Source organism: Heterocephalus glaber, unplaced genomic scaffold (assembly GCF_053883595.1).
Source record: "Heterocephalus glaber isolate CG9 unplaced genomic scaffold, H.glaber_assembly_v1.0 deba00001479, whole genome shotgun sequence".
Lineage (NCBI taxonomy): Eukaryota > Metazoa > Chordata > Mammalia > Rodentia > Bathyergidae > Heterocephalus > Heterocephalus glaber.
The window spans coordinates 19,765,477-19,909,655 of record NW_028258316.1 but is presented as its reverse complement, the minus strand read 5'-3'; the positions used below and the strand labels follow the sequence as shown (position 1 = coordinate 19,909,655).

General features: G+C 41.7%; 1 protein-coding gene across 17 annotated transcripts; it reads right to left on the bottom strand.

The window, feature by feature from the left end:
* Window positions 1-25,861: 25,861 nt before the first annotated feature.
* On the bottom strand, window positions 25,862-118,514 carry Tnc (tenascin C). 17 transcript variants are annotated; one of them, XM_087183307.1, is made up of 30 exons: window positions 118,213-118,514; window positions 92,157-92,741; window positions 88,245-89,654; window positions 86,817-87,080; window positions 85,957-86,072; window positions 85,032-85,188; window positions 81,173-81,442; window positions 79,976-80,161; window positions 79,635-79,724; window positions 76,848-77,111; window positions 68,015-68,287; window positions 66,752-67,024; window positions 65,888-66,160; window positions 63,279-63,551; window positions 60,679-60,951; window positions 59,084-59,356; window positions 56,508-56,783; window positions 52,550-52,822; window positions 50,749-51,021; window positions 45,173-45,295; window positions 43,898-44,041; window positions 41,664-41,783; window positions 39,449-39,592; window positions 38,583-38,713; window positions 35,551-35,683; window positions 33,790-33,941; window positions 32,910-33,006; window positions 31,852-32,013; window positions 29,302-29,465; window positions 25,862-26,589 (listed from the first exon to the last, which is right to left on the bottom strand). In XM_087183307.1, exons 2-30 carry the CDS (start codon window positions 92,611-92,613, stop codon window positions 26,479-26,481), a joined length of 7,155 nt encoding a protein of 2,384 aa, XP_087039433.1. In that variant the 5' UTR covers window positions 92,614-92,741; window positions 118,213-118,514; the 3' UTR covers window positions 25,862-26,478. The 17 variants fall into 17 exon arrangements, with proteins under 17 accessions (XP_087039433.1, XP_021117835.2, XP_004849542.2 ...); XM_021262176.2 differs by lacking the exon at window positions 65,888-66,160 and adding an exon at window positions 94,671-94,727 and having other exon boundaries at window positions 118,213-118,508; XM_004849485.4 differs by lacking the exon at window positions 65,888-66,160 and having other exon boundaries at window positions 118,213-118,508.
* Between the last annotated feature and the right edge of the window lie 25,665 nt (window positions 118,515-144,179).

Sequence of the window (144,179 nt, the reverse complement as noted above, 5' to 3'; positions counted from 1 at the left end):
CAACAGTGGAGAAGTATTCCTTTTTCCCCGTAGCCCTGCCAGGATTCGTTATTGGTTGATTTCTTGATGATAGCCATTCTTTCTGGAGTGAGATGGAATCTGAGTGTTGTTTTAATTTGCATCTCTCAAATAACCAGTGATGTGGAACATTTTTTCATATATTTATTTGCAATTTGTACTTCTTCATCTGAGAAGTGTGTATTCACTTAAGATCCCCAGTTTGAATTAGATCTTTAAATTTTGGGGGTATGATTTTTTTGAGTTCTTCATATATTCTAGATATTAGCCCTTTGTCTGAGGAACAGCTGGAAAAACTTTTTCTCACTTTGTGGGTTTTTTCTTCACTCTTTTTCTTCACTCTGTTGGTGATTTCTTGTGCAAAAGCCTTTTTAAATAAGATAAAATCTCAATTGTTGATTCTTTGTAATGTTTCTCATGCAATTGGGGTTTTGTTCATAAAGTCTTTGCTTATACCAATATCTTCAAGAGTTCTGCCTATTCTCTCTTCCAGCAGATTTAGTGTTTCCATTTTAATATTTAGATCTTTGATCTGTTTTCACTTTAGTTTAACGCATGGTGAGAGACATGAGTCTATGTCTATCTAATAAGATACTGACAGAGTGCAGCATATCATGAAAAAGATTATACAACATGACCAAGTAGATTTCATTCCAGAGATGCAGGAATGGCTCAACATACACAAATCAATAAATGTAATACACCCCATAGACAGAGGCAAGGATAAAAATCATATGATAATTTCAATAGACACAGGAGAAACATTTGACAAAATCCGAGAGCCATTCATGATAAAAATCCTACAGAAAACTGGAATAGAAAGACTTTATCTCAATCTGATAAAAGCCATTTATGACAAACAAACAGCCAACATCATACTAAATGATCAAAACCAAAAGCTTTCACTTTAAAATCAGGAACAAGACAAGAATGTCCATTATCACCATTCCTATTTGGTATAGTTCTGAAAATATTAGCCAGAACAATTAGACAAGAGAAAGAAATAATAGGAATAAAGGTAGAAAGGGAAGAAGTTTAACTATCATTATGTGAAGATGACATGATACTCTATATAGAAGACCCCAAAAACTCCACCAAAAGACTTCTAGATACAATAACCAAATTCAATTGCATAGTGGGATACAAAATCAACACTCAAAAATCAATAGCATTCCTGTACACAAATAACAGACTCAGTGAGAGACAAATTAAGGAAACCACACCTTTCACAATGGCATTTAAGAAAATGAAATATTAGTAATCAATCTAATAAAGGAAGTAAAAGACCTCTACACTGAAAACTACAGTATTCTGAAAAAGGAGATCAAAGAGGATATCAGAAAATGGAAAGCTCTCCTTAGCTTTTGGGTAGGAATTCCAAGGATTCTTTTGGTAGGGAGCCCTTGCTGCTGCGGTGACAGCTCATTCATTTATAGGTGGCTTTGGTCATTTGGCCAAAGGTTCTTTTGTGTGTGTGTGTGTGTGTGTGTGTGTGTGTCTGCAGTTTGTTTCCCTGTAGATTTCACCACCAGATCCTAGTTCTTCCCTCTTTCACTCAATAATAAGTCTGCTCTCTCCTTTGCATGACAGGCCTCTGTGAGACAGACTTCATGCCCTTGCTCTCTTTTCCATTTTTCTTTTTCTAAAGAGGTAATTTTTATTCTTTACACCATCCCAGTGGCCTAAATATGCTTCATTCTAAGGATGATTACTGTATTTATAAGCCATCTATTAACATCTTTTCTTACTCGGCCTGGTTGTAAACTCTGAATTAATCTCAATCACTTACAGGCAGTTATTATAAATTGACTTCTTAACAAAGACATCTCAATCGTGTGACTACCATGTCAGACGGTATGTGCTGGGATAAACGATTGTGGATGCAGCACTGTGGATGTAGCGGTGGGCGTACAGTGCTGAGCAAAGCAGAGAATCCACATCCTCGTGAATTTGTACCCTGCTCTGGAGATTCCTGATAGGGGCACTGAATTGAAGCCTCCTTCTACCTTAGCAGTGGGCTTTGGCTCCAGACAACTTTCCAAGCTGACTCTGATGCCCACATGAGAGGTGTCGCCTGAGGGAGTGCTCAGTTTCATGAACTGGCTCCACTGTGTGTGTCTCTCTCTTTCAGCCTCCTTTCACACATCTGGGGCCTGAACATCTTTGAAGCTGCTTTGAGAGCCTTCATTGCAGAGAAATATTTCAATTTTTTAAATTAGTACACATTTGCAGTACATAATGGTTACACTGATCGTGGGGAACTTATACATGTACACAACGCACCTCAGCACTTGTTTTTTGTCCCCTTCCCCTCCCATACCTACCTGCTCCTTCCAACTCTTCTCCTTCCCATTGGCAAAAACTCTATTTTTCTTCAACTCTCTCTTTCTTTAAAGTTAATTTTATTGGTACGTTTTAGGTATATAATATACTGACATTCATTATTGGAAATTTGCACCTTTAAATAATCTCTCTTGGTGCTTATTTTTTCCCCATTCCCCTGCCCTCCCTTCAACCCCTCCATCCCTCCCTATTTACAAAGACTTTGTTTCCATTTTTTCTCATATTAATTCCATTCCCTTCTTTCCTTTCTGCTACCCCTTCCACTTCCCCTTCCCCTTTGCCCCTTTTCTTCCTATTTCACATGATCTATTATACCTTGTAGTCCTTATTTACACTTTCAGTTTCTCACACTAGAGAAACTACTTGGTATTTACACATGTGTGTCCTATTTATTTCACTTAAGGGTATTGCCCTGGCCAGGGATTTAGCTCAGTGGCTCCGGCACCTGCCTCACAAGTGCAAGGACACAAGTTCGATCCCTGGTACCAAAAAAAAAAAGTATCTCCTCAATGTGCATCCATTAAGCTATAATTATTTCTAATTTCTCATTCTTTATGGCTGAGTAGTACTCCATTATGTAAAAAATCCACAGTTTCTTTATCCAGTCTCCAGTTGATGGGCATTTGGGCTGCTTCCAAGTTTTGGCTATTACAAACTGTGCTGCTATGAACATGGGTAAACATATATCACTGTGATATGATTCTTTTACTTCTTTGGGGAAGATACCCAGCCGGGGAATAGCTGGGTCAAATGGGACTTCCAGTCCTAGTTCTTTGAGGTATCTCCATACTGATTTCCACAGTGGGTGCACCAGTCTACACTCCCACCAGCAGTGGAGCAGGGTTCCTCTTTCCCCACAGCCCTGCCAGCATTTGTTATTGGTTGATTTCTTGACAGCAGCCATTCTTTCTGGTGTGAGGTGGAATCTCAGCATTGTTTTCATTTGAATCTCTCAAATGACCAGTGATGTGGAACATTTTTTTTCATATGTTTATTTGCTATTTCTACTTCTTTGTGTGAGAAATGTCTGTTCATTTCAGATGCCCATTTTTGGATTGGGTCTTTAAATTTGGGAGGTCTGATTTTTTTAAAGTTCTTTATAAATTCTAGAAACTATCTCTCTTTTTAAAATCCTTTCCGCCTTCTTTCCCTTCTCCCTTCATTTCTTATTCCCCTTCCCATTTGAAAAAGATCGCTCTATTTCCTATTTTTTATCTTTTGTTTTGCTATTTATTTACACCTTAGGTTTCAGATATAAGAAATGTGTGGACTTCCAGCACACAGGAGGAGGCTTCTGGGCCGCTGTACCACAGCTCCCAGTGCAGAAGAGGTGAGCTGCACAGGCACCAGCAGCACCCCCACCCTGTTGAAATGAGAACACATATAAACAAGTCTCAAAACCAGACTTCTAGATCACCTAAAGCAACCCCAAAGGGAAAGAAGATGGAGCAATCTGTTACTCAACCACCTGGACTCCCTGAACTGGCAACAAAAGAGGATCTGGAAAAAAGTGAAATCAGAAATAATTTCTCAGGTAACAGCAGAGATTGTGCCCATAGCGCAAGGCATGATTAATAATCTAGGGAGGACACAGATAAAAAATAGAGGAGCTCATCTGGCACTCTTCCAGCCATGACCAGCCAGCATAAGTGGGGTGAGACAAGCAGCGTGAAGCTCCCTGGCCGGCCCGAGCCCCGCCCATGCCACAGTGAGGTCCCAGGCATGGCTTGGAGCCCTGCCCCCATCTGGCACTCTGCTTGGTGTGCCTGCAAGGCCCAGTCCCCAACACCCCCCGCAGGCCCCCCCCCCCCCGCCTCTGACCTTCCGGCTCTTCTGCTACCTGGTCCCACACTAAAGAGGTACAGGGGATTATAAAGGCCCTCGTCCTGACCATCACAAGTTAGAGCAGAAGTTAACAACAGAAAGAGGGCTTCTCAGACTCCTGGATGAAAACTGAAGCTCAGCAGTAAAGTAAAGAGAATCTCCATAATAAAGGCACACCAGACCATTGTTCTTGGTGAGTTGGAGGGATCATCACCTGGGACCATTACCTCCCATCGAAACCTGCACTATCTTCAGGGGAAGGGCAACTGGAACTTGCAGTAGAACTTTGCAGAGTTCAACCCTGCAGGAGGACAAGGAGCCCAACTTGGGACTAGCAGCCAGAAATCTGCCTGAATCTCACAGGTCTGCTACTGGCTTGCTGAGACTCATTGACTCGAATATGCATACGGATTCCTACATTCCCTACTGTGACAGCAGAGACATTCCCTGAAGGAGGCCCATAATTTTTTTTTTTTGCTATTTGCAAAAAAGAAAAAAAATGTTTTTCTCTTATTTTTAAATTCTTAATTTTTACTTTTTTCTACTCTTCAAATTTTTACTTTTTCTTTTCTTTCATCTTCTCTCTCTCTCTCTCTCTCTCTCTCTCTCTCTCTCTCTCTCTCTCTCACTCATTATCTCACTGTTCCACATTGCTCTTCATCTCCCCATTGTTCCTTTCTGCACTGAATTCGGATTTCTCCTTTATTTTTCTTTTCTTCTCTTTTTCCTTTTCTTGATTATCATTAGGTTTAAAGGAAAATAAATGCAGTATCTAGCCTCTCTGTTTCTGTTAGGTGATTCTATTCACATTTTGTTCTTTCATTCTGCATTTTCCTCTTGCCTTTAACAATTTCTTAGAGTTTGTGTGATCTTCCTGTGTCTTCTGGCCTCACCACTAATCTTTCCTGATCTTTCTACCTGTCCCTCTCTCCCCAACTCCTTCTAACTCCCCACCCTGAAGGGGAAAGATGCTATATTGAAGAGTTTCTTCACTATAAACTTATGTTGGGTTGGCCCTCTGTTTTAATTTAACTCACATAGTTAAATGTGATAGATTAATAACTACCATAAATTGTCATTTTTTAAACTGCGCTTGATGCTGTGGTATTGCTGATTGTGACATTTGGGGTAACATGTTGTGCTTGATTCAATCAGTTTTCCTTCTTGGTATAAGGAAAATAAAATAGCCTCAGAGTCATTAGAGTCTCAAAACCCAAACACAAGCTATATCTGGAAGACACCTCTGAAAAGTGACCATTCCATAAGGGTTTTAAACAGAAGCAACAAAGATACCTACATTAAGCAAATTTGAAATATCAACCCAGGAATTAAACCAAGGACAGTACCTAAAACAAAAATGACAAGACATTTAAGCAAGGCACAAATGCAGGCTACCATGCCCCAAAAGGGAAATTCCAGGGGAAATGAGGTGGAAAAGTCTGATAAGCAACCACCTGGACACCCTGAACTAATAGCACAGGAAGTAACAAAGCAGATGCATGAGGCTCTAGAAAAATTCAAAGCAAAAATAATCTCCCAGATAAATACAGAGATGGTGAGCAGAGTGAAAGACATGATTAGGGGCTATAGAGCAGAAATAGATAAGAAAATAGATGAGATCAGAAACATGCTGGAAGCCATGAATGCCCAACATAAGAAAGAAATGGAATCCATGAAACAGATTCATCAGATATTCAGGAGAATAAAAACTCCATTGAAAGCATGCAGAGCAGACTAAAAGAATCTGAAGACAGAATATCAGATATAGAAGACAGGATTGTGGTTAAGGACCATGAAAACAGAGATTTCTTAAAGGTAGTAAGGGATCATGAGAAATCAATCCAACAGCTGCTAGGTGATGCAAAGAAGAATAGCATAAGATTGACAGTAGTCCACGGAAAAACAGGAGAAAGTACAATTGACATAAAAAAATTTTCACAGAAGTAATAGTAGAAAACTTCCTAGACAGAGGTAGAGAATTGGACATACAGATAAGTGAGGCATATAGAACTCCAACTAGCCATGATAAAAAAAAATCTACACCTAGATGTATAATAGTCAAGATCCCAGAAACCCAACAGAAGAACAAAATTCTACACGCAGTTAGAGCAAAGAAACAAATCACCTACAAAGGAAAGCCCATCAAAATCACAGCAGACTTCTCAACACAAATCCTCAAATCAAGGAGAGCCAGGAGTGAAGTATTTCAAGCCCTAAAAGAAAATAACTTCCAACCTAGACTGTTGTATCTGGCAAAATTATCTTTCAAAATCAATGGGGAAATTAGATACTTTCACGACAAAGAAAACCTGAGAAATTTCATGAACCCCAAACCAGCACTCCAAACAATTTTAAGCAATATCCTAGAAAAAGACAATGAAGGTCACAACTCCATGAGGCCCAAGAGAGAGAAGGCACCATGCAATGTAAGACACTAAAGGGAAAGGGGGGAAACAAAGAAATAAAAGAGCCAACAACAGTAAAACATCATGACAAGGATGAGTCAATATCTCTCAATTATAACTATCAATGTTAATGGCCTCAATTCACCAATCAAAAGAAATAGACTGACAGAATAGATTAAGAAGCAAAACCCAGCAATATGCTGTATACAAGAAACACACCTAACTCAAAAGGAAATTCATAGACTGAAAGTGAAAGGATGGAAAACAGTTCTCCACATGACAGGAAACCAGAAAAAAGCAGGGGTAGAAAACTTATTTGCAGACAAAGTAGATTTCAAACCAAAACTAATTAAGAGAGACAAAGATGGTCACTACATCCTTGTGAAGGGAACAATCCAAGAGGAAGAGATGACAATCCTAAATATATATGCACCAAATATGAATGCCCCCAACTATACAAAACAAATATTCATGGACATGAAAAACCAAATAAGCATGAATACAATTGTAGTGGGCAACCTCAACACCCCTCTATCACAAATAGAGAGATCAACCAGAAAAAAATTAACAATGAAATTCTACAACTGAGCCAAACTATTGAACAAATGGACTTAATAGATGTTTACAGACTGTTCCACACTACAAAATCAGAATACACATTCTTTTCAGCTGCACACGGGTCATTCTCCAAAATAGATCACATGCTAGCTCATAGGACATATCTAAGTGAATGTAAAAGAATTGAAGTTACCCCCTGTATATTATCAGACCATAGTGCAATAAAATTGGAGATCAATAACATAAGAAACTGCAAAACTCCCATAAACACATGGAAATTGAATAACACCCTCCTGAACAACCAATAGGTGACAGAGGAAATTAAAGAAGAAATTAGACAGTTTCTACAAGTAAATGATAATGCCAGTACAACATACAGAAATCTGTGGGACACAATGAAAGCAGCTCTATATGGGAAATTCATAGCAGTGAATACCCATATTAGGACAACAGAGAGAACTCAGTTAAATAACCTAATGCAGAACCTCAAGCTCCTGGAAAAAAAAGAGCATAACAAACCCAAAGCTCATACAAGAAAGGAAATTATAAAGATCCGAGCAGAAATCAATGCAATGGAGACTAGGAGAACAATACAAAAAAATTAATGAATTGAAAAGCTGGTTTTTTGAAAGAATAAATAAAATCGATAAACCTTTAGCCAACCTTGTTAAAAAAAGGAAGGAAAAGGCTCAAATCCATGCAGTTAATAATCAAAAAGGTGAAGCCACAACAGATCCAGCAGAAATTCAGAGGATCATCAATACCTACTTTGAGAACCTGTACTCTAATAAAATGGAAAACACAGAAGAAATGGACAGATTCCTAGGTACACACGAATTGCCAAAGTTAAATGAAGAAGATATAGAAATTCTAAACGCCCCAATAACAATGAGTGAAATTGAAAATGTAATAAAAAATTCGTGAACAAAGAAAAGCCCAGGTCCTGATGGCTTCACTGTGGAATTCTACAAGTCATTTAAAGAACTATCACCATTACTCTTTAAGCTAATCAAGGAAATTGAAAGGGAAGCAAGGCTTCCAAATTCATTCCTGGAAGCAAGTGTTACTTTGATCCCAAAATGAGGGAAAGACCCAACCCAAAAAGAGAACTACAGACCAGTCTCCCTAATGAACATAGATGCAAAAATCCTCAACAAGATACTGGCAAACAGAATACAGAGTGTCATCAAGAAGATCATACACCCTGAGCAAGTCAGATTTATCCCAGGAATGCAAGGATGGTTCAACATCCATAAATCAATAAATGTAATACACTATATTAACAGAGTCAAGGACAAAACCATATGATCATCTCAATAGATGCTGAAAAAGCATTTGACAAAATCCAACACCCATTCATGATAAAAACGCTACAGAAAATTGGAATAGAAAGTCTTTATCTCAACCTGATTAAGGCTAGCTATGAAAAACCAACAGCCAACATCATACTAAATGGTCAAAAACTGAAAACTTGCATGCTAAAATCAGGAATAAGACAAGGATGCCCACAATCACCACTCCTATTCAATATTGTTCTGGAAACATTAGCCACAGCAATTACAAAGAGAAAGAAATAAAAGGAATAAAGATAGGAAAGGAAGAAGTGAAACTGTCATTATTTGCTGACGATATGATACTTTACATAGAAGACCCCAAAAACTCCTCCAGAAGACTTCTAGACTTAATTGACAGATTCAGAGAGTAGCTGGATACAAGGCCAACACTCAAAAAACAACAGCCTTCTTGTACACAAATAACAGACCCACTGAGAGAGAAATTAAGGAAACAATTCCTTTTACAATAGTATCTAAAAATATGAAATATCTAGGAATCAACCTAACAAAGGAAGCAAAAGACCTCCACACTGAAAACTACAGCACTCTGAAGAAGGAGATTGAAGAGGATACAAGAAAATGGAACGATATCCCTTGTTCCTGGGTAGGAAGAACCAATATGGTGAAAATGGCCATACTTCCAAAACTGCTATATAGATTTAATGCAATGCCGATTGAAATTCCAACAAAATACTTCACAGAACTAAAGAAAACAATCCAAAAATTCATTTGAACCAGAAGAAACCTAGAATAGCAAAAGCAATTCTCGGCAACAGAGACATGTCTGGGGTATCACAATCCCCAACTTGAAACTATACCACAAAGCTACTGTGATAAAACAGCATGGTACTGGCAAAGAAACAGATCCAAAGATTAGTGGCATATATTAGAAGATGCAGAAACAACTCCAGACATACTCAGCCACCTCATTTTTGACAAAGGAGCCAACCACCCTCATTGGAGGAAAGATAGCCTATTTAATAAATGGTGTTGGAAAAACTGGATTTCAACCTGCCAAAGATTAAAACTAGACCCATACCTATCACCATGCACTAAATTAAGATCAAAGTGGATTAAAGATCAAAATATTAAGTCAGAAACAGTAAACTTGCTGGAAGATAAGTTAGGTAGAACTCTTCATGACATTGGCATAGGAGAAGACTTTATGAACAAATCTTCAGTAGCACGGGAGGTAGCACAAAAAATCAACAACTGGGATGTCATAGTATTAAAAACCTTCTGCACTGCAAGAGAAACTACCAACAGAGCTAAGAGACAATCTACAATGTGGGAAGAAAGTTTTAGCAGCTGTACCTCAGACAAAGGTCTACTATCAAGAATATACAAACAATTGAAAAAAATCAATCCCCCCAAATTCAAAGACCCAATTCAAAAATGGGGATCTGAAATGAACAGACATTTCTCAGACAAAGAAGTAAAAGCAGCAAATAAATATATGAAAAAATGTTCAACATCACTGGTCATTTGAGAGATGCAGATGAAAACAACACTGAGATTCCACCTCACCCCAGAAAGAATGGCTGCTATCAAGAAATCAACCAATAACAAGTGCTGGTGGGGGTGTGGAGAGAAAGGAACCCTTCTCCATTGTTGATGGGAGTGCAGACTGGTGCAACCACTGTGGAAATCAATATGCAGATACCTCAAAGAACTAGGACTACAGGTCCCATTTGACCCAGCTATTCCCCTACTGAGTATCTTCCCTAAAGAATTAAAAGAATCATACCACAGTGATATATGTGCACCTATGTTTATAGCGGCACAGTTTGTAATAGCTAATGCTTGGAAACAGCCCAAGTGCCCATCAACTGGAAAATGAATAAAGAAAACGTGTGTTTTTTTTTTTATAAAATGGAGTACTACTCAGCCATAAAGAACAAGAAACTAGAGATATGTATAGCTAAATGGATGCATACTGAGGCCATACTCTTAAGTGAAATAAATAAGACACACATGTGTAAATACCAAATAGTTTCTCTAGTGTGAGAAACTGAAAGTGTAAATAAGGATGAAAATGATTAAAATGAATAATGTACAATTTGAAATAGGAAAAGGCCCAAAGGTGTAGGGGTGGCAAGAGGGGAAGGAGAAGGGGAAGAAGGGAAAGGAAAAATTATGAGAAAGAAAAAAAAAGTCTACATAAATAGAGAAGGGTGGAGGGGGTGAAGGGTGCACAGGTAATGGGGGAAAAATAAGAACTAAGATACATCATGTTCAGGTACAAACACCCAATGATAAATATAAATGTATTGTACACCTAAAATGTACTATTAAATATATAAATATATAAAAATTAAAAAATTAAAAAAAGAGAGATAAAGAAAGACACTACATCCTTGTAAAGGGAAGAATCCAAGAGGAAGAGATGACAATCATAAACATATATGCACCAAACACTAGTGAGACCAACTATATAAAACAAATATTAAGAGACATGAAAAGTCATATAAGCACTAATACAATAACAGTAGGGGACCGCAATACCCCACTGTCATAAATAGATAGATTAACTAGACCAAAAATAAGCAATTAAATACTAGAACTCCATCAAACTCTTGAACAAATGAACTTAACAGGTGTTTACAGTGTCTTCCACCCCACAAAATCAGAAGACACATTCTTTTTAGCTGTACATGAGTTGTTTGCCAAAATAGACCACATACTCACTCATAGAACATGTTTAAGTTAGTGCAAAGGGATTGAAGCTATAGTGCAATGAAATTGGAGATCTACAGTAAAAGAATCTGCAAGAATTTCATAAACACATGGAAACTGAACAACACACTTCTGAATAACCAATCGGTCGGAGAGGAAATTGAAGAAGAAATCAGACAGTTCCTTCAATTAAATGACAATGACAATAAAATATATCTGAATCTATGGGACACAATGAAAGCAGTCTTATGAGGGAAATTCATAGCAGTGAATATACATATTAGGAAAACAGAGTGAGCCCAATTAAACAACCTATGATGCTGAACCTCAAGCTTTTAGAAAAAGAAGAGCAGGACAAACCCAAACCTCATACAAGGGAGGAAATTATAAAGATCAGAGCAGAAATCAATGCAATGGAGGCTAAGAGAAAGAAAAAAAATCAGTGAAGACAAGAGTGGTTCTTTAAAAGAATAAACAAAACTGACAAACCCTTAGCCAACCTTATCAGGAAAAAGAAAGAAAGGCCCAAATCCATGCATTTAGGATTGAAAAGGATGAAATTACAATGAACCCAGCAGAAATCCAGAGGATTATCAATACCTACTTCAAGAACCTATAAGTCAATAAGATGGAAAACTGAAGAAATGAACAGATTCCTATATACATATGAACTATCAAGTTGAACGAAGAACCCCTAAAAATTTTACACCCTAAGAATTCTGAACAACCCAATATCAATCAATGAATTGAAAACAGAATTAAAAAGTTACCAACTAAGAAAAATCTGGGTAATGATGGCTTCACTGGTGAATTCTATAAACATTTAGAGATGAACTACTGCCCCTACTGTTTAAACTCTTCAATAGAATTGAAAGGAAAGCAATACTCTCAAATTCATTCCTGAAAGCAACACCTTGATCCCCAAAGCAGAGAACGTCCCAACCAAAAAGAGTACTATAGGCCAATCTCACTAATGAATACAGATGCAAAAATCCTTAATAAGATACTAGCAAATAGAATGCAGAAGATCATCAAGAAAATCATACACCCTGATCAAGTGGGATTCATTCCAGGGATGCAGGGATGGTTCAACATATGCAAATCAATCAATGTAATATACCATATCAATAGAGCCAAGGACAAAAAACATATGGTCATCTCAATAGATCCAGAAAAAGAGTTCAACAAAATCCAACATGCATTCCTGATAAAAAACCCTACAAAAAATTGGAATAGACAGTCTCTACCTCAATCTGATAAAAGCCAACTATGAAAAAACAATAGCCAATATCATAGTAAATGGGCAAAAGTTGAAATCCTTCATACTGAAATCAGGACCAAGAAAAGAATGTCCACTATCACCACTCCTGTTCAATATAGTTTTGGAAACATTAGCCATGGCAATTAGAGAAGAGAAAGAAATAAAAGGAATAAAGATAGGAAAAGAAGAAGTCAAATTGTCATTATTTGCAGATGATGTGATATTCTATATAGAAGACCCCAAGAACTCCACCAAAAGTCTCCTAGACTTAATAACTAAATTCAGTAAAGTAGCTGGATACAAAACCAACACACAAAAACCAATAGCTTTCCTCTCCATGAACAACAGATTCACTAGAGGGAAATGGGGCAAACAATTCCTTTCACAATAGCATCCAAAAAATTGAAATACCTAGGAATCAACCTAATGAAAGAAATCGAAGAACTCCACTGTGAATACTACAGCACTCTGAAAAAAGAGATCAAAGATGATATCAGAAAACGGAAAGACATCCCTTGTTCCTGGGTAGGAAAATCAACATAGTGAAAATGGCCTTACTTCCAAAACTGCTATATAGATTCAATGCAATCCCAATGGAAATTCCAACAGCATACTTCACAGACCTTGAGAAAACAATCCAAAAATTCATTTGGAACAAGAAGAGACCCAGAATAGCAAAAGCATTTTAGGCAATAAACACAAGGTAGAAGGTATCGCAATTCCCAACTTGAAACTCTACTACAAAGCTAAAGATAAAAGCAGCATGGTACTGGCAAAGAAACAGACCTGAGCACCAGTGGAACATATTAGAAGGTGCAGAAACAACACCAGACACACTCAGCGACCTCATCTTTGACAAAGGTGTCAAACACCCTCACTGGAGGAAAGATAACCTCTTTAATAAATGGTGCTGGAAAATTGGGTTTCAACTTGCCAAAGATTAAAACTAGACCTATATCTCTCACTATGCACTAAACTAAAATTGAAATGGATTAAACATCTAAATATTAAAACAGAAATGCTGAACTGGCTGGATCAGAGGTTATGTAGAACACTTGAAGACATTGGTGTAGGAAAAGATTTTATGAACAAAGCCTCATTTTGGCCATGAACTAGCACAATCAGCAAGTGGGATCTCTTCTTACTAAAAAGCTTCTGCACAGCAAGAGAAACCCCCAACAGAGTGAAGAGACAACCCACAATGTGGGAAGAAATTTTCACCAGCAGTCCCTCAGACAAAGGTTTACTATTTAGAATCTATAAAGAACTTAAAAAAATGAGACCTCCCAAATTTAAAGATCCAATCCAAAAATGGGCCTCTGAAATGAACAGACATTTCTCAGACAAAGAAGCAGAAATAGTAAATAAACATATGAAAAAATGTTCCACATCACTGGTCATTCGGGAGATGCAAATGAAAAAACAATACTGAGAATCCACCTCACCCCAAAAAGAATTGCTGCTATCATGAAATCAACCAATAACAAATGCTGCCGGGGCTGTGGGGAAAGAGGAACACTGCATCACTGCTTGTGGGAGTGTAGACTGGTGCAACCACTGTGGAAATCAGTATGGAGATACCTCCAAGAACTAGGACTGGAAGTCCCATTTGACCCAGCTATTCCTCTGCTGTGTATCTTCCCCAAAGAATTAAAAGAATCATACCACAGTGATATATGTGCACCATATTCATAGCAGCACAGTTTGTAATAGCTAAAGCTTGGAAGCAGCCCAAATGCCCATCAACTGGAGAATAGATAAAGAAAATTTTTTTTTATAAAATGGTGTAGTAGTCAGCCATAAAAAATGAATAATTAGAGCTATTTATAGCTAAATGGATGCACATGGAGGGGATACTCTTAAGTGAAATAAATAGGACACACATGTGTAAATACCAAGTAGTTTCTCTAGTGTAAGAAACTGAAAATGTAAATAAGGGCTAAAAGGTGTAATAGATAATGTGAAATAGGAAGAAAAGGGGTAAAGGGGAGGGGGAAGTGGGAGGGGTAGGGGAAAGGAAAGAAGGGAATGGAATTAATATGTGAAAATGAAAAAATGTAAACAAAGTCTTTGTAAATAGGGAGGGGTGGAGGGATTGAAGGGAGGGCAGGGGAAGGGGGAAAAATAAGAACCAAGAGAGATTATATAAAGGTACATATTTCCAACAATGAATGTCATTATACTGTACACTTAAAATGTACCAATAATGAAAAGAAATGTGTATATCTGATGGATTTTGCTTCACATATGGTCTCAAGGTGTATCCATTTACCTACCAACGCCTCAAGTTTATCTGTCTTTATTGCAGAATAGTACTCTATTGTATATAAACACCACATTTTCTTCATTCATTCATCTGTTGATGGTCATACAGTCTGTTTCCCAGATTTAGCTATTATAAATTGTTCTGCTATAAACATAAGCATGCATCTATCACTGTAATATGCTGAAAGATGCCTAGAAATGAAACCACTGGACCAAATGGAATTTCTTGTTCTGTTTTTTTTTTTTTGAGGAACCTCCATACTGATTTCCACAGAGCTGTACCAGCTTACACTGTCACAGCAATGAAGAAGTTTTCCTTTTCCCCCATTGCCTCCCCAGGATTTGGTTGTTTTAATTTGCATTTCTCCAATGACCAGAAATGTTGAATACTTTTTTGTGTGTATTTTCTGATCATTTGTACTTCTTTATCTGAGACATGTCTATTCATTTCAGATGTCCATTTCTTGATTGGATCTTTAAATTTGAAAGGTCTAAATTTTTTGAGTTCTTTATATATTCTAGATACTTGTCCCTTTGTCTGAAGAGTAGGTGGCAAAAATTCTTTCCTTTTCTGTAGGTTGTCTCTTCACTCTGTTGGTATCTTTCCTTTGTTGCACAGAAGTTTTAAAATTTGATGTGATTTCTTGATTCTTGGTATTATTTCTTGTGCAACTGGGGTTCTTTGCCTACACCTACATCTTCAAGAACTTTACTTATTTTATCTTCTGTTTTAATATTTAGATCTTTGGTCCATTTTGATTTTAGTTTAGTGTGTGGTGAGAGATATGGATCTACATTCAATCTTTGGCATGTGCATAGGCAGTTTTCCCAGCACCATTTGTTAAAGAGGCTATCTTTACTCCAGTGAAATTATTTGACTCTTTTATCAAAGATAAGGTAGTGGAGTTTGCCTGGAGCTTTTTTTGCATCCTCTACTCGCCTATCCACATATCTTTTTTTTGGCAATACCATGCTGTTTTTATCATGGTAGCTTTGTAGTATAACCTAAAGTCCAGGATTGTGGTACCTTCTGCCTTGACCCTCATTGCCCAGAACTGCTTTTGCAAGGAGTCTTCTGGTTCCATATAAATTTTCAGATTGCTTTTCCTAGTTTTGTGAGGAATGCTATTGCTACTTTCTTTGTGATTGCATTAAATAACAGTTTTGGAAGTATGGCCATTTTGACTGCATTGGTTCTGCCTAGCCAGGAACAGGGGATATCTTTCTATTTTCTGATATCCCCTTTGATCTCCTTTTTCATAGTTCTATAGTTTTCATTGTACTGTCTTTCAATTCTTTGGTTAGGTTAATTCCTGATTATTTAATTTTTCTTGATGCTATTATGAAAAATACTGTTTCTCTAATTTCTCAGTGAGTTTGTTATTGGGGTATAGGAACACTATTTTTTAAAAAATTCTGACTATATTATGCTATGCTACTGAACTTGGTTATTAATTTTATAGATCTTTTGATGAAGTTTTTGGGGTCTTCCTTTCTTATTTATATCTCTTTTATTTCATTCTGTTTTTGAATTGCTCTGACTAATGTTTCCAGAACTATATTGAATAGGAGTGATTACAATGGACATCCTTGTCTTGTTCCTGATTTTAGAGGGGGAGCTTTTTGCTTTCCTCCATTTAGTATAATGTTAGTCATTGATTTGTTATAGATAGCTTTCATCAGATTGAAATAAAGACACATTCTGATTGACTTCAGGGTTTTTATCATGAATGGATGTTAGATTTTGTCAAATGTTTTTTTCTGCGTCTATTGAGATGATCATGTGATTTTTATCCTTGCCTCTGTTTATGTGGAGTATGACATTTATTGATTTGTGTATGTTGAGCCATCCCGGCATCTCTGGAATGAAACCTACTTGGTCATGTTGTGTAATCTTTTTGATGATCTACTGCATTTTGTTTGCCAGTATCTTATTGAGGATTTTTGTATCTATGTTCATTAAAGAGATTGGTTGGTAGGTCTTTTTTTCTTTGGTCCTTTTCTGGTTTTGGAATCAGGGTAATGCTTGCTTCCAGGATAACTTTGGAAGTACTGCTTCCCTTTCAATTTCTTAACATAGAGTTTAAGGAGTATTAGCATTAGACCTTTAAAGTTCTTATACAATTCAGCAGTGAATCCTTCAGAACCTTGGCTTTTCTTAGTTGGAAGTTTTTAGAAAATTATTTCTTCTATTTCATTGACTGATATTGGATTATTCAGGATGTTTATATCTTCTTGGTTCAGCTTTGGTAGTTTATATGTGCTTAGAAATTTATACATTTCTTATGAGTTTTCCATTTTATTAGAGACAGCTTCTCAAAATAGCTACCAATGGTTTTCTGATTTCAGCAGAATTTGTTGTGAGTTTGACTCATTTTTAATTGCTTGTCTTTGGGTCTTTTCTTATTTTGGTAAGATTGACTAAGTGTCTCTTTTGTTTAATCTTTCATATAGCCAACTACTTTGATTCATTGAGTCTTTTAATTTTTTTAGTCTCAATTTCATTAATTTCTGCTCTGATCTTTATAGTTTCCTTCCTCATACTAGCTTTAAGTTTGGATTGTTCTTGTTTTTCTAGGACCTTGAAGAATATCATTAGGTTATTTACTTGCACTTGCTCTGTTTTTCTGATGTGGGAGTTCACCGCTATGAACTTCCCGCTTGGAACTGTTTACATTGTGTCCCATAGGTTCAGGTATGTCCTTCTGACATGGTCATTTGATTGTGGGAAAAGTTTAATTTCTTCTTTAATTTAAGCTGCGGGCCATTGATTATTCAAGGGGGTTTTATTTAATTGACATGTTTGCATAGTTTTTGTGATGTCTTTTGCCATTTATTTCTAGTTTCATTGCACTATAATATGCACAGGATAATTTCAATTCTTTTGCATTTACTCAAGAATGCTTTATGGGCACATACATGGTCTGTTTTGGTGAAAGTCCCATGTTGCAGGGAAATATGCACAAAGAAAGCCGAATGCCTCTGTGGATAATCGTGACCTCATTAACACTGGGAAACAGATGTTTACTGAGAAGCTTTTGAACACATGACAAAGTGAAACTAGTTAGGGCTGTTCTACTGTACCTGGGAAACTCCCTCTCTCTCTCCTCTCATCTTCTTAGTAAACTCTTTAAGTTAAAGGGGGCAAATAAAAGGCTTAAGAGGCCAGTTAATTTCATCTGATGGCCCATGGATCCTTGATAAATGATGGTGCTTAGTGTGGCAAGTTGATAGAGGCCTTATGGAAAACTGAGAGGATGCTGTCCAAGAGATCACATGAAGGAAAGCCCTTGGAAAAGTTACTCTGGTTGGACTCTTTGAAATGCCTGATGTTTATGTATTTTTCTCTAAATATCCTGTTAGATCTCTCCACTGGAATCTGATCTATTTTTCAGTAGGGAAGACTGTCCCTAGGAGTTCTTGATAGAGAATTTTCTTTGTAGTGACTTCAAATCACTCTTCTAGGTTCCTTCCTGTTGAGGTAATGATGTGGGTGAACAGGAACTGAATTTGAATCCACGTTGACTACATCGTGGCTTTGGGAAAATCACTTTCTCTCTGTTTCAGCTGTAAAATGATGATCTGGGAATAATGAATACAGTCAGCAGCACGTAATAAATTGAACAGATGATAAGTGAGGCTAATAGGCCAGCTTGGCTCTCCTCTTGGGTGTGATCATATACTCAGTCAACAGGCAATGATTGGGAAATGACAAAATAGGCTTTGTTCTGGGTGCTGGGAAGAGAGTAGGGGAAGACAAGGAAAAAGTTCCTATTTGATTTCCAGAAATCAAGCACACAAATAAGTAGGCCAGGTGAAGAATAGGGCTGGGACGAGAGGCCGTGTTTGCACACGTGTGTGCATACACTATGTAGGACAATGAGGGAAGGTCTCACCTGAGGAGACCGCATTAGAAGATGCCTGAAAGAGGTGCGAGTGTGAGCCATGCGTGTGTCAAGGGGAGAGCACTACCTGCCAAGGTTGCAGATTGTACTTGTGGGGCTTGAAGGACCACGGGAAGGCCAGTGTGCGCAGAGCATCATGAGATAGGTTAAGGTCAGGGTACTATGGGCCTCAAAGTCACCAGGATGTCATGGGCTTTACTCTGAGGCAGGTGATAACCTCTGAGGATTCGGGCAGCAGAGCTCTGTGCCACAATGACTCTGAGTTTCGAGAGGATAATCCACAGCACCAGGGGTGTAGACAGGCTGTAGGAGGCAGGTGCTGAGGGCCCATAGCCCTTGACTTCATTTCCACTGCTACTCCTGATGCTCAAAACTGAGCTTTTTGGATGAAGAGAAAATATATGTGATAGAGGCAGTGACTCAAGTGGGGCAAGTCCACTTTGTCCACTGTGCTCTGCTGTGCTTGGGGTTAGGGGTAGGGAAGGGGAGGAGAAACCTCACAGGTGAGGGGTCAGAGAGAGGTGGAAGGAAGAAGGAAGGAGCACAGGACCATGGGAAGTGTGTGAGCTTGGCTTTCACAACCAGAAGAATTGGTTAGTGAATAACAATAAGTTAGCGATGGGGCACGGTAAATGGAGCCATGGAACACCTTAGAGAAAGGTAGTGATTCTTGCAGAATCTGAATGGCGACTGGGGCCAAAACACTTCCTTCCTGGCTCTAATGTTCCTGTCCCCCACCTCAGAATATATTTGCAAGAGGTGACAGGTAGGGAGGTTTTGGGTTTTCTGTAGCAGGTGTGGATCTGCCGTGTTCCTTAATTTCTGGGCAAGGTCCCCACGAGAGGATCTGTGACAAAGTAGAGTTGTTTACCTGAAGGTGTCTGTGAGCCTGGGAGCCCAGCTGACTGGAGCTCCTTCCACACCTACAGTGTTCAAGGAGTGGCCGGCCTTTGCTCCCCAAAGCTGGGAGGAGGCTGCCATCTGCTGGTTGAATTAAGTAGTTCATCCCAATGCTCAGTTTATTTCTGAATTTTAGGGACAGAGCTTGGGTAGACAGCTTACTCTTCAGGCAAAGCACTGTCCATTTTCATATATATATATATATACACATATATATATACATTTTTTGGTACTGGGGATCGAACTCGGGACCTTGCGCTTTTGAGGCAGGCGCCGCCGGAACCACTGAGCTAAATCCCCGGCCCCCATTTTCTTATATTACAAAAAATTCTTATCAGGGAAGGTGTTCTTCATTCTTATTTTAACTCAGAAAACTGAAATGACTAATCTAAGATGACTCGAGAAAACTTGGGATGTGGGCTTGGTTCTTTCTACTGGCTTTGCAAACAGTGCCATGAGGGACTGTTTAAATAGAACATGTTCGAATGTCTTGAATGGAAGAATGGATAAACCACATTCTTCAAGGAGCTGAAGCCTAAACGGACAGAGGACCCAGGTTTTGAGTCCCAGCTGCAGCATCTAGAGGAGGGAAAACTTGGGGAAAGTCATTTAGTAATTTTGAGACACAGTTTCTCAATCTGTAGTTCTACTTGTGCTGGGAAAATGTGGGAGATATGTATTTTTGACTGTGTGTGTTTTGTGTATTGAACTCATTTCTCTTAGAACCATATGCTCCATCTGCATGATGCACTTAGCCACATTCCACCTCCTTCCCCTGCACTCTCTGGACACTTTGAGCAGCCTCTCCATGGGTGTCTCTCCGTCTTGCAGCGCCCCAGCCAAGATCCAGCAAAAAAGATGCCTGTTAACAAACAGGACCATAATACTCTCCTGCTTCAAACCCCTTTATAGTCTTCCACTGTGTATAGGCAGACAGATCAGAATCTCATCCTGAACCAGACAGATCTACAGGATGAATTCCTACTGCCTGTGGCAGCCTCATCTTCCCAAGGTTCTCCTGAGTTTGCTGCTGGCCTTCTCCCTGCACAGCCTGGCAGCTGGGCCTATTGGGATTCTCTGCCCTCTGCTCTCTGCCCTCTGCCTCCCCTGTTCCTTCACCTGGCCCACTCCTGCTCATTTGGATCTGTGTTCAAATGCCCCATCCCCCTCTACCTCCTTTTTGCATGTGCTTCCTAAGCACTTCCCTCAGTTTGCAGTGATTCATTTACTAGTCTGATCCAATGGCTGTTGCCAGCCTTTCACACATGGAGGCTGCACAAAGAGAGACAGTGGTTATTTTGCCCACTTAGTGTGGGGATTATGAGGGAAGTTGTTGCACAATAGTGAATTTTAAATTAAAAGAGACATGAGAGTCTTGGGAGAAGAAGGTCCATCAGCACAGCCCGTAAGGAGCTCCTGACTTCAATGGAGTAGGTGTGTTGGGAAGGGGAAACGTGTAGGTGGGTGTCATAGTTACTTTTCTCACTGTTGAGACAAAAATATTCAACACCCAAAGTTAAAGGAGGAAAGGTTTATTTTGGTTCACAGTTCGTACAGTTTGTAGTGGCTTCATTTCATAATTGGCTGGCTCCAAGGCAGGGTGGCATTCAGACAGGGCATCCCAGAGGAGAAATAGTGAATGGTAGGTCAGGCAGGAGGCAGCAGCAGCAGCAAGCAGCAAGGCTCCATTTCTCTCTTTTTCCCAGCTAGGCTACACCCTTAAACTCAATATCACACACCCTAGATCCAGCCAGTTTGGAAAAGCCCAACCCACGAGTGCACGAGGTTTTAAGGGGACATCTAGATATAAGCCATAACAGTGGGGCAGGCTGAGAAGTGAGGAGGTGGAATGGCTGTCCCAAAGAACTGGCTGTGCAGGGAGATGTTTGAGAGCATTCATCCAGGGAGGCTCAGTGAGGAGAGTCCTGTGACTGCCATGCTGCAATGCAGGATTACCATCAGAATCCAGTGCCAACTTGCCATGGGCAATCCCTAGCTTTCTCTGAATGGTGCTTTACTGGCTTTAAAAGGAGGAAGATGATCACTGACTCAGTGTGACAGATAGTCATTGAATGCATCATATGTTCCTCTCTTGATTCTCAACAAAACCTGTCCCGACTACCCCACTTTAACACTGCAATGTCCCCTGTTCTGGGGCCCCTACCTCTTATCCTAGTCCTGTTCTGTTTTCCCATGGCACTTGTTACTTTTTAATATGCTATTTAATTTGGTCATATATTAAAGTTTCTTGTTGGGAAGCAAGTTGCATGGATCTTTTCTCTTTTTTTCACTCAGGTGTCTTTTCCATATGCAGCGTACTCAATAAACATTTGTGCAATGAATAAAATATTGTTCTCAGTTTAGTATGATTTATTGAAATGAGTAAGATAGCTTCCCTACAAAGACCTTGGATTTTTCGATCAGGCATCCTACCTTTAAATTGTAGTCTGATACCTGCCTTTACATCTTGGAGTATTTGCACAAGTCACCTGACTTCTGTGAGGGTTAGTTTCCTAGAGAAAATAGAATAGTCTTGACTGTCTACAGGTCACTGTTATTATCAAATAACTTCAAGTATTTCAAGTGTGGAGCACAGTACTGGGCCCACAAGAGAGACAATTAAAAAAAGGGTTCAAAGGCTAGGGAGATGCATATCAGTCAAAGCATTTGGCTACAAGCATCAGAAATAATCTTGGGACTACTTAAGCAGAAAAGGAACTATCTAGAACGATCTCAGGAAACTCATAAAATTAATGGGAAGTTTGGAGAAGTATGCTCTGAAAACCACCAGTAACCAAAGGATGCCAGCTATCAGGAACCATCAGCCAGTATGTCTTTGTCACTATGAGGAATGGCCCATGCCCATCACCATTAGAGGAAGACACTGTTGCACCTGATGCTGGTCTCAGATCTCACTGAGAAGAAGTCCTATTGCTAGACTCTGTAGGGAAGCTAGTCTCAGAGGCTTTTTGCCTGTATTCCTTACTCAAATTTAATTCCTTCTCTGGATAGCCAATTTTCAAGACCCATGTTTTACTCTCATGTTCTAGCTAACAGGATAGGAGTACAGTGTATTTCTCTTGTGGCCTCCATGGTAGAAGGCAGGGTTCCCACCCACTGGGAAATTCTCTAAAACTAGAAAGAAATTTGGATGCTAGGAAGCTATTAAATGACCAGTGACCACTGTGGAAGAGAACTGTGAGAAGGAAAAAATAATGGATAAGATAAGCAGTTTCTTCTAACAGTGGTACCAAGTGCCCAGGTATTCCTGAGAGTAAGTGAGCCTGTCAGGATCCCCAAGGAGAGCTTGAGTGGAGGGACTATTTCCAAAGTAGTAGACAGAGCAGAGAAGAACCAAAGGTCCAGCACAGTTTCCCAGCTCTGGCAAAAGCAAGGCACTGTGACCATCCCTAGGCCTGAAGGGGCAAGTCAGGGGAACAGGATCTGAAACAGAGAGAGAGAGAGAGAGAGAGAGAGAGAGAGAGAGAGAGAGAGAGAGAGAGAGAGAGAGAGAGAGAGAGAGAGTTTGTGAGGACAGTTAATTGACCATGATTGTGAGATTCATGAGGGAAGCTGTCAGTTCACAGTAGTGCTATAGAGAGAGCTGAAAAATAAGTACCCTGACTCACTCTCATCCTGACACCTTTCTTCAGTATTCTGCTAGTACATCCCTTTCTGTGCCCATCTGGAAGCTAGAGGACATTGACAGAGTTCACATGGGTGCCTTGAAGGGCATAAGGCAGAGGAAAGGAGGAGAGCAGATGAGGGGAAGAGCAAAGGGTAAACTGAACATCCTGGGAATGGATTTGCAGACAACAAATTTCAACTGCTTCATGGGGGTGGAGTGGAGGCTGGACCATGAGGGTAGAGTACAATTTTAAGAGATTTTTCAAGTTGAAGGTATGTTATGGCTTAGATCTAAAATGTCTATCAAAAGTCAAATGTTCAAAGGTAGGACTTTTGGAAAATTACTGGATCATGGAGATGCTGTACTTGTTAGTGGTTTAATCCATTGATGAGTTCATAGCTGAATGTGGTGATGGGCGGTGGGGCCTTGCTGAAGGAGGTGGGTCACTGGGTGTGACCTGGAAGGGTGTGCTTTTGTTTCTGGTTCCTCCCTTTTTTCTCTCTGTTTCCTGGCTACCAAAGGGTGAACAGCCATCCTGTGCCATGTCCTTCCACCATGATGTTTCTACTTTGGAGCCAATCAACCATTGACTGAAGCCTCTGAAACCACAAAGTGAAAGAAATCTCTCCTCAAGTTGTGGGTATCAGGTATTTTGTCCCAGTGAAAGGAAACTGACTAATTCAAGGCATTTGTCTGAAAAAGCTACAAAGTCAAAGACTTTGTATTGAGAAATGGTGGGTTTTGAATGTTGTGGCCTCAGATGCTTCTGGTCCCCTGGTCCTTATTTGGGGGCATCCATAACTTCCCAAGGCTGTGATTAAGGGTGCCTGTTTGATATGACTTCGTCACCAATCAGGATTTGATTCTTGTGGGGCTTTGGGTAAATGCCTTAGCAGCTTAGTTACAGCTACAGTGCTGAAGATGGGGTTGGATGTTGACACTCCCAAGTCAGCAGCCAGTGGAGAGTCAAGCCTCCTACTTAAGGTCTGGTTGTTGAGGACCCTGTTTGTTTGGGTTTGTGCAGCCAGCAGAGTGTTGCTATGGCTGAATTACAGGCAACAGGTCTTATGATCTGGAGAAGCAAATTGTGTATATAACGTGACAGCATTTATTAAAGCAAGATAAACTCAACAGCAAAGGATCTGGCTGGGGCCATAAATTCCTCTGATCCCGGCATGGCATCTGAGCCATCACATTCCATTTGAATGAGGCCTATCAGCCCAAGTGTTTTTGTTAACTAAGTCAATTTGCTGAAGATCTCTGAGAGAATGAACTGGGACTTAGCCCCCTCCCTTGTTTAAGAGAGATGTGTCCTGCATTGTGTGGTTCTTACTCACTGCACTGCTCAGTGTGAACAGATCTGCTGGGCTGGGCAGTGAGTGCCCATCAGTACAAGTGTTTGGACTAAGGCTGGGGACTCTGGGCTCTCTTCCTTTCTGGGGATTTGGAGAAGGGGAGAAAAAGATATTCCAAACAGACATGTTTTCTAGTTCTAAAAATTCGAGACTGAAGGAACTTGATGTAGGATCTAATTGAAATTCCCTCATGTCTCCAATTGCAACCTGCTCTGTCTCTCATCATAAAATTCCATGGCCTAGTGATGGAGAGATTTTTATCAGGAGCCAAGGAGAGAGCAGACAAACACTGGAGCCACAGGGCCTGGGTTTAAATATCAGTTCTATTATTAATTGAATATGTCACAACAGCTAAGTCTATGGACCCTAGTTGTTATGGCTTGTGTGTAAATATCCCCCCAAAGCCTCATGTGAGGAGCTTTTCAGAGGTAGCTGCATCTGGAGTGTGTAATGCTGGGATTAAGTGTGTGATGTTGGGATTAAGGATGTGTGATTATTAAATCAGTCCATTAACTGGTTTGGCATAGTTTTGGGTGTGGATAATAGTAAGGCTCTTCTTGGGTGTGACTGCTACCCACCCTAAGGGATGGTGGCCTGGATAAAATGAATGTAAGGGACAGAAAGAGGATTGCTGCTGACTGCTTGCTACTTCACTTCTTTGCTGCCTTCTGCCTGCCATGAACTGTTTCTCCTCTGCCATGCCCCTCTGCCATGCCACTCTTGGAGCCAGCTGACTATGGACTGAAACCTCTGGAAACTGTGAACTAAAATAAACCTTTCTTCCTCTACTTTGGATGTTGGATATTTTGTCTCAGCAACAAGAAAAAGTAACTAAGACACCAGTATACCCCTTATAAAAAGTGATAGTACAGAGAGCTAACACTTATTAGCATTTCATATATGTCGTGCGTATGCTAAGGATTTGTAAGGATGACATAATTTACTCCTCACAGAAATCCTGTGAAATAAGAGGTATGAGTGTTCTCACTTTACAGAAAAGGAAACTGAGGCAGGGAGAGTTTAGGGATCTTGGAAATGGTAGAACTCAGGGACTCTGCCTCTGAAGATTTTAAATTTGCATAATAATGATCCTCACCTCATCTACATTACAGAATTTATAGCTTAGACTAGAAAGCTTTTACATCATAAATGATTAGTTGTGGAAAGTAGAAAGGTGGAGCAAGAAGCTGAATCTTAAGTTGCTAGTTTTCCCATTTTTGTTCATTTTTGTTCAAAAAAGCATATTTTTCCCTCTCATCCCTTGTCTCTCTTTTCTTCCTCCCTCCCCATCTCTCCTTACCTTTCCTTTCTAAATCCCTCCCTTTGTCCAAATACATTGGCTTTAATGGAATTCAGACTAGATAAGGAAATGCAAAATAACAATCAAACTCAAAAGTACTTGTGCTTTTATTAAAAAAAATACAGTCAGATACTGTCCAGATGTGTTTGGGAAAGAAAGAACTCTAGAAAGTCCTTAGTTTTCATCATCATCATCATCATCATTATCACCACCATTATCATTATTATATTAATAATATTAATCATCTCCTTTAAAGGGAAACAGTATTGCTCTTCTGATTTCAGCTGTAGGAAATGTAAAAAAAAAGGGGGGGTCGAATTCCAATGACACACACTTTGCCATTGTTAACCAAAATTATGACAATTAATTAGATAGCTTTGTTTAAAATACAGCTGGCTCTAAAACTACCACTGTACAGTCCTCCCTTCTCCCATTCCCAGAGCCACCCAAAAGAAGTAAAAACTATCATGTTGTTGTCACTGGAAAGATTTTGCTGAGTCAAAGAACAAAACAGAAGCCTGCTGTCTTTGGCGTGAAGGAAGTGGCCACAGAGTTTGTGATGCAGATCCCACGGCCCGGGGTCAGTCTTGACTCTTGCCCAATGTCCAAGTGAGACCAGGTGGCTGGACTGGGTAGACTGATGCTTTGGTAAAATCCTTTCCTTTCTCTGGGGCCTTCTGCTCTCTCACCCAGTTGTCCCTGGAGTTTATGCCCGTTTGCGTCTGCTTTCTAGATTTCTGAAGTTGCTGGGTCTTAGCTTCATCTCTGCAAACTGGATCGAGTATTCGTGGCCCTTCCAGTGGAACCAGTTAACTCCCTGTAAGAAAGAAAAGACCCTAGAGTTAGTTTCCATTAAGCAAGGTGCTCATTGATCCTCTCTGTTTCGCTGTTTCGTTGTTCAAACAAAAAGAGCTTTGTTTCAACTTGCCCGTGTCATATACCACAGCAGCTCCCTCTTGCCTCTCTGTCAGTTGGTCTGTGGTGTGAAACTTTCGAAGGGGCTGGGTGACTCTGACTCAATATCTTACCACTGGTCAGAAGTAACTGGAGTTTGCATTGAGCTTTGGGCTGCCATCTTGAAACAAAATGGTGGCAGATGAGCTTGGCTTTCTTAGGACTAGTTTCTACAGAAGCTCTGGTCATGACCAGAAGGCACAGAAGTGAGTAGCTAAGTGCAAGGTATGGATGTGCATGTGCATGCATTTGTGGGTGTGTATGTGTGTATCTATAATGTATAGGATTCCTAGGAAGCATTCTAAAAAAGTGTTGGTATGGAATAGCAGAAAAACCAGAGGTGAAACACAAGCTTAGCAAAGTGACAGACAGGGGTGAATATCAGTGCTTTTATTTGAGAGATAAATGATCTCGAACAAGTTATCAAATTGTTTTGGGCCTCAGTTTCACTATCGTTTTCTCCCTTCTTTTTAAATGTGTAATAATGTCAACCTTGAAAGATGCTATGAAGATTGACAAAGTAGAGATGTTATCACAGTGTTGGGCACTTTGTAGGGGGCTCAGTAAATACTACTCTGTAATCTCAAAGAGGGAGAGAGATCCTTGAAATTTTGGCCAAGAAAAAGAAAAGATTATGGGCTTCTTGGTTCCATGAGTCGCTCTTGAATGGGGTCTACAGATGGCACAGTCTGCCCAGCTAGGGTATGTGATCCTCACCCAGGGTAGGGGAGGATGAGGGTGGGTAACTGCAGCTTGCAGCACTGCTCCTGGCCCACTCCCCAGCAGTGACTCCTCTGCTTTGAAGGGATGTGGGACACATGTGCACAGACAAGTTTATGGTAGTGAAATGAGGGAAAAATAGACATGATTTGGCTCTTTTGCCATTCACTGGTCTGTGAGTCTGCCAGGGAGGTGAGATTTAGGAAGAGCTGGTTCATTTCATGGGCAAATGTGCTTGTAATCACTCAGCTACAGTGAAGCAGTGCAGCCCACCTGCTTGGTCCATATGCTTTCTTCCCCTCCCCTCCCTCTTTCCTTTCATAATCATTCAGGTTTGGAAGCCAAGCCTCCTTGTACTTTGGTGAAGACTAAAGCCAGAGTGGGAAGAGACATTATAGAGCTCACACAGCAGCCTGGGCAGAACCAGAGCTGGATCTGAGATCTTTGTGCCCTCCTACATTATTTCTTTCTTCTTTTAAAATTGGATGCAAAAAGAGGTTTCATTTTTGACATGTAGCCTTTTGTTTTGCTTGATTTGTTTTCAGGAAAATCTTTGCTTTACACTGGTGTTAGGGGACAGGACAATCAAGGGGATAGAACAATGCTCAGGGTGGAAATGCTACTGAGGCAGTGAAATAAGATGGAAAGAACCCTGGAGGTGGGTTCTTAGGTCTCCTTCAAAGGCTTTCTTGGTAACACAGCATGAAAAGTCAGGTCCTGATTCCCTCACAGGGCAAAGCTGATATGCACATGAGATTGAGAAAGGGAAAGTCCTTTGAAAAGCTTTGTCAAGGTGAGATGTATATTTAAGGTCGCAAGTATCATTTGCCAGTAGTTAACGTAGTATACTCACAGGTATCAGAATTGCTGACAGCGGAGTACAACAATTCCCAACCCCACTGCCCACCAAGAAAAACCATCTCCCCAAGTCGACAACAACAGAAGCACAATAAGCAAAAAGCTGACATGCTGTACTGCTCCTGGGTCATCAGATTCAAATTCCCAGAGTTGGGATGTGTGACTGGGGCCACTTCTATTTTACAAAGACCCTGGGATTCCACTGAGCAGATCTGGCAAGAATCTTCAAGGTCCAGGGAGCAGGGTGGGGTGGCTCTGTGAGAACACCTGTCTCTCCATCCTGGCACAAGGCTGAGCCTCTAAGCAGGGCCAGGGAAGGAGCTGGTTAGGACTAACGTGCTGCCCCTCCCAATACTCACTTCCCAGGCACACACTGGTGCAGGCAGGCCTCAGGGTAAGGGAGACTCTTGTGTTTGTTTTGCTCACCTGTTTCTAAAAGGGATCTCACAAACCTGCTCCTGTGATTGCAAAGGTGGTGCTAGAGTTGCAGATGGTGCAGAAGAAACACTGGGGCCTCGAAGTGGGGAAGTTTGTGACTGACTCCAACTTAATTCCATGACCTCAGAAAAGCCACCTTTCTCTGGCCTTTGGTCCCATCATAAAGTGAAGGGATTAAAGGTGTGTGACCTCATTCCAAGGTGTTACTAAGGCTTTGGGGCTTTCAACTCTGCTTCCTCTAAATGGTCTCCATTTTATCTGCTTTACATTTGAGGTGCACACAGAGATTGTGTCTGAGGAAAGCTTTCTAAGCCTGGAATCCACATGGCCAATGGTTCTCCTCAGGATCTTCAAAGGTTAACACATGCCCTTTCGATTTTATCTGATTTGTGCTGGTACTGAGATTTCCTTGCTGTGCTGGAGAAAAAACATATCATCCCATCCCATCTCTGCTGTTGCTGCTCCTAGTGTCCCCTAGCATGAGAGCCGCGATGTCTTTCTCTCACACCTACCCAGGGCCCCAAGCCCTGCCTGGCCCCGGTCATCACAGTCTGCTCACCTGACTGTGGTTGTTGTCCCCATATCTCCCCATCAAGTTGACACGGTGACAGTTCTTATACCAGAAAGCTCCTTTGTAGGACAGGGCACAGTTGGTGATGGCTGAGTCTGTGTCCTTGTCATAGGTGGAGAAAGATCTGCCATTGTGGTAGGCCATGGAGTCACCTAAGAGAAAAATAAGGACCTGAAATCTCAGCTGGCATTTCTTTCTGAGCTGTGAAGGGCAGAAGCAGAGGTAACAGCTGTATGGTCCTGGGGTGAGCTGGCCTTGAACTTCAGACCCAGAGTCAGGACTGAAAGTGGGACTGAGGGGACACAAGTGCACATGGCTCATTTCTCACAGCAGTGGCATGACAGGTAGGACAAATGCTGTAGGTGACTGTGGAGGGTTCAGCTTCAAGTTCCACCTCCCTCTCTAGCTGTGAATCAAGCCTCTTGCTGACCCTCTGTGTTTCATCTGGAAAGTGGAGCCACCCCACTGATTCCCTCTACCTCACATTGTTGTGTGACAACGGATAAGAAGGTGTGCTCTGAACAGGTAGAAAGGTATGCAGACAGGTATATATGATTATTTTGTTTATGATTTTTAATATAATTTTATTGGGGAGTGTAGTTTGTAATTTAATATATTGAACTTTGGAAGCATTTTGATGGCATTTCTTTTTGCGGTGTACAAAAATTTCAAGATGCCTGAAGGTTGTGCACTGATATTTGGAGCTTCAAGTTATCAGAGAGGTTCGTGTGGTTTGCTAACTGATGATGTTACCCAGCGTATGAAGATGGAAGGTAGATACGAATATAATGGTATGCTCTCGTGTAGGGGTCTGACTGCTACCAAAGTATGGGAAAATACAACCTTACCAAGGTTATCATACTAAAGAGAAATACGGTGCATTTTCTCATTGCAAATGCAAAGAGAAATACAGAGGCTGCATTCTTGTTGCTTGGTGGATTTTTTTTTTTTTTTTTTTTTTTTTTTTGCCATGTAACAATATCCTTCTTGCCTGAAGCCATCACAACCAAAGAGCTATTCATTGTCAGGCAATAAGATGTCAGAATTATTTAAGGCATGCAAGAACTAAAACAAGTTTCTCTCCTGGCTGTCCTTCTTCATTACCACCAAACCTCCATCTTGAAAGAGCTTTGTGCCTCCTTAGACTGAAGCCAGACTTTTGGCATCCCTTTGTCTGCAGACTTTCTCCTGTCTGGATGTTTTCTTTCAGAGCTCAGAGGGACTGGAAGTGTGCTGTAGCATCTGTCTCTTCTGTTTTCATAAGCATAAAAGGAAGCATCCGAAGTGGGCATGGCTTGTGTGGGGTGGTCTGCTTTCTCAGCCTGATCCTCCTCGATACCAAGAAAACCACTGGCCACATTTCTCTGCAGCCACTTGCCTCTTCTTCTAACTGCTGTTTCACCCTGGGTAAATCCCTCAGCTCTTTTGAGCCCGTTTCCTCATGTTTATAACCACATTTTCCTGAAAGGGTTTTGTGAGGACTAAGTGGGGATAACACAAGTAATATGTTTACAAAAGACAGTGCTACCCAGCAGACCTTAATATATATTGTTTCCTTATTTATTTTTTCTCTAATGTACAGCCAGAAAACTGTACAAAGGCCATGTCAAGTCAAAGGAGTTTTCAAAACTAGAACCAGGATCATGGTCCACACCAGGAATGAAAGTGCCACTTGAGGGGTAGCACAGCAAGTGTCTAGTCATGTGGGCATGCAGGGTGAGGCTCAGGCTGGACGACCAGGTGGCAGGGCTATCTCACAAGACATGTTAACAGCTGGTCAGATGGAGTACATTGTTACTCAAACTGAAGTCTATAGGCCAGCAACACCAGTCACCAGGGAGCTTGTAAGAAAGGCATTCTCAGTCCTACCCAGACTTCCTGTGTCAGCATCTACACATTAGCAGGATCCCCAGAGGGTCTTATAACCATAGTAACAAAGTACTGGGTTAGATGAGGACTAAGAGCTTTGGGCAACCATTTTTTTCTGTCAGTGTACAGCTGATAGCCAAAAATGGATGAGAAAGACATACGTGGGATAATCAAAACTATAATGCATGTTTCAATTAAAAAGTTATTACAATGAAAGACACATTGCTACTAATCCCCTAAAATACTACGTACTCCCTCTCCTTTGAACATACTTATCCCGTCCTTCTTGGCAATGTGTCTTTTATTGTAATAAGTTTAAAATCTTTTTCAAAATTCACTATATTTTGGATCACCCCTTCTATCTTCTGAATGAGGAGTTATAAATCAATACTGATTGTCTGATTCTCAACCTACTCCATGGTTCAGGGACCAAAATATTTACTCAACCCATTCAATTGTAGCTCTTCTGGATTAGTACCTTGCCTAGTATTCAAGTATTGATTGATTCAGTAAATAGAGGAAGGAAGGAAGGAGGGAAGGAAGGAAGGAAGGAGGGAAGGAAGGAGGGAGGGAAGGAAGGAAGGAAGGAAGGAGGGAAGGAAGGAAGGGGGAAATTAGCTGAGAACAACAAGGAAGGTCCTGTAGGCTCCCAGTGTGGCTGTCCCATACCTGCGGTCCCACTGTATCCTTCCACCTTCAGCCTGTATCTAGTCTTGGCGTCTCCCACACTGAACTTGTCGTAAACAGCGTAGGCTGTCTCCCCATGGTCTTGCAGATCCACACGGAGCTCATATTGTCCTTGGGCTGTGATTTTGCTTAGGTTATCCAGCCCTGCAGAGGATAGGCAAAGGTTGCAGAGGAAGCGCAAGTGACCGAGGCTATCATTTTCTATTTTACCCAGTAAAAGCATCAACTGCGTACACTCGAAAGAGTGCATGTCACCGAGACACGCTGGAAACTTGTTCTGCTGATACAACACCAGGCAAAATATATGATGTTTCTGAGCCTCAGGTAAAATCAGGTTGCCATCACTGCCTCTCTAATCCCCTAGCATATTGTTAATATCAAAGACAGTAAGGGGGCAGGCACCCTTTAAATTCTGAAAATCCTTACACATGTAAGGCAACCGGCAGCATTGGGATGGATATTGCCAGGTTCAGGCAATGGTGCAGAACAATGCTCTGTGCAAGTAGGTTAGAAAGTGTGAGGGGCGTGGATAGATGGATGGATGAGTGGATGAAGGCAAGGTAGTATAGACTTGGGAGATTTTAAATTGTAGTTCAATAGCTCACTGGGTAGATCACCATGGGCAAGCCACAGCCAGCCTGTCCGAGGATCTGCTTCCTCACATGTATGAAGGGCAGTTTGCATTTTACAGGGGTGCTCAGAGGATCAGAGGTTATGGTAATGAGGGACAGATCTCAGTAACTAGGGCACAGGAGGACTCTGTCAGTATTACCAGGGAGTACAATTCTGTGAATGTTTTAGTGACTGACTTAAGGCTACATTAATTCATAAGGCTGGCTGTTGGCCCTCAAGTTTTTATTTTTAGTGACCCAAAGCTTTAAAAAGTCTTTTGCATTGGGATTTAGCTAGTCAGTGCCTATCACCAGAGCTCCGAGCAGCAGTGCTTATTTCTGAATCCTTTCCTCTCCCTTTGGATCACTGTAGTTAGAACAAATGCCAAGGCAGACAGAAGTAGGCATTTTGGACACAAACATTATTACCAAGCCAGAATTCTTCTCTGTGGTCCCCAAATCCGGCAGCATAGGCTCTCCAGTTTCGATAGAAGTCCTCACGCCCATTTTTGCGTCTCAGGAACACCTATAAACATAATAAATGCATCTGGGTGCACTTGAATTTGGAGGACAGAAAGAACTTCTTTCTGAGAGGAAGAAACTGCAGACTAGGGAAAGAGTACCCATCCTTGCTCTGTCCATCAATCATGTTCCATGTGATCTTGGGCAGGTCAGCTCCCCTCTCTGGCCCTGAACCATGCATGGTATTTTCACCTGAGAAGTAGGGACCAAAAACATTATCCAGCTTGGTGTGATAATGGTGTGTCAGTGTGGGTTCATCAGTTTTAACAAATACATCACACTGGAATAGGATATTGATGATAACAAGGTGGTGGTAGACATTGTGAAGATGGTGTAGATATATGGGAACTCTACTTTCCTATTAATTTTTCCATGAACCTAAAATTTCCCTAAAAATAAAGTTTATTACTAAGCAGCATACTTGGTAGTAAGGTTAAATAATTCCTGTTAAACTCTTAGAACAGTGCCTGGTAGACAGCAAGGGCTTAGCCACTGCTAATAACTAATGGGTTTGATGATCACTGTCATTTATGCAGAGTTGTTTGGGAAGGATCAGATGAGATTCATTAGGAGATAATTATTTCTCATCTTATTTTTTCGTCCACATCTTCTTTCCATTTCTTTGTTTAAGGAGGTCATTCCTATGTTCCTCTGTGTGATAGGCACTCCTTGCAAAGCCGCATGTATATCAGTGTCAGAGTGCACAGGGAGGGGAATATTCCCGCTCCCTCCCCCGGAGTGCCTACTCTCCATTTCTGAGAACTCTGGGATCCACCATGGTACTCACAATCCAGCCACCCCCATCAGCGGTCATGTCACAGAAGACTTCCAGAGCCTGGGCCTTATCATTGTTCAGGTAAATGGTGTAGAGGCCAGAGGTCGTGTCTCCATTCAGCATTGCTTGGGAGCAATCCTTGGGGAATGGGTACAGGAGCCCAACTGCAGGAAAAAGAGAAGTAGTGAATCTTGGAGCTGGAGGACCAGGCTAGGAGCTTCCAGACTGCAGTTCAACTGTTTATTGGCTTGATTCCTATGGGGCAAGCAGAGTGACCTCTCTGAGTCTCTATTGCCTCTCAGACAAGATGGGGATGAAACCCACTTCACAGGGAGGCTCTGTGGCCTAAAAGTCTTGACATGAAGGACCCCAGTCCCTCATACTGATAGACACTGTGAGTGATAGCAGTGGGAGGCTGTTAGAGCTGCTGTGAAGATAACGTGTCAGGGACATGCAGGTGCCAGCTGTGGTGGTTGCATTTCTAGCACCCAGTGGGTGGCTCACTGTGGAGCAAGCATTGTATTGAGGTACAGGCTGCTCTGAGATGGTGATAAAAGTTTGGAGCTCTGAGCTCTCTGGATAAATACATTTCAAACCACAGTCTCCATGTATCTCAGGCTCTTCAGAGAACTCTGAGACAAGGGCCCAAGTTCTGAGCCTACCACTTGCTTACTGTATGGCATTGAAGGAGCCATTTGACTGCTGTGAGTCTAGAAATCTTGGCTAAATCAAGAATGCCTGGGGAATGTTCAAGTGTAATTAAATGACACAAAAATTAAAAACTTCATAAAAATGGACAATTTGGGCCTACACTTAATAGGTGTCCAGAGAACTGACAGTCATAGCAATTCTTTTTTTCTCATCTGACAACACCTTCTCACTATACTTTACCTACATTAGCTGTTTTCCTGTTTATTTCACAGCCCTAGTCTGAAAGCATCTTTGGGGTACACTCGTAGTTCATGTTCCCTAAGATCTGGAGAAAAGGAAGCACACTCCTTGGCAGATACGTGCAGAATGAGTGTTGAGGAAATCATGAAGGGCAGGAGGCAGCTCTGAGGGCCACGCTTCCCCTCCTTATGGATGGATACAGCTTCTAACTCACCCATGGAACCACCTGCCTATCGACCACCCACAGAAGATGCCTGGTGGTGGGAGGAGGGGGGACTCCAGGGCCCTGAGCCCAACTCTGACTCGAAGTGGCCTTGAACAGGTCATTTAGTCTCTGGAAGCCTCATTTCCCCACTAGGAAATTAGGCATAATAATTACTGTTCACTGTTCCAGTTTGGTAGGAGGGACATTTGTTATTTTGAACATGGATAGGCTTTGTAAACACTGATGTGCTGAAGGAGATGGGAAGAGATATGGAGTACATATTGAGCCTGACTATAGAAGGGTCACTCCCTTATAACTCCCCTAAGAGTTCAAATACAATATCTCATTAGCCCTCACTAGGTTCTTGTGAAGAGAAGATGTTTTCAATCCCTTTGTGTAGTTGAAGAAACTGAGGAGGCTTATAGAACTCTTCTAGCAAGTTGCAGAGATGAACACTGAATCCAGGTGGGCTCCCCATCTGTCTTCCTTTCTTTTCTCCAGGATACCCATCTCCTCCTACATCCACTGTCCTCAGGCTTCCAAGGAGTAGCAGAGAACTGATACTTTTCAGAGACTTGTTTAGAAAATATAAAATAGAAGTCAAAGAGAAAGTAGAAGGCTGATTCCATTTCACAAAGTTAGACCTCAGGTCCCTAATGCTTCCTGGACCTCCTTACTTGTGGTGAAGACGGTTTGGATCAGCTTGCTCCTCAGGGCTCCACTCAGTGCCTGGATCCTGGCTGTGTAGTGGGTGGATGGACTCAGGTCTGCCAGGCTGTAGGAGGTGGTGTCTGGGCCCAGGATGACTTCCTAGGAACAAGAAAAAGTATAGGAGTTTGACCACAGCTATTCTCAGGGTGTGTGTAGGTGATGCATTCATTTATTCATCCAGCAAGATGCCACAGAACACCCATTCTGATCCAGGCTCTGTGTGCGTGACTGGAACATCAGAGATAGAGAGAATGCATCATAAACAAAGGCCCTGGGACCAGAAGGGGAAGAATAAGTTAAAACAATGTGAAGAAGCAATACTCTAAGTGTACTTGGTTTCAGGTGGAGGAGCAATGAAGAAGGTAGAAAAAGACTAGAGTGTGAAGGACCTTAAATATCAAGCTATAAAATTGGAAGCTTATCATTATAAGGAATGAAAGGTCTGAAAGGTCTGAAAGGTTGTTGAACAGCTCTGCTTTAAAAAATTTAAGTTGGTGGCAAGATGAATGGTACAAGGGTCAAAGGACTTTGTGTCCAGTCAAGTCAGTGGTCCCTAAATATGGCTCCTTATCACAGCCCTCTTGGGAAGCTATAAAACACCATGATGCCTGGGCCCCGTCCCAGACTAACTGAGCCATCATGGAGAGAAGTGGGACCTGGCCGGGTGTGTATTTAAGAAGCTCTCCAGAGGATTCTGATGCAAAGTCAGGTTGGGAACATCTTGAGTCAGGAGGTGATTACAGTTGCTCAATTGGTGGGGCAGGATGAAGGTTTGAGCTGATCCAGCGTGACTTTTCCAGAAAGGATCTATCCAGCAGAGACAGACATAGGACCCACTCTAACTATGTGGATGGCCCCTGGGCTGCTGTCTGGAAGGAAGGGATCAGATTCCATTTTCAGGACATTTTCTTTGTTTTCCAGTCTTCTCCCTTGTTTCCAGTTCTTTTTAGCAGATGACCTAGGTATCTGGGATTGGAATTCAACCTATGTCCTGGTAAACCCGACAATACAACACGGCTCTCTATAACCTGCTCTTCCTTACTAGGTTGATTTTCTTGAGAGAGAAATCTAAAGCTGGGGATGGGACATGCAAGAAAAGTAAACCAGGATGAGTTTCCATTTAATACCAGTGACCTTTTTGTGCCTTTCAGATCTGGTCCCTGGGGAAAGATCAATTGTTAGGTAAAGCGGGGCTCACTGCAGTACTTGAGGATACAATTACTTATCAGCTTTCTAGGCTGCAGTGCAAAGGTGTCTTCTAGGCAATCAGGGTAGCTTGGAAGAGACTTACAATTGAGGTAGACACAGTCCTAGATGCCTGAGAGGGGACCATGGCATCTGTGAGCAGAATGTCTGAACACCACTGACACTGAGAAGACAAGGGACCTGCTTCAGGTTACTGAGTTAGTTCATTGCCAAGCAACTCCAGGAATGGCCATGACAGTAACTAGAAACAAGTGTCCACTTCTGCTTAAACATGATATACTGAATGGGCCTCTTTACTTCTTCTTGCTTCTGATGTCTACTAAAGCAAGAGTAATGACACGTAGGGTATAAATACACAAGGAAGAGGGGACTGAGACAGCAACAGGTGTGTCATGCCAAGAGAACCTTGGTAGATGCAAAGTGGGTGGTGGAGCAAACCCTGAGGGGTCAGATAACAAGAGCTGAGGCCTATCACAGGCAGAACTAGCACAAGCTGGCTGATGTCTAGCAAGTTCATACTGGGTGTGTACAAAATCAAAGAGGCCTTTCAAGGCAGTGTAGCATGTGGCTGAACTAAGGTTTGGTATATTTAAAAGCTTTGTGTAAGAAACAGATTCCCCAATCTTCCCCACCCCTTCTTGTTCAGATGGAAGGCTCAGGTTCATTCTTTGGAGGGGCTGGGATAGAGAGGAGGCTCAGAATTCAAATTCACCAGGTTCAACTGCCAGGGAGGCTGGGTGTTACACTGGAATCGTAAGATGAAGTGACACTCTGCATACAGTGAGAGCCCAGGCTTTGTGATACTGATATTTGGCATGCCCAGCAAAATTGCTAGGTACTTGCCTGGTCTCTCTAGAGTGAGTCCTTCAGTTGGCGAGCCCTGCTGGACAATTGGAGCACCCAATCAATTCTTTCATTCTTGGATCAAATGCAAAAGGATAAACTAGGACTAATGGATAATGGTTGGAGACTCCAACTTGAAAAAGGGAGACAAAATTAAAAAAAGAAAAGCCAAACCAAAACAATAAAACAGAGAAGAGAAACTGAAAAAATGCCATTCTAGAGTGAAATGCCAATAATATATTTTAGAGATAAAGAGCAGGTGATACATGGAATGCAAATAAGATGCTAGAAAAAGAAGTATGTACAGAGAATAAGTAAAAGACCTTGGAAATACAAGGTAAGATAACCAAAATGAAAAATCCAATAATGCATTTGGAAGGTAAGCTTTCAAATGTCTTTTTCAATTGTTCGAAGGTCTAAAGTTATTGCAAATTAGAGGAGATAAGGCGCAATTAGGGTGGTATGGCTGTAGACTGTTATTGCAGATTAAAAAGTAAAAGAAAAGAAAGTTCACAGGGGGAGAGAATATAAGTAATATTAACATGGATATAAACAGTATTAACAGTCACTTGGTGAAATATGTTATAGTAAGTAATGTAATGATGCCAACTGTGAGATAATACATATGCCAAATGTGCAGCAAGCTCTTGGTCTTTGCTCAATTTAACATTAAAGAATAAGGAATCTAGCTCATAAAACATCCTCAAAGTCTTTTACGTAGTGGTTCTTGAAATTGGCTGGCTATAGAACTGGGAGCTGGTTAAAATGAGAGAGACTGGAGGGTATGACTCAAAATGTTGGGCATCGCATCCAGTTCCTACTAATTTTTTTGTTTCAGCTCTCTGTGGCACCAGACTGGAGAAATGGCATCAGGTAATTCTTCCTTACTTTGAGAGTCACACATATATTTCAACCAGCAGTGGGGAGTTGTTTGTGTACTTTAAGATACCTTGACTGTACCATCCAGGGATTCATAAACCAGGAGGTAGCCAGTGACTGATGCCCGGGGAGGTCGCCAGGTGAGGAGGGCAGTTTCTGATTGAACCTCAGCAGCAGTCAAATCTCTTGGAGAATCCAGGTCTGGAGAAGACAACATCAAATAAGTCAACTGGTGCAGGACAGAGAGAATCAACAGGACTGGGCTCAAGTTCCTTCTCTTCCACCATCTGGTGTAATCTTGGACAAGAACTTTCCCTGTCTATAGATGAAGAGGTTGAACACTGGATCTTTAAAGACAGATTCTCCGTGGTTCACCTCTTCCTAAGGGCTGTATTTCAATGTGCCCAACACAACCCTGGTTGGCTTTGGGTAGACTTTGGGGAGAAAGATACAGCTGTGATGATCATTACCAACCACCTTGTTTATAAATAAGAGGACAGATGAGTGCTAATATCAGTGCTCACCCCCACAGAGAAGATGTTCCCTGTATTTCTCTGATTGCTGAAATTTGTAAAAAAGATCTCAATGCATAAAAGCCCACTGGACATCTAGGAAAAGTTGCCTGAAAAATCTTTCTTTTCAAATATAGTTCCGTCCCTGGAACATGGATCATTACATTTTGAGTTTAGGGCCAATGGGGACTGGTTTTCCACTTAAAAATCTCTTCTCTTAAAATCCTTTCCTCATCTGTGGGGAGGACAAGGTCATTTCAGTTGAAAAGGAAATGGTGTGTTTCTTCAGGTCCTGACTGAGTGGGCACTGCTGTCATCACATTGCAAGGGGCTGACTTAAGAAGGGGAGCTGGACTGCCTTTTCAGATGCAGGCTGTGGGTGGGCATCTCAGTGGGGAGAGCTTTCAACTCTCTGTCTTTGTACCTGTAGTGAACCTGGTAGTGATGGTGGAGCTCTTCAGGGGTCCTTTCTCTGCAAAGATTCTCAGGGTGTATTCCGTAGCAGGCTCAAGGTCAGTCAAAGCATACTCCACTGTGTTCCCGGACACTGTGCGTGTAATTTCTGGCACTAAACATGAAGCACACATACCAGGGCCATTACCTATTGCTGTCCAAGTCATCAAAAGACTTGGCAGTGTACACACTTCCTTCTCACACAGAAACTTTCAGTGACTCTGCAGAGAAGCAGGTTTGATTTCTGAAATGACTCAGATCCTTTTCTCTCTCTTGAGCACTCACTTTATATACAAAAGATTGATCCTACAGGACTGGATTTTCCAGGCACCACATCAGAAGGAAGAGGAGCTGGAGGTCAGGAGATGTTTTTCCACATAGTGTCCTGGCTGGAACAGCTTTGTGGTTCAGATACAGTACTGAGTTAGAGGAGGGTTGCAGGTAACACCCCCAAGCCTCAGGATACCTGAATTTAATTTGTCTTACTATTTTCCCCCTTCTTTTCACATATGCATTTTTTAATAAATTACCATATGTTGTCAAATCAAGGATCACAAAATCCTTAAGGCTGAGGAGGGGTCACAATAATGATAGCTACCCTGGAGTCTGGTACAGCCTCTTGGGCCCACTGGGGTCAGGCATTCGTGTCCAGTGGTAGAAACCAAACCACCATGCCTTGGTGAATGTATTTATTTTCTAATCATAGGAGACAAACCGTCCTGGTTCGTCAAGGACAGAAGGGCTTCCCAGGTGTAGAACTTATAGTGCTGTAACTGAGGAAGTCCCTGGCAAACTGGGACAAGTTGGTGTTATGGTTTGGATCTTAAATGTTCCCCCAAAGCTCATGTATAAAAGGCTTGGTACTCAGCTAATGGAACTATTGGAAAGTGGTGGAAACTTTAGGAGGTGGGGCCCAGTTGGAGGGAGTAGTCGTGGTAGTAGCTGGAGGTATGTCCTTGGAGTGTATATTAGGGTGCTGGCCCCAACCTCTCTCTCTCTCTCTCTCTCTCTCTCTGCTTCCTGGTCACCATATGATGAGCAGCTCTACTTTATCATGTGCTTCCCACCATGCTGTTCTTCCTTGCCAAAGGCCTAAAGCAATGGGACCAGGTGACCACAGATTGAAAACTTTGAGCCAAAATAGGCCTTTCCTCCTTTTAATTTGAGTTTTCAGGTATTTTGTCATAGCAGTGGAAAGCTGACTAAAGCAATTGGTTACCTTACCTCATCATCTACAAGCGCCTTTCCTCCTTTCTGGCCCAGGCCTTTCCTTAGTTCTGAGTCCACAATTTCTCTGATTCTCATGAACCATACCCTGATTTACTTTAGGCAACAGTATCTTTCTGTCTCTGAAGAGTTTGTCCATAGAGATGAGAATTAAAAAGTAAAAAGAATAAATCCAAATTTCCCTGCCCTGACCCCATCTCGACCCTATCCTCACAAGGAACTCTCTCAGACCCATGCTAGTACTCAGTTAAAATTTTCAGAGGCCCTGGGCAAAAACTATGATGTCATTTCATATTGTCACTGAAAGGAAAACAAGATGGAGCCATAAAACACAAGACCTACATATTCTTGGAAATTGAAACAACAAAATTCTTTACATTGTAGCTTATTACTAAATTCTGGATAGGTTCATTGAAGAGGACTCTTTTTCTCCTCTTCTTTGTATTAGGTTTTACCTGCCTGTGCCCATGTCTGGCAGGTGCCATTAGCAAGTATTTAATCTGCCACCTGGGTAAATGAGCACAGGTGGTTGCAAAAACAAAGAAAAATAAATTCAGATTTTTCAATGAAATTTGCTTCCACTGGTCTCTCTGGCTTCTGAGGAGCCAGCACCCCCAGTACCACCAGATGTCATTTAAGATTTTAGATTCTGGACTCCTGTATAAGAGCTGCTTCCTAGTGAGGGAATTTCATACTGATGGTAAAAAAGACTAACAGGACAGGAGGAAAGGGCCAGGAAAACACATGGGGGTAAGAGATATGCCTCTTGTTTTTTGCATTGCCTACCATTCTCTGTTAAAATTGCAAGTGAGGACCACAGGGACATTGCTGGCCTTTCCACCTACCCATGCATTTTTGTCATCCTGCACCCAAATGCGGCATGGAGAAGGGAGAATGGAAAAAGTTAGCAGTGAGAACCACACCCCTTGGAGTGAGAAGAGTCTTGGGTCAAACCTTACCTCTCTCCCCTGTGTAGGAGATGATGTAACTATCCACAGTGGCTATGGCTGGCTGCCACATGGCCAAGGCTTCAGTGTCCGTGATGTTAGCTGTCACCAGGCTGGAAGGGCCATCCAGAGCTGCAAAGAAAGATGGTGGGGGAAGGGCTGGTCAGGGTGGGGGAGAGCATCAGACCAGAGCTGCTCTGCTGTCTGTACTCCTGATACTACTTCACACTGTCAAGTGTGTGGAAGGGTTCCGAGTCCTGAGCCTAGCTTTGAGGTACGATTCCATCCCTTGTTGACTGGGTTCCTGTTGGGTCTCTAGTCCCTCACCTCTAAAATGGAGATGATGAATCTGGCTGGTTTTTCCTGTGTTGTTTTGATTTTCACATATTTTGGATGGAAAAGTGCTGTGTAAAGTCAAAAGTGCTGAACATGTGAGAAAGATTATCATCAGGGTTCATACTCCCTTTCCCATAGAAGAAACTTACACAAATAGAGGATACTTGCAGAGTTGAGACTGCCCCAGGCTGTTTGGGGCTTTAGTGAGCTCTCTGGTTAGGTGTTTTACAGGTAATAGGGAGCCAGCCTCCAGAGGCTAAAGGTCATGGGTTCTACTGTGGCTTTCTTGCCTAGTGCTTCTGGGGCCTCAGGAAGGTCATTTCCCTTCTTTTGACTTCAGTTTCTTCAGTTGTCAAAGGGAGGCTGCAATAAGGATTAACTGGGTAGTGTGTGTAAAATATGCTAGGGAAGCTCTCAGGAACAACAATCATCATTAACATGTCTCTTAAAGTTATTTGGAGTCTTAAGTGGGATTTTCAAATGATGCGTACTGAGAAAGGATATCAAAGCGGGTATTCATCCCTGACTTCTTCCAAGTGGCCCCTTTCCATACCCAGTATCCCTTTCTTGGAATCCAACCAGGATATGGCTACTTCTCTCCTGCCTTTGCTCTTACTATTCAATTACCCTATGGCAGCCTTGGAAGTTGAGAGCAGCCGTCATCAGCTCATATCACAGGTGAGGGACCTGAGCCTCATGAGAAGAAATAAGTGGCTTGGGAGTCAGGGTGGGATAGAACATTTTGGTAGCTCCCATTGTCTGCTGTGTGTTCCTTCCTGTTTGATCACACATGTACAGAATCCACTTTAATTGAGGACAGCAATGGACAATGTGGACTTGGGAGGAAACACACCCGGCTTTTGGGATCTGTTACTGTGGGAGAATTCATGAATAAAAGACTTCTTTAGAAGAATAAAGGCCTGTGTGGCAGGGTGGACAGGACTCTGGGTTCAGATGGGACATTTTAATTGTGTATTATCAACTCTTTCAGGCAATTAGGATATTTTTAACATTTCCTATGAGACCCATTCTTTGGATCCTTTAATGGATTGGACTGGATAATTGCTCATATTTCAAAGGATAAATTGTTTAGAGACATAGCTGTCTGAAGAGACATTTTCCACTTTATTCTCCTTCAATGAGATTCATTATTTCCCCCCTCAACAGTCTACTGAACAATTCAGATCTCAATAGGGAAATGATGCTTCATTTTGGAAGAACACAGCAGTTGTAGGCAGAATGACCTGTGTTCAGATTTGGTTCTAACATTACGTAAATACCAATTATGTAGCTTAGTAATTTCCCCAAATCTCAGTTGTTTCCTCTGTAAAATGAGAATCATAGTAACTATAGGGATTAGAGAGTGTAGCAGCAGTGCTCAGAATGCAGGAGCTGCCAAATAGAGAGTAGCTATTCTATACCTGCCCCTGTCATAGGTCTGTGTGAAGCACCCGCTTGGAGGCTCCTCACAGTGCTTCCAGGCACTGGAGGAAGGAAGGAGGTGGCAGGTGAACTTGCACTACCACTCACATTTACAGATTCTTAGAACTCTACGAGGGAAGGAGAATTGTACCCATTTTACAGAGAATGAAACTGGATGCAAAGGAATTATCAGATGCCTTATAAAGCTAGCAGACTGCATAGATGGGATTTCAAACCAGGTCAGGATTAGCATCATTTGATTCCCACAACAGTGGAAGAAGTAGAGGCCCTAGGAGGTTAAGGTGGTTAAGGTTCCTCAGCTCATCTGAGACCAGGGATGGGTCAGAATGAGAACTTTTGGCACTTGAAATCCAATTCTCCTTCCACTAAGATTTCAGAAATAAACTTTCCTCCCTGCTGCTGAAAATGAGAAATAAAATAGCCAAAGGAAGAGAATCTCTGAAAAACCAGGCCCCAACTCAACACACCTGTGGTGAGAGACCCTGACACAGGTTCGCTCTCCTCAAAGCCCTTCATGGCAATGGCACTGACGAGGTACTCCATCCCGGGGATGAGCTGCCCCAGCCTGGCCTCCGTTGTGGTTCCATCTACTGTCACCATGGAGGGCGTCCCTGGAACACAGAGAAAGCACAGTTGGCGACAGCAAACCTCATGGATGCTCATTTTCAGGGCTCCAAGGACGTGTGTGCTCCACTTATAAATGAAATGATATCATTCCCCAATACCATTTCCTTGACTTTCTCTCATTTTACCCCACCTTCTGACACGAGGGAAGAGGCCTTACTGTTTGTATAATGCTTTTTCCATTGGTGTGGATGCCAAAAACCAAGCCAGGAGAGGAAAAAAAATGAAGTCACAACATACTAAAAATGGCAAGTTTCCGTCCAGTAGAGAGTTGGCATGTTGTGCAAATTTTATTTTCTTTATCATTTTTCCCCCACAGAGTATATGGAAAGCTCACTATGTGTAATGTACATCTGAACCTCTTACCCATTATCTCGGTTTAGGATTATACAGACTTTCTTACTAGCAGAAATTCTATTTATAATAAAAAGATGATTATAGTCAAGTTTGTTGCCTTTATATTTTTCAGCAAGTCCAGAATTTATATACTTTAGAATTTCAGGGGTGGCAAAAGGCTGGTGCATCAGCTAGCCAAACTCTCCACGGAGATGCATCAGCATTTCTGTCACCAACTAGCCTCTGTTTACACACTTCAAGTGACAGAGAGCTTACCTCCTGCTAGAATATCGCTGGACAGATTTCACTGTGCCTTTTCCCTGAGATCTCTACCACAGCCCTGCATTCTGAACTAGAATTCACAACTCTGTTAAGGTACCAATTTCCCGTTCTATAATGAGACAGATAGATTTTGGTATCTAAGAGCAAAATCTCATACATAGTCAAGACTAGCTTTTAAGATCGGTGTACTCAGGGAGAAAAGGACACTGTATATAGACTCTTTTGTAAATGTGTTAAAAAAACCCCACTGTGGATGAACTCCTCATAGAACTTTAGAATTTCAAGGCTGGGAAGGATCCTCATAAAATGATCCCTCCTGAGGACGGTTCTTTCAAGGATCTTATAGAACTTTACACATGGGATCACTTCAGATGGTCTCCAAAATAAGGAAGTGGTTTTTTTTTAGCCATGATGTTTGGGTATAATCGTGATCTCTTTCACTCCATGGTCAAACCTTCCAGGATCCCTGCCCACACTCCACAACTATCTGAGTCCCCTACCTCCACTCATGGGCACATAGGTAATCCGGAAGCTCTCCACCTGCGAAGTGGGTGCCTTCCAGCTGACAGTGGCTGCATTCTCAGTGATGTCTGAGAAAATGAGTTCCTTTGGAGAGCCCATGGCTGTCAGGGAGAAAACACAAGAGAAACCCAGATATGGTTAATTGTCTTTTCCATCAATGGTTTTTCCTGGATCCTTCATCCAAGAAAATTTAGTGCCTAGAGTTGATGACTGAGCCAAGCCTTTAGGATGGAGAAGGAAGGTGTGACCTGTGGCCAAGGTGTGGCTCGACAGAGACACCCACCATTTCATTCCAGGTACAGGGCTCAGTGCTGTGCAGTCATTTGGTCCGGCCAAGTGGAGTGTTAACACCTCAGTTGGCTTCCAAGGAGGTAAGAGAGAGTGGTTTCACAGATCCAAATGTGTCGCTTTTTAATTTTTATTTTGTGCACTTTTTCAAATCCTTGAGTTCTATTTCCTTTTACTAAATAATGCAAAGACTTGCCACATGTATAGCTAATACGCAATATAGAAAGCAGAATCCTCATATGGAAACCCCTTAGAAGAAAGTGTGATTGTGGCCTTGGAATAGAGGACCAAGGTGAGGCTCTGTTCTTCAAGCAACATTCTTGTGATGTGAGCTTTCTAGGTCCCAGGACAGGACAGCTGAGTATATCCCAGGCTCATGGACATAATGGGCACACAGACAAGGACCTTGACAACCTACTGCTGGGACTGAAAGGAGGTCCAAAGCCAGGGAGCAACCCCAAGCCATCACCAAAGTCAACACCCACTGGACAGTGGGTCTACGTGTGAGGAAACTCATGCCCAAAGGGAATTTCCTGCTCCTGATGGTCCCCACCCCAAGCCAGTTTTCTCTGGGGTGAGTATGTGTGTGTGTGTGTGTGTGTGTGCGTGTGTGTGTACTTTTTGGCTTAGGTTTTTGCCCACTTCAGCCAATCATGCTTAGACAGGGAATTCAGGAAACAATTTTCAGGCTCTAGAGAGCTAATTTCCTCATCTTTTCCTTTCTTCAACCCACGTTGGTCATTAAGTTAGGAAACCCACAGAAATTTGGGGACAGTGGTTATTTTTCCCTACCCATTTCTATCTTTTTCTCTCATTCAAGACATTTATTTCCTCCCACAGCTTTCTTCTGTGACCTGCGAACCACCCCCAGACTCTGTGGCTGCCTGTTTTTTTTCCCTTCTGTCCATGGAAAGCTCTGGAAACCACAAGGTCCCAGGAGCCTACAAGATCTTGATGGTCCGAATACCACTGGGAGGCTGGGCAGCCTGGGGCAAGTCTCTTCACTTCTGTGAACTTCAGTTGCTCCATCTGTCCAGTGGGGAAAGCAGTATGCACCCACAGGAATGTTTTGAGATTAGCAGAGATAATGGAAGTAAAACCCTTAGCATGACATCTGACACACAGTAAGAATTCAGTTAATATGAATGCGCTCCTTCTCTGTTTTCTTTCCTATGTGACTCTTTCTTCTGTTAAGGTATACTTCAGAAAGATCTAGATGAGTCCAGCTGAGTGAAGAACCCATGAGGTCAATAAACTCAGGCCCAGAGGATCACCTCTGCCAGCCTGGCTCACTCTGACTGAAAACCTTGCTGGTGTAGGACTTAGCACATTTTAGATATTGTGTCTTATAGCCAATGCTTTCTTTATCAAGACCCCAATTTTCTTACTTATAAGATGGCAATAATAACTGTCCTGTCTTCCACATCATAAGAACTAATGGCCCCATCCATTACCCACTCCAGGGATTTGCATGGTAAAAGCGGAAGTAGGAAGATGGCTGTGTAGAACTTAGACAAACAGCATAGTTGTGGTAGAAGTCCAGCAACAATGGGCTTGCTGTTTTGGGGGGTGCAGAGCTTTCTAGGTGATTCTAGCCTGCTTCTTTTTGCCACAAATGGGGTCCAAAAGTCTCCATCCCTATAGCATATGGCAGTGCAAAGAACAACTAAATCACATGTATTGAAAAAAAACTGGGGGGACCAAGGCAATGCTTCTTGTCTCTCTTTCCAAAAGACTGTTTTTTTAAACCTTCTCTTAGGGAAATATCTGGAATTCCTAAAAACTTTCAAGGAGGTTGCAAAGGGCTTCTATCTTCTCTCTGCATAAATTTGCCACCTCAAATATACTGCAAATGTTTTTCACTATTTAGCAATTGACAATTTTTAAAATTTCTCCTTTCAATATAGTTTTATTGAACATTTAATATGCATTAGTTCCTGTGCTGAATTAAGGGGATGGCTGCTATATGCAGTATGGTTTAAAGCAAGAATTTTGGAGTTGAACCAACTTGGGTGTGGCTTCCACTCAGACATTACTATCTAAAAGTGCCTCAGCCTCCTGGGTCTGAGTTTTCACATCTGTTAGGTGAGCTTAATGTGGTACTTCCTTTGTCTGCCTGTGTCTTGGAGATTCAAGGAGGTCCCCGGCTGCATGTGGCACAAAGTATATGCTCTGTAGTTGGTGGCATCATCTTTATGGTACCCGGGGGAAAGTATGAGTCTGAGTCAGCTGTATTGAGCACCAAGAGCCTGCCGTATGGAAGGGAGGGTTGCCAAGCAGCTGTTTCTTCAGACTCACTGACCAGGGCCCCAAGACAATGTACGTGCAACTCTGGTGCATGGCTTCAAGTTCCTCTGAACTGGACTGGAACAGAGAGTTGAAAGGGTGGGGCAAGGTGGGAGTACAGGCGTGTTCCGGGAACAAGGAGAGGAGGTTCTGCCTTCCCTATTGGCCTTAGGGATGGAAGAGAGTTCCAGGGGTGCGTGTGTGAGATGGGCATGAGGACAGGATAGGGGAACGTTTCTGGGTCCCACTCACAGCACCCTCTGTGAGCTATAGAAACCTCCAGAAGAGAATGGCAAAGTCATCTTACCCAGTTGCTGGGATTTCTTTCCTATTTTCTGCAGACTCTGGGGACCCTCAAGATGGTACCAAGAGATAGGATGGCATTTAACTTCCTGTAGGAGAAAAGAGCTTCTCTCCAAGGGAGACCAAGACTATTGCAAGGAAGTGGGTACAACCACTGAGGGGAAAGAAATCATTGCAAGCACAGGAACTGGAGATAGAAGCAATAACAAAAGTAAAAGTAATAGCCTAGGTGCCAATCAGTAGGGAGATGGCCAAACAAGTAATAAGCTCTGTTAATACGTAGAACACACACACACACACACACACACACAAGCTTGAAAGAATGAAAATACATTAAACACTGTGCTCTTCAAAAGAGTTAAAAAAGAATTATCTTACTTTTATCTACTTCTGGAGAGACGTGAAGTGCCAACATTAGCCACCCCTACTCAAAGCCACTGGGTACAGCAACACAGCTGAACAGAGACTCCAGTGTGAATGCTTTTTAACTTCTGAGTACCGTCCCATAAAACCTATCGAACATAAAATTTACACCAACTCCACACACATGATAACAGCTAACATTGGTACTGTGGACAGGGAAATTCTGTTGGATGCTTGACATTCACTACCTTATTTCAACCTTGTGGCTGATCTTCAGTTAAATTCTGTTTTCCAAATGAGGGAACTGAGGTTCAGAGAGGAAGAGAACTGCTTAAGAGTGGGAGGGATAGTAACATATTCACTGCCAACAATTCACCCAGAGACCGCTGGTTAACTAACCACTGGGATACACTCTTCTCTCTGCTACTCTGGGCACTCAGAGTGGGCAGCTTGTGCTTGGGAGAAATGTCCTTTAAGGAGGAGTTTCAGCAGGTCTTTATCAGAAGGAAGAGGGACGGAGGATCACAGAGGAAGGTGAACAATGGTGTGGGAGAGGACGGGTGAAAGGATGAACAAATACAAAGGAAACCACTGAGCTGATGAGGTGAGGCTGGATGCTAGATGTCTGTTGTGCTTGGAGCATTTCTCCTGGCCTCTCCCAGTCCTGGAGCATAGGAATGCAGGTGCACATGGACACGCATGTGCATGCACATACATACACACACACACACACACAGCAACGCACTTGTCCATGTGCACATTGACATACGCACACTTTCTCTTTTCTTTGGCTGTGAACCCAAAGGCCCCAGAGAGGGTAGATCTCAGAGAGGGCCTTGCCAAAGAGCAGACTGTGCCTTTTCTTTTGTTCTTAAAAACAAAACAAAGCGAGCAGCTCATGATTATTCATTCTCTTTTTTTGCTGTAGAACTAGAGGGTTTGTAGGAAAAATATCAGCAAAACAAAATTAAGGATCAGAAGTAAACTTTAAAGAGCAGTGTTTATAAACTGAGCTCAAAATTGGCCTCTGTCTCTTCTGATCTGGAGTTGTTTTATGGGCAACCATGGGAGGTGGAGACTCAAACTTGCAGCCTGGAATGGGTAACCGTGTGCATAAGGAGCGGATTTTTTTCTTCTCACTAAGTTGCTGCCTGGTTTCTGAATTTTCTCTACATCTACAAATAGTGATTACAATTTCTGTGGGTCACTTCTTGGAACTTATTAGGTTCTGAAACTTAACATAACAAAAATGCATCTTCACACAAAGATTAGGGAGTTTCGGCTAATGTTGGGCTTTATGTCTGCCCGAGACGGCACATATATACAAACACTGGTCATCCATCTTCTTTGTTTATATTTAGTAGGGATAAAATTTGCACTCATTTGGATTCTACCTGAAATCTATCTGTGTGATTTTGAGCAAGTTATATCACCTTTCTGGGCATCAGATTCTGCACACACAAACAGAAAAGGTTGAGCGACAGCCTTTTCAGGTCTCTAGTTCCTCTGTGATTTTGTGATTTTTTTTTCCCCCTCTCTGGTTTCTCTTTGAAGCAGCTGTTCCTGAGGGTGCTGTTTCTGGATCTCTCTTTTTCCTGAAAGTAATGACCCATCTGTTTGGGCCTTCACTTTTTCTCTCTAAAGAGTCGCTTAAATACTAAGTTTAGTATTACAAGTCATGTTTTTAACCATCTTCTTTCCCTTTCTGACTCAGCTCATATGGAAAAGGTTTTATTTCCTACTCTAGATGCTCTTTAGGGTGCCCAGAAGTCTCTAAGAGAGTTAATAAGTGTCTCGTCAGCCTGGCCAGCTTGCTTTTCCTTCCTTACTGATCACCGTACTGTTTATTCATATGAGCATTTATAAATATTAATCCTTATAGGTACAGGTGAAACTTTTCCATTTAATGTAGGGTGACCTAAAGTGTTGGCCAAAGAACCAGACACTGTATCACTAGGCAAAATACCATCAGGTAACAGGTAAGAAGGAGTCTTTGGAATTGAAAACAAAAATAGGACACTTGCAATGAGAATGATGCAGTAGAGACCACCATGTGACCAGCTCTCACTTGCAGAAGCCTTGTATGTGCCAGACCCTCTGCTATGGGCTTTACAGGAGTTATCCCAGTGAACCTCAGCAGCCTTATCAGGTGATAAGCATCATGCTCTTTTATGTAAAGACTTAGCACATTGTCCAAGGTAGGCCAGGATCTGCTGGAAGCCTGTATGTGTCTAAAACTCCTGTGATTACCCAGTGTGTGAGAATTGCCTAAGTGCAGGACTTTTCTCTGTACTCTCCTGTTTGTTTACAGTACCTGTTGTTGCTATGGCACTGACTGGCTGGGATCGCCTTCCATTGCGTATTCCGTAGAGTTCAATTTTGTATTCAGTGGCCTCTCTGAGATTTGTTATGTCCTTGGTACGTTCTGGGGAATGGAGGATTATTTCCTGTGGTTCAGACTGCTTTTTGGTATCTCTGATTTTGAGAACAAAACTGTCGAACATCCCTTCATCAGCTGTCCAGGACAGACGGAAGCTGTCTGGGGTGGCATCTGAAACCAGAAGGTTGTCAACTTCCGGTTCAGCTTCTAGAGGGAGAGAAAGTGGTAGAAGAAGGAGGAATGAGAAAATCACTTAGCAGCCTGTGCAATCTTGTCTCCAGCGGGGGTATCAATATGCAGTGATGCCCCAGACTTCACAGACAGAAGTGTCCTGAGATACAGAAATAAAATCATTCAGTGTTAACAAGTCTAGTAGGGCTAGGAGAGGGGAAAGGTGGAGTTGATACATTCAATAGAAGCCAAGCACTATGCTTCCATCTGTGAGTTTTGTCTAAAAGCAATTCTATAAATCCACATCTGGAATTAACATTGGCCCCTCCCATGTATTATTAAATAAGTTCAAAGCCAGTAACTTGTTTACATTAGCTCTTCCAGTGGCTGAGTGCCCATCTGCTGCGAGACCTTTTAATTTTTTTTTGTAAAGATAAATAAACCAGTATTAATTATCTGTAGAACTGCCCATGATGATTCTGCTGATTATACTTCCCTGGAGCCCCAGAAAAAGGGCTTTTAAAATGTTATGGTCTTTTTGCTTTGTTCTTGGAGCTGACTTACTAAAGAAGGCTCCTACTCTTGACTTTCTCTTTTGACTTTCTTTTCATGCTATTTTAACTATTAGGTAAGGGTTCAGATGATGGAACTGAGGCTTGGAACCTCTTGAGGTATATACTTAGGATCCAGGGGTTCATCTTGGACTGTCTTAACTAGACAAAACTCAACGTGAAGGTAAATCTGGAGCTGAGTTTCCCAAAGTGTGGTCAAAGCATAGGAAGATCTTTCTTCAAAGCTATTCATTGTCAAAGAAATTTGGGAAATAATTCCCTGTTGGAAATACCCAATGCACAATAAGATGTTCCAAAAAGCCTTGTGGTTAAGGATCCTGTTTAACACAAGACTTCTAAATTTATTTGAATGTGGAACTTCTTCATCAAGTGGGATCTTCGATAGAGCTGGTACTCTCTAGAAAGACTTTGGGAAACACAGATTTTTTTACTATTAAAGTTGTTAATGTTGTATTTCTCTAGGAATTATTAGTCTTGAGAAAATAATGGATTTAGTTTCTGTTTCAGGATCTCTCAGATATTAGTGTTTACCAATTTAAAAAGTACCAATAACAAGCCCATGGGGTAAGTTTGTTAAGATCATGGATGAGACTTTGAGATGGTAAAAGTTTTAAATCCCATTTTTCCAAATATACTCATTGGTATATTTCTTCTGAGAAGGCTGAAATGTAGCTGGGATCAGCTAGGATGAAGACAAGGGAAGGCAATATGGAAAAAGCACATGGGAACTATGGACAAGACATGAACTAAAGAATTTGGGGCACCAAGTGGAAACATTTCGACCTTCTCATTTCTGGGGTGGGAGTGGGGAGTGCTCATTAGATAACATAAGACAAAAGGATTGTGGGGATAACATGAAAGAGCAGGTCACATCTATGGAGAAAGCAGGGAAGATTCTTGGACAAAGATGTTAAAATCATGGTGATCCTGGACACAGACCACATGGAAGGGGACCAGCAAGAGGGGAGAATGGCTCACTTGAATTGAAATACCTGTAATAATCTCAGCCCTCAAGGGCTTGGTTTGGTGCCCTTGGGTGAAGCCAGAGACCATAACCTCATAGCCAATGCCAGTTATGAGCCCTCTAAGCTCCAGCTTCCTCTGGGTTCCTGAAAGTGTGAATTCCTGGGGGTCCAGCAGCTTCCCAGAATCCACCACCGCTACTAGAAAGCTGTCAAAGGCATTCTCCGATGCCATCCAGGAAACTGTGAACCCGTAGGGATTAATGTTGAAAATGGTTAAATTTTCCAGAAGGGGCAAGGCCTCTGAAAGAAGGGAAGGTAAAAATAACTCAGGTTAGCCGAGCTGACTTTGCTAGGATACCACGAGTTTCCAAGAACACTGATGGATTCCCAATAAATTGCCCAATGTGTTATATATTTAGAGAATGAGTTTTGATTCAGAGCTTATTAGATGCCAGATACTGTCCTTAGTATATTTCTCTTAGCACACCGAAGGGATAGGTGCTATTCCCATTTTATAGGTGAGAAAATTGAGTTTCAAAAAGTTGATTGACTTGGCAAAAGTCCCAAACTAGTGTGTGATGGATCAAAGTTTTTAGCTGAGTCTGACTGTGGAACCCACCTATTTCTCCCCATACAGAAAGGATGTCTTGTGTTGGGTTTGGACACCTCTATCTACTTTGGTTTTTGAAGCACATTGCTTTTTTTTTTTCACGCACACTTTCCTTTAGCATACTTCATATCTCACTTCTAGTTCATATTGTGAATCAAGTCCATCAAGCCAATCAGTAACACATCCTCATTAGCAAAAATAAGAGGAGGCAGTAAGATTTTTTATAACTTATCAAGATTAACAATTTATGTTTGTGGCCCAGTGAAGAGTTTTAAGGTTTGCTCATTTTTTGCAGTTTATTTTCCTAGATAAAGTTAGAAAGCAAGGACATCTCCCATCATCCTTTATCCATTCATTCATCAAACATCTATGTTCTAGGCATGCTTACTTCCCAGATGCTCAGGAGTCTTTGCACAGACTGGGAGTCCCAAAGGAATAAGCTTATGTCAGCTCAGATTCCATCAATACTTCTCAGTTGAGGAGGCCTCACATTCTTTTCCTATGTATGAGTCACAACGATATTGTAAGGTAGGTATTGCTACCTGCCTGGTCCCTGACTTCTACAACATTTAAGTAAACAGAGAGGCTATAACTTATCAAAAATCACACATCTACCAGGTGGCTAAACTAGGATCCAACTGGGTGTTTTGACTCTAAGTTGTACATTCTTTCCATATCCTGAGCCAATGTCTAATTAGTAAACTCCATCCATTGGTACTGGCAAGTCCTGAGACATAGGCAGGATTAGTGGGGAGGGTCCAGCACCTCCTCCATAGTAAAACAACTCTCAAAGATGCTCACTGTATTTATGTTTTATCAAAGGGGCAAGGGGATGGGAGTTCCATGGCCAAGGCCATTTCAGTGGCATCTAGTTTAGAGCTTTCTTTTCTATTGTAGCTAAATGGAAACTTTCAAAGAGTAAATGACCTTGCACTAATGCTCACAGCCTACTCCATGGGATGCAAAGAAAAATGTTTAAAAAGAAGTGTTTGGTGATTGAATGAATAAATGAACAAATGCCCTCATTCCCTAAGCAGACACTTAAGTTTTGCTGTGGCTTGGACTTCCTGTAGTTATTTTGAAGCACTTGACGTTTATTTGCAGGTACTTTTTCCATGTAAAGAATTTCCAAGAATCATAACTCTATCAAAGACAAAGATGAAATCACATATACTGCATAAAAGGTCTTCTTGGTGTGCCAGACCAGGGTCTCAAATTCTGTTGCTTGGTTTTGTTTAGCTAAGCAGTGCCTCTCTTTGATAACTGGCCTCTTTGCACCTCCACGCCATCGAAGCAGCTAATTCCCACAAAAATGAGGTCTTTCAGGCTAATTAGTCAATCAAGGGCTTGTTTTTTCAAGATCCTCCTGTTCATTTTTTTTTCTTTTTCAATATGCTTCTTTTAAAACACAGTCTTTTCACATTGCGGATTAGTAGAGACAATACCGTAACTGGATCTAGGATTCCTGAGACCAGCTCTCTCAGCCTCCCTTTCTTCTGTCTATTCTGTGGGAGGTCCTGCAGGAGGCTACCAGCAAGGGCCTGATGGAATCTGTGGCCATGCTTCTCCTTGGAGGCAATCAAGTACTCATCTCATGGCTACTCCTCCCAGCCTCCTTAAGAAATTAGGAGGAAGGCTGATCTAAATGATTTCATTCACATTAGATAACTGGGCAGAAAAAATAAGCACTTTAAAATCTTAAGTTAAAATACATCCCATGCAGCCTTACAAATAATAGGGAAGTCGTGATTGCGTAGCTCTGTTTTAGTATCTAGGCTGGTTATTTATTTATTTGCAGAACTGGGGATAGAACTCAAGGCCTTGTGCACGCTAGGCAAACGTTCCACCACCGAACAACACTGCTAGCCTTGTTGATTACTTTTACCAGCACCGCTTTCATCATATTGTTGGCAGATAGCAGAAATGCTTGAGCATCAGTAAAATACTCACTGGATGGATGCCAGGCAAGTACATTTCATCAGATTGGCTTAATCTCTGAAATGGCATCCCAGAGACACTGTGAGTATCTATGATCCATGCAGAAGGGAAGCGGTGATCTAGAAAAGGGAGGAACTTGCCAAGCTTACTTGGCTAAGAAGATGTGGAGAGGCTCAGTCTCAATATCCTCACTTTTCTAGAACACCATACTGCTTCCACACAAATATGTAATTGTACTTCTTGAAATATCTCATGGATAGCAATTTAGACAGTGGCAGAGACTTATTCAATGTGAAAGTCAGATGACAAGATCTGTCTTCTGAAAGTTACCATTAGTGGAAGATAGGAGACTTCTAAATATTTTTGTTTTTTCAACCTGAAAGTTTTGGTAAATTGACATTACTTGCATCCTTCATGATTGTCTTAGGATAGGCTGTCATTTCATTATGTAATTCAAGGAGAAGTTATAAGTCAAGTTGAATAAATAGGTGAGATTTGGGCCAGGGATTTAGCTCAGTGGTTTTGCCACCTGCCTTGAAACCACAAGGTCCCGAATTCGATCTCTGGTACCAAAAAATAAATAAATGAATAAATAAATAAATAAACAAATAAATAAATAAATAAATGAGATTTAATTAATCTTAGAACTTATCTGCCATCCTAGGTTGAACCTTTACCAATCTCTTGTACTTTGAAATTGAGGAATACAATTTTTTAAGAAAAAGGATTATTATATTTCTGGGGTAGGTTGCTAATGAACTGCCTTTACTTAGCATGACTTATGGACAAAATTCCTGGCCTGTACATTTACTAAATTAAAATTCACTCTTTAGCCCGATTCTCCACTTTGTGGATAAAGCAGCTTATAAAACTGGGCAAAAAAATCTCTGAAAGTTTTATGCACTGTTGGAAACATTGTCTCTACTTTCAAAATTGGCTGCCAGGGACTTCTCTTTTCTAGGAGTAGCCACTCTTTCCCTCTGAAGTTCACATGTGATATCATGGATATTGTGAAAAGTGCTGCATTGCAACATAAATGTCCATCAGTGCATGAATGGATGAAGAAAGGACAGTAAATACGCACAATGGGATACCAGCCAGCCTTAGAAGAGAGAGAAATCTGTCATCTGTGACTATCCAAGTGAAACTGGAGAACATTATTCTAAGTGAAATAAATCAGGCACCAAAAGAAAAATACTGCACGATCTCACTTATATGGGGAATCTAAGAAGTTGAACTCATGTAAATAGAGTATACATATATTAAAACGTCACTTTGTACCTCTTAAATGTATACAATTGTATTTTCCAGTTAAAAATAAAAGCAGAGAAGTTTACATTTGGAGAGAAGACTATATTTTGCTTTGAATTTTCCTCTACAGTGCCTATCTTTCCTTGGGTCAGGCTTTGGAACAGACAAGTGAGAAGCCCTGAATACCTGTAACGACAAAGGCAGTGAGGGGCCTGGAGGGCTCACCGGCCCAGGTGGTCCCTGCCACACTAACGTTATAGCCGGTATCATCCACCAAGCCTGTGACGTGAGCTTGCTGTGCATCCCCTGGGACCGTGAGTTGCTGGGACTCATGCAGTGAGTGAACATCGCTCACATTGATAACAATCTTTGCAAAAAGCCCAGCTTGAGTGGTCCATGACACGTTGAAGCTGTCAGGAGTAACACTGCTAAGGATTAGCGTGCCCAGCTGTGGCTCTGAGTCTGAGGTGGGAGGAACATGAACAGAAAGAGAGAGAGAGACATTATTAGAGGAAGCAGATTTCCCCAGAATATGGCACAGAACATGAATACATCAATATTTCCAAATGTTCGCAGAAAAGATAGTATCTTAGGCTGTGTCAACACCAGCATTGATTATAACAGAATATATTGCTATTTACCCCAGTATGGATTTGTATGCTTTTAAGGGATAGGCATGACCACATGCTAATCATCTATGAAGAAAAATGAATACATCATTAGAGTGATAGGTAGGATTACATTTTCCAAAGTTAGTAACTGGGAACTAGCCCTATAAGATGTTCCAAGAAAAGATAGTTTCCTCACTTTAGAGATTCTCAGAGCATGCTTGCATTAAAAAGCTCTGATGAGCTGCTTCTGTGGATAAATCTGTTTAATTTTGTTTAGCCCAACATTTCATGAACTTACAGATCAATGACACCCTGTCTCAGGCTATTCTTTGAACATCTCAAGGGGCTAGTATTTCACTGGGCATGTTTTAGAAAATACCCTTTGGAGTTTTCTTTGATCTATTTGGATTGTACAAATTAAAGACTGCATTTATATATGAGAAATTCTTCAATGGTATTTAGAAATACAATTACGAATTATAGAAAAATTTATATATCACCCTAAATACTATAAAGATGAAGATGACTTCTATTAAAAAAAAAATCCTGGTGGATGCAGAAGCCAGAGGAAACTTGAATTTAAACAATGTGTTTTTTCAATTAGGAAATTTACTTATTAATTAATTTGGATAGATGGAGGAAAATTTTTTCTTGCTCCTTAAAGTCTAGACAACTCATTTAATGTAAGGGGCATTATGCCTTTTTTAACTGGAGTGTGTATGAGTCTGGTCTTTCTAAATGCTCATTTATCATTTAGTACTAATATTAAAAAAAGTTCAGGCCAGACTATATTTTAGACAGAAGCAAGAGTTTGGAGAATTGAGATATTTGGAGCAGGATTTGGGGTGGGCAAGAGGCAGACTATTTTTTCCTACAAGTTGGGAGTTGCTTTACTTCAGCTACAGATTTGGAGGAAAGAAAAGGCTCATTTGGATAAACTTTAGCTGCACATCTGCACAGGATAACTTGACGTTCTAAACTCTCTGAGGTCAAATGTCTGGCTCAGAAATAGAATATAGCCATATACAATGACATGGAATTTTATATGAATTAATTAGTTTGCAAAGCTAATGATGCTGTAGTTTTTTTTCTTCAAAAACATAAAGGATAAAATCTTCCCAGTGGAATTCTGTTCTTTATATTTTGTTAAAGAAGCAACCTCCCACATAAAGGATGTATGCTGAGATTCTTTTTATGCTACTAGAAAAAGACTGGCATTGTGAACACATTCACCATGCAGAATAAGACCTAGGAACTAGAGGTCAGTTTTACCTTCCTCTGACTCCCAAAGGATACAACTAAGCTGAAATGTGAGATAAAAGGAAAAAACTCAGAACGAGAATGCTAGTTAGTGTGTGTTCAATTTTTCATGCAAGAAGGGATATTTTTCTCCCATCACTTCTAACCCTCCTAAGCCAAAGAAACAATTCTTTGAGATGCTGTCTGCTTCCAGGAGAGATAGACATGTTCAAAATACTAATGCTCTGAATATTTACACATGCATCAAGATTTGCAGAAGATGATGAATGGAAAGAAGATTCTGACATTTTGGAGCAGATATTAGTGGATGGCAACACATGCTTGACACAGTAACTGTCAAAAGAGACCAGTCTGTTTGTAGGGAATCCAGACAAATGAAAACCTCAAGAACAAGGTGACAATCTGAGTCCTCTCATGCAGTTCTTAGATTGGGATCTACCGTCTCTTTTAAGCATGCTGGGAGAATCATTATTTAAAATCCTAGTACACAGAAAGACACTGTAGATTGTTTTCACCAAGGAATCGAAAACAGCATGCACTTATTTCTATGAATATGACACAGGCGAACTTTGATTAGAAAGACACAGGCAGAAGATCATGGGAAGTATAGGAAAAGATTATTCAAGACCAGAAGAAAGGATGGTTTAAAATTCAAACAAAGCAAGTCACATTAATTATATACAAACAAACAGAGCAGCTCCAGATGGGAGTTGATATTTAGGAAAAAGAGGTTGGCTACTGAAGCTCCTTAATTTGGGGTGAAGGTTATTTTACAGTTTTCCAACTTTGACTTAGTTGGCTCCATCAAACTTGAGGAGGATCTGGTGAGACAAGGGAGGAAAAGTTGGTAGCTGAAGTTTGTGGAGAGAGAAGAACCATAATGGGAAATACCTGTGGTTGCCTGGACCATCAGGGTCTGAGAAGGCTGCTCTCCAATTAGTCCATGGAGATGGACAGTGTAATGAGAAGAAGCTTGGAGGTTGGTGATGACAAAGCTGCGGGACACCCCAGGCAGGAAGTGTGACACTGTCTCCTGGGGGTGGTCAGAATCACTAACTTCTACAAGAAAGCTATCAAAGGCAGCCTCCCAAGCTTGCCAGGAGATGGCCACACTTCCCCAGGTCACATTTGAGACAGTGAGGTGGCTAAGGAGAGGTTCGGCTACTAGAGCGAGAAGAAAAAATATTAAAGTATGTCAATTTCAACCATGTTAATTAAAAAAACCCCACAAGACTAAATCCATAACATTTTCAATTTTAACTTCTAGTAAAAGGAAACTGTCTTTTCTTGAAAACTAATCTGAACTAAATAAATACGATCAACTATTTTTCTCCCTTAGATTTTGTTATACTTTAGTCAGGTGAGCTGAGAACTAAATAATGCTAGCACTGTGCCTTTTGTGAGGACCCCCCTGGTAACACTTTGCAGTCTCAGACAGAATAAAGACAGACTCCCTCAACCATGGGCAACCTAAGTGACAGATGATTTTGGTGCTACGATCTCAACTCTTTTCTTGGATTCTGCAGCAAACAGGCCCCGCTTTGTGAACTGTAAGGAAAAATTGTCCTGTGTTTGTTCCACAGATATCGTTTCTCCTATTATGTAATATTTTAGTTTACCTGTTAAGAGAAGGCATTGTCTAAAATGAGCTAAGAATGTTATTTTGAATGGACAGAGGTCTCCTTTTTTACATTCACATAGGATTCTCTTTTACTACACGACAGAATCCTTAGAATGAACATGTTTATGTGTGTGTGTTGTGTATGTGTGCTGTATCACACACAGACACTCCCCCACAGGCATCACAAATTCAAAATGAGAACCTTTTCTAAATAAGCTCCTTGTTGAAACATGACCATTTCTATTTTTATTTTTGTCAGGAACCATTCAGTGTTCTGGGGATAAAGTAGCAGAGTTCGGTGTTTTCTCTTAGAAGTAGTATTGAACTTGGGGCAATCTGGATAGTGTAGCTACTTTCTGCATTCATCTGTTCTTTCTCTTCATTTTCCCAGTTTGCAACAAAACAACACTACAAGTGATTTTCCTAAATCATTGGGATATTCAAGTATGAGGAGATTCAAGACTCTAGGAAGACAAAGATACTAAAAAAAAAAAAAAAATCACAAAAATATAATTGTAAAACTACTTTGACTGAGGTAGACATCTTCCCAATGAGGACAGCTCTCATTATGGCTTTGAAGTTACCAAAGGGGAGAATTCTTTTCTCCAGATTCCACACGGCAATGCAAAATTACATTTTACACCACAAATGTTCTGCTCAGTGATAAATCAGGCATATGGCTGTATGAAAATCCACCACTGGGACTGCTGTTGGGAGAGAGTTGGGTTAAATAGTGCTCCAGTGCAGTATCACAGAAGAGTTGGTGTACTGTAGTTTGTACTCCAGGGGACTAAGCGGAGGATGGCTTCACCCTGCAGGCAGAACTGTGGAGAGAGGTATTGGATATGGGAAGATGCACATGTACCTGTGGTGGCTGTGGCACTGATGGTTTTGGTCCGGATGCTGGGAGCAAGTCCAGAGAGGTAGATAATGAAATCAGTACTAGGGGGGAGCCCTGAGATGTGGGCAGTTCGTTCAGCACCAGATATGTTATATTCCACCATCTGCAGCAACCTATTGGAATCAATAATTTCAATGGTAAAGGTCTCGAAGATCCCATCAGCAGCTGTCCAGGAGAGATTGAAGCTCTTGGGAGTTATGTCAGAAACATTTAAGTTTCCAATTTCAGGTTCTTTGGCTGCAAAATAAGGGGGAGGGTAGGAGAGAAGAAACAAATATATTTGAGTTTTTCACTTGGCCATGTTTTAAGACTGAAGTTAAGAGAACCATTGCTGGGAAGAAAGATCTGATAGGTCAGAGTTATTGGGAAATGAAGCAATGTTATTGATCAGTGCTCCTGAGAGAAGAAAAAGGGGTTTTGTTAGGAGATACATTTAAAAGACAAACTATTGCAATTAGATTTCCCTGCTCTATACTCGCCACTCATGCTCATGTCCTGGAGAGGTCCTTTGAGAGAGAAGACAGATGGATGATGTCAGGGGAGCTGCTTTATCTTAGCCACACCTGTCTCCAAGAGCCCTAAAGCAGGGTTTCTGGCCATTGGTCAAAGATTTGAGGGCTGGAAGTTTCCAGTCTCTTGAGCTGCACCCAGGAGCCCGAGATTACTTGAACAGCTCCCTCAGACATCTTTTGCTCTGAGAGTGCGCCCATCTGTTCCAGTGATGGCTAAGTAATTCTGACACGATTGCCCTCCCAAGGTGCTACTTTGAGGCTTCTGATTATTTGACTTGTGGGGCTTCATAAATTTTCTTAGTGTAATTCTTGTGTTTTTTCATACTTCAGATAAGGACCGGCCAGCTGTTCTTTTACTCTTAAAAAAGCCTGTCCCCTTGTAATTATATGTACGTGGGCCAAGAAGGCTAGTACTGGATTGCCAACCAAGAGAGTTAAGCCAACAAGGCAGTTTAAGCAATCTTTTAGCCAAGAAATACTATTTTGTGTTGGAGATGGTCCTGCTCGTGCTTCTCTGAGCAACAGGAATAAAAGATGCAGAAGGCAGGCAGAGGCAGGGCCTGAAAAACTTGTGCTATGTTGTTAGCAAAGCAGACAACTCCTGCTCTCTGAGACCATCTTAACTTATTTGTTGAGACACAGATCAGATGGGACTATGCCTCTTCCTCTTCCTAGGCCAACTCATCAGAGGCAAGAATGTTGCTACCACTGAAAAGAAAAACATACATACACATAAAAATACTAACAGTGTCCAAACCACAAGATCTGCAAGAAAGATCAGAAGTGGTAGGTGATTTCTCTGCCTTCTGGGAAGAAATGGTTTGTGCATGTCAGATAAAAGAGCCCAGGGCACATTCAGGGCAGCTTCAGCTGCAAATTCTGGGCATTTTAGGGTCACTGTCTACATAGTGCTTGTCTGGGTTTTATGTTTGTCTCAGTGAGGGCCACTGAAATGACTGTGGCTGAATTGCAGAGCTATGCTTTTAAATCAAGGATGGATGCAGGTTTGACATAGAAGTTTAGTTGCAATAATTATATAAAAAAGGAGGCAGCCAGATGCAATGGGAAGCAGCACAGCTTCTACTGAGCTTCAAACCAACTGGGGCAGTCTGTAAAGAGGGGTAGAGGGAAACAGTGCTGGAGGGAGGGAGGCTGCTCACTTTAGCAGGCTCCTGGGGAAAACTCTCAAGCCTAGGAGCTGGGGAAACAGTGATGAATAAACTGTAATGCACCCCCACTGGGTGTGAGGTTGGGAGTTTGCCACCTAAAGGACAATATTCCAGGGAGAAAATCCTAATTCAAAGAGCAAAAAGGCCATCGGTTCTTTTCTCATTCATAGCCTGGGACATTCCTTGTTTCAGATGCTGCTGAGTGTATCTCTGCTAATGAATAGCTTTCTCTTTGGTACAGTTTCCACTCATAATTGTGGGGTTTTTTTTTTCTTTTTAGTCTAGCAATTTGCTAATTTGATGTTCTAACAAAGACTCAGTATCTGAGAGAATGGCTTGGAGGAGGGTAATTCAATTCTCTTGTTCTGTTCAATGCATTTTAAAGAAACATTTCTTAAATGCAAGAACCACAGGCCCCATGCCCTTGAGGGATCTGGAAATAGTAAAGCACCATTTGTAAGTGGCAAAAGACTTTCTAAAGTAAATAAACTGTGATCCTTCAGAACTTACACATGGGGAGGGTGGGCTTTTTGTTAGATGGCAGCACTTGGAGAAAAGAATTAAAACCATCAGGCTGATTCCTGAAACACAAAGCCCTTATGAGGAGGAGATATCCTTAGAGGATTAGCAAGGTAAAGTATGGTAGATAGAGGCTGGGGGACTGGAGAGCAGAAGGGCAATATCTGCACTGATCGTCATTGCCATGTGAAAGCCTTTGGACCAGGGGACAGCATACAAGGAAGCTTCTGAGCATGCATGGCCAGCAGTTGAAGGGAACATGGAAAGGATTCAGTTGTGGAGAGAAGCTGGCTGCCCATTTCATTTCTTGAAGCAGAAGCAGGGAACCTTGGGAAGAAAGCGTGGAAAGCGGAGAAGAAGGTACCTGTGGAGGCCTCAGCAGAGAGCACCGGCGTTCTATAGCCCCGGATCACCCCATAGATGGAGACTGTATACGGGGTGCCGGCCTTGAGACCTGGAAGGTCCACAGCCCGGAGGCTGCCAGGCACCGTGAGGTTGTGAGTGGCCTCCACCTTGTTGGCCTCCTGCACCTGAATGACAAAGTGCTCATATGGCTGGTCAGCAGCGGTCCAGTTGAGTTTGAGGCCATCCCAGCCAACCTCAGTCATAGCTAAGTGTTCCAGCTGGGGGAATTCCTCTGAAGAAGGACAGAGAGATATTTGTCAGTACTACAAATCAAGCATGAAGAAATCAAGTCCCAGAGCCCATATCCAGGAAAGAGAGGAAGGGGAAAGAGAGAGAGAGAGAGAGAGAGAGAGAGAGAGAGAGAGAGAGAGGTTATTTTTTGGTAATTCTTAGTCATTGGGTATATGTAGGTTGAACTTGGTGTTCTACAGCTTTCATCAGAAACTGAAAATGGTGAAAAAAAGAAAACAGCTGTATTGTTCATCCTTGAGATGGTAAAGAACAGTGTACAACTCACCCAGAAGTTCCTGAGCATGCAAGGCCAACAGCTAAAGGGCACAGAGAAAGAGGAGTTTGGGAGTCAAGGTCAGAGAAGTGGGCATGGTGAGAAGTACAAAATTCAAAAGTAGCCAGACCTTGGTTAAAATTGCAATAGTGGCATTCACTGGCTGGCTGTGTCATCTTGGATATATCACCTGCTTCTCTGAGCCTCATTCTCTTTACATTTAAATAGAGCTGCCAGAACCCTTTGATTGGATTGTGTGGTGATTAAATGATAACATTCATCACCTCTTCATGTCTTACTTGATGACCCAGTAAATATCATCGCTAGGTGTCTCGTGTCTCCCCTTGGAGTTTCTTTGGTCATGTGAGAAAGTCTTGCCTGCTTTATTTCACTGCTTGATCATTTCACTGCTGGCCACATGCTGTCTGGGTTCATAAAGCATATGCTGCCTCACGTTCGGACAAGCATGATGTTTTATCTCTAGACTTTTCTTGGCTTTCAGGGATCAGAGGTCATGCCGTAGATTCTTGGTTTGGTTCTCCCCTCCCACTTGCTTCTGCTAGCACTTGCTTCATGAGCAAGGCTGTTTATGTGAAATGAGTGTGCTTGCTTTTAATTAAAAGTGGTTATGTTTTTCTCAGTAAATGGTGCAGAGCAGGGTCCACCATTAATTGTTTTTTTACAATATAGGAAGGAAATTTAATGTAGTTATTATTGCTTATTAAAAAGCTTGTAATGGGAGCATGGAAAACTCCATTGCTTTGTGAGATGCTGCTAAAGGTTACACACAGTCTCTCAACCTATCTTCTTAAGGCAAAAGTGGCCACATATTTAAAGTTAGAGAGAAAATTATTCACAGGGATCTAATCAAAAGAAGAAGAAAAAGAGGGAGGAGGAGGAGAAGGTGGAGGAGGAGGAGGAAGAGGAGGAGGAGGAGGAAAGACAGAGGATTCATGTTCTCAGGTTTCCCAGGATCCAGCACACTGTGAGAATCTGAGCAAGTTCTTCCTTTTAGGGGGCTGTTTTCAAACTATGTTCTACACACACCTGGAACCTTCTGGAAGGATTGCTCTAGGGACAGATGCAGTCTTGCCCTCTCTTCTTTCCTAGCTTATCAAGAACAGCTGTTTATCTGTCACATAAAGGAGTTCCTAAGGAGATTTTATTTGCTAAAGAAGTTTGCTGCTTAAAAACAAAATTTTGGAGTCTACAAATGTAGATCACTAGTATCCTGTACCAAGATTGTACATGTCTCAAAGGTCCATTTTGGTCTTGTTTGGTTTGAAGCTAGTCCAAGAAACACAGGGCAATGGTAACCTGGCCGACTTAGGTATATCCTTATGTACACTGCCCTATTTAAAGCTATTTCTAGAAGCCTCACAAAGACCATACAGTTTTCCATGATAGATGAAGCAGCGTATTTTCAGCCAACAAATTGAGATGAATTGCTTTTTATTCTCCCCAAATTGAATGAAAAACACTGAACTCAAATGTGCTGCCCTTTCTTGGAAATATCCTTGCCTTGGGAAACTTAAGGAGATAGACTTGAAAATTTCAGCAAAAGATGACTACATCATTTCCAAAGTCTGTAGAGACCAGACTAGGAGTTGGGTGTGAGGGTGTGAGTTTGTGACTCTGAGGTCAGGAATGATAAGATTCCTCCAGAAAGTTCTGATCTATATATATGGTTGTTCCACAGCCCTAGTGCATGTGCTATATTCCATTATGACTGTTGTTATTGATATATTTAACTATTATTCAATACTAATCATGTGTAGGGTACTCTGTTAAGTACTTTTGTTCATGAATTTGTTTATTGCTTATGACAGTATTCTGAAGTGAGGATATTATCTCTGATTTGAATATGAGAAAAGAAGGCCCAGAGATGTAAAGTGATATACTCAAGAATATTCAGATAGTAAAATGGATTCTAGCCAAGGCTTTCCTTAGTTGGAGATTCATCTCCCTGTTAACTGTATTGAGGTTGGACGCTCTGCCACAACTCTAGTGCAGTCACAGCCTGGCTCCTATCACATCCCTGGTCTGGAAGGAGTACTGTATGCCTGTGATGACCTCCACAGCGAGGGGTTGAGTGCTGCGGCCCCTGACCTCGCCATGCAGGGTGATCCTGTAAGCAGTGCCAGCCCTGAGGCCTGGGATTTCCATGGAACATAGGCTGCCAGGAATGGTGAGATTGTGAGCCCCTTCCACCTGGTCAGCCTCTTGGACCTCAATGACAAACTGGTCATAGGTCCCATCTGGTGCAGTCCAGTCCAATTTGAAGGCATCCGAGCTAACTTCGGTCACTGTGAGGTTTCCCAGACTTGGAACCTCCTCTGCATAAGGACACAGAGTTTCTGAGTTACTAAAAAAGGCAATTGCATTATGGGATTCAGGTGAGATGACATTTTGGCTAAGGTTGGGATGAATTGTCTGGTTAGTGTTGATCCCAGATGCATGATTTAAAGCTCTGCACACTCTCATTGTTGGCACTGAGGCCAGAGCTTCTCTATTCAGCCTTTGGGAATGAAAGGTGGTTTTAGTAATTGTTCACAACTTCCATTCTTGCTATACAACTAGGACTTCAGAGAGTCCTTTAGTGTTCTTAAAATGAACTCAGCACTATTTTGTTTTGTTTTTTTTAGTAACAAGTTGTGCTTTCCAACTTCTTAGATATTATGACCGGAACTTTGCAAGAGCAGTCACCTCTTCCTTGTAAAGGAAGAGAAGGTGGAATTTTCCATGGAACTAGCTACCAGGCCATGACTAGAACTTGGCCAAATAAGGGATGTGACATTTGGGGAGAAGCAAGAATGAATCACTGGTATTTCCACAACATGGAAGGAGCTAACCCCAATTTGGAGCTTTGATTCCTCCTGAACAGAAACAAAAGAGACAGAATAGATAAGTGAATTAATATAGAATACCTGTCCAGACTTCAGCAGAGAGAGGGGTTGTACTGAAGTCCCGAGAGACCCCACAGATGGTGACTCTATAGTGAGTGGCTGCTTTGAGCCCTGGCAGGTCCACGGACCTCAGGTTTCCTGGGACTGTGAGGTTCTGGACTGCTGTTACTGTGTCAGCCTCCTGCACCTGAATGAGAAAGTGCTCAAAGGCCCCTTCAGGAGCAGTCCAGTTGAGCTTGAGGGCATCCCAGCCCACCTCGGCCACCGTGATCTCTCCCAAGTTGGGAGTTTCCCCTGGAGAAGGACAAAAAACTAGTTTATATCATAAACCAAGATCCAGGAAATCTTGAACACAAGGCTTGATACCACTTGATACCAAATGTGACTCTCTTTAGATAAATGTATATCATGCAACTTTCTAAATTTTAGAAATGGAGCAGAGGGAGAGGTATGGGAAAACCCTTGTTCTCTTACCTAATGAAAGAATTCCCTTAAATATCAGTGGATGATGAGGAGATGGATTTTGTGACACGTTTTCCTTTTTTAATATAGTGTTTAAACATCTTTTAACAGGAGGGAGTCTATTTCTGGGAGTAATGTCCTCTCTCCAGGCTGGGTAGATTGTCCCACAGAATGGCCTCTGTACAGCTCCAGAGAGGGTTACCAGGGAGTGAAATGTTATGGTGGCTGTGGAGCTGTGTAACCCAATAGCCGGGCTGTCCATTATCAGAGTCCGTGGTGCTATTACTTGTGGCAGAACAAATCCCTCTGTTATGGTTTGAATTGAAGTCTCCTAAAAGAGTCATGAGTTCAGAGGTGGAGCTTTTGGAAGGTGATTGGATCAGGGGGGCGCTGTACTCATCAGTGGATTCATCCATCAATGAGTTCACATTTGAATGTGCTGTTAGGAGTTGGGGCCTGATTGGAGGAAGAAAGTTACTGGGAGTGTGACCCAGAAGTGTACATCCTGTCCCCAACCCCTTCTGCTTTCTTTGGCTCTTCTTTGTTCTCTGTTTCTTGCTCACCATGAGGTATGCAATTTTCCTCCACCACACCTTTCTGGTATGATGTTTCTGCCTTGGATGAAGCTGATCTTATACTGAAACCTCTGAAACTGGGAACCAAAATAAACTTCTCCTCTTTTATGGTGTTTGTGTCAGGTATTTTGTCCCACTAATGAAAAATCTGACTAATAAACCCTTCCAACAGTAGTTGTGTCTGATTGTCCTTGGGCAGTTTCCTGTTGGAAAAAATAGAAATTTTAAACATAAAAGTAGGAGGTACCTGTGGAGGCCTCAGCAGAGAGCACCGGCGTTCTATAGCCCCCGATCACCCCATAGATGGAGACTGTATACGGGGTGCCGGCCTTGAGACCTGGAAGGTCCACAGCCCGGAGGCTGCCAGGCACCGTGAGGTTGTGAGTGGCCTCCACCTTGTTGGCCTCCTGCACCTGAATGACAAAGTGCTCATATGGCTGGTCAGCAGCGGTCCAGTTGAGTCTGAGGCCATTCCAGCCAACCTTAGTCACGATGAGATTTTCCAGTTCGGGGACATGTTCTGAATAATGACAAAATTGGGGTCAATAGAACTATTCCTCATAGTGCTTTCTTTCTGAGAACCCATGGATGGCAAACCTCCTGCCAACACTGAAAGGCTCTCGAGATCTGAGTGTAATATTTTGTCCACTGTCTCCCCTAAAGGTGCTGACCCCTTTTAAAACATCAACAGAAAAAATCCATATAATAACTTATTTTGCCTTCTTATTTGAGTTTGTCTTTTGAAAGTTTGTTTTCCTATTGATCAGTGTCCTGAAGGTTTAGAAAATTTCTGTGTTGGTGATACTCTGGTGGATCTACTTTCTAACTTTGGAAAAAGCATCTCTCATCCTAGGGAGGTGGCCTTGAGCTATCCTTGGAGTCTGGGCCCAGTCTACTATATTTTGGAACAATTAGCAACTTATAGATTCCCTTTGTTTCCGTGCAGGCTCAGTGTCTCCTGGAAAGTCCATTACAATTTTTATTGGTATTTTGTCATTTTCTGGGGTTTGGATCCATTTGTATTAAGTGCTGCAGTAAAGATCAGAGGTAAATTAACACAGTACTAGTAAGGTTGGACTGAGAAAGGTGACAAGCCTTTCAAAATGTGCCCTTTACTGGATAGAAAGACCAAGGCTCCAGGAGAAACAGAGACTACTAAACCCAATTAAAATGGAATGCTCCATCTTTATACATCACTGAGACATAGAACTTCTGTCAAAAATCACTTATATGCATTGGTATGAAGGGGAGTATTTGTCCAGGGCTGAGCTTAAGTGGACTTTGCATGACCTAGGAAGAAAAGATGTATGGAAATGGATCCTATAAACAAGAGAATGAGAACTGACTTTGCTCATTTAAAGGAACAATCATTTTTCTACTTAAGGCTCCTATTGTTGCCACTTTCAAATGAGCCCTTTGTGCCCATAAAAACAATCTTTTAACTTGAAAACACTATCTTGCAATCTGAGAACATCCTTTCAGAGGGAAATCACTTATTTGCTAGAATATATTTAATATATTAATATATTTAATCTTAACCCAATTCTGGGGGATGTTCTTCTTAATTGTTTAATATCAACAAAGCTTAAATTTGTTAAATCTCTTCTGTCTTTTTCTTTTTTAAGTCTATTTGCTCTAGGACATAGATACAGAAACTATGACTAGAAGGCTATATTTGGCCTGCCACCTAGTTTAGTAATTAGCAAGCTGACATCAGTTTTTACATTTTGAAGTCTTTGGTTAAAAAAAAAAGCCCACAGAAGGATGCTGCTTCCTGATTCATGAAAATCAAATGAAAGTCAAATTTCAGTGTCATAAACTGTTACTGGAACATAGCCATGCTTGTGGTCGGTGGCTGCTTCTGTGCTACAGGTTTTTGTGCACAGTTGAGTAACTGTGACAGAAACTCCATGGCCTGCAAAGTCTGAAATATTCACCATCTGGCTCTGTACAGAAAATGCTTGCATTCTACAGTCTATGGATTCTTCCTTTAACTGAAATTCATGTCTTGCGGCTCATACCCAAGCCTTGGTAGCAGCTTATAATCACCTACACATGGTCTCTAGGAGAAGGAAGGGACCTCAAACTCAAAGTAATGTGTCTGATTTGGGGAAAGAAAGGGAGGGCAGCTACAAGCTACCTTAAACCCAAGGTAGAAGCCAGGAGCAGTGGGTCCAAGCACAGCAATTATGTACCTGACCTTGGGATTTAAGTACAATGAAACTCAGGGGCGGGTCTTTCTCAAATATTCCAGCAGTCCGCATACGCAGAGAGGTGGAGCAAAAATAAGTCTAAGCCAAAAATGAATAAATAAAATAAAACCACAATTTTTATATCTCTTGCACTTTCCTCCTTAGCTCACTTTCTTTTTGTTTTTCTTGCTGTGAAAAATGACTAGTTAGAAATTTGACAGTAACAATTTATATTTGCATGTGAAATAAGGGCACTATCTCACCTTTCCAGGTAGCTGTATTTTAAACCCTATCTCTCTACTTATGACCTAAAGCATATTTGTTCCATGAAATAAACTTGAGAACCAGGTTACAAATGATGTGGGGAGAGTCCCCTAAGCAGAGAAGGAGGGAGGTGCTGCCTACACATTCACATGTTAAGCCATTCCAGTAAAGACTTTTAGAAAGAGAGAAGAATCACATTGGCAAACATCTCTTTCTGACGAGAATCTCTTGCATATGTCACTGGTGTTTTTACACAATGACCCTTACATCTTGCTTCAACTGTTCATACGCTGAAAGAGTCCTTTTCTCATAATACCATTATGGTCAGTAAATAGCAATGATAGTGACAATCTTTCATGAAAACCGTTAACTATTCCTACAAGTTTTGGATGGGCAAATCCAGAAATAGCACTGTTTGTTACTTGAGAGAGTGTTGTGGAGGCGTCCGCAATTGATGATGTACATGAGTATCCTCTAAAACCCCTCCAGTGCATGATGTACATAAATATCCTCTAAAACCCCTCCCGTAAACCAGTGCTTGCCAGATAGGTGAAAGGTGCAACTCCCACAAATACAATCCACAGACAAATGAAAGAGAGAGGAATGAGAATGATGAAAGGGGAAGGGGGCTTTGTACTGAATAAAAATACATCAGGCGGGAGCTGAGGTGTGGACGGAGAAGCTTCACAGTAGTGTTGACTCTCCATCCCCACAGCAAAGACGACCCGTGGGCTCACTGCCCCAGAAGCCGATGTTTCCATGATACACTTCCACACTGCCTTTCTTGGCATTTCTTTATGAAAAGACCATTGTTGTTTGCTTACAGCTGTGCATCAGAATCTACCCTCTGAACAATGTCAGTGGGCCTGGGAAATCAGAATTTTGAAACCTCATGTCTGTGCTCATGGTGGGTTGAGCAGCTGGCCTGAAGGAATTTCTTGCACTGTCAACTTCAGATCTTTATAGATTCCCACCTTCTCACGGGTGGTAGTTACCAGGTCTGACTTAAGTGAGTCCTTCACAGACAAACAGGACAAACAAAGAGGCTGCGTTTAGCAAACAACCGCTGCTTCTCAGTAAATAGGGCAAATGGACACAAAAGGAAGTATACAACACCCTGGCACAGAGAGGTCTAGTAATTGTGTACACACCTGAGCAGAACATGCTTGGGTATCCAAGCCATAAAGATTTCACGCCAGATTCCTTGGCCCCTTCAATACCTATATAAGCCTAATTCCTTTCCCAGTTAGTTGCTAATATCTCTCTCTCCTGGTGTTAGCCCATCCACCCAAGGACAAAATCTCTCCCCTCTAGCTTCCACTATCTATCCCATTGTCAGTCCATCCACTCACTAGCTGCTAGAATCTCCTGATTTTAGTCTCTGTTAATGGAGTGAACTTTCCTTTTAGTAGTAATTATTGAGTGCCAGCTTGATGAGAAGCCTACTCTTAGTGCTCACATGACACTTCTGCAGGAGATTGTGTCTCCCATAGCAGGGAGATGGTCAAATCCAAGCCTGAGGGCCCCAAAGAGCAGGTTAAATGGCTCCAATCTCACCTTGCTGAGATAACATAGCTGAAATGGAAGATTTTAGCTGTCGTTAACACTTTTTGGTGACTCTTTGTAACAAGAATGAAATCTCTCAAAGCATTTTAAGAACATGTATGAAGATGCCACAACGAAACCCAATGTTTTGTAAAATTAACATGCACTAACACACATACACATATATGTTTGTAGGCCAAAGAAAGAAGCTCAAGCATCTGATGATAACATCCAAGACTCTCTGTGGATGTTCCCGATGATGGCTTTAGCCTGCTCCCTGCTGGCCTCCTACTCTACCATAAAGCAAAATGGTGCGGCTTGTACTTCATGAATGTGGAGTTTCTCCTCAGATGCTGGCCCTCCTTTTGGAAATGCCATCGCTCCTTCTCTGCTGGGCCAACTGCTTTGCCTTTGTGAGGACTCAGCCAAGTAGCTCCTCTTCCAAAATTTCTCTAAACTCTTCATCATGTTGGCCAGGTATGTGATGGGAACCTGCCCCATCCTCTGTGGCTTTCACGTGTCCCTAGTCGAAAGCAGGTGAGTTACATTCTAACAGATTGTTGTTGATTCTCTGTCTTTCTCATTGTAGTGTACAGCATTTCTTGAGGGAAGGACTGTGTCTGCTGTTTCATATACTAGCATTGCCTGATTCAGAGGAGATAGGAAATAAATATTTGTTGGGAGAACAAATATTGGAATACATTTCGGTTTGCTCCACGAGACAATCAAAAGGGCAAAGCAGAGCAGAGTGTTCTGTAGAAGCTGTAGCTGTGATTAAAAACAAAATTCCACTTTCTGCTTCCAAACTTGATGTGAATGGCTAGGATGTCACTGTGGACTGTTAGGTTGCTATGGAAAGACACTACACTGTCCTTGTGCTTCTGCCTATCATTGTCTCGGTTGTAGGCCTTGTATTGGTCATAGAAAATTCATGGCCTTGACCTTCAACAGAGTTTAATTGAGTTTATCAGAATACAAATGAAGAAAAGAAGGAAGGGGAAGAGAGGGAGAGAGAGAGGGAAAGGGACAGTGATAGGGACAGAGAGAGGGAGAAAAATTGCTGACACACATTGATTTTCTTCCGTGCTAACAGAGTATCTTCCTTCTTTCCTTCCTTCCTTCCCTTCTTTCATCCTTCTGTCTTCTCCCTCTTTTGCCTTCCTTTCTCCTTCTCTTTCTTTCCCTTCATTCCACTCCTCTTTCCTTTCTTCCTACTCTCTTTTCTTCTTTTTCTATCTAGATTCAGCTGAGTTAAAGACTTTCCGAGTGAATGACTTCCTTTTCCCTTAGTCCTCAAGGGAGATAACTGTCTGGGAATGTAGAGATGGAAAATTGGACCAGAGGATTTAACAGAAATGCTGTTTCTTGAGTAGCTAGGTCTCCAAATGCTCATGAAGTACATACCACATGCTTGGCTCTGTTCAAGGCGCTTGGGACACAGCAGTCAATGAAGGAGATAGTTCTTCATTCTGGCCAGCAGTGGGAGGCAAGTTATGGATAACAAGCCATAACTTGTTCTACTTCTGTCTACTGTCAACTTCTGTCTACTGTCATGGTGGATGAAAGTCCCCAGGCACACTAGGAATGCATGAGGGGTACATCAAGATAGTGGTGGCAGAAAGCTCTTCTGTTTTGATGATGCTTGTGCTGACTGAAACAAATGAGGGCATTGTGTGGACATTTGGGAAAAGCGGGCTATCCAGGAAGTGGGAGCAACACCTGAAAGGGCTTGGATGTGGGAGCAGGCTCATCATGCATAAGAAGGTGTGAGAAGTGGTGATCCTGGTGAAATGAGCAAGACCATGAGTGCTGGCAGCAAGGTCAGAGAGATGAGAGGGCCATTTAACCCTTGGGAGGGTCTTTGGGCCTATTCCAGGCATGATGGGTTGGCTAGGTTATCCATATTTTAAATACAATGCCACATCATGGAAAAGGCTTGTGCATGTCCCCGACTAAGGCCAGAGCCTTGGAATTCCCTAAAAAAAATGCTTGCTGGCCTCTAATTCCCTATCTTCTCCACAAAACCAACAATGAATGGTGGGTTGTAGACACCTGCTTTGTGATTCTTGTGATTCATGGCTGGGGGTTCCTTTGGGTATTTCAGACTCATAGCCATGTGGTTCCTTTACCCAAAGACTTGTTTTTCCTATTTTTTCCTTCCTCTCTGTTTTCCTAGGCCAGATCCTGAGATTCTGTTTCTTTCCATATCCATGGCACCATCCTGCTTGTTTCTTATGTTTCTGTCTACAAGCTTCTGCTAAGCTTCTCTTGGATTTGACTGTAGATCCCATGTCTCCTCCATCCCAGGAGGATGCCAGCCCAATCATCATAAGCAGAGTGCTGTGTTGGTATCTGTCTCTTCATCAGGCCCTGAGGTCCGGGGAAGCACAGGTATGTCTTCTTTGCTTTAGTAGCCCCAGGACTTAGCACAGAGCATGGTTATGGTATTTTATTGACTTAGTTAATGCAAAAGACTTTGAAAGGTAGAATTCAAAACAGCAAAAGAAACATCTGCTCCGCATTTCTTTTTTTATGTAATGTTGGTGACTGAACCCAGGACCTCATGCATGCTAGGAAAGTAAGGATTCTACCTCTGAGCTACACCTTCAACCTCCTCTGATCCGCTTTTAATAAACCAAAATTGTTCTGTAGAGAAAGCCATGGGGGGGGAAATGTTCTCTAGACAATGGAGAAGAGCCAATCAAAAGAACATGGGCATTTTTTTTCCTGTAATGAGGAATGCTTTTGAATATAAAATGGGCTTTCTTTGAAAGCATTGGAAAGAGGCATGGTGAGGGTTTGGAAGGCAATACTGGGTTGATCAGAGACAAAGAAGCGCCTGTCTATGGTTCAGTGCAAAAGTTTTATCTTCTTGAGCAGCTCAGGTTTGGGGCTGCACCACTGGAGAGAGGAGCTAAGGTGCCACAACATGGTGAGGACAGGAATCTCTTGATAAACTATTTGTCAGACTCAGAGGAAAGCTGAGAGAGAGGAGAGGAAAGGAAAAGGGAGGAGAGTGAGGAGAGGAGGGGAGAGGAGAAGATTAAACTATCCCTTCTGAGCACTGCTGACAATCACCTCAGCAGTCTGTGCACCCAGCTAACAGAACTGACCATCTGGGCTCACTTTGTACTCCCTGGCAGTGACTGCTCTTTGTCTGCCAAATGTCTTTCTTTCCCTTACAAACAAGCATAATTTTATGGGTACAACAACATGTTCATGCAGATGTCTAGCTCTCAGCCTCACTGACAGCTAAGAATGACAAGTGACAGTTGGGGGAAAGTGGTTGGTGAGGTTGTTTTATGAGTTGGGTTCTCTGCATTTCGATAGCTCTATTGTGACACTGAGGTGACTTGAGAATGGGAGCCAATGACTAAGGATGGTTGAACAGGGAGAAGAGCCCAGATCACTGACAATCTGAAACTACTTTGCTATCCTTGAGCTCCAGCTCCAAATTCTTTTAATGAGAAGAAATGGACTATGATCTTATTTAAGCAACTGTTCTATTTGGCTGAAGATATTTTAAATGACAAAGACACTTCAAGGCATTTCAAAATATTTCTATTGTAATCCCTCCACTGATTATCAGGACTCAGTAGGGGAACATCTTTATCAGGACACATTCATCTCTATCATGACAGCTGCTGCTTTTTCTCTCCCAATCACCCCTATGATGGTTAAGCCTGTCAACTCAGCTGGCACGGGAGCAGCCTAGGGGATTAGTTAAATACACTTTGGGATGTGTCTGGGTAGATCCTGGAGGACTGGCCTTGGCTCTTTTTTTGGTCTCCTTATCTCTCTGGTGATGTTCTCCCATTCTGCTTCTCTGCCACCATGAACTAAGCATCTTTGTTACATCCTACCCTTTCACCATGATTTTCCTGCCTTGGAGGCAGGCAACCAAGGACTGAATCCCCTGAAACAATGAGCCAAATAAACCATTTTCTTTTTTAAATTGTAGGCTTAAAGTATTTGGTCCCAGCAATGGAAAAAACAAACAAACAAACAATGAATACAACTTCCTTCCCTTGATTGAGCTGTGTCTAACATTCTGGATATCTGGTCTTCACCAAGGACTGTGAGCAGGAGCACATGGTCAACATAACAATGCTATCTATATGACCTACTTCTCTTCAAATAGCAGGACAGTACAATGCATGCAGTAGGATGCCTACTAATAAAATTAAGTTAAGAAAAGTACTTGCCAAATCCCGAAGAAATAATATTTTCCACCTATGTCTTCAATATTTAGTGTTCAAAATTGAATGAGTTATTTTTCATTCAGAAGAAACCACTCATATTTCTGATTGTCTCCTCATCTAAGCCACTGATGAAACATGGCTGTGGCTCAGTCAGCAGGAAGAATGCGAAGGGACTTTAAAGGTCAGGATTAAGTTGTCATCTTGCCTAGACAGGGTTAAGCTCTTAATGACTAAGAGAAAAGGGTCGGGGATTTAGCTCAGTGGTTCCGCTGCCTGCCTCACAAGCGCAAGGACCTGAGTTCGATCCCTGGTACCAAAAAACCCCACAAAAAACCATGAATAAAAAAGAGAAAATGCAATGGCACTGAGGAAGGCAGAGGACTTTGTCCTGTTCTTTAGGAGCAGCCTGAGAGGAAGGCAAAAAAACCTGGAATAAAAATATTTCATAGAAAACAACCAAATAGTTATCACCAACATTGAGGTCATCCTTAAATATGGAAAAGTAAATTGATTGTTAGGTTAAAGAAGGAAAATCAGCACTTTAAAATATTCTGTGAAACCAAGTTTTAAAAGAAAACAGAAGCAACAAACCAACAACGTGACAAAAACAAACCTGGAAGCTGTATGCTCTCCTGGAAAGAAATATTTCAGAACCCCTATTTGCCTGGCTAAGGGCCTTTGGTAGCTCAGCTGACAACAGGACGAATTAACTCTGGGAAAGACAATGAGCAACCTCTATGAAGTGCATGTGGAGGCTTGGTGGGTAGAGAAAGCAGCACATTCCCCGACCTGGGTTTGTCACATGAGGAAAACCTCACCAAAAGGGACTTTGGCCCTCAGGATGAGCACAGGACTTAGAGGCGCCAGGGTGACTCACCGGTGGCAGCCTTCACGAGGGCTGGCTTGCTCTTGTGCCTGCCCTTCTCAGCCGTGAGGAGGACGGTGTACTCCTGGCCGGGCTCCAGGCCTCGTAGCACATAGGAGGTGGTGTCTCGGGGCAGCTGGTCCTCCACTGACTGGCCTGTGGGGAGGCTGTAGTTGAGGCGGTATCGGTCAAACTTGGCTGCTGGTGTCTTCCACAGCAGGGTCAGGCTGTTCTCTGTGATTTCAGAAACCTGAAGGTCCTTGGGTGCGTCAATTTCTGGGAGAAAAACAGAGATGGCTCCTCTTTAGGCTGCAAGCTACAACTGTTTCATGGGGCTGAAAATCATCTGTCTGGGCTGGAACCCTGGGTCTGCCACAGGGGCTGTGTGGCTTCAGGACAGTCACCTTTCTGAGTCTCGGTTTCTACTTTAACAAAACAGGCCCAGTTATACATTACCTTGTTGTACATTTGGAAGATCAAAACTAATACAGTGGTATAATCATATCACGAAATGCTACTCAAAAGTATTTAAAAGGAATTGGAAAATGAATTAAGATGCGTTATGTACCTGTGCCAATTCTTCACAAGGAATGTTAACATCATGTACTATAAATATGTACTAATGAAAACAAAACAGTTTGGAGTACTGATACAAAAAAAATCCTGGTGAATCTCAGAAGAATTATGCTGAAGGAAAAAACAAGCCAGTTTCAAAAGGTCATATAATATTTTGATATGGACTGTACCTGTGTTTATAGTAAAAAATTAATGTCTCGAAACCTAAGCCCTGATGTGATGGTACTGGTATGTGGTGACCTTTGGGGGCCTCGTGAATGGGATTAGTGGCTTTACAAGAGAGTCCAGAGATTCTGCATCCTGCCTGCCACGTGAGGACACAGCAAAAAGACAGACACTTCTATGAAACAGAAAGAGGGCCCTCACTAGGCTGAATATGCTGGCACCTTCCTGTTGTACTTTTCTGTCTCCAGACTGTAAGATATAAGGTTCTTCTCTTTATAAGCCACTTCACTAAGATGTTTTTGTTATAGTGGCCCAAATGGACTAATACTCATAGAATTCCATTTGTGTAACACTGGTCAAATGGCAGAACCGAGGAACAGGGTACTGCACACCCAGTGACAGGCAGAGGGGGAGGGATGAAGTGGTTGTGGCTACAAAGGGTAGCACATGGGCTCCTGGGATAAACTACAGAGTCTCCACTATAGTGGGTTCACAAATCCACACCTGTTATAAAATCACCTAGGACTAAACACACACACATGTATATACACACACGCACAAGTGTGTACAACACTGGAGAGATCTGAATAAAGTGGAGAGATTACATCAATGTGAATTTCCCAGTTGTAATAATATTCTATAAATACGCAAGATGTCACTTTGAGGTAACTGGGTGAAGGGCATAGGGGTCTCCAGGATTTCTCACAACCGTATGTGAACTTACAATAATATATTGTATTTGGAATATATATATATATATATATATATATATATATATACATATATATATATATATATATACATTTTCTGATTTGGGAAGATTAAAAGTTATGTATGTATATATAGATAATATTATATATAGTTATTTATAATATGTATTTCAGGGGATCATAAAAGTGGCCCCCACCTCGTCCCTGGATGCAGATTTCTCCATGTCTGGGAGGTGTTGCAAACTGTTTTGCTAGAGTTCAAGTGAGGTGACTTGCTAGGATCTGGGTTTATTTCTCTCTGGAGAAATGTATATGTATGTCCACACATGTACACTTGTACATAGATATGTATATAAAGCCCAGCGTTGGATCTTGAATCCTGTGGAAGCTCGTGAAGTGAGATCAACTCACCCTTTATACACCAACCTCCTTTTGTCTCCTAACACCTGGGGGGAGGTAAGGTGGAAATGGGTGGAAAGGTAGAGGGAGGAGTTCTCTTCTTGATACACATATTTTCCAGAAAACAGAAACAAAAACCTTGAGGAAAGAACAATGCCCTCAAATCTTATATCGCCACCTGGGGTTCCCCTGAGGCTGAAGCTGCAGGATGCAATGGGTAATAGCAGGACCTGGGAGCCAGGTGTGGTGGTGCATGGCTATAATCCCAGCCCTTGGGAGGCTGAGGCAGGAGGATCACCATGAATTCAAGGACAGCCTAGGCTACATGGTGGGAAACTGATTCAAACAAAAACAAAGAAAAGCAGGACTTGGGTTTAACTGTCATCCTTCTGTTTATAATCTGTTTGATGAAGGTGTTTTCTAAAGTGTTAAGGAGAAACCCTCAGATGTGTTTTAGTTAGAAAATGGCTTATCAAAAGAACAGAATCGGTGGCCAATTTAAATATATAGATTACTTCTAAAATCTGGTTGCAATTTTTTTTTAAATCCCACATTCCCCTTCCTATACAGAATGCATTATTAACATTGTTCAGCTGGGCATGCGTGGACGATGATGATGATGATGATGATGTTATTTTGTGGTTCTAGGGATTAAATCTAAGGCTTTCACCCTCAGCTACATCCCCTATCTTTCTTATTTTTTTTTTAATGTTGAGACATAGCCTTGCTAAGTTACTAAATTGCCCAGGTTGGGTTTGATGCTGCAATCCTCCTGCCTCAGCCTCCTAAGTAGCTGGGATTATAGGTTTGTGCCACCAGACTTGTCTGTGTGAGTTTTGAATGCAGGCTTTGTGCTAGATGACATCAGAGTCCTCTGTCTCTCCCAGGCAGCCCCGTGTTATCTACTCAGTGCCAGCTTTAGGGTAGAGGGAATCTCAGGTGTGCTCACCTGTTGCAGCGTTGATAGTCGCTGGATCACTCTCCCTGTCGTCCTTCACAGCAGAGACTCCAATACCATACTCAGTTCCTGGCCTCAGACCTAAGAGAGGATGCATAGGTTGAGATTCAGCCTGGTACTGGGTGAGCTTTTGAAGGCATGGAAAAATGGCTCCGATCTGGCCCCTGGACACTATGATTTCTAAGTTCTGTATTGAAGCGCCAGTGGATATGAACTGCTAGGAATTGGGCTTCTTTCTTTCTTTGGATGGTTGCAAAATAAGGGAGATATGGGAACAGGTGCCTGTCCTTTGAGAGCCCTCTGGGGCTGCTGGACGGTGGACACAGACTCACCTGTGAGTGTGGTTTTGGTTGTGGCTTGTTGACTCTTTGGAACATCGACTTCGGCATGGTCGCCACCAGAGATGGGTGCATACTTGATTCTGTAGCTGTCAATGGCTGTCTTGACGTTTCTCCATTCCAAGGTGAGGCTGCTGTCGGTCTGGGAGGTGCGCCGGAGATTCCTAGGTGCATCCAGGCCTGTTGGGGGGAAGAGGGGATCTTTGTATTGAAAATGCCAGGCACCGGGAGAGTAGGGGTCTTTTACAGGTCAAGCTGAGATGCAAAAGGCACCAGCCACTGGAAAGAAATGACAAATTCCCCCTACCCCAACACACACACATCTCTCTGTCTCCATGGCTGGTACATAAATCTAAACAAACCCCTCAGATTTGACATCTTTTCCTGTTATTGATGTGTGTGACATTTTAATCCTTTGTGTTTTTCTCAAATTTTGTGTTTAAAAATGACACAAAAATGAAAAAGATCATGCGTGTTGGAGCTGGTCTGTTTGTTTCATCACTGTATTTCTTCTAGTAACGTATACAGTGCTTACTGAGGTCTGAAAAAATATTTATTGAATGGACCACTGACATGTTGTTACTTTAAAAATAATGCCATAGGGTAAGAGGTTAGGGGCTTCTTTGTCATTCATGTTCCCTGTATGCTGTGTTTTATTTCAAATGTGTTTACGTGAATTTTATGAATTTTACTTTAACCAGAACTTTTCTCTGAAAATGTCAGACCAACATCTTCTGTGTATACAACAAAAAAAAGTGCTTTGGAGGGTTATTTGGATTTGTTTTTCATAGAAACATTAATTGCTGCAATATTTCAAAAAGGGTAAAGGAATAGAAATTCCTTCTCCACTCTTTTTTTAGTGTAAAATAAGACTGGAAGACACTGAAACATGGAATGGGATAGAAACTTATCATCCAGTCTAGGATGGTGGCACATGCCTATAATCCCAGTACTCCGGGAGGCTGAGGCAGGAGGATCACAGGGTTGAGCCCAGCCTGTCTAACTTATGATTCAAGTGAGTCTTTATTTCAAAAACTAAAAAAAAAACCCCCAAAAACCCAAAAAGGCTGGGGACATAACTCAATGCAGAAATGCTTAGTTCAATACTCTCTACTGAGTAAAAGGGAAAAGGAATAGGAAAATCCCTGTCATCCTCCCCTTTGTGTACTGTTATTGGAGAGTGATTGTTACCTGTTGTGAAGGTTTCTTTGGCTGGGTTGCTGGACATGTCGCCCCTGCGAGAGATGAGGGACACCTCGTACTGGGTGTCAGGCTTCAGGTTCCCGATGGAGTACTGGTTCTCATCGTGGGTGAGGTCGATGGTGGTGCGGTCACCCGGCACGTCTTTGATGCCATAGGAGAGCTCCATGCCGTCAATCTCAGCCAGGGGTTTGAACCAGGTGACGAGTGCTGTGGTGTCTGTGACATCTTTCACCTCTATCTGGCTGGGGGCATCCAAGCCTGTCACAGGCAGAAGACAGAGCAGCTTCAGGGGTCAAGGTCAGTGCCGGGTCTGGGCAGAGAGGGGGCTTTGCTATCGTCCAGACTCATGGGTGAACATTTAGATTCCCTACTGAGCACCTGACTTTATTTTACTATCTAGAGCCTCTGTTTCCTGTTCGCTAAACTGTAAGTGGGGATTATGATGTCCACCTCTAGGTATTTTTTTTCTTTTCAAACAGTGAAGGAGATAAAGCTTGCAAAGCATCTAGCCCAGAGCCTGGCACACAGAAGTTACATGATAAATGGCTCTTCTTTTGTTAATATTATTATTATCATTATTGTTCTCATAATTTGAGGAAAGATGCATGAGGGAGACTTCCATTAAAAAAAAGTGATGTGGTTTCTCTGATTTTTTTTAATTATGCAAAACTTTCCTGGATGCCAGGTAATGTTCCCAGTAGAATTATAGAGCAGGAATTTGATGTACTGCACAATCTGGATGGTGCATGGAAAGTTGTTTTTGATCAAAATTCAGGCAAGAAAATCATAACTCTATCATTCTTTGACTACCCTTGTATGCTCATCGTTGCTCTTTCTGGTGTCCAGTTAGGCTTGCTTCCTGCCCCACCCACTCCCATATGTCCTGGACTGACAGCAGCATGCTGCTCAGACCTCTGGGAGCTCACCACTGCTGTTTACTGCCTCTTGGTCTTTGTGTATGCTTCTTTTCCCCAAGGTCACACTCCCTCTGCCCAAAACCTCCTGTCTACCTTTTAAAATCTCACACATGACATCCTAGCCAGAAGCCTCCTTTATCCCTGCTGCAACCAGGCAAACACTACTGCCCCCAAAAAGCTTTGTAAGAGTATACTCTTCTTGTTGTCCTGTAGCAGATTTCCCTGGACTTTGGATCAATTTACATGGGATCATTCCTGCATTCAGAGAAAGAGTCTTTGGCCTTTCTCAGTCCCCAGCATGGAGACAGTTATGTATTAGGTATATGACAAATATTTCTTTCTTTATTTTTTTAAAGTAATGAAGCCTGCATTTTTCAGCATTAGTTGCACAAATGGTATCAAATAGAAGGCACTAGGCTTTATGCAGCCTGTGAGAAGGGGGAATGATTCATAGGCAACTGTAAACATCCTGCCCGATCTACTTTTGAAGTCTAGGTTTTGATCAATCAGTTTCTTCTGGAAGAAGATGATGAACCCATAAACGGCACAATGGAAATGATGCTACAGATCGTGATGCTGCCTGTCCCCTGTCCTTCTAAGCTGCTAGTGTGCGCTCTAACCATGCCCCCCCCCTTCCTTAGTATCCTTTTAGGAAGGAAGGTAGGGTTCCATCAAGGACACTGACACAGCCTGGATTCACTTCCCCGGATAGTGGAGCATGATTGCTCCACACTGGTCATGTTCCAAGCATGAAGCTTTGTCATTCGTGACTCTGTTCCTGTGACAGTCTCCCGAGGAAGAGGCTGCAAATGCATTTTGCAAATGTTGGATCTGAGGGTGGAAGAAATGGCCTTTTCCAAAGTGATGATGAAGATGGAATTCAAACTCACAACTGACTGGACCCAAGGCCCATGCTCTTTCTGTTTTATATAGCAAACCTCTCAAAATATTCACAGTCAAAACAGTCAATATAGTTATAATACACGTTCCATCTAGCTGCCAGAGAGAAGCAAACCCTTTTTCCATTTAAAGCCTATGGTCCTTTAAACCAGAAAAAATTTCAGATATGTTAGCAAGATGCAGTATCTGTCCTTCAATGTTGATATTTACATGATTATGGAACTTTAAATGTTGGAGTGTTTGTTATTCAGTAAAAAGAAAATAAAGCAGCCAATCCTCAAATTGAAATTAAAAAGAAAAAGCTGGGTGAAAGAGATGTCTGTTGTATTTCCAGTGTGCTTTCTCCACAGTGAATGGCACTTGCTTAATCTTTTCTGTGCTTTCCTGGTGATCTAAGGATTTTTCTCCTGTTGGTACCTGCCTTCTCCATGCCACAGAGGAATGTGGTCAGGATGATGGAAAATACTTGCTTCTGGAGGAGACGCCTATGAATTAGCCCCAAGCTAGGCAAAATGTGCAAATGCTTAAATGCAAGATGTTTTTTTTCTTGTCACTAGTAAACAGTTTTAACTTTTCCAACAATCCCTTGCCAAGAAGAGCCCATTCCTTCAAGGTGACACATATGTTATCTTGGAAAGTAAAGAGGCTTTCCTAAACGGCAATTCAAAATTATTTTCTTACATCTTTTTTTTGTTCTTTTCCACTCTCAGAAGCTTTGATGACATTAGTATTGAGTGAAATTTTATTTAGGTTTTCTTGTTGAAGACATGGAATCAATATTCTGCAAAAATCAGAGCCTATTCAATGCTAGTGGTAATGGGGTTAAAGTTTGGAAACGAGTCTTTGCTGAAAGCTGTGGCCCTAACTATATGGCCTTCGTGGTACTGGTTAAAGTGATTCAGCTTCTCTAGGCCTCAGTTTACGCTCCTAAAATGTAACATGGGTTAAATATATCATGTTACAGTGATACATGCACACCCATGTTTGTAGCAGCACAACTCATAATAGCTAAATCTTGGAAGTGGCCTATATATCCATCAACAGATGAATAAATAAAGTGTGGTATTTATACACAATGGAGCACTACTCTGTCATAAAGAAAGATAAACGAGTCATTTATAGGAAAATGGATGCACCTTGAGTGACAGTGTCAAGTAAAATAAATCAGACACATAAGGTTAAATATCACAGTTACTCTTATATGAGAAACCCAAAACATAAAGGTCTTCTGCCTTTTGTTCCTATTATCTATTTTTTATTCTGCTCTATATTAAAGAGGAGATGCATCTTTTTCAAAAAGGGAAGGGACCAAGAGATGTGGGGGGGCAGGGAGGAGAAGGGGATTAAAAAAGAATTAAGATGTGTTCTGTACATGTACCAACTCCCAGTGAGGAATGTCATCATTACACACTGCATAATAAAAATAAAAATTGAAAAAATAAACATGCAGACACCAAAAAACCCCACCAAAATAACAAACCCACAAATGCTTGCCTTGTCTCTGTCATGAGGATGTGTGTTGGAATTCAATTGGACGATGTGGTGGATAGTTTGCAACCACCTCACTTGCTTATCTCCTTGCATCTATGCCCCTGGGAATGTGACTTTGAAGTTCCTCTCATCTAGATCTGGATCAGTTTCCCTACCCTTAAACCTGGCCTAGCTTTGGGATTTGCTCTGACAGAAGCGACCTAGGGCCGTCCTGAGCCGGCTCCATAGACACATGGACACACCCGGGACAGCCTCCCAAGGATAGAAGACCATGTGTAGCACAGTGTCACCATCTTGGCTGAGGCCATCCTGGGCTGATGAGTCCCAAAACCACACAGATGTGTAATCGAGTCAAGGACAGGCTGATTGCTCAGCTGAGCCCAACCCCAAATTATGAATCAGTAGAAAATTTTAAGCCATAACATTTGGGCTTTTTGTTAATCAGCAAAACTGAGTCTTGGTAGGATGACAGGGCACTTTATCACCCAATGGGTGACATGAGGCCCTGGCAGCTCTTATGGGCCATAGAGGATACTCACGGGTGGTGGTCACCCTTTTCAGGCCTGGGCCCCGGGTGTTGTTTTTCACGATGTGCAGAGATATCTCATATTCCTGCCCAGGGGCCAGACCAGTTTGCTGGTAGGAGGTCTCTGGCCTCCTCAGGCTTTTGGTGATTTCTCCCTCATCTTCTTTGTTCTGAAAGACAGGAGCACCTTGGTGAGACTCAGAGAAGGTGCCAGCCTCTTCATTTATATGGCTGATTCATTCTGCATTCATTTCTCCCTCTTTCATTTTTTCTTCTATCAATTAGGCAGTTCCTACGTATCAGAGCTGTGTGTTAGATGATGACGGCACAAAGATGACGGGTATTTCCCCTGTTCATCTCTCCCTTTTGTAATCTTTCTACTCAGGCTTTGACAGGAAAGTTACATAACAGAATGTGAGAGCCAAAGGAATTCTGAAACCACAAACTCAGCCCTTGCTTTGACAGACTAAGAGGCTGGCATCAGAGAAGTTGTGTGATTGTCCTCTGGTGACAGATAGTTGGTATCAAAGCCTGGGTTTAAATTCAGTAATAAAATCTCCCACCTCGCCTGAGCTGTTGGGCATGGGAAGAAGGGATGCCCAAATCTGAGATAGACCTGGAGGTGTTTTGAGGGTGAGAATGGTTCTTTTCTTTGCCTCCAAGTAGAGATTTGCAAAACAAAACAAAAAACCTAGAAATAACTTAATCTTTAATTGTCTAGGCTCTCAGCCTGAAATGCTATATTTTTTGACTTATTAAAATCAGGGGGAAATGAACATCACTTAAAATATATGTGCAAACCTTGAAAGTTGTAGTTATAGCCTTATCTTTCCCCCAAAGGTAAAGAAATGGAGTGCTATAAAAGTCTTCAGAGTCCTTTGGCCATCTTCCATATCCTAGAGGTCAAGGATGCCTGCTTCCTCATGTTCCTTACTTACCATATTCCGGAAGATGATCTCCCATGTTTCAAAAGCAATGTCTAGAGGGTCCCACTCCACTTCCACAGATGTCTCCTTGATGGACTTGAATTTTAGGCCTTCAGGTGCTGGCAGGTCTGTAAGGTAGAGTACAAGTAGAATGTAAGGACAGGCAGAAGTCCAGAGGGGCCACACAGTCATGAATCCACTGAGCTCATCATGAATGCCCATCATTCTGAGACTGATAACCAAAGACGATTCTTTAAAGGTTCCTCTGGAGCACTGTCTACTATAACACAGGATGAAAATTAATACTAGGACTAATTGTATGATTGCATAATTGCTAATTCATATCATTAATAAAACACAGGCTTTAGAATCAGACAGACTTGGGCCAGAATCTAAGCTCCATCATTACCAATATTTGACCTTAGGTAAGTTGTACAAAATGCCTTGAGTTGCCTCCGCCCGAGAGAAGGAGGTAACTATGACTGCCCCTAGGAATACATTAAGAACTGAGTGATAAAGTCCACATAGACTGCTGGGACTGCTTCCTGACATGCAGTACAAGTTCAGTAAGTTGGCAGCCTATATTAATATTAGGAAGCAAGAAAGGGCCAATTTCTAGCCACAGCTTGCTCTTCAAGTATGAAGGTAATTCTGCTGATGCTAGATGTTTAAAGGAACAACTTGCAGGAAAGACATGAGGAGAGTGAGGAGGAAGACCTGGTTAAAAATGAGAAGCTCCACTGGGATGTGGCCTGTCACTTGGTATAACCATGAAAGGACAACTGCTGGGTTGAAGAGCTGCTGGCAGGGGAGGGCTGGGCCCAGGGTGGACTCAGTCAGGCAAGCAGGCACAAGGAGCTCAGCTCACTCACAGGTGGCAACCCTGGCACTGACAGGGATGCTCCTCTTGTTCTCCAGGATGGCAAACACTCGGATAAAGTACTCCACACCAGGCTCCAGCTCCCGGATGACAGTGGATGTCTGGTCCCCAGGAACCCGGAACTGCATTTCCAGGCCATTGGCATGGGTGGGTGTGTACACAATGAGGTACTCTGTGACTCGCATCTCATTGTTCCATGCCAGGTTTACGGTCTCTTCTGTCACTTCTGTCACGATGAGGTCTTTGGGAGGGGACACTGGCAGAAATTAGAAAGGGCTGGAGTCAGTAACACGCCACGTAAAATCTCCCTAGATTTACTTGTCTGGACTTCTGTCTCTTCCATGGTTATCCACAGAGGTCTGAAGCTCCCCGCTTGAAATCCAGCTTCCATTGTCTCTAAAACACAAGTTTCACCCTAGATTCCATTAGTCTCTTGGTATTGGGCTGAAGCTTTTCGGCAGTAGTGTGGACTTCAGGGATATTTGTAACCTGGGCCCCCCTATTTCTCCACTCTCTGGTCCTGGTCCAGGGTCAGCATGGGAAGGTGAGTTCTGAGTCTGCCCAAGCTCGCTCACCTCAGCAAGTCTGGGACTCCTGTGCCCTCCCTGCTAGCCTGGTGTTCTTTCTAATCAGGTGGCCTTGCTTTGGTCATGTTAGACATTGAGCTCTGGCTACCGATGGATGGCAGAGCTTCTCATGATGACAATTATAATATGGATGAATGAGAGAGGTACAAAGAAGACTCCCATTAAACATGAACATTGTCCTGTTTGGTTGTATTTTCACCCAACCAGTGTTTTCCTGAACATATACTCCACCCATGCCCTTTGCTAACTGCTGGGTAAAGTGCTCCTTTAGGGAGTCACAGCCCTTGGGATAAAGACCAGTAACAAAAAGACAATTTAAGAGACAGGTCTACCTTGTAGGTGACCAGCAGTTAGTCTTTAGCCATGTGTACATTTAAAACCACTTGTTTTATGTAAGTTCAATTTAGCTGAGTTATGGCTTCCATCCAAATAAGGGGGTTTTGTCTGCTATCAGTTCAAAGTCAGTGGGGAGTAGGAAAAGAGGTCTATTCTTAGCAAAAGGGGTACCATCCCTTCACCTCCAGCACTGGATGTTAAACTTAGCACAAATGTGTGAGACAGACTAAAATACCAGCTCCATGAGGCGTTAGCTGTCTGTTCTTGGGAAAATTATACAACCTCTGTGAGCCTTTGAGTCCATAACCAGGTAGCTCTGTACCAAGTAAATGACCACAGCTCCCTGGAAGAGTCAGTGCCCACATGCGCATGTTTCATATAAACATGTTAACATACAAAGTGAGACTCTGTGTCGATAAGCATTCAGCCCTCTGGCCCGGACCCGGCATGCCCTCCATCATGAACGTAACCATGCCCATTTTCACGCCAGTACTCACCCTCTGAGCAGTCATCCCCGGTGGAGCCCTCACGGCAGATGCAGCGACCTGAAACACACTGTCCCGAGCTGCTGCAGTCATTGGGACAGGAGCGCTGCCCACAGTCCATGCCCGTGAAGCCCTCGTGGCACACACACTGGCCGTCCACACAGCGGCCCTGGCCGTGGCAGTCACCAGGACACCTTCGCTCTTTGCAGTCTTTGCCGGTGAAGCCCTCATGGCACACGCACTGGCCGTTCACGCAGCGGCCCTGGCCGTGGCAGTCGTTGGGACAGGACAACTCCGCACAGTCGGGGCCGGTGAAGCCGTCTTCGCACACACACTGCCCGTCCACACAGCGGCCCCGCTGGCTGCAGTCTTGGGGACAGCGGCGGTCCCGGCAGTCTTCCCCTGTGTAGCCGTCATCACAGACACACATGCCGTTCACACAGCGACCATGCTGGTGACAGTCGTTGGGGCAGCTCATGTCACTGCAGTCGTAGCCCTTGAAGCCTGGCTCGCACACACACTTGCCCTCTATGCAGAGGCCCCTGCTGTGGCAGTCACTGGGGCACCGCTGCCAGCTACAGTCCTCCCCTGTGTAGCCTTCGTCGCACACACACTGGCCGTTGACGCAGCGCCCGTGGCCACTGCATCCACTGGGGCACTTGAGCTCCCCACAGTCCGCTCCCGTGAATCCGTCATCACACTCGCACTGCCCGTGAACGCAGCGTCCTCGGTTGTGACAGTCGGCAGGACACCTCCTCTCGCTGCAGTCGGCACCCGCAAAGCCTTCGTCGCACACGCACTGGCCTTCCTCACACTGGCCCCGGCCCTGGCAGTTGTTGGGGCAGGTGAGCGTGCCGCAGTCCTCGCCCGTGAAGCCCTCTTCACAGTGGCAGGTGCCGTTGAGGCAGCGGCCCCGGTCAAAGCAGTCATTGGGACAGACGAGCTCACTGCAGTCCTCACCTGTGAAGCCCTCGTCACACACACACTCGTTCTCCACGCAGCGCCCACGGTTATAGCAGTTGTTGAGACAGAGGGGCTCGTTGCAGTCCTCTCCTGCAAAGCCTTCCTGGCACACACATTGGCCGTCCACACACCTGCCATGCTCCTCGCTGCAGGGCACGGGACAGACCTCCTGGCTGCAGTCAGTCCCCGCGTAGCCTTCAAAGCAGACACAGACCCCGTTCACACACCTCCCCTGGTCATTGCAGTCACTGGGGCAGGCCAGCTGGCTGCAGTCCTCCCCCGTGAAGCCTTCATCACAGATGCACTGTCCCTCGAGGCACTGACCATGCAGGTTACAGTTGCCGGGGCACTCAGGCTCTGAGCAGTTGGGGCCTTTCCAGCCGGGTTCACAAATGCAGCCACACCCTTCAGTGCTGAAGTTGCCTCGGCCACTGCAGAAGGGCCTGGTGTCCAGGCGGCCTGCAAGGAAGACAACAGAGACTCTTGGTAGGGCTCCGTCTATGGCATTTCTCCAGATCTACCTGCAAAACCTGGATTCCAACTTAAACCAGATCTAGAGACAGAGGAGGGTTGTACTCTTAGGCTCCACTGGGCTTGAAAACCAATTGCTTAGTGTGCGGACTCAGATTGGGCTCACCTCCAGTTGTATCGGAATTTAAACCTGTGCTCTCTCAAATTGTAGACTTTATGTAAAGATAGTGTATACTGTGTGTGTGTGTGTGTGTGTGTGTGTGTATCAAAACCCCTGGGGAAAGAATGCACAGTTTTCATCACATTTCCAAGGAGTCCCATGTCTCCTGTGATACAAGTCACTGCCTTATGAAAGTCATTATTTAGGGCTGTTACTACTTCTTTTGTTCCTAGTCAAGGTCAGGCATATAAGAGATACCTCAAAATAGTTGTTCAACTGAACTGAATTCTGTTTGACTTTAGTTATGCCAGGTGTGGGAGTGGACTGAGCCTCTGGAGCTCAGTTTCCTTCCAGGTCAAGCGGAACTGAGAGTCTACTTCCTGGGGGCACATTGGGGCTAAATGAGAGCAGGAAGCACTTACTCCTGTGAATCTGTTTTCTTTTCCAAAGATTTTCTGGGGTTGGCTCAAGTTGGTATGTGGGCCTACATCATGGAAGCCTCCTCATTTTCCATAAATGAAATGAGGCAGCTAAAAAGTGGCTTTCAAATTGTGTTAGGACATCTTCCAACTTGACTCTGTCCTCGAAAACTCATATACCTCTGTTGTTTGCCCTTCCTTTTCCAGGAGGCTGCGGTTTTGGTCAGGTACAAGTCAAAGCTGACAAATCTCCAGCCTTTTGAATCTTAAATATTGTCTTGGCTCAACTTGTAGAAGTTACTGCTATAATCTTCATGACGCTCAAGGAAGAGAAACAAAATTCTCATATTCTCTGCATCTAGACAGTTGTGTTATTATGTATTTCCCTTCTGACAGCAGGAAAGAAAGACATTTTTTAGAAAGGTAATTTGAAAAGTGGGAATCTAATGTGTGCTGTAGTGGCTACTGGTCATAAGCAGCTATTAGACAATGAAAGAACTGAGGAGCGTTTAAATTGCAGTGTGTTGCAAGGATAAAATACAAGGATTTCAAAGACAGCATAAAAGAATAAAATGTAAAACACCCATTAATGATTTCTATATTTCTTTTGGGGTAAAAGCTACGTATTTTGTTTAAATTGAGTTAAATAAAATGATAATTAAAATTACTTTTACTTGCTTATTTTTTCCTTTTAAAATATGACTACTAAAAATTTAAGGTTATGTGGTTATGTTCTGTTTTTACTGGACAGCACTCTTATAAACAATTATTGCAACCTATTTTTTAGCACCAATCCTCAGCATTTTCGTCTGCATTTTGTGAGGAAGTTGACAGATGTGCAGGGTAAACTAATTTATGCCTAAAGAAAACTTATAGAAAATACTGCTTAGAAATCTTGAGTACCTACAATACTTCCCACTTAGGGTGGAAAGGTCTACTCTTAAAATGATTGTCAAAGTAGTTTCTGGTACTTTTTCTTTGAGTGGCACAAATAAAGATTTTCATTTCTGATTTGAAGTTGCTGAAACTTCCATCATTTTACTGACTTCAAGGAAGGGGGATAAATACGTAATTCCAAAGGAGCAAAATTCCTTGAAATGGGATGCATTATGGATACAGGGTGTCAACAGATGCCCTCTGAAGACACAGAGAGACACCTAAAGCCCCATCCCTCATTGTTCTGTCATCTTGTGGTATTTGGTTAACTTCTTCAAGTCTAAATTCTTTAGATCTCCAGAAGAGGTTTGAAGCTTTATCTTGAAGGGCTGTTGGGAGGATCAAGTGAGATAATAGTAACAAAGCCTCTTGGGGAACACCCCGAGGGGGGTCATGTCATGACCGTGACCACTGTCATCGTCATGTTAGGGCTCCATCACATGGGGACTTGTTTCCCATTCCCACTGACTCCACAGTCACCACCGTAGTCAGCCACAGACACTGGTAAGAGCTCTGGGACACAGTGTCCTGGGCCTTAAGACCCAACTCAGAGCCTCGCTGTGGAATCTTGAATCCCACATTCTCTCTAAGCCTCAGTTTCCCTATGTGTACCACCAGATGATGGAGCAGTACACTTTACACAGGGTGGTCCTTGGGGTGGGAATTTTATGATATATTCACAGGCTTTGTGCTGAAGAACGGATAGATTTCATGGCCAAATCAGTTTTAGAAACATCATGAAATACAAAGGGTTTTCAAAAAGATATTTCTCAGGTGCTCGAAAATTTCTCAGGAACATTTGGTATTACGACTTATCCAAGAATGGGAGAGAGCTGGCTACATTCTCCACATTTATTGGACTTTAAGAACTTTTTTAATGAGCACCTGGGAGCCCACTTTGGAAACCACTGATGGATCCTGCATACTCATCGTTTCTCCCTTCTGTGCAGGGAGGGGCCTATCACCAGCTCCTACCTTCAGCAGGCTGGAGACAGCAGCCTGTTCCCATGGTGCACTGCTCCCGCAGGGAGGACACCAGGAGCTCCAGCTCCTCCAGCCTGCTCAGGAGCTCTTTGACATCTGGAGCAGCAGCACAGCCACAGGCCTGGCGGGGGATGTTGATGCGGTGCGTGAAGACGATTTGATTTTCCCCATCCACTGTGTGCTCCTGGAAGCTTTCACTGGGCTCGGATGGAGGGGCCAGGTCTTTCTCCCCACTGGTTGATTCCAGATCCACAGAACACTGAGAGCCCAAGGGCAGCTTGATGTTGTACACATGGTTAAACACCACTGGCTGATTCTCCTCTGGCAAGGTGATGTTCACCCCACTCTGTCGCTTGTGCCTGATGACTTTCTTGAGGACCCCGCCTTCAGAAGAGAGGGCAAGTAAAGCCAGGAAGAGTCCCAGCAACAGCCGAGTCAAGGCCCCCATGGTGGAGGTGGGTTTGGCTGGGTGTTTCTAGGGTTCTGGGATGTCTTACTCTCGTACTAATTTGGAAATTAGAAGTGCAGGGTAGAATCCAAATCAGTTGTCTTCAGTCTTCTTGAAAGAATGATTTTCTACAAGTAAATGAAGGAAAACAAACTTATTAGTATCTACTATGCATTGAATCTACTGGATATCTACTATTCCAAGTGAACTTTGGTTTTATATCATCTGTGCTTGGAGCTCTCCTGATGTCCCTTGAGTATATACTGTAGTGAGTCTATAAAATAGTGTCTAAAAGAATTTTGCAATCTTGAAGGGATTATTTCACTTACTATTCAATTTCTGGAAATTTAAGGACACAACAGAGAATTGCGGAAAGAGCAGAACTTTGGAATGAGGAGGGCATGGGTTTGTCTCTCTCTTACTCTAGGCCCTTGGGTAAGTTATGTAACTTTTCTTTTTCCTTCTTCACTTTTTAAATTTTTTATTTTTATTTTTATTTTATTTTGAGACAGGCTCTTGCTATGCAGGTCAGGTTGGCCTTGAACATATTATGTAGCCCAGGCTAGCCTCTAATGCATGTTGATTCTCTGGCCTCAGCCTCCTGAGTGCTGGGATTACAGGCGTACGACATCATGCCCAGCCCTTATTTTACTTTATGTACAGTGAAGATCATAATAGTTAATAACAGTGGGCTGGGGATTTAGCTCAGTGGTTTCACCGCCTGCTGCGCAAGCGCAAGGACCCGAGTTCAATCCCCGGTACCAAAAAAAAAAAGAAAGTTAATAACAGAGTTGAAAGAATGATATAAATGAGAGTATTAAGTAGAACTCACTTGTGTATTTATTAATTTCTTCAATACTTACCAGCCAAGTCCTCTGAGTGGTTTATTAGAGTGACATGAAGGTTATAACCCCTGTCAATGGTTTATAACCCCTGTCTCTTATTACTGACCTTTTGCAGTGATTTTAACGCTGACCTTCCAAACTGAATTTAACACTATCTGACAGCTTCTTTTCTGTCAGGAAAGCCAGAGGGCAACATGAAGGACACCAGAACATACCCTGAGCTTTAATCTCAGCCAAGCTTCTTTCTGGTTATGTGACTGATGGCATAGTATTCTCTTTCTTTCGGTACCTGAGTTTCCTCTCTTGATTTCTATCCAAAAGTTTCAAACAGTCTGGTTTTCAGAAGAGCCTGAACCAGTTGTTTACATTGATATTCACAGCAATGAAGGCCTGAGAAATGATGCCCTTGGGCCTTTGATGTGTCCTCCAATCGACCAGCACTTACAGAATTCCTGTTCCCCGAGGCTCCCACAACAGAGTTTTGTGGATGGTACAAAGAGATGCAAGAACAGGTGTCTGTCCTCAAGGGATTTAACAATACAATTAAGAAGAAAATAGAATCATCCATTTAATACTCAGGGAACAAAGAAAGAAGGAATGGAAAGGATTTATATTGTGGGTACAGAATTTAACTGCTCACAGGGTTTGAAAGACAAAGGAATTGTCCAAAGAATGACAGGGTCTGGCTTATGAGAAAGGGTGAAATTTAAACTGAGCCTTCCGTAGTGAGAAAGGAAATAGTATTGAGAAAACATGCTACCATGAAGCAGTTCTGACTGTGCTGTCTTATTCATCTGTCCTGTGGCTGTTCTACCATACAGGCAGTCAGGTAGCAGAGGATAGGAGAGTTACCTAAGGGAGTTGAGAAATTACAGAATGAAGACAGAAAGACAAGTACAACATTGACTAACACAACTCTGTGGATATGTGTGAGAGTGATGTATACATGGTATGAGGCCATTCACTATCCTCTTCAATTAGTAAATACACCTGAATATAGTTCAAAAAATAATTGGACAGCCATTTGGTCTTTAGTAAGGAATTTCACAAACTTGCATTTCCTTATGCCTATGGTATTCTTACACTTGCATATTGTAAGTTACCCGTTTATGTCAAGTAGCTGTGGGATTCAGATTGCTTATCCTGTAAGAAGTTTTCCAACTTTTCCCCCAGGAACATCTTATCCCAATAGTAGAAAGCATCAATGATTACCTCCTTCATGATGGCAGAAAGCCTGTGAAAAACTTGAGGGACTCGGGGCAACAAAACCTGAACAGAGAAATGCTTTAGTAAGATTGAGAATGCGTCTGGAGGTCGAGAAAGCCCCTGCCAGGCATTTAACAAAGTACATTCTAGCCACACTCCTGATGAATCCTAATTATATTAATATTGATATTTTACCAACTATTCAAGTAATGTTTACTTAGGGCAACTACTCTGTGGTTAGGGGAAAAAACCCATTCTTCTGAACATACTTTCTCATTCAAATTTGTTTCCTAAGTAATTATTTGTGGATCTGTGATGTAGGTAAGGCTGTTACAAAGATGAAGACTGTTACAAAGAGGAGAATTTGGCACATTCTCTTCTCTGGAATTGATAACATCTACTTCATTTGTTTACTAGAAAAATATTTGCATGTGCTATTGGAATGCCTGCTTTAATTCTCATTATTCACAGAAAGACCTTTCCTACTTTCATCCCATAAATTCTTCAGTTTTTGAAGGATGATGGGGCAAGCTTGAAGTGTTTTTAAACTTTTACCTTAAAACTCTTTTGTGTGAAGTGTGTGTGTGTGTGTGTGTGTGTGTGTTGCATTGCTAAATGACTCAGATTTCCATCTAAAAAGCCACTAGAATTGTTGGTCAAGACTCCAAGGCAGTGAGTTTAGGGTGGTAATGATCAATGTGTGAGTAGGGTGAGGATTTTTCACTGTATATTGAAGAGATGGGCACTTCCACATGTCAAATTGGGAGAAGGACGTCATTCCTGAGTGCTCTGCATTTCCCATTGGTTCATGGTGCTCCGAGGGCAGGTGGACAACTTTGTGCTTTGGGAAGACCCATCATATCTTCCACATTTTGGAAAATGCTTAAACTTTACTATTAGACCCACTTGGGTATAAATGCCACCCAGTGGCTCTGTCACTTTGGCAAGCTACTAATCCTGTCTAGATCATGGCCTCATTTATAAACTAGGGCTCGAAACCGTTCCGGGGGGAATTAAGGATTAGAGACCTGTACATGGAGCACTCAGTATGGTATTGGGCCCATAGTAGGCATCATTAAACCAGAGCTGCTATTTTGTTGTACTTCTGGGAACAAATGAAACCTAGCAAATGCTCACACGAGTGGCCTCCTTTTTTTTAAGCTGGAACATGACATCCTAGTGGAATTCTATCCCAAACTCAGCAGCATCTTGGATCTAGATCAGAGGAGCAGTAGAAATTACTGACGGGTGAGGAGGTAAACCTTGTGAAGATCAGTTTACTAGAACTAGAAATACTTATTCCAGAGAGGGAAAAACCAGGGAGCAAATAATGACCTTCAAGAATGCAAAATATTCTCATGCAGACAACTGGCTGGTTTATGTCTCCTTTGAGGCTGAGACCTAGAGAAAGTGACTTGAGATTGCAGTTTGGGAGATTTAAATTAGACATAAACAATCAAGGTCTGATAGGAGGGTTTTGTATCTTAAGAATGAGCAATTTATTCTACAGAGATTCTTTAAAAGCCTAAGTAGATGCTTATCTTTAGAGGAAGTGATCAGTAAGGAAAGGTCTGGAAAATGTCTTGAATGAGAAAGGACTGCAGACTTGTGCTGTTTACCCTGTAGCTGAGAACAGTAAAGTTGAGGGGAACAGATTGCTATGTCTAAATTCCAGAGAAGCAGGAGATGTCTCATCTCTCTGCACACCCCCAAACAGAATAAGCACTAATGTGTGCATATGTTGGGGATCAGTTAAAGAAGGTACCTTTGTGCACACAGGAGAGAGATCTTTCTAGGTGAGCTGTTTAATAGGTAACATTTTGGGGCAGCATGGATTAAACTAAAGGTTATTTTTAGGCACCTCTCCACAGGACAAAGATCATTTCTAGAGATAAAAATAAAGTCTTTGAATTTTTCCCTCATCACAGCTGTAGAATAAACAATAAACAATTTCACTTTTAGATAATGATAACACATCCAACTGGCTAGAGTCACATTTCAGAATTACTTATGACTTCATTTTTAGTAATGCACAGAATATATTCCTCTTGTTGACTAAAGTATGCATGTGAAATACCTGAGGTTTGGAGGGACAAGGATGATTAAAGATGCAGATGAATTTGTTTCCACGTCATTGTGGCAACACATGAGACATCTTACACCAATTTTCTTCTGGCTTATAGGCAAGAGAATTTTACTGTGCCCAGTCTGTCAAGCATGGAGTTGCTTACATGGGTGTTCTTAAATGTTCTTGAAATCCCTCACCCCTTGTCCTTCCCAACATTCATAAATTCCTTCTTGGAATGTGTCAGGAAGAGACAGGAGCCAGGAAACAGCCTTAAGTGTGGATTTTTTTTTCCCTAGGACATCTGATCCTCACAACCCAGTGAGGTCAGCACAACCTGAGGCATAGAAGAATCAAAAATATTTGAACTAAAAACCAAGGACTCTCCCAGCCCTGGGTGTTTGGGTCCCAGTACTCAGAAGCAATTATCCCTTTAGGTAAAGTGGTGCCTTAGTTGGTGCCCAGTTAGAATATTAATGGGGCCAGCAATCACTCAGAGGCCAAAGAATTAATTCATTTGGAAATAATTTATTCTTGTGTCCAACAGAGATGAGCTAAATGAGTATAACATCAGGCTATAGGCTAGCCTGGAGATGTAGGGGCTTTCAGACACAGTGATGGGCATATCTTGCTCTTGATGAGCTCACGGCCCTACAAAGGAGGCAGACATGAGAACAGATTGTTACCGGGAACAATGATAAACACTAAAGTGGAATAAATACCCAGGAAGAGTCTGTGTAATGCTGGAGAATATCTGATCTAGAGTCAGCCTGATACTGTTAGAAGTTGGCTATGCCACTAGGCATTAGTTTGACCCATATGGAGTTGCCATTTTTTTTTTTAGAATCAAAATGGTTAGGTAGTGGCAACTCCATATGACTCCATAGGACTGTAGGTAGTAGTTATAACCTTGATGTGTAACATTCCCTCTCTAGGCCTAAGTGTTTTCATTTGTAAAATGGTAACACTAATGTTAACTCCATAGTAAAGTCGTTTCAGCTGCAAGTGAGAATAAATGAGATCAAATGAGACAATGCACACCAAACAATTAGTTCACACTAGGAAAAAGTAAATCTTAGTGTCTGGTGTGCATGATTGCTTGGGTCCTTTGAAGAAAGCAGTTGACAGAAGGGTAGTCTCTGGTGAGTAAGAGAATTGTAAGAGAATTCTGAGAAGTCTCCTCTTCCCCAAAAGACCACTTTTCCCCCAGAAAAAGCCCACTGTTGCCTTTTTCCTGAAAGAGTGTAATTCTTAGTGTTTCAGTTTGTCAAGTAATAAGGATCCTCTGAAACCCTTAGGAAAGCAAAAAGGCTATGGCTAGCCCTGGTTTTCCCCTTAACCTATCTAGTCTAATTCAGTAGCAGGAAAAGCCTAGCTGCGGCCCTTTTCTGGGAGGTCAGTTCACTGGCCAAGGCTTTTCAGACGTCATCCTGCTACTAGGATGGAGGCCTATATCTTCCCCCAGATCCTGGGGAGGGGACAGGGGGGTCTTGGGGGATTACAAAAGAAATGTACCATCGCACGGTAGCTATAGTTAATAATGTTGTATTATACTCTTGCAATTTGATAAGACAGATCCTCAGTATTCTCAACACACACACACACACGCACACACACACCCCATACAAGGGTAAATGTGCAAGATCATGGCTATATTAAGTCTGTTAACCGTTTCAAAGTGTGTGTATATTAAATAATTATGTTGTAGACTTTCATTCATAAATTATACCTCATTAAAGCTGGAAGAAAAAACTAAAAAAAAGCATATGTGAAAGGTTTCCATTCTTTTTTTTCTCTTTTCTGGCACTGGGTATTGACTGCAGGGCCTTGCGCATGCTAGGCAACACTGTAAATACTTTATGACTGAACGAAAGCCTATCACCCCCCCCCCCCCACCTCAGAATCTTTCATGGTACTGGAATTATACCCAGAGGATTTTCATTAAGCTACACATACATCCCCAGGCTTTTTATTTTATTTTATTTGTTTTTTGAGAGAGGGCCTTGCTAAGTTGCCCAGGCTGGTCTTGAACTTGCAATCCTTTTGTCTCAGCCTCCTGAGTAGCTATAGACGTGTACCTCATGGTGTCCGGTGGGGTTTCTATTAATTCTTAGTCTTCAGTCATTGTAACTGTTTCCAGAGAGAAATATCAGGATGTGAACTTGGAGAATATCAGTGTTAAGCAATTTTTAAACTTCTTGGTCCTGTAAGCTTATTTTTATTTATCCATCCATTTACCCATCTTTTGAGTGCTTAATTCTTAACTACCTACCATGTGCCACACCATTAAGCAGGATTGACACAACAGTGAAGATAAACATGCTCTGTATATAACAAGGCTCACACCCTCCTCCCAAAGGAAAATGTAATTGCTTTTAAATTCATGCATTGTAGATTTACTCTTTATGAAGCTCTAAGTGCTATGGGGTTGGGAATGTGGCACAAAGCCAATAGCAAGAGTATAGATGTTAAGATTCTTTCAAAGCTAATCAATGTTTATTTATTAGGAGCTACACAATATGCTGGACACTGAGGAAAGGAGGCTGAATAAAAAGTGATTTCCTCTTCCCAGAGATTCCTAAACTAGGACATATAAGCAAGATTTGGTAGCCTAAGAGAGAGAATTAAGGAAGGCAGTGTCATTCTAAGCCATAAAGTTCATGGAGGGCTTCCTGGAGGAGAAAGGGCATAGTCTTGACAAATACTGGTTAAAGGGAACTTAGATGATCAGGGAGAAGTTGATATACTAACAATGATAATAGATGTAATAAAGATAAGAGGAAATATTGTATAATGAGTGTTTATTTTAACCAGATCCTATGTTAACCATTTTAAATATCCAATTTCAAATTCTCATAAAATTACACGAGGTTGACTCCATCCTCCTTCCGCAGATGAAGAAATGGAGATGTAGAATCATTAAATGGTTTGTGTAAGTTCAGATATTTCCTTAGTTGTAGCATCAGGATTTGAACCCAAGTCCACCTGAGTCCGAAGGCAGTGCATTGAACTATCATCTTAGGTGGCCTTTGTGCTGGAGGGCCAAGGAAAGGAGTTATGGTTCCAGGACAGACCCACATTGACCTTTCTGACTTTATGGCAGTATTTATAGCCTCCAACCCCAAGGAAGGGAACTAAAAGGCCAATCCCTGGGATCTAGAAGGTGCCAGACTTCCTGGTGCCTGCTATAAAGATGAGACAAGCTGATGCACAACTCTGAGATGCTATTTCTATTACATTTGGGAGAGGGTTCCAGGTACTTCAGAGGATTCTAGAAAGCTCCTTCACCATCTCTGTCTGGACAAGTCTATCTGTCCTTCAAAGTAAAACTAAAATAAATATCCATTATTACAAGTTTCCTCAGATAACTTCAACTAAAGATTGAGCTTTCTCTCTTTTGAATTGTCTGAATACTTGATCTGATATTATTGCCACCATATATTATTTTTAAAAGATTTTGGGTGACTTTCTTATGTTTGTATACCTTCTGAGAAAATTAGATAGTTCTACTTTGGAAGTTAGCTAATTCTACTTTGTGTTTATGTACAGATAGCTCCATATACTAAGTTAGCATACAGCAGTTAGATTGTATTCCATGAGGGCAAGGACTACATCTGAGACCTTCATGTCTTCATATGAACTCCAAACACTGTCTACAACATAATAAAAGCATAGTATATGTATATTGACTACAATATAGCTGAAAATATTTCTTGGTTTGAAGTCAACACATAGCACATTCTCCTATCTGTAGTATGAGCGAACAAATACTCTTATTTTCCTGGTGAGTAATGTAGTTATTTCTGTGATCCCTTCTAACTCAAGATGTATCAGAGAATTCATCACAACTTCAAATCTGTAATTAGTCTCGTTTTTATTCATTTGGGTTTTTGGTAACTACTTACTATTTACCAGATACCATGCTAAGTATAACAAAAGTGACTAAGATAGATCTCCCTCCTTCCTAAAGAATTGTTGTCAGTGCCCCAGGCTCCTGAGAGCCCAGTGTTGTCTGAGTGCAGACAGGCTTTCTGCATGACCAGAACGAATTGCATTAGCAGAAAGTAGACCTACCAGGCCTGTAACATATCACTGTGAAACTCTTATTTTAGGTTTTGGTGTGAAGGAAGCATCCTGGCTTATTAATCATTGACCCTTCTGACTTTATTGCAGTATCTATTGTTCATTAAATTTAGGTCACTCTCTCTCTCTCCTTTTGAATTGTGGCCTTTTATTATTTAAGTTCAGGCTTGGGAGATTTCTGCTGGGAAGAAGGACTGCATTGGCTGTTGGTCTCCAGATGATATGTGTTATGGCTTGGCAGAAAGTTTGTCTGGATTTTGCTCATGTTCAGAGACTTTGCCTGAGACTGAGATTAAGGGCAGCAGACTAATAAATCTTGCAGAAGAAATTTCAAGGCAGTCTAATGTTGAGGTGGTGTCATGGCTACTGTTGAGGGCTTTTAACCAGATTTATGTTGAGAATCAAGAGCAAAAAGCCCAGCAGAATGATTGAAAAGGTTGTGAGTTTTTGCAGAAAGGAAACTCCAGTAAAGTTGTAGCCTGCACAAATGGAACAGAAGAAACATTGGTCACTGAAAAGCCTAACAAGAAAAAGCCAAGTATTTCAGAAGAGTAAAATAGAAAAGATGGCCTGAGGACATTACAAAAACCAGCAGGACTCCACCCTTTGCCGTCTCAAAATTGCAAAAATGAGACTTTGCTTTGAGAAGAGAGCCCCAGAGAACCATGTTCCAGAATAGTGGTAGTCTAGGGAAGTTGTTCATAGTCAGTGGACCCCTACAGCCAAGAGAGAAGGAAGCTTGTCTACTGCCACAGCTGGTGGCAGACATTGGTATCATCCATGTGGTGCTAGTTTTAGGTACACGCAGAATGCAAAGAGTTGTGGGGTCAGGAAGGCTTCCACCCAGATTTCAGAAGGCCTGGGAGGCCAGGTAGTGTGCCTCTAAGAGGGCAGTGTGTGAAGCTGTGAGTGTGAAGCAAAAGGTGCAGTGGAGACCCCAGAAATTTGGAGAAGCCAGGAACATGGATCATCCAAGGAAAGCAACAAGGAAGGAGCAAAGCCAGCCAAAGAAAGAAGCCATGGTAGCTACAACTACTAGAAGTGCCATAGGAGAGGAATCACCCAAGCCCTTTGGAGTTCACGACTTGCCACAGATTGCCAGGGATGCTGGAAACGAAACTGTGAGATTTAATGTTTGCCCTGCTGGATTTCGGTCTTGCTTTATTACCATTCCTTGCTATTGTGCTGTTTGTACCTTTTGGAATGGAAATGTCTATTTTGTGCCATTGAATGTTGGAAGAGTTTAACTTTCTTTTCATTTGTACAGGGGCTTGCAGCTAAGAGTTTTCCTTAAATCTAAGAGGAAACTTTGGACTTGGACTTTTCAGCAATGCTGAAACTGTTAGGACTTAAATACCATTTGTACAAAGGGATACACAACAGTCCTTGGGGGACCAGGAGCAGAATGTTATGACTTGTGTCTAGATGCCCCTCCAAAGCCTTATGCAATTTTAAGTGAGGCTTTTTCAGAGGTGGCTGGATTTAGAGTGTGTGATGCTGGGATTGATTCATGGTGCAAAGCTAGGATTAGAGGTGTGAGTGCTACCCACCTTAAGTAGCCTGGATAAGATATAAGGAATATAAAGAGCCATGGTTGTTCTTCTCATACTTGTTTTGCTGCCTTCTGCCCACCATGAACTGTTTCTCCTCTGTGATACCTGTCTGCCACACCACCCTGCCCTGGAGCCAGCCAATTATTGACTGAAACATCTGCAAACTGTGAGCTAAATAAAGCTTTCCTCCTTTAACTTTGAGTGTCAGTTATTTTGTCCCAGCAAGGAGAAAAGTAACTAAGACACTGGAGATTGGAGGGGGGTCTCATAGGAGAATGTAATAGAAAGTGCAACCAATTGAACAGTGGAAAGAGGAACAGAAGCACACTTCATCTCAGCACTCATGTGACCTTGGATAAACAACATCCACATTTCAGGCAAAATAAGCCAATGTGTGTGGCCCCAATTCTAGGGTCTATTAGGTTCCAGTGACCCATGGCATATTGTTAATTTGACAGTATTTCTGTCGAACTTAATTTTAGATTTCACTTTAGACTCAAACCAAATGGCCAGTATTAAGTACAAAACTCAAAATTCCCCAAATTCCGAGTTTTTCTTAAGTTGTTTGGCTGAAGCATTGTTGTTATTTTATGGCCTTCTCCTTCCTTTCCTACCTCTTAACCCTTGAACAAAAGTTTCATTACCAACCAAATTAAACCCACAAATCTTAATCCATAAAATATTTCCATCTAGATGCCATAATGAGATTCATATTTGTGGTTTAGTATACCTAAGAAAAGCTCAGATGAAATATAACTAGATCCATTGATACATTCAGACCACAAACTGCCCTGGAGTAGTCTGGTTTCAATTTTTGAAATGAAATTGCAGAGCTTTGCTTTTTCTCTTCAATTTCTTTCCTAGACAGAAAGGAAAATAAAAAGCAGGTCTGACTCAGTGGCAATAATATAGATTCTTGTAAAATTCTGGAAAATTGTTTCAAAATAGATCTGAATTCATTTTCCAATGGAACAATGGCCTTCTCTATTTTATCCTTCATCTAGAATTTTAAGAAATCTAGTTATCTCTTTCACAAATCTTGGAAAGTGAGTTCTCAGGTATGTGAGCCAAGGTTAAGAAATTAGAGACTTATGTAGGAAGGACAAGTTACAGAGACAACTCAACATAGGATTGGAGAGTGGGGAAAATGTGTGCCAAATATTTGGCATAGTAGGAACAGAAAGATTTGGAAATCTTTTCCAACTCAATGTGCTGAATCTCAAATGAATAGAATTCTGTTTGACTGAGGCCTGAGTCAGAAGGAGCCAGGTGGGACCAAAGTCTGTCAGAATTGCGTTCAGTCATGTGTGCTACACTGTGACAGAATATGACCCCCAAATGTAAGACTGTTAGCAAGAAACTGGACTCTTAGGGAAAACTAAGCCTACTCCATTAATTTATGTGATCCTAAGCAAGGCTTGCTTTCATTGTCTCCTTTCTCTTTCTCAAGGTAGGGTCACATAAATGCTATAGTCAAAATGAATATTGAGCATATCTGTGCTTTATGTGCCTTATGTGAACTCTCTCAGTTTTCTCACTTTATAGATGAAGAAATGGAGGCTCCCATGCTCCAGGTCACACAGCTAGAAAGGGGAGCAGAAATGTCATTCAGGTGGGTTGACCAGTTGGTCAGAGGTAGTATTCCTAACCATCAGCTCCTTGCTCCATTTTAATGATGCCAAAGGGTGGTTTGCATGACAAAGTTCAAAGGACTAACTTCAAAAGGACTGAATGTTTTGGGCTCCTGCATGACTGCTGGCAATGGAAACCCTTTATGATTTATAGACTGGGCAGGAGAATATAGAAATATATCTAACTATTGACTCAGACTTCATTTAACTGTATAACTTTAAGTGGTATTTTCATGTATAATCTGCAACATATTGAGAACTATTAAGGGAGGTGGCAAAAAGATTTCCTAATTAAACATGTTTGGGAAATGCTATTTTTAAACCAAATGTTATTTTAAGCCAAAAAAATTACATAGCATTCTTTGCTTCAGGATTTTCCAGGGTCTTTCATGTGCTTGTGTTCATGGAAATCTCTAAGAAAGAGAGTTTATAGAGTGTTTCCCAAACTCACTAGATTATTTTCTGTTTGAAGTGTGTCACAAGATTAGGTCTGCAGTCACACAATGTGCAAGGGCTGAGATAGAACAAATCCCTGACCCTTTCTCCTTTCACATTTCCTCATGTATTGATGGGAAATGATGATATACCTGTCTGTAATAAGGTGTGAATCCCCAGGATTGGAAGGCTTGCATCCATTTAAACTAAGAATGGAACAAATAAGTTAACATTTATCATATGCCTGGCACTTGACAGAAGCCATTTAATTGTGAGGCCAATCTTAAATGTTAAGGACCATAGTACCCATTTTCCCGGTACAAGAACTGCAGGCTTGAAATCATGAAATAAATTACCCAGTCAATAATTATTTGAATCAGAATTAAAAGCTCAATCTTTCCACTACACCAAGTTATCATTTGAAGAAGATTATATTTTGGGTTAAACAATATTTACCTAATGAATTTCAGAGGAGAAACCCAACATCATTAATGTAAACAGTTGTTGAATGTCTAAAATGAAGCAATGTAGGATGGTGAAGTTGGGGGATTGGGATGCACATGTTGATTTTATTTATTATTTTGAACTTGAAGGGATGGCACAAAGCCAAATGTACTAAAAGATCTATTTTTTTTTTTTACTGGTCCCAGATAACAGTCTGTTTTCCTTTAGTCTGACCTGGAAAGATGGTTAATAAGTGAGAGAAATAAAAAAAGTGAGAAGTATACAAGAGGGGAGCTTCAAAATCTATCATTTATGCAATATTAGGCCTCACATTATGTACCATCCCCCCAAAAAAGTATGGTTTGCAGAAATCAGTCAAGGAATGAAAGTATATTACAAGGTTTTGCAAATTACACCATTCATTTCCAAAAGGATGAAATTATATAAACAAGTAAGCAAGGAAAATGGGGAAAGTTTCTTCTAGATAGGGATCATTTACTGCAATTTATGGCAGAAAAGTCAAGAGATTTAGCCAAAGAGATAAAATTCAGAAGTCATGGCAAATACAGGATGAATCATACAAATGAGTAATTCTTTTATCATTCTTTAAGTTCCTGCAGGTAAAGGGTTTGGCACTGTGTTTTGGAGGAGGTTTACTTGCTGGATGAATCCTTATTTTTGCTTCAATGTCTTTACATGTATGAATATCTAATAATATACACCTTGTTAGATTATGATGACTGGAAATTATGTACAAAAATTTACCATGCCCACTGGCAGGGATCAACAATGTTTACTTATCAAACAGTGACTATGTTAAGCAATGAATTCAGAGTATCACTGTTCCAACTATTCAACTTTGGTGTAGCTGTAGGTGATATGCAAAGAATGAGCTGGGCTGTATTAAAAAAAAACTTTATTTATACCACACTTGTCATGGTAATCTAGTGAGATAGGTACTACTATGCCAGTTTGGAAATTAAACTGGAACTCAGGGAGGAGCGGCAACTGGCTTAAGAGACAGAACCAGATTTTGAATCCTAATTTGTGACTCTCAAATGTATAATTTCACTGACAATGAGCTACATAGGGCTGACTCTTTAAGCAACTTCTTTCAGTTCATGTAAGGTGAACAATTAAAATTTGCACTGCCTACAAAGGCAAGTCAAAGGACATCACAATTCTTGACTTGAAATTATACTGCAGAGCTACCATGATAAAAACAGTATGGTACCTGCAGAAATACAGACTCAAGGATCAATGGAACAGATTAGAAGATGCAGAAACAACTCCAAACACACTCAGTCATCTTATACTTCACAAAGGGGCCAAACACCTTCACTAGAAGAAAGATAGACTCTCTAATAAATGGTGCTAGAAAAACTGGCTTTCCACAAGCCAAACAGACCCATATCTCTCACCATGCACTAAATGAAAATCGAAATAGATCAAACACCTACATATTAAAACAGAAACATGAAATCTGCTGAAAGAGAGAATAAATAAAACCCTTGAAGACACAGGTGTATGCAAACACTTTATGAACCAAACCTTGATCACATAGGAAATATCACAAAGAATCAACAACTGGATTCTCATCTTATCAAAAAACATTTGCATAGCAAAAGAAATCACCAACAGAGTGAAGACACAATCCACAGAATGGGAAAAACTTTTTGCCAGCTGTTCCTTAGACAAAAGACTGATATTTAGAATAGATAAAGAATTGAAAAAAATCAGACCCCCTAAATTTAAAGATCCAATCAAAAAATGGGCATCTGAGATGAATATACACTTCTCAGATGAAGAAATACAAATGGCAAATAAGTGTATGAAAAAATGCTCAACATCACTAGTCATTTGAGAGACACAAATTAAAAGAACACTGAGATTCCATCTCACTCCAGAAAGAATGGCTATCATCAAGAAATCAACCAATAGCAAATGCTAGTGGGCCTGTGGGGAAAAAGGAACCCTTCTCCAATGTTGGTGTAAGTGTAGACTGGTGCAACCACTGTGGATATCAGTGTGGAGATTCCTCAAAACACGAGGACTGGAGGTTCCATTTGACCCAGCTATTCCCCTTCTTAGTATCTTCCCAAAAGAATTAAAAGCATCATACAACAGTGATATATGCTCATCCATGTTTGTAGCAGCACAGTTTGTAATAGCTAAATCTTGGAAACAGCCCAAGTGCCCATCAGCAGATGAATAGATAAAGAAGGTTTTTTTTAATATATATACAATGGAGTACTACTCTACCATAAAGAAGGATAAACACGAGACATTTCTAGGTAAATGGGTGCACCTTGAAACCATATTTTTAAGTGAAATAAATTGGATACACATGAGTGAGTATCTTACTGTTTCTCTGGTGTAAGAAACAGAAGGTGTAAATAAGGGCCAAAATGTACAATAGATATGGTGAAATAGGAAGAAAAATGTTCAAATGGGAAGGGGAACTAGGAAGACAGGAGGGGGAAAGGAAAGAAGGGAAAAGGAAAAAATGAGAAAAGAAGGATAAAATGGAAACAAAGCTATGGCAAATAAGGAGGGGAAGAGGAGTTGAAGGGAGCCAGGGGAATGGGGGAAAAACCCCAAGAATTAAGATATATTATGTGCAGGCACAAATTCCCTATGATGAATGTAATCATTATGTATAGCTAAATTGTACCAATAAACTTAATTAAAATAAATAAATTTGCACTGGCCAATAAAGAGAAAGACCAGAGTCCTAGAGGCTACCTTCATCACCTATTTCCTATGCCCCTGGCAGCTCTCTGGTGCCTGTTCATGTGTAAGCGCCAAAATATTTGACCTGTGTCTCTCTACCTGCTTCTGGCAGGATCTAAAGTTTTGTACATTTCCTCTTTGGAGAACACTTAAGCCAAGGTGTACTGTTTGCAAATGTTTATTAGCGTCAGGCAGATGTTGGCAGTTTTTCTTTGGCCTAGAAGGGGTTCCAGCATCTACTGAGATCTGACCATGTTTATTGATTATCACAGCCAAAAAGAGTTGCTAATTAGGATGACATTCTGCATGTCTCTACCTCTGGAGGTAGGTTTTCCTGCCTTGGGCATGCCTGTTTTGGCCCAAGTAGTTCCTTTGGCTTTTTAACCATAGACTTAGAAGAATAAGAGCAAATTTACAGTCCCTTGAAAATCAACAAAGCCTAGGACTTCATGAGGAGTTTTCCCAGACTATGTTCCAAGATGTTTAGGGGCAAATGTCCCCTGGAGAATGGTATCTGCGGTCACATCAGGTTGCAGGTATTGGGTTCACTGAAGCTTAGCACACTGATTGCTGTGGGATTTCTCAGATCATGCATTCTACTGCCCCAAACCTTCCACTGGCTTCTTAGCACACGGAATAAAATCCAAACTCCCAGCCCGTACTTGCAGAGCTGGCTTCCCCCAGAGACACCTCCATGTCTCACCCTGTCTGGAAGAGCACCATTCTCATCACCAGCCACAGTCTGTTCTTTCACCGTGTTCTGTTTGTTTGTTTATTTATTTTAAAGTTTCTTTTTTATTAGTATATGTTCATGGTATATAATAACTACATTCATCTTAGAAATCCGAGCAGTACATATCACATTTTAATCATTTTTACTTCTCCTTCCCTTCCATGCCCTTCTGTCTCCCTCATTCCCAGGTCCCTTTCCCATCTCCAAAATGTCTTTATTTTGCTCTTTAAATTGTTTATATTTTGGGTTTCTCATGTAAGAGAAACCACGTGATATTTAACCTTCGATGGCTGATTAATTACATTTTTGTATTTCTTTTTAGCAACTATCACCACTGAAATTGTATAAGAAGTTTATTTAGTTCTTTTTATTGTTTATCACCCTCCCTCTATATTTTGGTCTGAATATTTGTCTGGCTCCAAAATTCCTATGTTGAAACCTAATTACCAACACGATAATATCAGCTTCTGGGATCTTTGGGAAGTAATTGGGTTATGAGGGATATAGGATTAGTACCCTTATAAAAGAGGCCTCAGAGAGCCCCTCATTCTTTCACCATGTGAGGACACAGCTGCAAGGCATCATCTGTGAACTAGGAAGTGACTTTCTTAGACACCAAATCGACTGGCATTTTATTCTCAGACTCCACAGACTCCAGGCCTTGAGAAATGGATTTCTGTTGCGTATAAGCCCCCAAGTTTGCGACATTTTGTTATAGCAGCCCATATGGACTAGTACACTTCACAATAATGTAAGCTCTATGAATAAAAGGATCTTGCTTATGCTGTTTTCTATTGTGTTGTCAGCCCTTGGAACTATGTATTGAATGGACATAAGAGCTATGAATTTCTAAGAACAGAATAGTGTCAAGTGATCCCCAAACTCATGGGTCTAAAGAACCCATGAGAATTCTACTTCACAAGTCACAGTTTGGGAGCTGCTTTTTTAGTGGGGTCTTATTATAAAGAACCATTTCAATGGCAGGTAACAATGCCCATAAAACATTTGCATTGAGTGCCAGTTCTTGTGCTAAGCAATGTACTTGCACTAGGTCATCTAATCCTCACAATGACATTCCAAAGTTGGTAAATATTGATGAGGAAAATAAAGCTTTGAGAAGTTAAGTAATTTGGCTAAGATTGCCTAGCAACCAAATATCTTTTGAACCCAGAGCTTTCTGATGCCAAACCCATACTCTTAGCCATCATTCATCCTTTCCCTTGGGCTGTGAATTTCTCCATGTTCTAAGACAAAGAGCTCTTTGTCTTTATTCCTTCCTTGGGCACATTCATTTCTCCCTTAGTTCTTGGTTGATTCTTGCTATAACCTCCAAGTTTTCAGCCATCTCTTGTGACTCAGTCTCAAATCTCCAGACAGGTCTCCTCTGTCCTTGGTACTGGTTTTTCTAAATCCCAAGCAATGCACGGGTTTTATCCTGGGGACCACCTCTGAAAGCAAGGATATTCCTTGAAGGCTGTGTCCTGAAATGGTTTCCTATCCTAGGGCTGGGCTGGCTTCCTCCTGTCCAATATTATGTCATCACTCTGAACAGTTACAAGCCCAGAGGGTAAAGCATGAAAACAACTTTAAGCTCTTGGATTTCTGAACCAATTCTGTTAAGAAAGAGGATGTCACAATCTGGAACACAGTAAGGACTCTTGTTGGTCACTGAAGATTAACTTTATCTCAGTTGTGCTCAGCTTCAGATAAATCAAATACAGTTCTCCTTTTAAGAACTATATACTCAGAAAATTGACATGTGAATGGATGGGCAATCGCAGGATGATAAGAAAGACAAGAAGGAAAAGCATGTGGTAGAATGGGGTGACAGGAGAGAAGGTAGCTGAATTTAATTCTGAAGAGAGACTTAAGTCAGTAAAAAATATAAGGAAGGGCATTCTAGGCAAGAAGAATCAGTATTTACAAGGTCATAAAAAGGCATAAAACACGTGGTGTGGAAAGTATGATTTTAGTTGAAGTACAGGGTCTGTTTAGAGACCAGAGACAAGATAAATGGAAAACCATTAACGTCAGGCTGGGAGTTAGAAATTTTCCCATGGGCAGAAGAGAACCATTTGGAAATCATTAGGTCTAGCAGTGCAGACCTCTATGATTCGAGGTTGAGCAATATATTGAGGGGTAAAATTGGTGTGATGAGGACCAAAGAGGAAGTTGTCGCAATGGTTAAGTTGTGAGATACAAGTGGTTGAATGTGTAGGATGATGATGGGGGCGGGGGGGGGGGTTGTGAGCTGATTTACTTGTCAAGACAGTAGAGTAATGGAAAATGAATTAACCTTGGCTTTTAAGTTTTCATTGTATCTACTGGGAGGAATATAAAGGTGAGAAGGCTTAAAGGATATGCTTCAAGTTTGGTCACCTGGAATGTCTTATCATTAAATGAAATAATTTGGAGTCATGGCCTTGGAAGACCCTGCCCTGGGGTGATATCCAAAAGAAAAAAAATGAGGGTTACTCATTGAACCATGATTATACAATGCAAAACATCTGGCTCTACCTTACAAATGGACAAGGAGTTCCTGTGAGACACACCAGTCTAGTTTAGTGGCTGCCATAATTATTGGTTGCCCATCATCAGAAGTACAGATGGGTTGCATGAGCTTGTTGCCAATAACAGATTGCTAGAAAATAGTGACAATGCAGGATTGCAGGCTGTGGCAGACTCAAGGATGTTCCTCTCCTGATCCTGCTCCCTGACATTTTCATACTCATGTAGTTACCTATCCTTGAGTGTGCTATGACTTAATAGCTTGCTTTTAGTCAACAGCACTGGACTAAGGTGAAAGAGTGTTACCTTATGGTTAGGTTACATTCCCTCCTGCTTATGACTCTTTCTTGTTGGCTTTGAAGAAATAAATGGCCATGTTGAAGAAGCCCTTGTGGTAAGGAAAAGGGAGTATTCTCATCCAACAGCCAGCAAGGAACTGAGCCCTCAGGACAACAGTCCTAAAGAACAGAGTCAGCCAATAACCAGATATATGGACCTGGAAGATGATTGTTCCCCACTTGAGCCTTCAGATAGGACCCTGACCCTAACCAGTATTGTGTTAGAAGCCAAAAGCAGAAGATTCAATTAGTCTGTGCTCTGGTTCTTGATGTATAGAAGCTATGAGATAATAAATATGTACTGCTTTAAGCCATTAAGTTTTATGTTAATTTTATATTCAGTAATGAATAAATAATTGTTATTCTTGCCTCAGTCTATGTGAACTAAGGCTGTTTGGTGAATAAGACGGTTCATTTTTATTTTCTTAGGGAATGTATTAATTCTGCAGTGTTTCATATTGTTGCTGGCTTCCAAGAGCAAGAGTCAGAAGAGCTACGATTCTGTCCTGACTTGCTGCCAACTGGCATGAGATCTTAGGAAGATCCTTCCTTTTTCCACATCTCAGTTTCACCATCGTTAAAGTGAAGGATGTTAAACTAGGCCAGCTATTAGTAAAAACATTTTTTTGCCACAAAATCCTTTTACCAAATAAAATCTCACATGGAAGTTCCATCCACGAAACAGATAGGAGTGGAGGGCTCTGGTTGAAATAAGATTGGGTGGGGGGGATCCTGTCCTTTACCTTCCCATATGTCTATAGCAGCCCCCAAAGAACCTCTTGGAGGTTTGTTCCAATCCAGTCTGTAAGCTCAGAGGCTTCCCCTGAACCCGTTTAGTCTCCACATTAAGTTCTAGAGAAAATTTTTTAGACAACGAACTTGTGAGAGCACTGTTCTTAACATCTTTGCATCAAGCTACTTTTGCATGACCCTCCACAACCTGACCATCTCAGAGTTGGCTTCTTCCTCTGGGGACTGCAGTAGTGGTGCACCTGACTCATGCTGGGCTACCCTTTTGGCTCTGGGAGCCTCCCAGAAGATAGACTCCCTCTGTTGCATCAAAGCTCCTTAGGTATTCGTCTCCTGCAGACTTTCTCCCTTACGTGGAAAAGCATTTAAAATATGATTGCTATGATTTTGTATATTGGTGACTACATGGACACAGTGTTTCCAAGAGTTTCTGGCTGACAGGAAGTCCTGTAACGCTCTGGGCTCTGTCCTTCTGGCTGGGATATGTTGCAGGTGATGTTACTTGTAGTTCTATTAGATTACATATCTATCAGAGCTCCCAGCACACTGAAACTATCCACGGTTTCTTTGTGCTGCCTCTATAGACTTAATATTGTGAGCAAAAATATTCAATACTTTCCCCTCAATATTCAGTCTCTGTCATTCTTTTTATCCTTCCAGGTATAGTTTTACTCTTTCATACACAAGCTGGTGACCAAATTTGAACTCTTCTTCTTCCAAGTGTCCCTTATCTGAAGTCCACCACCAAAAACTGACTTACTTGTTTAAGCATTGCCCTTTCTATCTTTATACTCTTTTAAACTGTATTTCTTTAGCAAGTAGCCTGCTGTCTTTAGTCTTTTTCCTTATCTGGAACATGGGAATAATCCCTTAGTATCCACATGGTAGAGTGAGAGAAGCAGTTTTGGATGACAGGCCTGGGTAGGAACCCAATGCCACCACTTTCTACTTTGTGCAAGTGAAAATCTTTAATCAGTCCCAGCTGACTTACTTGTAAAATAAGATACACTTGGTGGGAACAGCTGAGAGTGAGGTACAAACAAGTCATTCTATACATTTATAAATTTGTGACTTAGTTTGTCCAAAAATATATTTCACATGAGAGGATGATTCATGAACTATCAGAGTAACAAAACTGGTACAAAAGCACTTTCAGAAGTGAAGTAGAATTGCTATTGTTCCATTTCTTCAGTGATAGCAGGGAGCCTTTTTCCTAAGTAAGTTCCAAGGACTTGATGCCTGTCAGCAGGTGGCCAGGGTTTTGGGGGAGAACAAACTCCCTCCGAGAGCTATGATAAGTACAATTGCTATGCTGAGCTTGACTTGCTGAGGTCTAATGGTTGTTGCCACTTTCTTGGGACTTGGAACTGGGTTTGAGTTCTGGCTCCACCAGTCACTTATTTACATGGTGTCAGGGTGAGCTACTTAAACTTTTCAGGCCCAGATTCACATATTTGAATAGGGAGGAGGCCACAATACTGGAAACAATGGTTGATGAGTAAATAGCATAGGGTCTGTAGAACTCTCAGTAAAATTTATCTGTAGGGTTATTCCCCAGGCCCCTCCTGGAGCATTTTGGACACATTCATATAGAAGTTAGCAGAAGCCACCTCACCTCCTTTAGGGAAAGAGGTGATTAGTAGTTAGTTCTGAAGCAAAGCTGTCTACTTTCAGAGCTTATGAAAGATCTCTGACTCTTGGCTCAGGGTATCTGAGGAGGATTAAAGGATTAAGGGTCAGTCCAACTTCGGCTCTTTAAGTTATGAGTTACAATGTCTACATAATTAAAGGCCTGTGAAGTTCAGGAAATTTAAAAAATTGAGACAATTTTGCATGATATATATATATATATATATATATATATATATACTTTTAATTTCCACTCACAAATAGACCAAAAATATACATAGAAGGGATTTTCCATTCATAAACTGTTTTTAATGCCAGCAGTTTGCTTTTGTTCCATGACAGAGGGTCAAAGAGAGTGGTGATAACGTTGAACACTAGGTTGTTAAAGTTGAGGGAATATGAGGTAAAGAGGAAGGAAACAGAACAAAGATTACAAGGCTTAGGGTATAACTGGAAAATATCTGGTCACCAGGGTCAGATTCAGATAGATCTACAGACTTTCTTTCTCTGCAAAGAAATCAAAAGGCATGTACAGCTTTTATGATAGGGGAGGAGGCCTCTGCTGTCTTCTGAGATAAGTAGAATTATCACCTGGGACAATATCACCCAGAGTCTGCCAGAGGCTCATCCCATCACACTTTGAGGGGGGTTTCCTCTTTGGAAGGTGGCCTTCATCTAATGTTTCCCATATATTAAAGGTGTCCGAACTGGTACACTGTCACATTCAAGGGGATTCCTAGCAATCTTTTCAGAGTGAGAGGTGTTTGAATCATAATCTTCCTCTCTGAGGCTTTGGCTGAGTGTGTAGCCTGGAGCTCACACACATTTCCAGATAGTCCTGGGATTCACTGCCCTGAGACCAAGCAACAGCTTTCAGTTCATCTTCCACTCAGTCTTTTTAGAAGCAGATGCTCAGCTCACCTGGATCTCAGAAGGTACAGCTCTTCTCCCACAATCAGAGCTCTCAGCACAAAGAAGCATCTGCCTACTTTTCTGGGATGACAATCAGTGGGAATGACCTGACTGCTACCTCTAACTTCTTGTCTTCTCCAAGGGCTGAAATTTGAACTCTTCTGTTGCCAGGCAGAGTTGCGCTACCATGAACTGACCTTTTCTGAGCACCGCGAAAAGTGATATGTGCACAGCTACTCTGTGGAATCAATAGACACCAGTGCCAGCTGGTGGTTTCTCCACCATAGTGGCCTTTCATGGAAAGATGCCATCTAAGGTTCTGCACTTGCTAAGCCGAGCCTGACTTCAGGAGACAATGCAGTGGAGCAGAAAGAACAGCAGGGTTTAGTTAGAAAGCTGGGGTTCAAATCCAGCTCTTCTACTCACTTAGACCTCAGCTGAGTCACTTACCTTCCTTGAGCCTTAGTACTTCATTACTCCCACTGTTTGAGAATTAGATGAGACACCATTGGCAAATCCCTGTCACATATGTGACATATCAGCAGCCTTCAGTATTTGTTATCTTTGTGTGCCTGTGTTTTATCACCACAAAGGGATTGTGTATTTAGAGCCAGCTAAATATTTCTGACCTATTTTCTACTTTTCAAATGGAAGTGCTTCAGAACGGAGGGTTGTGCCTTGTACAAACTGGGTATTTTTCATAGAGGAAAGCATGGCTGGTACTCACATTGGCCAGGCATTTGCTAGGGAAGCATGGCTATACATCCACAAAAACCCAAGGAGAGGAACAGAGAGGTATTCTTAGGTTATTGTAAGCATTAGAATGGCTAGGATTAAGGAGGATATGTTTTTCTTTCTGTCATCTTGAATTCCCTTTCCAAATTCCATTCTGGTTATATGATCAGGGTACTGCTGTATTTATGGGTGGCCACAGCCTGCCTGGAGGGCATATTTGGTCTGAAAGGAAGTGTTTTCCTCCTGAAGGCAATGGGAGAAGCAGAAGCATTCAGAGTGAACACTGGAGAATTTGCCTCTGATCTGGTGATCATAGAGACCTGGGTCTGAAACCTGGTCCCTTCACTGTGTATTAAGAGCTTGGACAAGGGACTCTATCTCCCCACTCTGCAAGCCATCCCTTTCCCCCATGGGTCCAGTCCATGCCTCAGAAGTGTGCTGTGGATGTTTAGTGAGATGATCACAGGAGGTCATAGCTCAGAGAGAAGGTTCATCATATATGCTAGCTCTGGCTATCATTAAAATTATTTAAAATAATTAGCCAATTAGCCTTTGTTAAATCTGTTACCCCCACCTCCCTATTTGTGTCTACAACAGTATATGGGAATTGCTCTCCCTCCTATTACAGACTATTTAGAGGACAAATTCCTTGCTAAGTGAGCAATTTCGGCCCGAACGTGCACTGCTGGCTGTGCGAACTGTGGCTGTGCTTTGTATCGGTCAGGATGCAGAGAAGATAGCCCAGAGTGAAATATCCTTCATCCCAGGGTGAGGTTTAGAGTTTCTTACCCCATTTCAACCAAAGTAGCCTCACATTTTCTGGTCAAAAATACTAAGGTTTTGCCCCAAATTCACTGAATGATTATTTCCATTGTTAAAAATAAATTTTAAAATCAATGGTTTAGTACACTAATGTTGAACTTGTAAAGTGATAAGCAGAAAAACTAAGATAAGCTCCCATTATTGAACCCGTACTATGTGTGAGGTATTGTGCTAAGACCTGGTCATTTACTCTCTCAGCTGAGTGTCACCAGAGCCCTATGCAATGCTGATTGTCACCTTCTTTATATGAATGAGGCGGCCAAGGACTGGGAGGTTAGTAACCTCTTAGGGGAGGGACTCTTGACACATGAGATTGGGAGGCTAGGTTTTAGAACAAAGCATAGAGAATAAAATAATTGCAGTAAGCTTGGCAACACCTTTCCCCATCCTCATTCCATTTACACTGCTTGAACAAACCAGAGAATATGCACAGTGTCACCCCTTTCATTCCTTATATGTAGTAACTTTCCTGCACAGGGCCAAGGCACACTAACTTGCAACCTGCAAAGAGCGCACGTGCGTGCACACACACACACACACACACAAACACATACACACACACATCATGCCAGCAAAACTTCCATGAGTTTCTTCTGGACTGAACCAACTTTCCCCTAGCCCCGAACCTGGCTTGTCATGTCTCAGGACAAGGTGAGAAACTGGCTGTGGTGGGCAACGGTTTTCATTTCTAAAGCACATATGGGAAAGCTCTATTAAAAAGGAGAGGGGAGGTCCACCCAAACATGAAAAAGAGGCACTCATTCTTCCAAGGGGCTCCCTATCCTACTCTCCCTCTGATTGAAAAGCATTTCCAAAGAATCTCCAGCAGCACTCTGTACTTTACGGTCAGCAGCTTTAGAATCCTCAAATGCTTAAACTCAAAACCTCGTGACATCCTGTAATCACAATTCAACATTTACATCCACCCCCAGGCTGCTACCTTCTCTCCCAACCTGTGCCAGCACAGCCTCCAGCTTGTAAAATACAGTCAAGTCTCTGACCTGCTAGCCTAGCGAGACACTCTCAGACTGGGCGGGATAACAAGGCCAGAGGCTGGGCTGGAAGGAGAGGAACACACAAGAAAGAATCCCAGATTGGCTCAGTGCCCTTTTTAACTTCCAGGGTGATGGCACGTTTTGGCAATGACTGATTATCCAAACTTTCAGTTATTGAACACTCACTAGCAATCTCCTTAAGCCTCATTTTCTCTTCATTACAATGGAAGTTTCTGTCCCCAGTTTAGAGAAGTAGAAGCCGAGGCCCCAAGAAGTTACAGATTTTTCTTGGACTATGTGTGATGTGGTGGTGGAAATACCGAAGTCATCTGTGGCTTTGAAACGTGATCTCTTAATCTTCGATTACACTGATGGGCTAGAGGAGCCCCACATTCTTCCCAAAAGACTTTCAGAGGAGGTGGGGTTCCCATAAGTGGAGGAAATCGTTCTCCGGAGTCTGATACCTGAGAGGTGATTCTGAAGAGATCCTGGTGGCTCTTAGCACCCCAAACAGGCATGGGACCTCCTTGAGGATCAGTGAATCGAGATGTATCCAGGATGCTTCTCTCGGCCTGAAGAATGGAAGGGAGCACCCAGCACTCTCACTGGACGCTCCTCTGGCCTTAAACTCACCTCCTGTCCTCTGTCCCCTAGAGCGTATCTCTTTCCACAGGGTGGACATTGTTAGAATCAGATGAGGGGATGGTACAAAACTATAAATTGTCAGGGCCCTTTTGATGTAAAATTTTGTGTTCCCTGCATAGCCCTCTACGAGTCTCTCCTCAACCCATCCCTAAATGAGAAAACTCAACTTTCAAACTAAACTTCCCCAGCATTCAAAGACAAAAAAATATCCACAGGTGAATCAGCCAGGCAGGGACTTTAGAGAAAAGTCTAAAGAAAGGCAGGGACTAAAAACTTTACAAAAAGTTCCTTCCAGTGTGACAATTCATACAGCTAGCACAAGCAGAAAGAAATAGAAGATCAAAGGAGGGCAAGCAGAGAAGGAACCGGCAAGGTGCACACACAGGATTGTGATCAACTGATAGCCCCTTGCCAGCGACGAAAATAAACCCAAAGAAAAATGAAATAATGATAAAACACAACCCATTTGGTGCCAGGAAACCCCACAGGACACAGCACATCACAATGGTCGTGATGATTGGGTCGAAATGGACTTACCTGTCCCCAGTGGGAGAGACCTAGGACCGGGCGCGCACAGGCTCCAGGCAGCGTGGACCGGCGGGGAGCAGCAGCGGGTTCCCACGTGCGCTGTCCCGGCCTCCGTGTCTCGCTGTCTTTGTGCAGCCCCAGGCAGGCGCGTGTGTCCGCGCGCGGGAGAGCGTGTGACAGTAGGCAGGCTGTGGCCAGAGCAGCCAGCTTTGGCTGGCTTATATAGCAGGCTCCTCGCTCTGTAATGGGACGCCTCGCCTCCAGACATCCTTCCCCACTTTTTCAGTTGGTGAATTAAAGGAACAGCCCTCCCAGCGGAACAGGGTTAGCTCATGCAAGACGCAGTAGCTCCAGGCTCTGGGCCAGGGAAGGAACTCATTTGCATACAATTTATGGCGAAAGTAGGAATTCCCGCTTCCTCCGCCGGCCTCCAACACAGAGTAGCTGTTAGTGAAGTGTGACTTTTGCATTGCTCCCCAAACGGAGTTTCTAATTGTGAAACAGAAGCCAGGGGGGAAGTGAGGAAGCAAGGTCCTGGCTTCGCTCCTCTACTCCAGCAGGCTGGAAAAGCGACCCGAGCTCGCCGGGGCTCTGGGGAACAGCTGCTCAGTGGCACCTCAGAGAAAGCACAGGGGCTGAGCCAGTTCCTGGAAAGAGGAGATAAAGGCTGTTAAAAGCCCTGGGTGGTTCATGTTTCTCTGGGCCAGCAGAGTGACAACTCAGGATTATTCTCAGCAGGTGGGTACCATGCTGAGAGGGCAGATCAGTCCCCCTTTCTTAAGTGGGAACCCTGGCCCGCCACCTGGAGGAATCATTATCCCGCCCCGTTTTCCTCCAGGGAGCGGCTTTGGGCTTGTGCATGCCCCATGTAAGGTGCCTTCTTCTCAGCTGCATCTCCTGGGGAAGGGTCCCTGAGCTTTCTTCTCAGTACTGAAGCAGGTCCACTGCAGCCTTTTCTTTAAGGAAAAACGATAATTTAAAAAAAGTTAATAACTTAATCTAGGAGCAGGAGCTGTGCCTTTACTCTCCAGCCGGCTGTGGATTCTATCCAAGCTCTGAGTCATCTGGTGGTTTGGTGGTTAGCATGCACTGAGTGTCCCCAGGGCCTGTGTGGGCTTTGGAATAAGGGGGAAGTAGCAGCCGCCTATGCTGGAGGGACTCCTGGGCTTGTAGCACAAGGCATGAAAGAGAGCCGGAAAAGAAAGCACCAGGCAACTTGTAGCCAGCACTGAGCCAACCCTCCTTTATTAGGTCAGTGTTAAGTGCTGTACAGGTTACTTGGTGAATGATGTTTCATTATGTCCTTGCAGAGCAAAGTAGGATAAATGCAAGTGTCCTCTTTCACAGATGAAGAAACTGAAGTTCAGAGAACCAATGTAATTTCACCAAGGGAATCCACGTGGGAAGCACCTGAATCACACCTGGCTCCATCATTTTTCCTATGACATGTTACTGTCCAGGAAGAGTACAAGATGTTATTTAAATGATATTTTAAGCACTATTGAATTGCAACATCATTTGTAAAGAAATCATTCCCATATCAGAATATGGAAAATGTTTTTAGTTCTGTAGAATAATTACAAGAGGTCTTTGATTTTTTATTGACTACTAAGAATGGAAGTTTCCAAGTTGACCAGTTTTTTAAATACTAAATATAATTTGCATAGTATTCATTATTGCTAAGGGCCTCAGTCACCCCATCTGAAAAAAATCAAGACAAGTTTATGTCATCCTAATGGTAGCTCTGGCTCTGGAGTTCTAAAAATCTCTGCTCAACTGACCCTCCCAGATCCAAGAAAGCCCATAAATAGACACGTCATAAAACAGCTCATTTGAACTTTTAAACCATTTTGGCTGATTTAAAAGTTGGTTCACTTAGGAGTTTTTAATTCTGTGTTTTAACCAAAGCATATTTCAGTAGCACAAGGCTGTGTCTTTCAATTCAGAGTGAAAGCTCCCACGCCTCTTGGCTTTCCTAAATCTATCGAACTCATCTCCAGGGTTAGCAAATAAAATATTAAGAGCAGTGTGTATGTTATATGGCACACAAACCACATTTACATCAAATATCTAATCTCTCTATATACAAACAATTATGTGTATGTGTTTAAATTAGACAAGAGAGTGTGATAGAAAACTGGATGATAAATATGGCTTCTTTCAGGAATGTCACCAACCCGAACCTTACCCCAGTCCTCTTAGTGCTCTACAATCACTGATACAACCTTCAGCAAGTGGCTTAGTCAGCTGCAGGAAAACAACTCTGACCAGGCTAGTCCTCAGGGCAGGAAATGGCCTAGTGGTATTGACAACAAGACTATCTTGCACATTAATTAAACAGCTATCATGGAAGCACATTATTATAACACCAGAAAGGAATGACTAGCTTTATTTGAGTATCTTTAGAAGGGGCTACTTGCAAAAGAAGGTTTCTCCAGAAGCCACATGACATCTTCAGGCACACCTTGGCATTGGAGTAAGGAGCGCTCAGACATGGACTTGTTTTCTATCCCTGGACTTTTTGTAGCCTCTGTTAAAGACAAATGGATCTGTATACAACATGTGTTCTCTAGTATCTAAGTCTTTGCTTATGCTCTGTGCTACTTCGAATTCTCACCTCTGTCTTCTCACTTCAATTTATCATTCTGTTCTGACCCAACTTCACCATGGAGCTTCTTAAATAGATTTCTGCCACAAGCAAAGTTTTCATGCACAGTTCTTAACTCTATGGATATAATTATGCATGTGCATTCTAGATTTTTCTCTGAGACTCTAGGTTTTCAGCAGTTAGGTTCACAATTATTTTTTCTATGCCTAGCACAGAGCCTTGAGCATTGTACAAGTTCAAAAAATGTTTATCAGGAAATAATGAACAAATGAAGTTTGATGTGCTGTGTTGTAGAATTTAAGGCTGCCTGTTTCACCCATATAAGCTGAGGAGGAACCTGGGTTATCATACCTAACACATTCATTGCACAGATGAGCAAATGGCCCCAGGGAGGTGGAATGACTTATCCGAGGCCCCAGTGGCTACTGCCATGCAGGTGATCATCACAGTCAGAGCTGAGCAACCAAATCCCAGCAGATCCTGGAGCCGAAGATGTTTGTGGAAGTTAGTAACCATTCATCTTCTTGTTTAGCAGATGTTGCTGCACCTTTTGGCATCTGGATCTAGCACAGTTGTATCCTTTTCAGTACTGTACGCACTTTTTTTTTCCACATGAGAGGACAGAATGAATGCTTGTAAATACAGCCTCTGCACAGAGCTCTGGGCCAGGGGCTGATTTTGTTGCTGCTTGCTTGGAGTCCTCATTCATGAGTTGCTGATGGAGATTGTGGCTTGGAGGCCAGAGAGAAAGTGGAGGTTTGTGTCAGGTGAAATCATTCTCATTTCCTAAATGTCATACATTTTTTTTTACCCAGACTGGCCAGACAACAAGTAGAATACTGGCTGGCACTATCTTTTTTGAGGAAGTCAAATGTCCACTTCCCCATGGCATTACCCCCTGCCCACTCTGATTGTGGACTCCTTCACTACTCCTACTTTTCCTCTTCTTGGGATTCATCTAGTTTGTGAACACCCATCCAAAGTCCCGTGTGACTCTATAGTTTCCAGAAATCTCTCCCAAAGCAGTGAAGTTCAGATCTAACACATGTGTCAGTCATTCAATTAGACATGTTGGCTTGGAGCCAGGATTTTTCTAATTGTCTGCAGGTCTCTGTTGAGTGCTCTTCTTTTCCAACTCTTCTCACTTTTCCATAGACACCAAAGGGCAAAATGAATTCATTAAAGGAGAGCTAGGACAGAAAGGAGCTTCCTTTCCTGATAGAATAGGGTAAGTCAGCTGTCCCATCAGCCAGGACAGTCAATTATTTGGCTAGCATGGGAGAGTAGAATATTAGCTGGGCTGAGAATGGGTTCAAGTCCTGGTGTTACATCAATTTATCACATGACTTTAGGCAAATCCTTCAGCTCTCCTGGCCTCTCTATCCTAGATATCAAATGAACACTTTCTGTTTTAGTTTTTTAAGTTAAGGTCTTGCTATGTAGCTCAAGCTGAGCTTTAGCTTGCTATGTGTAGTCTAGCTTGGCTTCAAATATATAATCGTCTTGCCTCCGTCTTCTGAGTACTGAGATTACAGGGATGTGCTACCATGCTCAGCCCAAATGGGCAGGTTTTTAAGGATCTTAGAAGCTCAAAATTTTTACCTTAAAAAGTCAAATAAATAAGTTAGAAGCCTGTGAGTCTTTGCATATTCAATTTCCTAGAATGAGCAACACTTTATCAATATGACAAATAACCATTTTTTCAAGATTTACTTCATGATACTACTGCCAAGTAGGTTTTTTCATGACTGTCACATCCAGAGAGAAGGGCCCCTTCTCCATGCTCATCTACATTACCATTTTTCATTTTTAGTACATTTCACACAGTACTTCCCTTGTATGTTTGCCCCACTAGACCGTGGACACCTGAGGGGAGGCACTGTGCCTTGTCATCTGCTTATTGGCAGATCTGGCTAGCTTCAGTTTATAGCTGATCTCTATGCCACATTATTCGTTAATTATTTTGGTTATCATTCATGAATATCATAGCCTTAGAAAAGCATATGACCTACAGTAAGATTTGGAGGTAAACAATTAAAACATTCTTGAAATGATGTATTAGATGATTACAGACCTTTATTGTCATTGATATCATTGAGGGCCAAGACTGTACTATGCCAAAAGCATGAGCAAATCAGTTCACGCTCCCATGGAAGGACTGGCAGATTGGTTGGCTGCATGAGAGAGAAAGCAGAAAAGGCATAAGGTTGGCACAAGTGGTCTTGGGTTCCATTTGGCTCTTTTACTTACAGGGTGAATTATCTTGATAAAACAAGTTTCTTCTCTGAAGCTAAGTTTAGTCTTTTACGAGTCTAGATTAGAAATCCATACCTTGCGAATCTCCCAGAATTGGTGTGAAAACCATGTAAGAGGGTGGAAGAGAAAGTTCTCTGAAAACCTATGTTCTAGAGCTAGAGCATTTAGAGCTTCTTGATGTTGAATGAGGTTTTCTTTCCCCAAAATACATCTCAATAGAAAGCTTACACTTTGGATAGTTATATTGTGCCTGTGAAATCATGAGTCCCAGCTTCTGTGTGAAACATTCCTGGAGCCTGCAGAGATTAGCTGAGCACAGAGAGGAGTTGAAGCCACCTGGCGCTGTCTTGGAGACTGACGTTTAGCTGGAGGCAGAAGAGACAGAGATGTTCCCTCCGGAAGGCTGGGGAGGCTGCTTTGGTCATGTTTACTGGTCTGAACCCAGGCTGTGGTGATGAGTATGAATGAGTCAAGCTGTTTTGGGCTCCATACAGGTCAGAGAGGGGGTGCATAGCTTTGAAATCAATGCAGTCTGAGTTTCTTTGCTTGAGTTTTCACAGCTGTGTCAGAGAAAGTATAATTTGTCATTCTTTCTTATTTCTCTGCTCCATTTTTCTTAGGTTTCTTTTGAGGACCACAAAAACTAAGAGTGACTAATATTTATGGAGTGGTTCCTGTGGCCTAGGCACCATTTAAGCAATTTACATGCTTAAATTGTGATTACATAATCTTTGCAATGAGCCTATTGGGTCAGTACTATTATTATTTCTACTTTGTAGATGCGGGTTGTGGGGTCCAGAGGGGGCAAATAAATGTCCAGAGTTCATAGGTAATAAGTAGCAAGAAGATAATCCAGACCCCAATTTTATAACTATTTTGGGGATGGTTTTTCATCCCTTAATTTAACAATTGCCCAAAAGGAAAGATTACTTTGAGTGATTATAGATATTAAAATATATAGTTATGTGTATTATGAATGATAATGATTCTATCTATCTATCTATCTATCTCCTTTTGTGATAGGCCATGAGATTTCAGATTAGTCCCCGAGTAGTAGTCACTGTATTTACTCATATATCCTTCATCAGTTTTCTCTCATTTCTAATATACACATACAACTCACACAGACCACACACAAACACACACACTGGAGAGAGCAAGAGAACATCAAAATTAGTATTTTCCCAGCCCGCTGCAGACAGGCAGGTCTGTGCATGCCCTACCGAGGTCCTGAGTCTCACAGAACATGCCGAATCACCCCGCTGCAGACAGGCAGCCACCTGGTTCCACACTACAAAGACACAGAGGACATCAGACCACCAGACCAAGGTACTGAGTCCCGTTGCTCCCGGCCCAGAGGTAGGGGCTTCTGAGCCGCCTTCCCACTGCTCCTGGTCCAGAGGAAGGGGCTTCCGGGTCAACATCCCTCCCACTGCTCCCAGCCCAGAGGAAAGGGCTTCTGGGCCACCTTCTGTCCCACTGCTCCTGGCCCAGAGGAAGGGCCTTCTGGGCCACCATCCCTCCCACTGCTCCTGGCCCAGAGGTAGGGGCTTCTGAGCCACCATCCCACTGCTCCTGGTCCAGAGGAAGGGGTTTCCTGGCCACCATCCCTCCAGCTGCTCTCAGCCCACAGGAAAGGGCTTTTGGGTCACCATCCCTACCACTGCTCCGGCCCCTGTCCCACCTCACCCAGCTCAGTGGACGTAATCCCTGCAGGCGCTAACAGCCCCCTGCCCCAGTCGAAATGAGAAAACACATAAATAAGTCTCAAAACCAGGGTTCCAGATCACCTACAGCAACCCCAAAGGGAAATGAGATGGAACACTCTGATACTCAACCACCTGGACCCACTGAACTGCCAACAAAAGGGGATCTGGAAAAAATGAAATCAGAAATAATTTCTCAGATAACAGAAGAAATTGTGCCCCTAGTGCAAGACATGATTAGTAAATCTAGAGAGGAGCTCAGGAACATGATGGAATCCCAACATAAGAAACAAATGCAAACCATAAAACAGACACAAATAGATTTTCAGGGCATGAAAAACTCCATTGAAAGTCTACACAGCAGAATGAGCCAATGTGAGGACAGAATTTTGGATATAGAAGATAAGATTGCAATTAGTGAGGAGGAAAAGAAAAATTGTTTCAAAATGATAAGGGAACATGAGAAATCAATCCAGCAGCTGCTAGATGATGCAAAGAAGGATAACATAAGACTGATTGGGCTCAATGAAGAAACAGGAGAGAGTGCAGATGACATAAAAAATCTCTTCACAGAAATAATGGCAGAAAATTGCCCAAGCAGGGGAAAAGAGCTTGACATACAGATAAGTGAGGCATATAGGACTCCAAATAGCCTTGATCAAAAAAAATCTACACATAGACATATAATTGTTAAGATTCCAGAAACACAACAGAAGAACAAAGTTCCCCAAGCAGTGAGAGAAAAGAAACAAATCACATACAAAGGAAAGCCCATCAGAATCCCAGCAGACTTCTCAACACAAACCATCAAGGCAAGAAGAGCTTGGAGTGATGTATTCCAAGCCCTAAAAGAAAACAGCCTCCAACCCAGATTGATGTACCTGCAAAACTATCTTTCAAAATGGATGGAGAAATAAGATACTTTCATGACAAAGAGCACCTTAGGAACTTCATGAATACCAAACCAGCACTCCAAAGAATTTTACATAATATCCTAGGATCAGACATTGAGGATCACAACCACAGGAAGCAAAGCAGAATGAACCCATCAGGCATGACAAGAAATTAAATGTGAAGGGGGAGAACCCAACAAAAAGAAAAAGTCATGGCAATGACAAATCAATATGTTTCAGTTATAACCATCAATGTTAATGGTCTCAATTCACCAATCAAAAGAAATAGACTGGCACAATGGGTCAAGAAGCAAAATCCAACAATATGCTGCATAGAAGAAACACAATTCAAAAGGAAACTCATAGACTGAAAGTTAAAGGGTGGAAAACAACACTCCATGTGGCAGGAATCCGAAAAAAAGCAGGAGTAGCTATCCTCTTGGCAGATCAAGTAGATTTTAAACCAACACTGATTAAGAGAGATGAAGAAGGACATTACATCCTTGTAAAGGGAAGAATCCAAGAGGAAGAGATGACAATCATAAATATCTATGCACCAAACACTAGTGCACCCAACTATATAAAACAAATACTAACGGACATGAAAAGTCATATATGCACTAATACAATTGTAGTGGGGGACCTCAACACCCCACTGTCACAAATAGATAGATCAACTAGACTAAAAATAAGTAGTGAAATACTAGAACTCAATCGAACTCTTGAACAAATGAACTTAACAGAGTCTTTCACCCCACAAAATCAGAATACATATTCTTCTCAGCTGCACATGGGTCATTCTCCAAAATAGACCACATACTCACACATAGAACATGTGTAAGTAAGTGCAAAGGAATTGAAGTTATCCCCTGTATATTATCAGACCATAGTGCGATTTAATTGGAGATCCATAGCAAAAGAAACTCAAAAAATTTCATAAACATGTGGAAATTGAACAACACACTTCTGAATAACCAATGGGTCACAGAGGAAATTAAAGAAGAAATCAGACAGTTCCTTCTATTAAATGACAATGACAATACAACATATCGGAATCTATGGGAAACAATGAAAGCAGTCTTACAAGGGAAATTCATAGCAGTGAATATGCATATTAGGAAAACCGAATGAGCCCAATTAAACAACCTGATGCTGAACCTCAGGCTTCTAGAAAAAGAAGAGCAGGACAACCCCAAAGGTCATACAAGGGAGGAAATTATAAAGATCAGAGGAGAAATCAATGCAATGGAGACTAAGAGAACAATACAAAAAATCAATGAAGCAAGAGTTGGTTCTTCAAAAGAATCAACAAAATTGACAAACCTTTAGCCAACCTTGTCAGAAAAAGGAAAGAAAAGGCCCAAATCCATGCAAATAGGAATGAAAAGGGTGAAATTACAACAGATCCAAGAGAAATCCAGAGGATCATCAATACCTACTTCCAGAACCTATATGCCAATAAGATGGACAACACAGAAGAAATGGACAGATTCCTAGATACATATGAATTACCAAAGTTGAACGAAGAAGACCTAAAAATTCTGAACAACCCAATATCAACCAATGAAATTGAAAATGTAATTAAAAACTTATCAACTAAGAAAAGCCCAGGCCCTGATGTATTCACTGCTGAATTCTACAAGATATTTAGAGAGGAACTGCTGCCACTACTGTTTAAACTCTTCAATGAAATTGAAAGGGAAGCAATACTCCCAAATTCATTCCTGGGAGCAAGCATCTCTTTGATTCCCAAAGCAGAGAAAGACCCAACCAAAAAAGAGAACTGTAGGCCAATCTCACTAATGAACTTAGATGCAAAAATCCTTAATAAGATAATGGCAAACGGAATGCAGAAGATCATCAAGAAGATCATTCACCCTGATCAAGTGGGATTCATCCCAGGGATGCAGGGATGGTTCAATATATGAAAATCAATCAATGTAATACACTATATCAATAGAGCCAAGGACAAAAACCATGTGATTATCTCCATAGACGCAGAAAAAGCATTTGACAAAATCCAACATGCATTTATGATAAAAACCCTACAAAAAATTGGAATAGATGGTCTCTACCTCAAACTGATAGAAGCCATCTATGAAAAACCAACAGCCAATATCATACTAAATGGTCAAAAACTGAAATCTTTCACACTAAAATCAGGAACAAGACAAGGATGTCCACTAGCACCACTCTTGTTCAATATAGTTCTGGAAACATTAGCCATGGCAATTAGACAAGAGAAAGAAATAAAAGGAATAAAGACAGGTAATGAAGAAGTCAAATTGTCATTATTTGCAGATGACATGATACTCTATATAGAAGACCCCAAGAACTCCACCAAAAGTCTTCTAGACTTAATAACCAAATTCAGTCAAGTAGCTGGTTATAAGGTCAACACACAAAAATCAATAGCTTTCCTCTACACCAATGACAGACTCACTGAGAGAGAAATAGGGCAGATAATTCCTTTCACAATAGCATCCAAAAAACTGAAATACCTAGGAATCATCCTAACGAAAGAAATCAAAGACCTCTTCTCTGAAAACTATGGCACTCTGAAAAGAGAGATTGAAGATGATATCAGAAAATGGACAGACATCCCCTGCTCCTGGGTAGAAAGGATTAATATAGTGAAAATGGCCATACTTCCAAAACTGCTATATAGATTTAATGCAATTCCAATTGAGATCCCAGCAGCATACTTCATGGACTTTGAGAAAACAATCCCAAAATTCATTTGGAATAAGAAGAGACCCAGAATAGCAAAAGCAATTCTAGGTAACAGAGACATGGCAGGGGATATCACAATCCCCAACCTGCAACTCTACTACAAAGCTACTCTGATAAAAACAGCATGGTACTGGCAAAGAAACAGACCTGAGGACCAGTGGAACACATTAGAAGATGCAGAAACCATGCCAGACACACTCAGCCATCTCATCTTTGATAAAGGAGCCAAACACTCTCACTGGAGGAAAGATAGCCTCTTTAATAAGTGGTGCTGTAAAAATTGGGGTTCAACTTGCCAGAGATTAAAACTAGAACTGTATCTCTCAGCATGCACTAAACTAAAATCAAAATGGATTAAATATGTAAATATTAAAATAGAAACTCTGAACCAGTTGGAACAGAGGTTAGGTAGAACCCTTGAACACATCGGTGTAGGAAAAGATTTTATGAACAAAACCTCAGTTGCCCATGAAGTAGCACAAACAATCAACAAGTGGGATCTCTTCTTATTAAAAGGCTTCTGCACAGCAAGAGAAACCACCAGCAGTGTGAAGAGACAACCCACAATGTGGGAAAAAAATCTTCACCTGGTCTTCCTCAGACAAAGGTCTACTATCTCGAATCTATAAAGAACTTAAAAAGATCAGACCTCCCAAATTTAAAGACCCAATCCAAAAATGGGCATCTGAAATGAACAGACATTTCTCAGACAAAGAAGTAGAAAAAACAAATAGATACATGAAAAAATGTTCAACATCACTGGTCATTCAAGAGATGCAAATGAAAACAACGCTGAGATTCCACTTCACTACAGAAAGAATGGCTGCTATCATGAAATCAACCAATAACAAATGCTGGCAGGGCTGTGGGGAAAGAGGAACCCTGCTCCACTGCTGGTGGGAGTGTAGACTGGTGCAACCTCTGTGGAAATCAGTATGGAGATACCTCGAAGAACTAGGACTGGAAGTCCCATTTGACCCTGCTATTCCACTGCTGGGGATCTTCCCCAAAGAATTAAAATAATCATACCACAGTGATATATGTGCACCCATGTTCATAGCAGCACAGTTTGTAATAGCTAAAACTTGGAAACACCCCAAATGCCCATCAACTGGAGACTGGATAAAGAAAATGTGTTTTTTTTATAAAATGGAGTACTACTCAGCCATAAAAAATGAGAAATTAGAGACATTTATAGCTAAGTGGATGCACATTGAGGCGATACTCTTAAGTGAAATAAATAGGACACACATGAATAAATAGCGAATAGTTTCTCTGGTGTGAGAAACTGAAAGTGTAAATAAGGACTAAATGTATAATAGGTAATGTGAAATAGGAAGAAAAGGGGCAAAGGGGAAGGAAGTGGGAGGGGTAGGGGAAAGGAAAGAAGGGAATGGGATTAATATGAGAAAAATGGAAAAATAGGAACAAAATCTTTGTAAATAGGGAGGACTGGAGGGGTTGAAGGGAGGGCTGGGCAAGGGTGAAAAATAAGAACGAAGAGAGACTATGTAAAGGTGCAAATTTCCAATGATGAATGTCATTATAATATATACCTAAAATGTACCAATGATTAGAATGAATAATGGAAAATGTAAAATAGGAAGAAAAGGTCCAAAGGGGTAGGGGTAGTGGGAGGGGCAGGGGACAGGAAAGAAGGGAAAGGAAAAATGACGAGAAATGCAAAAAATGGAAATAAAGTCTTTGTAAATAGGGAAGGGTGGAGGGTGTGAAGGGAGGGCTAGGAATGGGGAAAAAATAAGAGCCAAGATGCATCATGTAAAGGTACAATTCCCAATGAGAAATGTAATTGTGTTGTATACCTACAGTATACCAATAAAGGAATTTAATAAAAAAAAAGAAATGAGTATTTTCCATGAGCATGTTTAGTATTGCTCTGAGAGATTATTGTATAGGAGAAATAATACCAGCTTCCTTTGAAAAGTAGAACTGCATTTGCCCATTCCCTCAATAGCAGGCTTTGAAGAAGGCCTTCCTTGTTCATTGTTTTCTAAGTGTTTGCACATTCTGCTTATTGGGTGAAAATATTTTCCTTATCCACCATCACCACCACCCAAGTTGTTTTGCCACCCCAGTGGTTTTATTTGCCTCAGAGCTAGAAACTTTTGTGTAGGGCTAGGGGTGGACGGACTGGAATCATAGGGGTGTTTGTGTCACTGTGCTCCTTGGGCCATACCCTGTGGCTGGTCCTTTGTCCTCAAGGTGTAATTCTTGCCTTTATTATTCCCCACATGCTATGGTTTGAATATAGTTTCTAACCTCAAAACTCATACTGCAATTAGATTCTCATGAAGGCAGTTTAGGGAGCTGGGGCCTAAAGGAGGTGTTTTGTTTGTGCAGATGAAGACTTCGTGCATGGATTGATGGCTTTCTTATGGGAATTTTTCAGATCTTGTGGGAGTTCACCCATTTTTTTCCTCTGTGTGTATATGCTTGCCCTTCTGTCTTTCTACCATATTGGAAGCATAAGAAGATATCAAAATGCCAGTGCCTGCCCAGTCTCCAGAACCATGCTAAAAAAATAAGCCTCTTTTCTTCATAAATTATACAGTTAGAGATACTCTGTTATGCAACAGAAAATGGACTTAGATATCACCCTCCAGGCTACCAATAGTAGGGGTTGTGGCAAATATGTCCACTTATGTTTGCATTTCATGGCATTTACATGCCCTCAGCCCTCCACAGGGCTGCTTCCATAATACCAGGGAAGAAACCAAGATTAGAAGCAGTCAAGAGACTTTACTAATGTCACATTGGCAGTGCGTGGTTTTATAGAAGTCTCCATGTGAAAATATGAGTTCTTTGATTTCTGTTGCAGGAATCATTGTAGAGAATGCTATTTTATCAGCTTTGTGGGTTATCATTTTATAAAAAGGGAAGTTCGTGACCTGAAATGAGACAGACTTCAGTTCAGATTTAGCTCTGCCATTTATTAGTGTGTGGCCCTTTTCGGATTTTCTTACATTAGCCCCAGCTTGCATCTGTATCTGTGAAGTCGGAGTGGGAATGTCCACTTCATAGGGTTGATAGAAGGGTTTGGGAGACCGAATAATGATCTTCCAAATTGTCTGTATTTTAATCCATGGCATCTATAAATATTACCTTTTCTTTTTCTTTTTGGTTGGCAAAAGGGACTTTGTGGTTGACACTAAGGTAAGGATCTTGGGATGGAGAAATTACTCTTGATGTAATTACAAACATTCTCCTCAGAGGAAAGCAGAGAGATTGGACCACAGGGGAGGCAGTGTGATGAGGAAACAGTTGAGAGTGATGTGGCCACCAGCCAAAGAAAGCCAGTGGTCACCAGAAGGTGAAAAATTCAAGGGACATATTTTTCTCTGTGACCTCTAGAAAGACCACCCCTGCTGACATCTTGATTTTAGTTTACTAAAGCTTGCTTCAGATTTTTGGCCTTCAGACTTCAGAAGAATAAATTTTTATTGTTTAAATTACGAACTTTACAGTAATTTGTTAGAACAGCAATAAGGAACTAATCCAAAGACAAATCCAAGACTAATCCAAAGACTAATCCAAGACATCCAAACTCTGGGATGATATTTCTGCCTTAAGCATAATATGGCTTTAAAAATGATAAGATTTCACTTTGCTCTGAGGGATTGGCTGAAAGAAATGTCTTTAATTTTCTCAGAAAATAGGAGGTACATTTCAATAGACATAAAGTTCCATGATATAAATCTATATCTCTAGATTTCCAAATAGCTTTTTATTGCAAATCCTTTCAGATGAATTTTTGGGTGTGGATTGGAGGACAGGGAAGGAAACAGAGGTTGGAGAGAGTTGCCCATTAGCCCGACAGTTTTTTTTTTTTTCACCACATACAAATATTAAAACCATTCAAAGGAGAACAATGCAAAGGGGAAAAACTACAATAATATTCAAATACAGTAAAACTCAACCAAAACAAAACTGAAAAGCACTTAAACATTTTTCCATATAATTTAAGACAGCATCTCAAGCACCAACAAGACACCAGAGGATGTGATTTGTTTCAGAAAGACCCCTAAAACCAACATTGGACAAATAGTGGTCTGGAAAAAAACTCCAGTTAGTTAGCAGACTCCATAAGCCAAACTTCTCCCTAATTTAAGTTTTGATACAGGCATATGACACATGATGGAAACACAACCTGAGAAATAGGTTATTAGGCCATTTCATCCATGTGTATCCTTAATTACACTTTCAGTTTCTCACACTAGAGAAACTATTCGGTATTTATACATGTGTGTCCTATTTATTTCACTTAAGAGGATGGTCTCAATATGCATCCATTTAGCTATAAATGTCTCTAGTTTCTTGTTCTTTATGGCTGAGTAGTACTCCATTTTATTAAAAATCCCACATCTTTTTTATCCAGTTTCCAGTTGATGGGCACTTGGGCTGTTTCCAAGCTTTCACTATTACGAACTGTGCCGCTGTAAACATGGGTACACGTATATCGCTGTGGTAGGATTCTTTTAATTCTTTTGGGAAGATACCCAGCAGGGGAATAGCTGGGTCAAATGGGACCTCTAAGCCTAGTTCTTTGAGGTATCTCCATACTGATTTCCACAGTGGTTGCACCAGACTGCATTCCCATCAACAATGGAGAAGGGTTCCTTTCTCTCCACAACCCCGCCAGCATTTGTTATTGGATGATTTCTTGATAGCAGCCATTCTTTCTGGGATGAGGTGAAATCTCAGTGTTGTTTTCATCTGCATCTCTCGAATAACCAGTGATGTTGAACATTTTTTCATATATTTGTTTGCTGCTTTTACTTCTTTGTCTGAAGAATGTCTGTTCATTTCAGATGCCCATTTTTGAATTGGGTCTTTGAGTCTGGGGGGTCTGATTTTTTTCAGTTCTTTATATATCCTAGATAGTAGTCCTTTGTCTAAGGTACAGTTGCTGAAAATTTTTTCCAATATTGTAGGTTGTCTCTTAGCTCTGTTGGTGGTTTCCCTTGCAGTGTAGAAGTTTTTTAATAAGATAAGATCCCAGTTATTGATTCTTTGTGCAAGTTCCTGTGCCACTGAGGTTTTGTTCATAAAGTCTTTACCTATACCAATGTCTTCAAGAATTCTACCTAACTTATCTTCCAGCAAATTCAGTGTTTCTTTCCTAATATGTAAATCTTTAATCCACTTCGATCTTAGTTTAGTGAATGGTGATAGGTATGGGTCTAGTTTTAATCTTTGACAAGTTGAAATCCAGTTTTTCCAACACCATTTATTAAATACGCTATCTTTCCTCCAATGAAGATGGTTGGCTCCTTTGTCAAAGATGAGGTGGCTGAGCATATCTGTAGTTGTTTCTGCTTCTTCTAATCTATTCCACTGATCCTCAGGTCTGTTTCTTTGCCAGTACCATGCTGTTTTTAACACAGTAGCTTTGTAGTATACTTTCAAGTTGGGGATTATAATACCCCCAGCCATACCCCTGTTGCCTAAAATTTCTTTTGCTATTCTAGGTCTCTTCTGGTTCCAAATGAATTTTTGGGTTGTTTTCTCTAGTTCTGCGAAATATATTGTTGGAATTTCAATTGGCATTGCATTGAACCTATATGATAGTTTTGGAAATATGACCATTTTCACTATATTGGTTCTTCCTATCCAGGAACAAGGGATGTCTTTCCATTTTCTTTAGCCCTACAGTTTTGAAGTGGCCTGTTAATGTGGGAGCTTTGCAGTGCTGAGTGATTTAGCCCACAGTGAGGAGTAAGTCTGGACCCACACATTTCATCCTTATCACCCAGGGTCAGCCTGACCCCAGCAAATGTCAGACATATGTGGGTAGCTGCTCATCTATAACTTTGAGGATTCCCCTTTACATACCTGTTCAAGTTGAAAAGAGATAAGGGATAATCATGCTTAAGAAAGCGAGGTTCAAGACCACTGCTTGTCTTGTCCACATGCTGTGGACTGTGGTAAAGCTGAGGCCAGCATCCACGTCTGATCACTCATGAGAAAACACTCCATATGGGAGAATGAACTTGTCTGGATTCCTGTAAGGCTCACACAAATTGGATGACTTGGCTACTTAAAACATCCTCCACATAGATCGGGCTGGTTCTAGAGAAGAAAGGGAGAGGAGAAGAACAGGATCAAAAATGATCAAGATATGTAAAAAAAAAGTGTTTGCTTCAACCTGAAATAATTCTCAGTAACACTTCTCTACTTGATTAAATTTATATTCTAAGGAGACTAAAAGACATAAAAGGAGTCTAAGAGGAGTAAGTGCACACATACATACTCACCAACCTCTCTACTCCCCCAGTGCTTCTGTGAACAGAGCACAGATCTGAACTCTGTGGTCCTCTTTCTTCCAGTTTCTGTTGTAGTCAATGATCTCATCAGTTGTGGGTGTGAAGTTGTGGAGACTGAAGTTGCCCCTTCATGAAACATCAAGCAAGTTTTCCGGACCCTGTTTTGGAGAACAGTTTCTGTCAGTGAAGTTCAAAGGCTTTCTGAATTCTTTGGAACACCACTTGTCCAGGCCAGGATTGAACTTGACTTGCAGATGAATGATATAGGGGGTGTGCTCTTCAGTGAGTATGGATGGATGACTCATTGCTTGAGGCAGATGAGAGGAGATTCCCCGGTGGAAATACTTTATAAGGAAATCACGGTGCAACCTTGAAAATCCCCATGGACAGGCGGAGGTGGGGCCAGGATGAATCAGTGGGACAGCTGCATGATAGAAGACTGGCTGTAAGGGACTTGCTTTGAAGTTGATTCCGCCAGGGGCTCAGATAAGTAGTAAAACATTGCCAAGGAGAGATCTTCTGAGAGCCTGGTTGAAAGAGCTGAAGTCAGTAGCAAATGGTGGCTTTTGAAGTACTTTGATTCTTCAGCAAATTGCAGTCTTATTTGCAGTTAACCTAATAAGTAACCCATGTGAAATTGGCCATCTTCAACCTTACTTGATCCACACAAATGACACTGTTATATGATTAAACTTAATGCATTTTAAGCTTAATTGCCAATGCTATGACAAAGATAAGCTCTAGACTAGACCCTGCCTAAATTTAAAATGATATTCTCCACCATCACTTTTGCAATGGAATGCCAGGTCAGGTGGTGTAGAAGAGGATCTTTCTGAAGGCTACTGAGATGTCCCAACCTCATGATTTGAGAGTCATGGTAGGCTGATGAATTCTTTCCTCATCTGTCTATACTCCACTGATATCGAAGCTCTTTGTAGAACTTAGTTTGAGCAAGAAGACACTTTTGATAGTTTGGATGGGTATCAATCAAAAGTCTGTATATTAAGGCTTAGTCTTCATGGAGGCAGTTTTAGCAGGTAATGTGCATCTTTAAGAGTGGAGTCTCATGGGCAGATCCTTAGGTCATTAGGGATTGTGCCTTCAGAAGAGATTGTGTGACTCTGTTCTCTCTCTTATTCCACTTTTGCTATGAGAACACTCACTAGACACACACTTCTGCTGTGATATTTATTGTCCTTGCCAGAGATTCAAAGCTTGTCAACTTTGGACATGACCCTCCAGATTCCTGAGCCAAAATAGTCTATTCATAAGTACCCTGACTCAAGTATTTTGTTATAGTGATGTGAAGCTGCTTAATAAAATACCCAACTGATCAAAGAGATATCACAAGAGTACAAATTCAGCCCCCTGGAGAGCCAGGGAGATGAGCAGGGAGCATAGTAAAAGGCATGAGGTCTGTGAGTCCACACCTGGGCTAGCATGTTAGTGAATGCTTGCTTCATAAAGGGATCCTCATAAGAGAAAAGTTTTACTCTATCACTTTTGCCACTGGGAGCCCCCAAATTGTATATTTTTGTATGATACTGGATGTTAAACGCATGGCTTTTGCACTGAATTACATCCCTAATCCTTTCTTTCTTTTTATTTTGAGACAGGGTCTCATTGAGTCACTAAGTTGTCCAGGCTGGACCCAAACTTGCAACTCTCCTGCCTCAGCTTCCCAGAGTGCTGGGATTACAGGTGTGCACTTCCACAGCTAGCTTGATTTCTAATAGTTAATGATCATTTAACCTCATTTAATCCTCATAACAACTCTGTGGTAGATATTACTAGTCCCAAACAGAGGCATGGCAAAGAGAAGTTACTTGACCAAGAATAGTGAGCTGGTGTCAGATGTAGGGTTAAGACTAAAGCTCTTTTCATTTTGTGTAAGATCCTCTTCATGATGTATTGCTAAAGATGTTTTACTGCTTTGGTTTCTTTACTGAGAGATAAGAAACTGGGGAGAGAAGCAAGGAGAGTGTATAGTGGACTAACTTTGTCACTCAATCACTTCTTCATTGTATCCATATTGGCACTCTACCCTGGCAGACACAGGGACACAGCTGCAAACATGACAGAGGCAGTCCCTTCCCTCTTAAGCTTTTCAAGGGCTGTATTTCTAAACCAACAGTGGGGTTTTTTTTGCCCTTCAAGAGATATTTGGTAATGTCTGAGGATATTTTAGCTGTCCCAATTTGGGGGTTGCTAGTGGCATGAAGTAGGCAGAGGTTATGGACTCTGCTGACAATATGCAATGCACAGGATGATCTCTCACAACAAAGAATTATTTGTCCTAACATGAAAATAGTACTGAATTTGAATTATGTTAATATAGTGAGTACATGTAGAAATGTAAGAATCATGACAAATATCTAACATATGGTATTGGAAAGACCCAGATTTGATCTCCAAAAATCACATGGTAATATTTAAAACGTTGGGCAGAAAGAACCCAACACAGCTGCAATGGAACAGTGCATGTGAAGAGTTGAAGGTTTTGTAAAAAATGGGACAAACTTCTTCCAATGCAGTGCCCCAGGAGGTGGAAAGAGCTCAGCTGGTCGTGGTCATGGAGTGCCTTCAGAGGCTGTGCCCCTAGTGAGCTCCAGGCCCTACCCAGATGCTAGTATCATAACTGGCTATGGAAAAAGCAGAGGTACTCAATTCTAGCAGTACAGTCCCAAACAATGAGGATGTCTGGCATGGCTATGGAGGAATGAAACAGGCAACTGGTCTCTAAATGTCCTGGGTCTTAGAAGACCCTTCCTTGGATTCTTGATTAAAGAGATGAACAAGGGGAACTACTCACAACAGAGTTGACACCGAATGTTCTATCAGTTGCTTAAGTGAAAATTTAGAAGAAAATGGCATGGTTGAGAGAAATAAAGAAATGAGAGATAACTTGCCCTCAAGCCCTCTAATGTACCCACTATAAGGCTACATATATAAAGTTTCCAGTTAGGCCCAGCTGCAAAAAATACTAGTTTCCTCTTCCTTCTCAGGGAGAACAATTGTAGATAGAGTAATAACTTTTCCTGCTTTCAGGGACATTGCATGGTGGTTGGGGTGATGAGATATGTAGGTATACTGAACTTTCCATTGCCTAAGTGTTCCACTGCAGATGCTAGCTTCTAGCCAGGAAGTTTATGTAGCTTAGTTTAATGGTTTCCTTTGTGCATCACATATTCCTTTCTCCAAAGGTGGTGAGACCAGAGGATGAAAAGTCTGTTTTTAAGACTCTTGAGCTCTTTATCACTGTCTGCTGCCAAGCAACCCAATAAGAACAGCTGGTATTTCTCTTTGGTAACCTAGAGGATTGTCCAATCACCAAATCATTCCAATCATTTTGAAAAACCTGTCAAGATTTAACCAGTACCTTGAATGAGTGTTTATAATAAAAGCAATGTAGATATTTGTTTTATGTATGAATGGTTGAATCTAACTGTGTTTGAGGTGCTTGCTTTGATATGGAAAAGATGAATCACAATTTCCATTGTAAAAGCAGCCAATTTAATTATTGATTGTCTATATTTTTCTGCAACAACAAACATAGCAAAGCAATCTTTTGTTCCTGGCTGTTCGATGTATGGGAAGAGTTGGTTGCAGTTAGGGTTGTCAAAGCCTGGTATTGATGAGCTGAGAGACAGCAGAAAGATAATTTTTTTCTGAGTTCTAATTCGGTGGACAGAGGCTCTCTAAGCCACCAACGTATTTATTTTATAATTTTGTTTTGCACTCAGCTATGATTTACATCTTAGATATAGGTAATGGGACTATGTCACAGGGAGCAAGAGGTGACACATCCATCCCCGAAGGAGTTTATAGCAGTAACTGCAAAACATTGTGATAGGTACTGTAGTGAAATGCACCAGAAGAAGCTGGGATAGGAATACAGAGGCATAGAAAATCTGCTTTTTCTATTGTTTATTCCAATGTCTGGAAAATCATCATGTTGGGGGAAACACAGGCAGAGAACATATTAATGTTTCTTATTCATTGAGTACGGAGTGCTTACTAAGGGCCAAGTACCATACGAGGTGCTGGAGTAAGAGCGACGAGGTTCCCACTCACATAGAACCTCAGACTCATAGATGGGACAGCTAAGTATATAAATGAGTGTACAATTACAAATATTGATGAGTGCAATGAAAGTAAAGGCAAGCTTCTCTAAGATATTCTGTATTACTTCCCACTGCCTGGTGTTAGCTAATCCCATTCATCCTGAGAGGTATTTTCAATCTGCACTCTGCTGAGGAGTTGACCAAGGCTCCTAGCTGTAAATTATTTTTCCCTGGCCAGGGATTTAGCTCAGTGGTTTAGCCGCCTGCTGCACAAGTGCAAGGACCCGAGTTCGATCTCCAGTACCAAAAAAAAAAAAAAAATTACTTTTCCCGGAGTCATGAGGTTGGTAAATGTTAGAACTGGGACTAGAATACTGAACAATCTAATGCCAAGTCTACGTTCTCTACCCCACATCCACAGTGATAGCCTCGTAATGAATGGGTCAACTCATTTCACTTAGTAGAAAAAAAATGACTGAAACATGTTCTTTCTATTCAGCATATTATTTACCTACACTACCCTCACATGTGCCACCCATTTGGGGGTTAATTATGTTCTATCTCATGTTGATTTATAAATGTGGTTTAGCCTCAATTAGGTAAGGGCATGGAAAGTCAAATTCACCCACTTCAGTTTAGGGTGATGCTCGATGTAGAAGTTCTTGTCACATGCGCTTTGGTTTTAATCATAGACCTTGAAACCCTTGTGGTGTTGGATCCTGACACCAAAGTAACAGATTAAGGGAAACGAATGGCTCTGATTCTGCCATTAAATCATATACATCTGCTTTCAAATCCAAGTTCTGTGTTCCTAGGCAAGACTACTTCCCCTGGACTTCAGAGTCTTCATCGAAGAAACAGAGATGAGAACGCTGACCTTTAGGGCTATTGTAAGAAGTCAGTGAGGTAAGTGCTTAACACCATGGTTAGGACACAGAAGGTGCTAAATAGTTGGTGGTTATTATTACTTTTAGGTTTTCTTCTTCATTTAATGGATATTATCTAAACCATCAAACAAAGTTACCCGCTCAGCTTTTAAAACATATCTAAAACTCCACAAGGGCAGCTGGTTTGCTGTTTCATTGATCAAAAGCAAGGAGTTGAAGACTTACTGTATTTTATTTTGTACTGAATTCTTTCCTTTGGCTTTAACAGGAAGGGGGTCTAATTTATTCTGCTGTCTGGTTTTTGGGGCAGTGGTTTAGGGGCATCTGGAAATGGCTGGAGAGGTTTTGTCACAGCTGGGGATGGGTTACTGACATCCAGGGGATGGAGGTCAGGAATGCTGCTACCATCCTGTCTTGCACAGGACAGCCCCCTGCAACCAAGAATTATCAGCTGAAAAGGCTCACAGTGTTCATATTGAGAAGCCCTGATTTATACCCACCATCACCACACACCGGTGCATACACACACGCACACACACAGGATGCACACACATATATGCATATCACACACATATATGTGCTCTCCTAAGTCCTCAGCCCACAGGAGGAGTACTGAGCTCCAGGATGATGTAATGCTGGGGGAGACCCAAGCTGACTGTGGTGAGATGCATTATGCGTGGGGAATCTTACCATTTCCTTGCAGACCCCTCACCTCACCGCCACCCTCCTCCTCATATCCTGCCCAGGTCCCTCCTGGGAGCCCACGGAAACCTCCCAGCAGATGGGGTTTCACTTAGTCACATTCACTGCAGCCAGATCGGATTACATGGACAGCAACTCTGGCTCTGAGAGACCCACAGTCGCCTGGTGTGCTCTAGGCTAGGGGAGTCCTTCACCTTCCGGGATCCAAACTCACCCAATGCAGCAAGGAGGGGAGTTTCTTTGCTAGTTTCATCTATCAAAAGGAAGGAGGCTGAGAAAGAGGAAAAGCCAAAAGGATATTGATGTCTTCTGTTGAGAATAGGGACTGGATATTTGTGCCTGTGTATTGTGTGTGTTTATCATGGGAACTAATAAGTATTCGGTAATTTTTAACAGAATTGCATAAATGATAGTAATCTCAATGGAGTTATATTTCATATGTGGCTTAGTTTAGGCTGCTATAACAGAATGCTTGCATGTAGACTGGGTAGTTTTTAAGCACAAGAACTTTATTTCTCTTACTTCTGGAAGTCTAAGATCAAAGTACTAGTGTTGTCTTTGGAAGTACTTTAGTGTTTGCTGAGGGATTGATTCATCGATGGCTATCTTTTCATTGTCTCTTCACATGGCAGAAAGGACAGAGAAGTTTTCTGGGCACCAACCCACTCAGAAAGGACCCACCCTCATGACCTAATCACCTCTAAGATGCCCCAGCTCCTAATATCATCAAATTGGGGATTAGTTCTCAACATACTCATATGAATTGGGGCGAGGGCACAACATTCAGTCTATACACATTTGTGAATACTTATAATAGCTCCTAATTCTTGAACAGCTTTATTAGTCCCACTGCTATGTTACGTGCTTAGCAAGTATTGTCTCACATAATTCTAAAGCAGTGATACATAGATGAACATTTTCACTTATGAGATGATACTATGGAAGGTCAGCAAAGCTGGCAGATTAAGGACAATAGCTGCCAAGTGGAAAAGCTGGGATTCCAACCCAGGTCTCACTTCTTTTAAGGATAATATCCTCACTACTGAATTAGATGCTTCTCATTAGGTGGTATAGTTAAGTTTTTAGTAAGGAGAGAGCTAATTTTCTGGAGAAAGTATGGCTAATCCAAGATTTCCCAGTCATTAAACTATGGCATATCTTTGACTCCCTGTGGCATTGGTCTTTAGCAAACAGGTGAAGCAAATCTAGTTTCAAATTTAGTTTCTTGAGCCTCCCATCTGTCACCTGAGCATGCCTTCCATGTCTCCCACAATGTGCACCTGCTGCTATCATTTCCTATCACAAGTTCCAGGTGTCCCAGGCATACTAGATACAATGTTAGGCGCCAGAGAATTAAACCTTCAGTATCTGCTTACAGTAAAGTATGAAACAGAGACAGGGAATAGGACAATTAAAATCCAGAAGAATGAGTCTTGAACCCAGCCCGTGGGGAGGATTAGCTGATTTATTTCTGAAATGGATTTTGCAACATGTGCAAAGCAAAGCAGTTTGAGAAAAGTATTCTGGTGGAAGATACAAAATACACAAAGGCAGGCAGGGCATGATAGAGAATTCAAGAGTGCTGAGTAGTTAGGAGAGATGGACAGAGGATGCATAGGGGAGAGGTACATCTGGGTTACATTATGACAAACACTGTGTACTAAAAAGCATGCATTTAATCAGCTTCTCTCATCTTTCTGCAAATGACAATGCCATTTGGGAATAGAGAGCTTCACAGAACACAGTGATGCAGCCCACTGCTGGCCCTATTGAGAATTTGCCGCTCATCCATAATGATCTGGGCACCATAGTAGCCTCTGGGTGAGAGAAGTCTACTAGGTTCATGCTCCATGAGGCTGTGGTCCACACACAGTTTCCACTATATGTTCTAATCCCTCACAGCTAAGACTTGTGCCAAAGTATGTGTATACTGATTAACTATTTAGATTCCACTCCTTTTTTGTGCCCAGGGCTCTCCGCAAAATGATGTACTTCCTCTCTCCATCTCCAGAGGGAATGGATGGTTGTTTCTGTTTTTCCAGAGAAGAAGATTGAGTCATTGTATAGTCATTGCATGGAAGCTGAACATCCTCTTGCCATCATTGTTGGTGGAAAAGACCAAGGATGAGGATGTGCTGGGAATTGCAGTTTTGGTTGCGCCTTTGTAATCTGTTGTTGGATAGGAAGCAGGGTCACATGGAAAAGATTTGAAAATGTCAACAAATGACACATTAATAATGAACTGAGCCAGGAAGTGTTTCTTTCTGCACTCAAATGATGCACGTTAGTTACACACACTTCTGAGAAGCTAGGCATCTCATCGTATCTAAAATGCCATTCTATAGTATCTTCCAATGCTCAACCGAAATGGCACCTGCTTGGTAAATTACTCGTCAACATTCAGTTTAGAATGGGTCTGTACACTTGTATCGCTATTCCTTTACCTTACTTGTCTGGATCCAATGTAACTGTTTCCATATGTGCCTCTCTCATGAAACTATAAAATAAGGAGAGTAACATTTATTATAAGATTTTATGTGTCAGGTACCGAGATAATTGTTTTATAATTTGTATTTCATGGAATCTTCTCAACTGACTATGGGAAGTGTTATAAGTCATTGTTTTAAGCTCCTGGAGGGTTTAAAACTTTATGCCTATATCTAGCTCTGCTGGTACTATAACCATGGCATAACTGTTCCCTTGGATATGGTAGGAAAAGAATAAGTTTTATGCAAATCTTTGGGAATCCTTCTTTTCCCAGCTCAAGTAAAATGATTTCTATCCAAGTCTCCTTTTTATTAAAAATCTGTACTGGGAAAACTCAGCAGTGGAGATTCCAAGGAGTCACAGGATTAAGTATCTTGCGGTCCTCTCACAGGCTCATTCCACAAGGCAAATGACAAGCACTGTTTTGGGCTTCATCATGATAGAATATTCAGTGACATCAAGACAGTTTTCAGGATGAGATTTGTAAAAATTTCACACCCAAACAGGTGTGTGTCACAGCCTCAGTAGGGCTTGGGAATCTGAGCCACCCCGTATTCTGCCACCTTTCCTCTTCTTTCTAGACATTAGCAAATCTAGCATCACTTTCCCTTGATGAAACAACTTAGGAAATACAGTCCTTCCTTAGGTAAATTCCTGATTTCAGAATCTCTTCAAACATCTGCTTCTGAGCTTATGTGTATATTGAGAGAAAGTTGACAAGAGTGAGAGATGGTTTCCATTTAGGAGTTTGGGGCCCATTCTTTTGAGAAGTTTTTCCCCAAAAGGAAACACTATAAGAGCTTTTCTTTTGTAGAGTGTGAAATGGAGCCTTTTCTGTTTGGGGATACCAGATGTGAAGAATTCATCAGTTCTCATCCATAGTTAAAAGACTTGCTCAGCCCTTTAAAATTGCAGAGGGAGTATTTGGTAACTCCAGTGAGACAGAGGATTTGGTTTTCCTGCTTCAAGGATCTTGATCCCATGGAGAAGATGGAGTCACCTTTGCCATTACTAGAAGAGGAAGGCTGGGTGTCCTTAGTGAGTTAATGAAAATGCTCAAGTTCCTTTGACTTTTATAATTATCTTTTCTGCAATAACATGGCATGTATTAGGAGAACACTCATATGGCATTCATTAGGTGACAATGATAATGAAAATATGAATTCATTTATTTAGTTCACATTCATCCATTACTTGCTGTGTCTTGAGTCTGGTGTTGAGAAATGAAGGATTTAGAAGAACCAGTGGGCTTGCTCTTAGGAGGCTCCTGGGTCCGAAGGGGACAGGTAAAGTAACTACTATAATTTAATGGGTTATGTGCCATGGTAGGGAAAATAGAGGACTTAGGAAACAATG

Coding starts and splice junctions, on each gene's coding strand:
- Tnc (XM_087183307.1), bottom strand. CDS start 92,613: ATGGGGGCCTTGACTCGGCTGTTGCTGGGACTCTTCCTGGCTTTACTT. Junction 45,296..50,748: donor CAGTGCCATAGCAACAACAG/GTACTGTAAACA, acceptor TCTCCCTGACAG/CCATGGGCTCTCCAAAGGAA. Junction 39,593..41,663: donor CTCCTACACAGGGGAGAGAG/GTAAGGTTTGAC, acceptor CTTCATGTTTAG/TGCCAGAAATTACACGCACA.